Source organism: Mytilus edulis, chromosome 8 (genome assembly GCF_963676685.1).
Source record: "Mytilus edulis chromosome 8, xbMytEdul2.2, whole genome shotgun sequence".
NCBI classification, from domain to species: Eukaryota; Metazoa; Mollusca; class Bivalvia; order Mytilida; family Mytilidae; genus Mytilus; species Mytilus edulis.
Window position 1 is genome coordinate 50,291,978 of NC_092351.1, and position 134,289 is coordinate 50,426,266.

The window sequence follows — 134,289 nt, forward strand, 5'->3', positions numbered from 1 at the left end:
TATGTAGCGATGTATAAGGGTCAATCAAGTAATATGTTGCATGTATAATGCATCTAGCATTATTTCAACACTTTCGACAAGTAGTGCATAATATGTGTAAATACAGGAATACATGATGTCACCCATTTAGTTGCATTTATTATTGCTTTAAATTCAGTTGTATTATGGTGTGTTTATTGCCGTTCCGTATAGTTCCGTATAGTTCTGATCATGAAGTTCTTATTATTGTGTTCTACTATTCTGTTTTTCTATCCAAAGCAAATGAAACGTATACACAAAGCACACCTGTCTGAGTATTTTATTACTAATAATTACACAGACCAACTTTATTTTTTCTTAGATGCATGATGTTGTTTTATTGGTGGTTAGTGGCTTTGAACTAGCTGTCATTAACTGCGAGTATTCTGATATCTGTACTAAGTGTTATTTTATGTTGGGAGGTACAAGTACCCGTCCATGTCCACTCTGTGTTGATTTAGATGTATTTCTATTTGTATTTATCTGATGAGTTAAACCATGTTCAACCGAGTTTTTGTTCGTTCTTATGTTGTATTGTTACAAAAAAAGGCCGTTAGCTTTTTCATTTGAATTGTTTGGAATTTGCCATCTTGTTGCCTTTGATAGCTGACCAAGCGTATAGGCTTTGCTCATTGTTGAAGGCCATACGAAGACTTTAGTTGCCGCGGTTGTAAATGGTTAAATAGATGGCGTCAAGACGTTAATACACAAGCCATACTTAAACATATGACGATTTCATGTATAGATAATCTTTTTTTTAAAGATTGAATGTACGCTATAGTATTGAGTATAATCGGTGAACATGTATTTGACATATAATTATATGCTTTGAAGTTGATTATACTGAACCGTAAATTGTATTCAACCGCTGTATCTCCATTCATATTTACCCATTCATCTATTTAAAAGAGGGGCGAAAGATACCAGAAAGAGATTCAATTTCATAGATCAGAATAAACTTACAACGCCATAGTTAAATAGGAAAAGTCAAATAATAGAACACAAGACACAACATAGAAAATTAAGAAGACTAAGCGAGATAATCCCCACCAAAAACCGGGGGGTCTTATGTGCCCCGTAATAGTTAGCAGATCTTGCTCATATTATTACAAACTCGTATAATTTGGTAGGTCATCTTCGTGAAAAAGGTACAGAATTGTAGCTACGACATAAGGAGCATATCCGATATCCGATATCATCTGTGAAACATTTTAACAAGAAGTTTACAGTATATTTGTCTTATTTGACAATGGCACTTTCCGAGTCGCATTATTTACATTAAAAAACTCACAATGCTAAATTTACAGTTTTGTAAGATTTCCAAAATGTACACATGGAGCTGTAAAAATTAACTTTCAAAGAGGGGGCGAAAGATACCAGAGAGATAGTCTCATAGATCAAAAATAAAATGACACCGCCATAACTGAAATGAAAAAGACAAACAGACAAATAAACTTTAACCTATAATGGTTTACTTTTTAAATTGTTATTTGTATGGAGAGTTGTCTCATTGGCACTCACACCACATCTTCCTATATCTAAATAATAGTACACATGACACATCATAGAAAACAGATCATGCTCCACATGTGGCACTAATCGTGTTGCTCATGTTATTACAAACCCGGTAATGCATAATTCGGTGGGTCACATTCATGAAAAGGGAATGGGATTATAGTAACGACGTAAGGAACATATCCGATATCATCTGGGAAACGGTTATTCCATAACGGTCAACCAACTCGCGATGGCGTCCGTAAAATTTACGAAGGGATAATTTCAACTTTACCATTTGGAACTCTTGATGCTACTCAAACTACTGATAATTGACTTTAATATCATGTATGCACTTCCAATTTTTGACTATAAGTATATACAGATTTAAATATATTTACAAAACAGAAAAACATACCCATTACTATACATCAATATGAAAAACGTGCACATTGTTTTACACGGATGTAAAAATAATTCACATTGCTATACATTAATATAAAAAAAACATTTTAATATAGATAAAAATCAAAAATCAAAACACATTGCTATACATTTATATAAGATAGTACACATTGATATACACTAATATCAGACAAAACACATCGCTTTACAATTATTAAAGAAAAATACTCATGCAAACATCTACTTAAATCAACTTTAAAAAAGTTCACATTATTACGAATAACTGCTACAGAATCTATTTTGCAAACTTCGAATAACTACGAAAGTCTAAACAAACCTCTTAAATGTTATTTATTTATGCATGTCACGTATAACCTGAGTTTAATGTACGTGAAAACAATATTGCGTGTATCTTCAACTCAATCTTTACAAACATTTACCCAAAACATTCTTCTGTCACAACATACGTTTGACCGTTAAAAAAATCATATGACCAATAACTTAAACAACAATATATGTATATACAAATATTTTGGCTACATCTTGAAATGTGTTTATGGTTTGATTTGAAAATATTTGTCCTTAATTCGATCTACAGGGGCTCCTAGTCCATTTAAGAATACTTGAAACGAACGAATTAATGTAACGTCATTCTTCGACATAATTTAATGTATTTGCAACAATGAATATACAAATATTTCCTCTCCAGTTGTCTATGTTATTCATGTTTCAAACTAGCTCCTCTATGTTTGGACAATTTGGTTAGATGCAAACTCTTCATAATGTAAAATTACAAGATGAACTGAATCATCTAGAAAATAAGAACATTCGGATGTTTGTATGTTACAACAATGATAGAAATCGTCAAAGCGATGGGGAGCAATAACCAAAAAACTTTTATACAAAGAAAAAACCTCCCCAGTGATGTGATTTTATCAAATATATTATTTCTTTTCAGATTTCTCGTGAGTTATATATGCAGCTTCAGTCATCCCTTAGTTTGCCACAATACAATACTATTTAATAAGAAAGAAATATTATCAGGATTGTGCTTTGCTAATAAATAAGAATATCCATCGAAATGTATAGCGCGATATTTTTGCGGGTGTAAATTTTCCCGATTTAGGGGCCAGAGTATACGAAAAATTTTGGCGGTTTTTATTTGGAGGATTTTTAAACCCCAATCATATATATATATATTGGCAGATACTTAAATTGTTACATATAAACTATTAACTAATTGAGAAGCATGTTAATTGATTTGTTTACATACCTGATATCGTATTTACTGATCTTGACCGGAACTTTGGTGTACTTACTAATTAGGTTATAAAATTATCAAAACTGGTTAACTTCTCTAAAGTAGTTTGACGCTAATTAATTAGGTTAATTACCTCATAGAGTACTCTACTCTCATAAACTATTCGACACTAATTAATAAGGATATACACACGTGAAAGTCATTTTATAAAATACATGTATGTTCAATGCACTTTTTGTACTTTGGTACTGGCATGAAAATACGGTTTTTTTGTGTTATTAAAATTTGCTGTTACAAAATGTTAGAAATTATTATAAATTAAGGAATGTATCTCCCTCATGCAAAGCTCTGATTCCTTACATGGATATCGCTATACTTTTTGGACTTTTTGATTATAGCTCTTCATCTTTTATATTAGCTTTGGATTTCAAATATTTTGGCCACGAGCATCACTGAAGAGACATGTATTTTCGAAATGCGTATCTGGTGCAGGAAAATTGATACCGTTTATGTTATTACTACCACTGGGTCGATGCCTCTGCTGGTGGACTGTTAGTCCCCGAGGGTATTACCAGCCCAGTACCCAGTACTTTCGTACTGACATGAAAATACTAATTTTTTGTGTTATTAAAATTGGCTGTTACAAAATGTTAGAAATTATTATAAATTAAGGAATGTATTCCCCTGATGCAAAGCTCTGATTCCCCTCTACGGATTTGCCTATACTTTGTGGACCTTTTAAATTATAGCTCTTCATCTTTTATATAAGCTTTGGATTTAAAATATTTTGGCCACGAGCATCACTGAAGAGACATGTATTGTCGAAATGCGCATCTGGTAAAGGTAAATTGGTACCGTAAATGTTATTTTGTTTGTTGTCTAATCCAACCTACCCTGTTATTGACTGCAAAGTAACGGAAGTATGCATTAATTTTCGTGGAATTTATTTTCACGATTTTCTTTAATCCCCCAAAATACAAAAATGTAAGCGAAAATAAACATCCCGAAAAAAAAACGCTTTACGGTATGCAACAATACTAAAAGCAAATCGACATCTGTATATACAATTGAAAAAAATGATATTTTAAAACATGGTTCAAAAATTTGAATGGATCGCTCTTGTTATATCGGTAGTACCATTTTGTACTTTGTTTTTATGGAGGGAAGCAGATTACATGGATTCAACATGCAATTAAAAAATAGTTATGGTAAAATATGCGTTGTAAATGTTTGTTTTAATGGAAAAATTTGCATTTGCATCAATCATAAGTTCTTCCTCTTTATCAAAGTTACTACCAATCTAATACAAGCTGGTAAAAAGATGAAATGTTGCTCGGAATACATACTTTTGATAAATTGAAAATGCTCAATAAGACATAAAATATTGTATGAAAATAATTTTCAGGCAACCACTGTGTATGTCCACTCTAAATATGTTTAGCCAGCATTAATTCAACAAGTTGTAAAATAAAGCACATCACATCTAAAATTGCTACTGATGGACACCCTATTTTGTGAATAAAAAATTAAACAAGATAAAATCAAAAAGCCTCCAAACGTAAGAATTGTGTTGCCAATCAAGAAATCAAGCATCTTGATAATGTCAGTTTCAGACAGTTCTTCTGTTCAAATTTGAATGATTCTTTTCAAAGTTGGGTTAAACAGTTCAAAATAGATCTCAAATTAAATCTTTCATGATCTATTCTATGGTTGACATGTCAGACAAATTGTCTTGGGTAGCATTGTCTGAAACTGTTTTAACATAGAACTGCTTGAAAATTCACAAAACTGTCAATCTTATTATTTGGTACGACAAATACGCCTTCAACTTCTGTCAGACTCTGTTCCAAAAGTGTCAGGAGATTAGTTCTAGAGCCGTTTGTTGTACAGTTTCTATCAGATTTTAAGTATGGTTAGAATTGATATCAAATGTATACCAATAATCTTACTGTAGACTTTTTTTAACGAAGCGTAAAAAACGAAGGATTACGGACAACAAATGTAGCATATATTGAGTCACTCATGGACAATTTCGAGTGATATGTTTTTCACATATTATATACTCCATCTCTTTGAAGTGCATGTGGCTAATTTTGGATTTATGTTTTCAAGTTGTACATTTGCAGGGTGAATCGGATTTTGTACATACATACTGACGTATGTTTGATTTTGTACATCTTTTGACGAATGTCTGCCATAATCAACCGATCGTAAGATCCCAGCATATACAGGTTGCTCGTAAAAATGTCGATTATGTTCTTGTCCTGACACTTTGTCCTTGTTAAAAAATATTGTCCCTTGATTTTCTAACATTGTATTAATTTGCTGATGCTGTGCAATGGTATCTGGTCTTAAATAACCATCTGAGTAATAATGTTCTTTGTTGTTTGATATGTTGCATGGACTATTCTTAACTCCCAACATGTCTAAGTAAGGGTTGTGTAATTGTGTACCGAGGGCTAACGGTAACATATCTGAGTAAGAGTTGTGTAATTGTGTCCTGAAGGCTAACGGGGTCAACGTTTCTGGTATTGCTGATTCGTCTATTTCGTTATATATACATTCACTTCCCTCTTCTGTTTGTTGATGTGTGATAGTAAATGATTTCAATTCATTCTTTGTACGTGGAGCTATTTTGAAAATCATTCCTTTTTTTATTCGAAAAATATACATCATGCCAAGACACATCAGAAGACCAAGGAATAGTAGGACAACCAACAATACGATTTCCCGTGGTGTCATCGCTGAAAAATTAGCACACATATCAATATAAATTTCGTTTAATTGATAAATTCAAGTTATGTCATAAGGGTTGACCAAAGGGTCGCCTATAGTGGAAACAAACCTTTGATCGTATCCCATTTTTTGAATGTACAATGAACACATATACAAAATAAGCTATTTCGAATATATGTTTAGTCATAAGAGAATTAAAATAAAAAGAATGCATTTTGGGGCCCTTTATATCTTGTTATTCGGTGTAAGCCAAGGCTCCGTGTTGAAAGCCGTACCTTGACCGATAATGGTTTACTTTTATAAATTGTTATTTAGATTGAGAGTTGTCTCATTGGCACCCATACCACATCTTCCTATATCTATAGTCAATTTTTTAAACTTTTCCTTGGTAGTTATATTCCCAAACACAAGCCAAAGTTCTATCGACAGATTTTTTTTATCTAATATCGCTGTATCTGGGAAAATATCGGCAACTAAGTGTACAGGAAGACATCACTTCAATCGTTTAAGACTTTGATAATCTAAAAAAGTGTGTATTACCGGAAAGTTGAAGTACAATTATTTAAAGATAAAAATATCCTTTCAAGTATATGAAACATATTCAACTTTGTTTTTTACTTTTGTTGGTTCATATGACTAACAATATTCTTGTAATCATTTAAAAATAAAAATAGTAAAAAGGAATTGAAAAACAAGGAATACAACACATAATACATATTTGATATATATAAAACCAGATTTAATGCATCATTTTTTACATAAGATAATGCCTGAACTAAGTCTGGAATATGACAGTTGCTATCAAGTCGTTTGATGTGTGAGCTTTTGATGATGTTATTTGCTGACTTTCCGTTCAGAATGTTCCTCGGAGCGCGGTATTTTCTATCTTTAATTTTTAAATGTGAAAAAACTTTGGATTATGGTATTGAAACGAATAATCGATGGTATTGTCTAAATGTATATTTCATAACTCAAATATTACGTACCGCTGGCAAGAGGTATGTTGCGTTGAGTGCAGAACACAATATTAACGTATTAAAATGCAAACTTGTTCTGTTGCGTTTAGAACATGTAGAATAATATTTAAAGACAATTTGAAATTATTTACAATAACAGTAACCAATCGACAGTGGATTCTCAAGATACAGGTAAGGACAACAGCATGGCATCAGAAAAATGCATAAACGATAAGAAAAAATAAACAAAAGTCTGACAAAGTGATGTCTGGATGTGCTCATTCACCAGTTGACATTCCTCTGGAGAAAATGGAGCCAAACATGTTATCTTGATTCATTTTTTGCTCTTTTTTCTGAAATCCACGCTTAGTAGAGCATCGACAAATACCAATATGCAAGTCGTTGGTATGGCATCACAGCGATTGAGCACATGTCTACCACATTTGAGGCGAAGGCGCTACTTCGAGATCACCAAGAAGGTTTTTAAAATAATGACAGATTTAAGTATTTTCTGATTTAAAAAAAAATACTATTGAATTTTAGATAACTACGAACATTGACATTATAAAAATCATAAATGAGCCAAGTAATCTACACAACGTAAGAATTTCAAGGCTTAATAATTTCAAATATCAATTGTTTCAAATTGTGATAGAAGAAATACAATGACCTTTTTAGTCTATGCAATTGTTTATTGGATTCATCAAAACAAATCGAGAAAAATGCAAAACAAGTACAATGTTGAAACCAAATTAAATATAGTAACATGAATAACAAAGTACGATAAATGACATCGTGAATTATTCACACAACTTTTATAAGGTTCTAAATATTTTATGAGAAAGAAAAACAAAGGCCATATGTATCTTTAATCAGAGAGGCATACTTACACTTAGCAATATCATCCGCTTCTTTGATCGAATCAAATGCAGTGCTTCTTTTATAATCTACTGAAATAAATTTAATTTTATGTTGAAAACATTTATATAAGTATTTCATTCTCATTTTAACGTTATAGTTAATATTGCCATAAAAGCGGGATGTTTGGCATGCCAAAAAAAACAGGTTCAACCCAAATTATTTTTCTTAAAATGTCCTGTACGAAGTCAGGAAATGGCCATTGTTATATTTTTATTCGTTTATGTGATTGTTAGATTTTGATGTTGTGCTTATGTTGTGTCGTAGTTCGCCTCTTATATTTGATGCATTTCCCTCAGTTTTAGTTTGTAACTCGGATTTGTTTTTGTTTTTTCTCAATCGATTTATGAATTTCGAACAGCGGTATAGCACTGTTGCCTTTATTCATTGTTATTAAAAAAAATGACTTATTTCTAATTAGAAACGTTTAATTACATTGTATGTTATCCTTCATGCACAGCGGGACACGTAAACAATCTTGCTTCTTTTTTAAGTTATGTTATACTTTCAAATTCATAGTTGTACCTTTCTTAATTATAGATTTGTGATATTTGAACATCGATTATTACTTAATGAGGCATGCCATATTTGTTATGAAATTGATATGATGATTTCATTTGTTATAGATAGTGTATGGACGAAATATATGAGCATACAGAAAATTCAGACACACAAATCTCTATTTATATTTTTTGTGGATTATCAAGTGTTATGATATGAGAACAGTTTGAGTATCATTCACAGTACCAATACACTACATAAGATGCAAATGTATACAACAAAAGTGCCTTAAGGGTTACTCGAGACCAAAATATATGACAATCAAAACCTTATAAAAAAAAGTCCCGAGTGATTTTTAAATTAACAAATTTTCGTCACCCCCCCCCCCCCCCCCCACCCCCCAAAAAAACGATAGTTTGAGATAAAAGTCTCCTTTAGCTTATTCTTGGCTGCAAAAACGAATATACGGATTTTTTGCAAATTTTCTTTCATTTTTATTTGTTACAGATACAAAAAATATGGAATTGTTCAATTGAGTATACAAATTCTACAGAACATAAGACATTTAAATTTAATACATGTGTATCTTTAATAATGAAAGAAAAGGAAAAATTAGTAAAACGTTACAAAATCATATACGACCTCATTCGGAGAAAGTATTTCAAAGACCTCAATGATATATTTGACGTTTACACAAAAATAACAGCACACTGATCTTAGATGGAACTGTCTTGAGATTCAGGAGTGCTTCAAGTATGAATGAGACATATCTGATGTCGAAAATGCTATGTTGAGTGATAGCATTAAGCTTCATTTGTTGTGTAAATGTTAGGGTATAGGTATGTAAGTAATTTAATTGTATTTTCAGACGTTAACTTGAAAAAGATCATTAATTCACGTAGCACAAAATGTGAATTGCTTACCTGTTACCAGCTGACTACTAGAACGATAGTTTTTATTTGTCACAGCCGTGACCGTTATGTCTTAACAATATTAAAAAAAAAACTATAAAATGTATTGTTTATTACTCTATTACACTTGGTCGTATTTCAACTTATGACCACACAAATATTATTATATTTAACATGAATTCAGTTATAATCATTTAGCTATCTTTGGTTAGAAAAATTAGAACTGCTATCTGCTATTGGAAAGCTAGATATATTTGTGATAATCTTCTCCTATTCCCTAAAAAACCGTTACAGAACAATTGTCAATAATTTATGAGACTTAGAGACTTATGTAATTTGAAACGTAATATGTTGAGTGATAGCACTAAGCGTTGCGTGTTGTGTAAATGTTATATTATAGGTGAGTAAGCAAAACAACTGCTTTTTACACGTAATACAAAGAGTTACTTTCTTACCTGTTGCCTGAGTATCAGAAGAATAGTTTCTAATTGTTACAGTCGTGTCCATTCTGTCTAAAAATATTTATAAAATATGTTTAATATATTTTATTTTGGTTTATAAGACTTGTTCGTTTTTTGACATATGACCACGCAAATGTAAAAGGTGCAACAGGAATTCAAATCATTTTGCTATCTTTAGTAAAAAAAAATATTTAAAAATGCCAACTACTATTTGAAAAGCTAGATGTATTCGTAATATCATTTTATCATTCCCTTTATAGAAACTGTTACGGAATCATTCTCTACAATTTTTTAAACTTGACGAACCTCAAACTCTGTTAGTTTCTCGAAATTCTGAATAATACAACCAACACATCCCAGTTGATACGATATTACAGGGCTTGTATTGAAAATCACTGTTACCTAAGTAAAAGGTAGCTGGTCACAAGGAATCTATCAAACAATTAGTTCCAAATGATGACGTTACAATTATCCCTTCGTATATTGAACGGCCGCCATCACGAGTTGAATGACCATTATAGAATATCCGTTTCATACAATACCGTCCCCTTTTCTTCTAATGTGACGTACCGAATTAGACAACAATGTTTTAGATTTTAACGAGATAAATTTGAGTATTACTGAAAAATTATTACACCAGGGTTTTCGATATCACAAACTAGTCAAAACATTTACTAAATTTTATCATCGGTATAAGGACATCATTCGTAAATATAGCTCAACATGCAGACTTCTTATACGTTCAGGTATTTCACATCCAATTTTTTATGGAAATATTCTTTATAAAGCACAAAGGTGTCAGTATTCACCTCAGAAACTAACAAAACCTTTGAATAGACTTATTAATAAGGGATATAGTTACGATACTGTTGTCAGGTCATTACAGATTGCATATTTTGGCGTTAATATTGATTCACTTATAAGGTCTTTGCATCGGAACTAAACACATTTATTCAAAAAACAGTTGTTGGCATGACACGGGTTATGTTCTTCTCATATATTTTATGATGGTATGATACTAAACCCCTAACGGGAAGGATTGTGCCTGATGTACATATGATGAAATCATAATCTTTCAGTCAGTTTAATTGAAGTCTGGAGCTGGCATGTCAGTTAACTGCTAGTAGTCTGTTGTTATTTATGTATTATTGTCATTTTGTTTATTTTCTTTGGTTACATCTTCTGACATCAGACTCGGACTTCTCTTGAACTGAATTTTAATGTATGTATTGTTATTCGTTTACTTTTCTACATTGCCTAGAGGTATAGGGGGAGGGTTGAGATCTCACAAACATGTTTAACCCCGCCGCATTTTTGCGCCTGTCCCAAGTCAGGAGCCTCTGGCCTTTGTTAGTCTTGTATTATTTTAATTTTAGTTTCTTGTGTACAATTTGGAAATTAGTATGGCGTTCATTATCACTGAACTAGTATATATTTGTTCAGGGGCCAGCTGAAGGACGCCTCCGGGTGCGGGAATTTCTCGCTACATTGAAGACCTGTTGGTGACCTTCTGCTGTTGTTTTTTTCTATGGTCGGTTGTTGTCTCTTTGACACATTCTCCATTTCCATTCTCAATTTTATTGTTATCGGGTTTGTATATAAGCGACATGACGGGTGCACGATGTGGGACAGGATCTGCTAACCCTTTAGGAGCACCTAAAATCACCCTTCGTTTTTGGTGGGGGTTGTGTCCTTTGTTTTCAATTTTGTCCTTTATGTTCTATTGTTTGTCTGTTTGTCCGGGTTTTTTTTTAGCCATGGCTTTGTCTGTTTGCACTTATGTATATCTTCACATTCGAAAAATTTTTGTCATGTCAGATTTTGTAAATTGTTTTCAAGAAATTCACAAAACATAAATTTAACCATTATATTTACCGATGACGGGTATATTAATATACAATTTGAATCAAGAGACAAATGAATTAACGATACACCAGCGATGATTGTGACCAAGTTTTGTTTTTTATTGGAACAAACAGATGTTTTAAAAAACAAATGGAAGCTGGCGAACGACAGACGCCAGTGATTAGAACAGCCCAATTGACAATTTGGATCAGCTGAAATAAAAAAAAAATCGGCCGTTGTCAGCAATAAGTTCATAAATTAGGTCACTTATTTTGATTCATAAGTGTTTGAAATAACAGATGAAACCATTGAAATGTCATGCCTGTTACGATTAATAAAATATTCGAGGATACCCATGATACAGCCATGAGCATGCTGATGTATTAAAGTCATCAAGGATTCAATCATATGTATTATTTGTAAGTCATTCGTTTTCATTTTCAATTCTGAACATTAAAATTTGAATCTAAATTACATATTGTCAATCAGTTTTTTTTAAAAGACTATTAAAACTGCTCATGATGCTTTGGAACTATATCGATATGCATAAAATAATTTTGAATAAAATATAGGGTCGACTTGTGTCCTTATTACATTTTTTTTTATATATAAATACTCAATAAATACGAATTTACAATTAAAAATATATGAGATAATTTTTAGCCCCTTGTATTTGAAAATTAAAAGAAAACGCCTTAATCTATCATTCAACATCCTTCTGATGTTCATAAGACAAGATTTGGTCAAAACATCTGTATTGATATTTCGAAAATTGCCTTGAAATAATGTTTAATGGCTTCACACTTTTTTTTTATTATACTGCAAAACTGTATATACTACAAAAAAGCCTCAATTGAGGTCTTGAATATTTAGATAAGGGCAAATGATTGACCGAACAGGATATTTTGCTATATATTTAGTTATATGTTTTGCACAAATGTTTTGTGTAATGATGTTGCTCATGTCTTTTTGGCATGCATAAATAAACTGTATCTTACCATATTTAGCAACGCATCCTGACACATGATCACACCTGTGAAGAAAAACAAATAGATATGATTAGATATATTTTTATTTTTATATGTATGAGTTCAAGGAATTAAAAACAAATGTACATTATTTTTCCCACTACTGTCTACACTATGAATGAAGAGAATGTAAAGGAGATATGTTACAGTAGCAAATTCTAATGAGACATGATAGTAACAAAATGTATTATGCTGTCTTCGGAAATTGACAAATATCTTATTTATATGTTAATCTGCAATATTTCCCGAGCCAGTGAACATTATTTATCAATCATACAGGAAATATAACTAATAAAGGCAACATTAGTATACCGCTGTTCGAAATGCATAAGTTGATAGATACAACAAATCCGGGGTACAAACTAAAACTGATGGAAACGCATCAAATATAAGAGAAGAACTATGACACAACAAAAACACAACATTAAAATGTAACACACAGAGAAACTATAATATAACAATGGCCATTCTCATGACTTGGTACAGGGCATTTTAAGATAAGAAATGGTGGGTTGAACCTGGTTTTGTGGCATGCCAAACCTCCCGCTTTAATGGCAATGTTAATTTTAATATTAAAATGACAACATTAAATGACCGGACTACAATTATAAATAAATGTATCAAAAACTAGCTGTATTGATCATCAAATTTCCTTAATCGAAAGCAAAGCATGAATGAAAAAAACTACAACTAATTACTGATTGACATGAAAGCATATACTTGGATTTTGTTCATTTACAATAAACATTTGATTGATGTTCTCAACAGTATTGGAACGAAAGTTGTTTATCCTACAATAAGTCATTGTACTATAATACATAAACTGCTTTACAAAATATGTTTAATTCATACATTGTTATACAGTCATCGTTTACAGTTATTTTGCTTTTATTATTTTTTTCCCATGTTCAAAATGATAAATCTACTGCTCAGAGGTGAGTAATCCTTCTCTAGCAATTATCTTTATCTACTATGTATTTATATTACCATTCCAGAGGAACATACTAATTTTCTTTTCAATAAACCTTCTTGTGATTCGCACACTATAAACAAGTATCATTATTATCACGATGTGAATGGAAAGAGGTACATGAAAAACAAACACCATAACTGTGCCTACTATTTTAAGTCTAATAAATATGAGAAGATGTGGTATGAGTACAATCAAGACAACTCTCCATTCAAGTCACACTGTTATATAAATATGATTTTAATCTTATAACCTTTCATTGGTACTACATCTGCATATGTCTGCACATTTTCTTCCATATTGGTCATCGTTGCATTTTTTACACTTAACTCCATTTGAATGGTGACCGATCGGACATTCTGAAAGATATTTGTTACATAAGAACATTCGTTATTTTTTTTTAATCTATAAAAACACGAAACAAGTTAGATTTATTATTGAAGTGATATAGGAAGTAAACACTTCTCGTTCGTATTAAACTTTTCATGTACTTGTTTTAAAAAAGACGTTTAAACAATTTACACTAACATTGCAGAGTGTCGTCATAAAAGAAAATACTAATTCAGGAAAGTTAATTTATTGTAACATTTTTGTTCTTGTACAGCTAAATCAATGTGACAGCAAATACAATGTAGGTAGAAAGTACTTTCTTACTCCAGTTATTTATATATATACTAACACAAACTCACACTTTGAAGATTGTATCATTATGTAAACAATTAATCTTCTTTTATAAATAACTGTTTGATTAAACAAATTTATTAAGGTAAATTAAACTTAGAAAAGTTGCACGTCTTACAGCTCGATCGACAAGAGTAAAATGTATAACAAAGTAATCAAGAAAAGCCAAGGGCAAAACATAAACCTCATCTTAAAGTAGTGAATTCAAACTGCATAATTTTATATACATCTTCATGCATTTGACCTTACCAACACAGACTCCATTCCTCTTGTGAAAATTGTCGCAACAAAACGTCACTGCTTTACTTCTGTATGTATTGCCTTCTTCAAATCTGAATCAAGAGTGATTAATATAGATATAAAAAAATATTTTATTGATATCTTTTTTAAAACTAGTTGTAATAAGCAAAATCAAAAAACAAAACATCACCTTTGACCTTTGATCTTGATCTTAATTTTTTTTAGACCAAGTATATCCTGTCGAAAGACAAATGCATATCACTTATATAAAATGCATAAGGGGATATTTCTCTTATATGTAGTCTTCACAAAACTTTTGTCAAAACCATCATCAACATCCTGAGACGATAACGAGCAATTTGGTAAAATAATCCTTTGGTTTACTTAACTGCGAAGGAGTAGTGGCCACAAGAAAAACAGTGTTTGGAGAGATAAAAGTAAAAGTGGTCGGTTAAACAGAATCAGTTTCAAAAGCACAACCTTAATTTCAAGGTCACAAAGCTATATCGGATCTATTAGTTATACTAACATACAGCTAATTTATAAAAAAGAGGATAAAATTCCCTTAACGTCGACGTACCCTTTCAACCAAAATGTTTGTTTACGAAACCCTTTAAGTTAACGATTTAATTCAAATAATTTGTCTCTATCTTCTACAGCTTCTTAATATTTTCTGATAATTCGGTCATAGATATTGTTTAAGTATCTTGGAATGTATTTTTTTTTCACGAAATGGCATATTTAAACACTTTAGAATATATATCATTATGATGTCGAAACGTCATTTTATAGGCCGATATTCCGTTGTAACTCTACAGTCCACTTCAGAGTTTCAAGATTTTCACGTGAACGCACTAGAGATCTAGTGCAAAAAAAAATAACGTATCGCTTGTTTTAATTAATTTTTCAATGGATACTCCTTAAAATACTTTTTTTAAACAAAATAAATAATATTACACTGTTGTGTCGTTAGATATATATATAAAAGTAAAAAAAAACATTGATAATATCCCGAAAACATGTGTTAAAGCTTGCGGAAGAAGAATTCGGAAACGTTTTGCGACACTGCCGGGAAGGGCCGGTAATATAGGTGGATCCAGGGGGAGGGGGCCCACACCCTCTTTATGGGGAACATTTTGAAAAATACTGAAGCATGACGGGAGCCCCCCCCCCCCTTTTGTTCCCTTATAAAAAGTGCTGGATCCGCCACTAAATTATCTAAGGTATATAAGTCATACATGTGTATTTCTATAAGTCACTTCAACGAATGTAGTTTAAAACACACAAACTTTTATTAAATATGGTGTAGTGTTGTTATATATATATATATATAACACAGTCAAGTTCTGTTACTAAATGATATTTATTTTTAAAGGGTATGCTTTATAGTTTGATTATTGATCTGACGTCAGAACATATAGTTAAATGAAAAAATGCTTAAGGTTGTTCTGTTCTGAAAAAAATGTCCAAAAAATGGGGGTAGGGTCGGTCTATTCCAGGAGTTCTAGAGAAAAATAATGGGGGGTGTCACGGGGTATGACTATATAGGTCTTGTAGAAGAGAAACAGGCGCTACTTTTGCACTAGGTATCGAAGGGCGCTATGTTCAAAAATCTGAAACTAGAGCTCAAAATTCGAAAAAAATATCAAAAAATGGGGGTAGGGTCGGCCTATTCCAGGGCTTCTAGAGAAAAATAATGAGGGGTGTCACGAGGAATGACTATATAGGTCTTGTAGAGGAGAAACAGGCGCTGCTTTTGCGCTAGGTATCGAAGGGCGCTATGTTCAAAAATCTGAAACTAGAGCTCAAAATTTGAAAAAAATGTCAAAAAATTAGGGGGGTCGTCCTATTCTAGGACTTCTAGAGAAAAATAATGAGAGGTGTCAAGGGATATGACTATATAGGTCTTGTAGAGGAGAAACAGGCGCTCTTTTTACGCTAGGTATCGAAGGGCGCTATGTTCAAAAATCTGAAACTAGAGCTCAAAATTTGAAAAAAATGTCAAAAGATTAGGGGGGTCGGCCTATTCTAGGACTTCTAGAGAAAAATAATGAGGGGTGTCACGGGATATGACTATATAGGTCTTGTAGAAGAAAAACAGGCGCTTCTTTTGCGCTAGGTATCGAAGGGAGCTATGTTCAAAAATCTGAAACTAGAGCTCAAAATTCGAAAAAAATGTCAAAAAATTAGGGGGGTCGGCCTATTCTAGGATTTCTAGAGAAAAATAATGATGGGTGTCACGGGGTATGACTATATAGGTCTCGTAGAGGAGAAACAGGCGCTTCTTTTGCGCTAGGTATCGAAGGGCGCTATGTTCAAAAATCTGAAACTAGTCACGGGATATGACTATATAGGTCTTGTAGAAGAGAAACAGGCGCTACTTTTGCACTAGGTATCGAAGGGCGCTATGTTCAAAAATCTGAAACTAGAGCTCAAAATTCGAAAAAAATGTCAAAAAAATGGGGGTAGGGTCGGCCTATTCCAGGAGTTCTAGAGAAAAATAATGGGGGTTGTCACGGGATATGACTATATAGGTCTTGTAGAGGAGAAACATGCGCTTTTTTTAACGCTAGGTATTGAAGGGCGCTATGTTCAAAAATCTGAAACTAGAGCTCAAAATTTGAAAAAAATGTCAAAAAAATGGGGGTAGGGTCGGCCTATTCCAGGAGTTCTAGAGAAAAATAATGGGGAGTGTCACGGGATATGACTATATAGGTCTTATAGACGAGAAACAGGCGCTTCTTTTGCGCTAGGTATCGAAGGGCGCTATGTTAAAAAATCTGAAACTAGAGCTCAAAATTCGAAAAAAATGTCAAAAAATTAGGGGGGTCGGCCTATTCTAGGACTTCTAGAGAAAAATAATGAGAGGTGTCAAGGGATATGACTATATAGGTCTTGTAGAGGAGAAACAGGCGCTCTTTTTACGCTAGGTATCGAAGGGCGCTATGTTCAAAAATCTGAAACTAGAGCTCAAAATTTGAAAAAAATGTCAAAAAATTAGGGGGGTCGGCCTATTCTAGGACTTCTAGAGAAAAATAATGAGGGGTGTCACGGGATATGACTATATAGGTCTTGTAGAAGAAAAACAGGCGCTTCTTTTGCGCTAGGTATCGAAGGGAGCTATGTTCAAAAATCTGAAACTAGAGCTCAAAATTCGAAAAAAATGTCAAAAAATTAGGGGGGTCGGCCTATTCTAGGACTTCTAGAGAAAAATAATGATGGGTGTCACGGGGTATGACTATATAGGTCTCGTAGAGGAGAAACAGGCGCTTCTTTTGCGCTAGGTATCGAAGGGCGCTATGTTCAAAAATCTGAAACTAGTCACGGGATATGACTATATAGGTCTTGTAGAAGAGAAACAGGCGCTACTTTTGCACTAGGTATCGAAGGGCGCTATGTTCAAAAATCTGAAACTAGAGCTCAAAATTCGAAAAAAATGTCAAAAAAATGGGGGTAGGGTCGGCCTATTCCAGGAGTTCTAGAGAAAAATAATGGGGGTTGTCACGGGATATGACTATATAGGTCTTGTAGAGGAGAAACATGCGCTTTTTTTAACGCTAGGTATTGAAGGGCGCTATGTTCAAAAATCTGAAACTAGAGCTCAAAATTTGAAAAAAATGTCAAAAAAATGGGGGTAGGGTCGGCCTATTCCAGGAGTTCTAGAGAAAAATAATGGGGAGTGTCACGGGATATGACTATATAGGTCTTATAGACGAGAAACAGGCGCTTCTTTTGCGCTAGGTATCGAAGGGCGCTATGTTAAAAAATCTGAAACTAGAGCTCAAAATTCGAAAAAAATGTCAAAAAATTAGGGGGGTCGGCCTATTCTAGGACTTCTAGAGAAAAATAATGGGGGGTGTCACCGGATATGACTATATAGGTCTTGTAGAAGAGAAACAGGCGCTACTTTTGCACTAGGTATCGAAGGGCGCTATGTTCAAAAATCTGAAACTAGAGCTCAAAATTCGAAAAAATGTCCAAAAAATGGGGGTAGGGTCGGCCAATTCCAGGAGTTCTAGAGAAAAATAATGGGGGAGTGTCACGGGATATGAGTATATAGGTCTTGTAGAAGAGAAACAGGCGCTTCTTTTGCGCTAGGTATCGAAGGGCGCTATGTTCAAAAATCTGAAACTAGAGCTCAAAAATCGAAAAAAAATGTCAAAAAAATTGGGGTAGGGTCGGCCTATTCCAGGAGTTCTAGAGAAAAATAATGGGGGGTGTCACGGGATATGACTATATAGGTCTTATAGAGGAGAAACATGCGCTTCTTTTGCGCTAGGTATCGAAGGGCGCTATGTTCAAAAATCTGAAACTAGAGCTCAAAATTCGAAAAAAATGTCAAAAAATGGGGGTAGGGTCGGCCTATTCCAGGAGTTCTAGAGAAAAATAATGAGGGGTGTCACGGGGTATGACTATATAGGTCTTGTAGAGGAGAAACAGGCGCTTCTTTTGCGCTAGGTATCGAAGGGCGCTATGTTCAAAAATCTGAAACTAGAGCTCAAAATTCGAAAAAAATGTCAAAAAATGGGGGTAGGGTCGGCCTATTCCAGGAGTTCTACAGAAAAATAATGGGGGGTGTCACGGGATATGACTATATAGGTCTTGTAGGGGAGAAACAGGGTCGGTCTATTCCAGGAGTTCTAGAGAAAAATAATGGGGGGTGTCACGGGGTATGACTATATAGGTCTTGTAGAGGAGAAACAGGTGCTTCTTTTGCGCTAGGTATCGAAGGGCGCTATGTTCAAAAATCTGAAACTAGAGCTCAAAATTGTCAGAATTGTCAGAAATCCGTGGAAGCCAAGGAGACCATCACGTGCGTTGGTAATTTACTGATGATTGAAATCAACGAGGAAGACAAATGGACATTTAATAACAACCAGATTGAAATTAGCAGTTCTTTAAACGTTATTCATTCTTATGAATCAGTTATATACAAGATAATTGCTTGCTACTTCCCAACAAACATGAATGCAATTATATGTGCAAAAGGAAACCTTTTATTTGTAGAGGACTCAAGAGTCGTACCACAGATATTAAACAGTTCATCAAAGGAAAGAGAGTAATCATTTACTGCGATAAAGAAAAGACAATCCCAACCGAACAAGTCAACAAGCACGAAAATAAATCTTTTTTCCAAATGTTTTTGTTGGAAAATATTGAACAAACCTTTTCTCCCGTATTATCTCCTCGAGAATTTGACAAACTAACAATGTTTCCCGGGGAAGTGGAGTTCAAAGGATTAAAGTTGGATAAACTTGAAATGAAGCGATTTCTGAATGGATGGTTGACGGACAAACATATTGACATCTATGTAGCTTCAATTATGGAACAATACCAAAGGAAAGACATTAAAGTTCTTCCGGCTGCCTGGTTTAAAGAAAAGATTTCTTTACATCACACGATGGAGCAGTACGATAAAGTAATGGAGAAATCTTGTCTTTTGATACCTGTGAATATAGATGACCAACATTGGGTACTGCTGTCAATATTGCCAACTGAAAAACGAATAGTTTATATGGATCCTCTTGGTAAGTATTGTGTATAAGACAGAAAATTATAATAGAATAAGGAAGATGCGAATTCAAATGAATTTATTTGACGTAAGTATGAAGAAGAACACATGTGTTTTTTTTATAATAACATGTCCATGTTTTAATTTTTAATGCAATGCTATTTCCGTCTGAAAACGCGTGATAAAGAAAATAGCTTCATATTCCCTTTCTGGTGTAGTCTGCTTCATCATTTATTACAACAGCTTAACAATTTTTTACAACAGCAATCCTATTTCTCTTCATTCATTTGCCGATAACCAATTCCATTATGTTATAAATAAAACACATATTAAATGAATTATTTCCCTTTGTCATTCGTAGACTGGTTCCTGATAGCAATATTCCGCATGCTAATTGCCGTAAATTAAGTCCATAAGAACCGATTCAGTTAAAGTTATTTATACTCTTTTAACATACTACACATCGTTATGTTCTCAAATACTGCAGAAGCAAACTACAACGGAACTATTCACGAATAACTGACCACGCGTACAATCATACCAATTCATTTTATACACTAGATATCGAACTGGAGTAATTGTGAACTAATCTTTGAGATTTAAAACAAAGTTGTGCAATATTTGGTCCAAGGACACAGTTATCGTCCTTTGGTTTCCGCTCTACTAATAAAGTCCATAGTGTGAACTGTGTATAACTTGCATTTTTCATTTGATATACCTTCCACAATTTAACATTATAAGTGACGTATTAAGTAGGGGTGTAATAACAGGTTAAAAAATGGGGGTGCTGAATCCTGATGTTAAGTAATGATTTGGTCCAGTAAAAAAAAGATCAAATTTTATTACGTCTAAATCTGTCAAACTGACTTTTAGACCTTCTTAACACAGAATTGTCAATATTTTTAGTAAGGTGGCAGAAATTTCTATCAATTTGATATTATTTGTTCCACTGGTACCACATTGCACTATAAAATGTTAGTTGCAGAGAAAGAGCGAGTGCGATTTAATTAATTTTAATGTATTGTCTAAAAGAAATGCACTACGAAATAACTGTGTTCTCGGGCATGTAGTCGAAATCGGAAATACATAAGGTAACAGTGCCGGATCAGGAAATTTTCATAAGTGGGGGACCCACTGACTGACCTAAGAGGGGCCGCTCCAGTCACTCTACAACAATTCTCTATATAAGCAAAAATGGGAACGGGCCCCTGTGCACCCCCTTAAATCCGCCTCTGGGTAAGATGAATGTTACAGACAATAAGTTAACCCAATTGAATAGTACGTTGAAAATATGTTTACATGTAAGAGCTGCATTGGTAAATGTCAAAGATTATAATGGTGTAGAGAGGCCGATTGTTAAACATCAAAGGTACATGTCGTCAATAGTGTGGAAATGTAATGACAGTTTTATCCTCATCAGCAAAATAAATATTATATTTAATCATAATTCTTTTCTGTAGGAAACTTCGACAAGAAAGTCTTTCAAAATGTTAAGAAATATCTGCAGATGTATGTCTACAAAACGACTCAGAGTAAACTGAAAGAAGATGAATGGCAGCTGCATATCCCGTCTAAATCCTGTATACCGCTTCAACCAGACGGTTCTAGTTGTGGTGTCTATGTATGTCTCTACATAAGACAAATCATTACACAAACAGAGCTTCACTTCGATTTCTTGAAGGAAGAAATGACTTTGCGACAATACATGTTATGGGAAATTCTGGAATTTGGCTATTTTAATCAGAAACAGGAATTTGGTATAAAGGAAGCAATGTTAAGCAATGAACTCGATATATTTGTACACGAAATGCTGTCTGCTGATACAAATTCGGTTGGACCACAGTTTGAACGTCATCAACAATTTCTTGATGATCCATTGGTGTTTTCAACAAAAATGTTCGTAAATTTTGGAGGAGAATATTTCTCACTTGACACAGTTGCTCATCTGCAAAAGTACTTGCACGACAAATACTTTGGAATGCGACGAAAGGATCCATCAAAAATATTCTCATTGACATGTAGTTATGTCAAAAAGCACGAAAGTGCAGTCTTGAACACAGTGCTTTTGGAAAATATGACATATGGAAGTGCTTATATCAGAGATGTCCTCGTGAAAGAAGTGATGATTAAACTTTTATCTACCTCTCTATGTATTGAATATGAGGAAGCAAATGGTTTATGCAAAGAAACCGAAGTTTCAGCTATTGAGTTTAAAAGGCAGAATAAAGAGAACTAAATTTTATCAAATCATGTAGACAGTCTGTCAATGTATGTTATGGTGGGTATCGAAGACTCTTTACCATATATGCCCACTTCTCTTTCTAAAGGATAGTAAGAAAACATAGTTGTTGGGTTTATACTGCAGGTAGATGATCTGTTTTGTCACTCTTAATTTCGATGGGACAAATTTCAACACCATATCTAACGTATAAAACCAAGGACGGTTTTCTTTTGTAATTCTTTAATAAACCTTTTTTCGGGTAATATTGTTCAGAATATTGTTCATTATGTTGTAAGGTTCTATATTTTAGATGTATGATTTGCACTTGTAACATTGTTGGTTATCCGGGAGTTGAAGTATATGGAAGACATTTGCCCACTGATGAGGAACATTTGATCCGTTTACTAAAAAACATCAGTGTTTACTGAATGAGTAGAAGTATTTACCACTTTAAATATTTCAAGTAATCGAATATTTTCCTATGGGTGACCATGGGAATTATTTAAGTAGTTATCAACCTCCTTGCATCTGTCTGGTGTATTTTCTTGAACTATAATCCAGGCACAAATTTTATTTTTTTTATTTTTTTATTTACTCTTTTGAGAAAATGACTTGAGTTGAAATTCCAATAAAAAGTTCTTGTTAATTTTTGAAGAAACTTTCGTGTTCAAGAAATTTTAAGAGATATTATGAACATCTTATGTACGAAAATCACAATCTACTCTAATTGGGGACTTTTTATTATCAAAGTGCACTATTAAACTGTCATAGAAATCACAAAAACTTAACCTGAAAATAACATTTTATTATTAATTACAAGCTTAGTAAATTTGGCATTAGTATAATTTCACATCTGATCACGGTTCGGAAGAAATTACCGCCCTTTTGAACACACTTAATGTAGGATTTCACAACAAAATCTAACATCAAAGTACTATTCATTTTTTAGTATTTATATTTCAACGCTTTGTAAATATGTTTTTTTTCTGACATTTGTTCTTACCTTGTCAACACTAAACGAAAAACTGAGAAAAAATTGACATGATTTGAAAATGAAATAAGGTACTTGTGTTCTTGTTAGTCCGAATAGTGTTTTTGCATTTTCTGCAGTTGCGCCAATTATTCAGTGGTAATGCTAAAACCACACTGTAAAAAGGTATATATTGATCAACTAAATAAATGGTTGAATACAAACTGATAGAAGCATACTTCGTAAATTTACTTGATAATAAATTGTCATGTAAATATTTTGAGAAGTAATTAATTAAATGTTTTAATAAGAATAAAATAAATTTTAGAAATAAACATGTTCTTTTTTCTATCGGTCTTTCCATTCATATTTTTTGCAGAGTTAAATTGGCATATTGAATACTTTAAACAGGAAGTACTTAAAACAGAAAGTAAGGCATAACAAGTGTTTTAAGTTCAATACATAATGGATCGTAGGTTGCTTATCCGTATTGCCAAGTCATAAAATACAGTAATATATATATATTAATAATTATAATTTCATTTTTTTTTCGAAACAAACCTGTTCATATAATAATCAGATGTGGTATGATTGACAATACAGAACAACTCAGTAATGAAACCAAAGGATAAAGACATTTATAGAATAGGGTTGCCCTACGACCCTCAACAATGAGTAACAACCATAGCGCTATGAATTGGCCACATTACTGCATGTTTCTTTCATACTTATCAACCAATTTCCTTTGGAACAAGCAACAGTGCTGGTGCAGTTATTTTGTAAAAATCATCAAATTTGAGTTTAAAAAAATTAATGGAAAGTCAAGTGGTTCATAGGGTACAAGTCATTAGAGGTTCAAAGTTCAACAGATTTCAAAAGTTCCTTAGAACAAACAAAGGTGACAAAGACACAGATTACCGTAAGAAGAAAATAAAAGATCATATTTGTTGTAATACATGTACAGTATTCCCAATGTAGGTGTTCCAACACATGCTCTTCAAAATTTGACCTGGACTTCAACAGGCTTGATATTACAAATAGAAGATTTGGTATGAGTGCCAATGAGAAAACTCTCGACAAGTAGTCAACATGGCTTGGAAAGTAACAACTATAGGTCACAGCACAGCCGATAACTATTAGAAAAAAACAAAACTACATTGTTAGCTGTACAAGGCCAAAAACAGACATATATAAAACAAATCAAATGAGAAATATAACGGCCCGATTTATATACAAAATAATAAACAAATTAAAACAAATAACAAGAGTGCACACACTGAAATGTCTCGCCTTCTTTACTAATCATTGATATTATGTTGATACTCCTAAATATAAAGCTTTATTACGACTGTCACATAAACTTAACATGAACCATGAAAATGAGGTCAAGGTCAGTTGAACCATATGCCATGCAGACATGTACAGCTAACAATGCTTCCATACAACAAATATAGTTGACCTATTGCTTATAGTTTAAGAAAATAGACCAAAACACAAAAACTTAACACTGAGGAATGAACCGTGAAACCAGGTCAAGGTCAAATCAAATCTGCACGACTGACATATAGATCATAAAATATTTCCATACACCAAATATAGTTGACCTATGACATATAGTATTAGATGAAAAGACCAAAACTCAAAAACTTAACTTTGACCACTGAACCATGAAAATGAGGTCAAGGTCAGATGACATCTAACCGCTAGACATGTACACCTTACAATCATTCCATACAACAAATATAGTAAACCTATTGCGAAAAGTATGAGAAAAACAGACCAAAACACAAAAACTTAACTATAACCACTGAACCATGAAAATGAGGTCAAGGTTAGATGACATCTGACTTCTAGACATGTACACCTTACAATCATTCCATACAACAAATATAGTAAACCTATTGCATAAAGTATGAGAAAAACAGACCAAAACACAAAAAACTTAACTATAACCACTGAACCAAGAAAATGAGGTCAAGGTCAGATGACACCTGCCAGTTGGACATGTACACCTTGCAGTCCTTCCATACACCAAATATACAAGACCTATTACTTACAGTATCTGAGATATGGACTTGACCACCAAAACTTAACCTTGTTCACTGATCCATGAAATGAGGTCGAGGTCAAGTGAAAACTGTCTGACGGGCATGAGGACCTTGCAAGGTACGCACATACTAAATATACTTATCCTATTACTTACAGTAAGAGAGAATTTAACATTACAAAAAATCTGAACTTTTTTTTCAAGTGGTCACTGAACCATGAAAATGAGGTCAAGGACAATGGATATGTGACTGACGGAAATTTCGTAACATGAGGCATCTATATACAAAATATGAAGCATCCAGGTCTTCCACGTCCTAAAATATATAGCTTTTTAGAAGTGAGCTAACACCGCCGCCGTAGCCGCCGCCGGATCACTATCCCTATGTCGAGCTTTCTGCAACAAAAGTTGCAGGCTCGACAAAAATAGACTACAGTTACCAAGTTCCAAAAAATAACGCACTTCATTGAAGGCTCCTTACTTAGAACAGGCACATTCAGAATTTGATGGTAAGGAACTTAAGACTTAATAAATCAGATAAAAAGGAATTTGAAATATACATTGCAAAAAGATATATCGAACGTTGTCAGCTGTCCTAGCTATTTATTTTTCTCTTAAAGAGAATAGATAGGTAAATTCCAGTGTTTCTCTCTTTTTTTGGTTCTTTTTTTAAATTTCGGGGTCTAGATTCAAATATTTGAACATGCGCCCTTTCAGACCTTGCGCAAAAGCAGCGCCTGTTTCTTCTCTTTAAGACGTGTACAGTCATACCCCGTGACACCCCTCATCATTTTTCTTTAGAAGTCCTAGTATAGGCCGACTATCCCCAATTTTTTGGACATTTTTTTTAAATTTTAAGCGCTAGTTTCAGATTTTTGAACATAGCGCCCTTCGATACCTAGTGCAAAAGAAGCGCCTGTTTCTCCTCTACAAGACCTATATAGTCATATCCCGTGACACCCCCCATTATTTTTTTCTAGAACTCCTGGAATAGGCCGACCCTACCCCAATAGACCACTTTCGAGTTCATCCGTCACCGGCAAAAACTCGTCAATTATGCACGCCTTTATGACGTCATTTACCAGATAGAGGGGGTCGCCTGTATCCCTGCACTATTTACGTTCATCAAGCGTTTTAGTGATCGTCTTTGTGCAGGATAAACTAGAAATAATGGTTGCTCTGTAGGTACTTACTGACAATTCCCTAATGACAGCAGTGTTGATTGTCAATTTTGAGAATTCAATTTGCCGAACAATTCGTATAATATAGAATTATAGTTTTCCAACCACTCGCTCAACATTGGAAGGGAAGTGACGACGCCCCAAAACGCACAAATGACGGTGATAAAAGCGCGTATAATTGACGAGTTTTTTCCGGTGACGGATGAACTCGAAAGTGGTCTATTCTTTTGACATTTTTTTCGATTTTTGAGCTCTAGTTTCAGATTTTTGAACATAGCGCCCTTCGATACCTAGCGCAAAAGAAGCGCCTGTTTCTCTTCTACAAGACCTATATAGTCATATCCCGTGACACTCCCCATTATTTTTCTCTAGAACTCCTGGAATTGGCCGACCCTACCCCCATTTTTTGGACATTTTTTCGAATTTTGAGCTCTAGTTTCAGATTTTTGAACATAGCGCCCTTCAATACCTAGCGTAAAAAAAGCGCATGTTTCTCCTCTACAAGACCTACATAGTCATATCCCTTGACACCCCCCATTATTTTTCTCTAGAACTCCTGGAATAGGCCGACCCTACTCCCATTTTTTGATATTCTTTTCGAATTTTGAGCTCTAGTTTCAGATTTTTGAACATAGCGCCCTTCGATACCTAGCGCAAAAGAAGCGTCTGTTTCTCCTCTACAAGACCTATATAGTCATATCCCGTGACACCCCCCATTATTTTTCTCTAGAACTCCTAGAATAGGCCGACCCTACCCCAATTTTTTGACATTTTTTTCAAATTTTGAGCTCTAGTTTCAGATTTTTTAACATAACGCCCTTCGATACCTAGCGCAAAAGAAGCGCCTGTTTCTCCTCTACAAGACCTATATAGTCATTTCCCGTGACACCCCCAATTATTTTTCTCTAGAACTCCTGGAATAGGCCGACCCTACCCCCATTTTTTTGACATTTTTTTCAAATTTTGAGCTCTAGTTTCAGATTTTTGAACATAGCGCCCTTTGATACCTAGCGCAAAAGAAGCGCCTGTTTCTCCTCTACAAGACCTATATAGTCATATCCCGTGACACCCCCCATTATTTTTCTCTAGAACTCCTGGAATTGGCCGACCCTACCCCCATTTTTTGACATTTTTTTCAAATTTTGAGCTCTAGTTTCAGATTTTTGAATATAGCGCCCTTCGATACCTAGCGCAAAAGAAGCGCCTGTTTCTCCTCTACAAGACCTATATAGTCATATCCCGTGACACCCCCCATTATTTTTCTCTAGAACTCCTGGAATAGGCCGACCCTACCCCCATTTTTTTGACATTTTTTTCAAATTTTGAGCTCTAGTTTCAGATTTTTGAACATAGCGCCCTTCGATACCTCGCGCAAAAGAAGCGCCTGGTTCTCCTCTACAAGACCTATATAGTCATTTCCCGTGACACCCCTCATTATTTTTCTCTAGAAGCCCTGAAATAGGCCGACCCCCCTAATTTTTTGACATTTTTTTCAAATTTTGAGCTCTAGTTTCAGATTTTTGAACATAGCGCCCTTCGATACCTGGCGCAAAAGAAGCGCCTGTTTCTCCTCTACAAGACTTATATAGTCATATCCCGTGACACCCCCCCCCCCCCATTATTTTTCTGTAGAACTCCTGGAATAGGCCGACCCTACCCCCATTTTTTGACATTTTTTTCGAATTTTGAGCTCTAGTTTCAGATTTTTGAACATAGCGCCCTTCGATACCTAGCGCAAAAAAGCGCCTGTTTCTCCTCTATAAGACCTATATAGTCATATCCCGTGACACCCCCCTTTATTTCTCTCTAGAACTCCTGGAATAGGCCGACCCTACCCCAATTATTTTGACATTTTTTTCGATTTTTGAGCTCTAGTTTCAGATTTTTGAACATAGCGCCCTTCGATACCTAGCCCAAAATAAGCGCCTGTTTCTCTTCTACAAGACCTATATACTCATATCCCGTGACACCCCCCCCCCCCCCCCCCATTATTTTTCTCTAGAACTCCTAGAATTGGCCGACCCTACCCCCATTTTTTGGACATTTTTTCAAATTTTGAGCTCTAGTTTCAGATTTTTGAACATAGCGCCCTTCGATACCTAGCGTAAAAAAAGCGCCTGTTTCACCTCTACAAGACCTATATAGTCATATCCCGTGACACCCCTCATTATTTTTCTCTAGAAGTCCTAGAATAGGCCGACCCCCCTAATTTTTTGACTTTTTTTTTCTAATTTTGAGCTCTAGTTTCAGATTTTTGAACATAGCGCACTTCGATACCTAGCGCAAAAGAAGCGCCTGTTTCTTCTCTACAAGACCTATATAGTCATTCCCCGTGACACCCCTCATTATTTTTCTCTGGAGGCCTGGAATAGGACGACCCCCCTAATTTTTTGACTTTTTTTCGATTTTTGAGCTCTAGTTTCAGATTTTTGAACATAGCGCCCTTCGATACCTAGTGCAGAAGAAGCGCCTGTTTCTCTTCTACAAGACCTATATAGCCATATCCCGTGACACCCCCCATTATTTTTCTTTTTAGCTGACCTAGCTCGAAGGGCATATAGAGCTTTTCTATTCACTTGGCGTCCGTCGTCGTCCTTTGTCGTTAACTTTTACAAAAATCTTATCATCTAAAACTACTGGACAAAAGGAATAGGTCCAGTAAGATCCTTTTTTTTTTGGTCCGAAAATAAAGCAGTTTTCAAAAAATTGTTTGAATGCAAACTTTAGGCTATCTATTGGAAAGTAGAATATTTGTGTCAAATAAATATGGGCTGTTTCTTTTCAATACAATACACATATCGTGTACTAGCATCATTAAGTCATTCTAAATCCTGAAATATTCACAATTTTAACCTAAATTAATCGACCGAAGAAGACAATTCAGTGTTTAAAAATTGTCAAAAATTGTTCATCAGATGAACCTGAAATTGAAACCAACATGGCTAACAATAGAACATAGGGGTAAATGCAGTGTTTGTCTTTATATCTATGTAACCAAAGCATTTAGAGAAAATCTGATTACTAGGTATACATGTAGTTCCCTCATTTGCCAGTGTCATATAAATATGCCGATCATTATCTTGAACGGACTCTTACGTGACCTAACTGTTGTATATATTGTTAATTAGTTATCGTCTTGAGCATGCATTTAATATTTGCTACTTGCAACCAATAATCTATCATTTAAAATATGTCGTTTTACAAAGAATCTTAGGTTACAACTCCCTTGGGAAGTTAGCCCTAATTGGTGTGAGCCAAGGCTCCGGGTTAAAGACCGTACTTTGACATACAATTGTTTACTCAAGTAAGATTATATATATACAAATTGTGACTTGGATAGAGAGTTGTCTCATTGGCACTCCTACCAAAGAGTCTTATATCTACTTAGATTGAATTTGATGTTTTAACTTTCCTCTTGGCCAAACACCTCTTCAATTGTTTCGGTTCTTATAGATGTATATACTTGACTTTCAAATATTCGAAAATTTAAGCGTTCCGTATGTAAAAGCTTTACTGAAAATTTACAACGTTTTACATTGTCCTAGTTTTTCGAGAGCACCATTGGTGTACAAAAAATGTATGTCCAAAATGGCAAATTTCATCATGCAGAGATAGTTGCACTCACTTTACACGACCCATTCTGAATGGACGTAGCTACTTGTACTTTGCTCAGAGATAATTGTAGTACGATAACTTAAAATGTGCAAATAACAAATACGGAACTATCCCTTGATACAAAAATGTCCCGTTTCCTTTAACTGTTTAAGTCGCTATTAAACAATAGAGGCGGATTTAGTGGACCACCCACTCCTAACAGGGCTACATGTATAATAAATGCATTATCCATTTTACAAGCATCGGTCCAATTGTTGTCTAACTAGGCCCCCTTTAATTTTCAAATTCATGGATCCGCACCTGAAAAATAATATACCATTATTGAAGCCACTCGTGGAGGTATACAAGTCAAATATAGTGTCACTATAGTGACAATATTTATATTTCCAATTCCCAAATAGAGTATAATATATTTATTTTGTTTCGTTTCGTTCCGCTTTTATTCCGTTTGGCTGTTTAAATGTACCCCTCTTTTTCCCCTTTTCTAATTTTGATATTTTGATATCTTCGTCAAAAATTTTAAAAATCAAACTTCCAAAAAGCGAAATATTCAAAACTGTTCGTTAAGTTTAGTACTTTTAAAGGTTGGTCAAATATCTAAACTATCAAATTTAAAAACGATATTTGATTAAACGATAATTGATTATTTGGTGAAAATTTAAAAATTTGAAAACTTTTTTTAAAAGTTTTGAATTTTAAAATTTTGAAGCTTTGATCGAAATTCCAAAGATCTAAAATAATTTCCTTTTTTTAAAGGAGTAGGTTCAGTAAGACCCCTTTTTGGCACGAAAATATAGCAGTTTTAGAAAATTTGAAAATGTAATCTTTTAGCTATTTTGGAAAGTAAAATGCTTCTTCTACATAAATATGAGCTGTTTTTGACAATATACTGCACAAATATCGCGTTCTAGCATCATTAAGTCATGCTAAATTACTGAAATCTTCAAAATATTAGCATTTTGGTTAATTTTTAGACGGTTTCCGTCTAAAATGATAGTGGCCGCATTTGTGTTCAATCATAATATTGAAATGTAATTTGTATTTGATGATAAAACAAAACATATATAAAGGTTGAGGATAAACACGAATGTGGCCAATTTCATTTTTGACAAAAAACATCTGAAAAGTGACGGTTTTTTTTGGCATGTTTGATAGATTTTTCATATTTTAAGCTTGAATCAGAGCGTTTTTAATGACTAAATAAGTTACAATTTTTCACATCAACTAATCGAATCAATTGAAATAGACACTCAAGTGTTGGAAAAGTGTCCAAAAATTTTCGTTGGATGAACCGGAAATTTGAGGCTAAAATCGGCTCTTACCGGACCCACGGGTGTCATTCGGTGCATCGAGAGAAATGATCGTGAAAGAATATCTAACGGCGGTCAAGTATTGAGAGACGATCGTGAAAGTTCTGGTAACGGATCGTGAAAGACATTTAATCGAGAAGACATATGAAAGTTCAGTAAATATTCTAATTTAATTAATTACTCAGTCACATTTACGACAAAATAAAACTGTCTGTCAAAATGGTTCAACATTATGATCAGTATGTCAGAATATCCAGTTTCAAAAGTACATAGTTATTACAAAACGACAAAAGGCAGATTGCTTCTCGACATTTCAATGACATAAAAAATGAAAACAAACACGATTTTTTCACAAATTCGACTAGATAAACTACGTTTATCAGAATTAGGGCATTGACTTTGAATTTATTAAACGGTTTTCATAGTTATTTTGTATAAATATAATGTGAAACTTGGTAAATAAAGAACTATCTACACAAAATTGATTTTTTGGATCGTGAAAGATCACGTACCGCATTTTTGAAGATCGTGAAAAGAATCGTGAAAGATCTGATGCTTCGAAGAACGTTCACATTATTCTTCCATTATATGATAATTGATATTTGTTATTGATATTAAAAAGGCTCGACATCCTCAATAGGTTTAAGCCAAAAAAGTAAAATGAGCATGGAGGATCCAAAATTCCAAAAAGTTGTACCAAATACGACTATGGTAATCCTTAGTTTTTCGAAAAATTCAAAGTTTTGTAAACAAGAAATTTGTATCAAATGACCACATTATTGACATTCATGTCAACATCAAAGTATGGAATACTGGGCTGATGATACCCTCGGGGACTAAACGTCCACCAGCAATGGCATCGACCCAGTGGTGTAAATAGTTATCAAAGGTACTAGGATTATAATTTAGTACGCCAAATACATTAAAATTATTATTTGGGCATTTGTGAACATGTTGTTTGTAAAATAATTGGATGATTGTAGGACGAAGTTTTTGTATTGTCATGTGAAGTACTCACTTATCATTGTTATAGGATACCCATATTTTGTATATTGGATCCTATACTAAATGTCCGTCAGACAGGATTCACCTGACCCTGATTTTGCCTCATTTCATGGATGAAGATTCATTTTAGTGGTCAAGTCCGTATCGAGGATTCGTTAAGCTTCATGATAACTGTCTGTTGTTATGATTGTAAGGTGTATATTTTCGACTTGTGCAAGGTTTCAACTAACATTGAACTCATTATCATGCATCATTCGGCAATGTTTGCTTTTTGTTGTTTGGCCTTTTAAATATATACATTTTACACCTGTATGCTATAGCGACAAGGTGTTTCGTGTATAGTGTATATGTCTGTCTACATGTTCCTTATATGACCATGATGACTTCAATTGTGTTTGATTTATTTAATGATAGTAAGATGTCTATGCCTGGCTGTCGGTCAGGGTTCACATACTTTTGACCTTATGTTCCGAATTAATTTGCCAAGCATAACTTTTACAATTATCAGTTTCTAAGGCACTGTAAGGATCGGAACACATGTTGTTGGTGTACAGGATATTTGTAGAGATCTGTATGGCATGGTTCATCTGACCATGACCTTTTTTATGAAACATTGACAATCTTAAGTGCATTTGACAATTCTAGTAAAACCCTTGATATCATAGACGTTCAACAAATATACTATCATAAGTAAAGCAAACAAGACATTACAGCATTTGCGCTTTGGTATTCTATAGTATGTCCTATTTAGTTAAATCAATCCTTATCTGCATTGTTTATAAGGAACTTAAAAAGTTCTGTTGCACAAAATGTTGGTTATCGTTCAATCCAAAATTACACATGTGCTTCTTTTGTTATGATTTTTTGTTCGATGGATAACAAAACATTTGGTTTAAACGTTGCATATCCATATTATTAGCTAACTAGTGTCGGTCTGCCTGAAGTGCACTAGACCGATTCACAGAGCTGAATCTTTCACACTTATTTTGACACGTTATTAATTTGTTTTTTTAGCTCATCTGGCCCAAAGCGCCAAGTGAGTTTTTCTCATCACTTAACGTCCCTCGGCGGCGGCGTCGTCGTCGTCGTCGTCGTCCGTCGTCGTTAACTTTTACAAAAATCTTCTGCTTTAGACTGAAACTACTGGGCCAAATTAAACCAAACTTGGCCACAATCATCATTGGGGTATCTAATTTGAAAAATGTGTGGCGTGACCCGGCTAACCAACAAAGATCATCATTAGTGTATCTAGTTTAAAAATGTGTGGCGTGACCCGGCCAACCAACCAAGATGGCTGCCACGGCTAAAATAGAACAAAGGGGTAAAATGTAGTTTTTTGCTTATAACTCAAAAACCAAAGCATATAGAGCAAATCTGACATGGTGTAAAATTGTTTATCATGTGAAGATCTATCTGCCTTAAGCTTTAATGGCATCGGACGTCCTGTTGTTAGGTTGCTGCTCCTGAATTGGTTAGTTTAAGGAAATTTTGTCGTTTTTTGTTATTATCTTGAATATTATTATAGATAGAGATAAACTGTAAACAGCAATAAATAAAGGCAACAGTAGTATACCGCTGTTCAAAACTCATAAATCCAGGGACAAAAAAACAAAATCGGGGTAACAAACTAAAACCGAGGGAAACGCATTAAATATAAGAGTAGAACAACGACATAACACCGAAACGTAACACACACAGAAACGGACCAAGCATCAGACAAAACACCACGAGAATAACATATATAACAAGAAAACCAAATACATGAATTTGGGATAGACAAGTACCGTGCCACGTCTGATCTCAATATCTCAAAAATAAGAGAAAACACAAACGACTCAACGTTAAAATGCAACACACACAGAAACGAACAATAATATAACAATGGCCATCTTCCTGACTTGGTACAGGACACTTTTAAAGGGGAATAAAAGTGGTGGGTTGAACCTGGTTTTGTGGCATGCCAAACCTCGCACTTTAATGGCAAAGTCAAATATAACATTGAAATGACAACATAATATTACAGGACCACAATACAAACAAACAGGAGAACACATTAGACAAAGAAAAACATGACTAATAGATAACAAAAAGTATCAGGTTTAAAATTCAATACGCCAAAAACGCGCCTTGTCCACACAGGACTCACAAGTGACGCCCAGACATAAAAGATCGAAAGTGAAAAAAGTACAAAGTTGTACAGCACTGGAGATAAAAAGTTGAAAAGGTTTCGCCAAATACGGCATTGTTTTTATGCCCGGGATAAGATCATTCTTATTATATAGAAATAAGATCTAAAAATAAGTTAACATGACCAAAATGGTCAACTGACCACCCCTAAGGAGTTATTGTCCTTTATAGTCAATTTAACAATTTCATAAAATTTGTAAATTTTTACCAACATTTTCCACTGAAACTACCGGGCCAAGTTCAATTTAGATAGAAATATTTGTAAGCAGCAAGAATGTTCAGTAAAGTAAGATGTAAAAACCCATCACCATCACCAAAATACAATTTTGTCATCAATCCATCTGCGCGCGTTCTTTGTTTAATATTCACATAGACCAAGGTGAGCGACACAGGCTCTTTACAGCATCTAGTTTAACTTTCGAGGTAAAGTGTTGAATAGAAAAAAGATAATAGCTTTAATGTTTATCCTTATCAAAATAGTCAAGGCTTCAATCACTTGCAGATTTATCAAATGGTAAAAGAAATACTGATTTCTGATTACTAGTATTAAGTCGGGTCACGCATTTTCTTTCACGATCGAAATAATACGTTGCCTGATCTTTCACGATCAAGTTTGATGGAAATTCAACAAATTCAAGGTTTTCATAAACAAATTAACGTTTTAATGGAAAAACATAACTTAAGTTTACTGTACTATCAGATACACCAAAGATTAAATTTCAAATATATCATTTTATTCTGAAATATGACCATTATAGGTACAAAATGCGTGTTATATGTAATTAATTTCATAGACACGCATTGCGCCTTTTGTGTTTTTCCAAAAAGTACTTCATATTTTCTTATGCTTCTTTCACAGTTATGTTGAGGAAGTTAAATCGTTTTGACAGACATATTTTTTTGTTCGGATTTGTTCCGCGTTTTGAAAATTAAACGATTTTTTCAAAGATTCTGAACTAGAATGTACATTAAATGTCTTTTACGATCCGTTACCAGAACTTTCACGATCGTCTCTCAATACTTGACCGTCGTTGGATATTTTTTCACGATCATTTCTCTCGATAAACCGAATGACACCCGTGGGACCTAGACCAGTCTTCGGTCACTGTCATTCGTTCCGGCATCTTCGCCAGTTTCAGCAACAGAACCTGTTGCACGGTATCAAACATTCCAGTAACAACAACGTTGTCACACATGTAAACAATAAATGTAAAACGGCGATATGTTTTACTGTAAACTATATCACGGTGGGTATGGTTGTCCTGCGAGAGAACGTTCTGTGCTGGTGATTCGGTCCTGACGGGTGCTGGTGATCAATGAAAAATTGTAAACAAAGACGAAAATGATGATTTTTGACGTTTTCACTCATAAAAAATGGAAGAAAAAAGTTGAGATTTTTCAATTTTGTTTCTTATGGGTTCATATGTAAACCATTAAAAAGTTGACCCTCTAAACTGTTTCAGTAAGCGTAACACAAAAGTGCTCATTTTCAGAAAATCTGGAACTGAAAAAATAAAACAAAAATGCTCATAGAGTCCGCTTTCCATACCGCAATCCACACGGCAAAACTATTTTGTGAAAAAAACATTGCAATTTATTAAAATTTAGCATTTTGTCAATTTATTCATGTCCTGATACTGTGCTGGTGGGTCCTGTCATTGTGCTGGTGGGTCTTGATACGGTGCTGGTGATTTTGGATAAGAAGTTGGTAATATTTGTAACAAATGTTACAAAATCAATAAAATTGGGCAGATAATTGTTGTCAATAGGATCTATGACTCCTATTTTAGCTCTTGTGCATCCATTTGGCTGTTTAATATGTGTTTTCAAATGATCGTAACTTGTATTACATAATTACATAAAAGGGCAACATCTTTCGTCCAATATCAGATAACAATATATAGTATCTAAAATAAGAATAGTTTTATTAAGATATTAAATGCCCCTTACATTGATGCTTCAACAATGATCAAAGCCCATGCCGCATAGACATGTTTGTTAGCGCTCCGCATACCCCTCCCCACTTCCACCCAACCAACCCTCCTCATTTCCTCTTTCATTGTTACAGTGGTGTACCAACACAACAATTTATCACATAAAATAATAACACAAAGACACACATTATTGAACAACGAATGCTCGCAGGTACTGAAAGCTAGTTCAAAGCCGCATTTTCAACTAATAGATAAACCATGTTCTCATATACAAAAATTCCAATCGTGTCGATTAAAAAAGTCTCAAAACTTAAGTTCACATTTTAATGTTTGATGAAGCAGAACTTTAAAAGTGTGCAGTAAATCTTGTGCTCACAACAGTTATTGTCATAATTATGTATACATAAGACTTATAAAGGAATTAAGAAGGTACCAAGAAATATTTTACAGTTCAATTTAATGATCATTCATGAATGGAAGGAAATGGTACGGAAGTTTACATAGGACAAAAAGAAGTTGATAGTATTTTTTGGCGAAAGACTTAAACGCTTCTTTGCATTATATAGTACAGCTCTTCTACAAAAGCATGTAAAAATAAACTTTGATTGACTTGCTTGCTATGTTTGCTTGGATGTTTTGACGTAGGCGGAGTTTCAATACATACTGGGATTTGATTGGACAAATACAAACTGACAGGAACTATAGTTAATGTTTATTGTCCAAACAAATTCTAGTATATAGTAAACAGACTACTTACCTGTCGTTTACAAACATCCAAACAATCATAGCAAGCAATTTGATCAATGGTTTGCTGTGCATATATTTATAGAAGAGCTGTAAATTCTAAAAACAAATTCTTGTTGTCGTAGATGGTTAAATCCTCAACAAAATCTCAATAACTTTGTTGGAACGAATAAAGGTTTTAAATCAAATTTTCGTGGACTTTTTAGCTTCCACCCTGACGAGGCATGTTAGCTGTTCGTATGCTGTTGCACCTGACGCACGGAAACTTTCACATTTCCATCTTCTTTTCTGAAATATTTTTCCCAGCTCATACTTGACAGGATTGTTATCCTAGTAAAAGGTGTAACCAATGAATTGAACACAAGTTAAAAATTCCACAATACTATATAATTCATTTTATGTGTCAATTTGTTTGATTATCTGTCGCTTTCTAGATCTATGTTTAGCATTTATTTCAGATGACATGGACTCCTCACCCTGGTGACCCTGCTGCCTTTCATAACTTTATCCGTATACATATATAAATAGATAAACAAAAGGCTACAACTGGTATTTCTGTATTTAAAATGATTCGTTGTAACGAGAATATTTGTGGTGAATGGAAACTGTGAGGGTCAAAATCTTAAATTGCTTATAAATGTTGCTGGACCCAGTTTCGTTATCTGATCTGAATTTTCTGAAATGTGCAAGGTAGATAGACATTGGCCTTTTGATTTTTTTTTTACTCGGTAAGTTTTGCCCTAATTGCTTGAATTTTTGCAATATTAAAGCCGATTTCAATGAGTGTGTAGACAAAGAGAATATCTTTGGTTATCTTGCTTGCTGAACAGAAAAGTCATTGTTAGGTTATGTAAACTACCCTACTTTAAGAGTAGACTAGTCCGACAAATGACACATCTTTCTGTCTGTAGAACCTGCAGGCTACTTCGAAAGGAGGGTAGTATAATATACCTTACCTAACAATGACTTCACGGTTTAGCTAACAAGCAAGCTAACCAAAGATATTACCTTTGCCTACATACTCAATGGAATCGGCTGTAACTAAAAACTCGAATACATTTTAACAGACAGTGGTCATGTTTGTTGATGAATATTGTTTTTCCTAGATTCACTCTTGAAAAATCATTTGGTAACATTTGGTCAAGTAATTTCAGAAAAGATCTTTTTGTAATTGCGGACGCCAAGACAATACATGAACCTCACACGACCCCTCGACACAGGTGAGCTTATATTTGATCTTATAGCGATTCGGGTTGATAACCAGTTGAAATTAAGCCAGTTTTTTGTGTGTGTAGATTTGTATTGTTTTAAACTGTTATGACCTTTAAAAGTTAAATGTAGGTGTTTAATCTAAGAATTTCTTATTTAAACTTATATACTTGTTTTATACTCAATTGGTAGTATGAAGCTAGGAGATATTTTAATTTTTGAAATTGAAGGCACAATTAACAAAGCAAACGGTAGTTTCAAATACTTTTAAATAGATCTTTAAGGATACATGTAATGTACCCTTGTGTTGATCCATGCTAAACATAACAAAAATCTCTGTACAAAGGTTATCTCGTCTTCATTCTCTGACATATTCTAGTCTGCCCTTTCATAAAATAGTGATTTTTGTTTAGTGTTCTATCGAACTTTCGAAAAATAAATATACCTGATAACCGTTCAGACAAAAAAAATATGTTGAAAAAATCTTACAGATACAGCAAGTGATTCTTAATAGCTATAAGATACATTTTTTTTTAAATACAACTTTTAAATCTTACGAGAAACTATGCCAAGCTTAAAACTTTCACTGTAATCTCGCTCTAACTTATCCCCCATCCCCCCCAAAAAAAACCCAAACAAACAAACCCGCAATACTATTGTCATTCTTATAGTCAGCACTAAATTGCTCACAAACAAATGCGTTTTAAGCTGCTAAAGACATATGATTCAAACGCTCAGAAAGTCCTTTGTTCTATATTTTTGCTCTCCATTTTTATGCAAAATCTTTTACATTTTTATTTTATGGGTTATTGTTGAAGGTCGTACGATGACGTCGTATGGTTGTTAACACATACTTCCTTTGGTTTCTTATAGAAATTTGTCCATTGACAACAAACATACCACATCATCTACTTTATATAAGTATTGTATAATTTACAACGTATTTTGGTGATCTTGCAAAAAGTAAAGGCACTGGCTACGGTTACATGGAAATGTAACAATAAAAAAAATATTATTGTTACATCGGAGACTAATTGCCGGAATGCAAAGTTGGGTAAGGAACCGATTAATTACAAATGTAACAATAATTACTGAGGCTACGGTTACATTGTGTTATTGTTACATGAGAAACAGCAATGTACGATAGATTTATTAAATTTTCTATAGTTATGTTGCTTAATTTTTTCATATGTAATAAACAATTATACTTCTAATAATGATAAATAATAAATATTATTATTCAACAAATGGCGTTTAAATAGTTTTACGTATTACTGGTTTTGATGTTCTTAAAGGTACAACTTAAGATTAGTAGTGCAAAAGGCGAAAAATGGCTTGTTGTTGAGAACTAGGGCTGAGAAAAGTGTTCACTTTCTTAAGTATTAAACTGCACATCTACTCTTATTACTGTCATTATACTTTGCATGAACAATGGATGAAGAGATTCCTATTACCAATTTTGTTTTGGATGAACTGAAAATTTAAAACTTGGGATGCGTTTGAAATGAAACTGAAACAATATCAAGACACAAAATTTCTTACAGCTATAGGAACAAACTCTGAAAAAACTGATACATCAAAAGCAAGGTTTGCTAACTGCTAAGTTGGATACTGAAATTTGAGGTAAACCTAAAATCCGTAATAGACGGCAATGCGATCATATTGAAAGACGACATGAAACTATACCACATGCTTTCAACCAAAATATTGGATGAGAAGAAGCATGGCAAACATTAAAGGTTGCCTTATCTTCTAAAAGGAATATTGCAGAATAGAATTGCATGGTATGCAATACAGACGTTCGTAATGCGGCATCACTGGTGTGTGATGGCTGCTTGGAGTGGATTCATAAAAAATGCGTCGGACTTAAACATGCTCCAAAACCACTTACTCGGGATATGTAGAAACTGTCATTGTAAATACAAAAATAAAGAAATTGTATGTAATAATTGTATGTATTGTAAATATAAAATAAACGTCATCAATTTTTATTATTTAGTACATATTACAAGTCCCATCGTACATTGCTTTTTCAAGTTCATGTAACAATAACGCTATGTAACCGTAGCCTCAATATTTATTGTTACATTCGTAATTAATCAGGTCCTTACCCGACCATGCATTCCGGTATTTAGTCTCCAATGTAACAATAATATTTTTATTATTGTTACATTTCCATGTAACCGTAGCCAGTGCCAAAAGTAAAATCCCAAAAATCCTGAACTCAGAGGAAAATCAATTCGGAAAGTTCACAATTAGAATGGACAAGAACTGTCATATTCCTGACTTGGTACAGGCATTTTCAAATGTAGAAAATGGTGGATTGAACCTGGTTTTATAGCTAGCTAAACCTCTCACTTGTATGACAGTCGCATCAAATTCCATTATATTGTCACCGATGCGTGAACAAAACAAACAGACACAATAGGTAAAAATGTCAAAAATAGGGGTACAGCAGTCAACATTGTGTTATCATCTTAATCACTATAAAAACAACAAATGTAACGAAGAAGCACAAAAAGGCATACATCAAATTAACATCCTCATTTTGATTATATTATACGATTTTATTTGTCTATGTAAAATTCACCCATCAAGGAAGGAGGGTTTTGAGTACTGGTGTAAAATTGCGCGTTTTGTAGTTCAAAGTATGAAGGGGTGCATAAATACAGTCACGCAAAATAGATATAACAAAAACTGACTTAACAGTTAAAGTAATAATAATAAATAATTACATTAGATGTATGTTTCATTACAAATACGTTATTCTGATTGGCTAACTGCACATCATGTGTTATTCCTTAAGCAGTTGTATCACTCAATAAAACTTCTCATTCATGATGACACGAGGTCCCACAATAAAGTGCACAGGTAAATAATTACATTAGATGTATGTTTCATTATAATATTTTATTCTGATTGGCTAACTGCACATCACGTGTTATTCCGTAAGCAGTTGCAATGCTCAATACAACTTTTCATTCATGATAACACGTGCTCCAACAATAAAGTGCACAGGTGAATTAAATGATAAAATATATAAAATTCGTGTTTTCATAATCATAGCTAAAAAATGTAATTATAAGTATTGAATGCTTCTTTTTGTAACTTTATAGGGTTGTAAAAGCGTTGACCGTGCGTACATTTTTAGAATGAAGTGCTTCCGCGCTTCATACAAAATGTACTTCGGTCAACGCTTCTACACCCCAATAAATTTACAAAAAGAAGCATTCAATTCTTAAATGAAATAAAAACTTGATAAAAGACGTGTTTTCATGATCCTATAGGTAAAAATGTAATTATAAGTATTGAATGCTTTTTTTTGTAACTTTATAGGGTTGTAAAAGCGTTGACCGTGCGCACATTTTAAGTGTATTTCGGTCAACGCTTTTACACCCCAATAAATTTACAAAAAAGAGCATTCAATTCTTAAATAAAATAACAGTGTGGTTCAAGTGAATTAACTTGATTTGTACAAAAAAATGATCGTAATCCCGAAAATCGTAAACATATTTTCTTATCTTAAAAGGGTGCAAGAAGGGTTCCATTAATAGGCCAATAAATAAGATTACAGTTAATTTAAAAAAAAAATGAAAATATAGTAGTATTTTTTCTCTCATAATAACAGTAAACAGATTCACAACAATGTCAATTTCAAGAAAGCAGACAACAGTTAATTAGCCAATAACAGTACAGCATCAATGATCTTGAATGTATGTCACTTTTAACTAAAATATAAAGGCACAGAACCAGGACATAGGAGCACAGAACCAGGACCGTTTTTTTTATCACCAGCACAGCGTCAGGACAATTCCGTTTAACGAACTTGTACGACTTTTGCAATATAATATTGTTGTAATATACTTTGCATGGTACTTATGACGCATCAGAGAAAAATTAAGCAACAAAACAGTCGTTTTATTGCCGTTTTGATACAATGTAAACAAACCCACCAGCACAGAATCAGGACCCACCAGCACCTGACAGGACCAAATCACCAGCACAGAACGTTCTCTCGCAGGACAACCATACCCACTGTGTATACAATAACTGTGTTAAGACAATTATATATATAGAGAGATAAGTATTCATGATGCACTAACTAGGTAGGTACAAAATAATTTAAAATTCAATTATTGTGTCACACTGATACTGATACTGATCATGTAGTATAGTACAATGACATGACACATTTATGCGAAGAACAGAGCATTTGTGTAATGTCCAACCCGTGGTTGTTTCGGCTATTGTCTAAATTAATTGCTCATGAATATTGATGAGTTTGATGCGCACGCATTTCTTGCTGAGATCTTGAAATTCTTGGAGATTTTGATCAAAGGATTGATTTTCATTTTATTGATTTTATATATCGGTAATTAGTGTGCTATGAGTGTACCATAGTTCTGAACACTAGTGGTTGACAAGAATTCTACAATTTTATTGATTTGGATCGATTGCTTCGTGAGTTATTGATTTGTTTACTGAGGCTGAGAGTGGTACAAGCTGACCGAAGATTCACGTCGGACATACATATTGTTTGTGATGCATTGACATTCTGCATTGGCCAATACAAATGCAATATATGGAATTGTAATACATATTTCTACTGCATATATGAATTTTAAAAGTTATGAAAACTTTTTAATTTCTAATCTCTGGACATGATGATGAGGCTGATTATCTGACAGCTTAGCTATTTTTAGAACATTGGGATTTCCTAATCTCCTTTTCGCAACTATCAAAATCGGAAGTAGCAGTTTTCAGTTGACAATAGCGGAAGGCGAAGATTGAATTAAATTGTAAACAATAGATTAAAGGTAAATCATCATAACTATATTACGTTTTAAATATGAAGCTCTCACATTGTTCGGTTGAAAAACTATGTACAGACACACGACTTTAAACTTCATCATCACGAGATACAAATGCAAGGTGTTAACGGGGGCATGGTATCTTCTTTATTTAAATATTTGATAGACATACGCCGTTTTAGCCCTGATGTTGTGTTGATGCAGATAGGCAGTAATGATATTGGCAGCAGTGAAAATTCAGTGGTGAATATTGAATTTGCTATTCAGTATTTTATAGAAGTATTATTTTCAATTAACATTAATCCTTTAGTTATGGTTGGCTTATTGTTCAATCGGAATAAGGTTTTGGCAAAACGTGGACTCACAGTGTCCCAATATAATGACAGAGTTATAGATTTGAACTGCAAGCTGCAGAATTTACAACGTGTCTTCAGCAATCGAATGATATTTTGGGTGCATCGTGGGCTTCAGTACCCAACACATGACATTTTAAATATGCATGGAGTTCATTTAAATTCTGAAGGAAATAGCAGGGGGGAAATTGTGACACAATTCGGTGGTAAATGTTTGGTCCCCACCTTCGCTTATCATTATAGTTGTTGTAAATAAATCTGACATTAGAGTAGAAATAAAATAGCGCCACAAATGGTGCGAACAGAGCTGGCTGCATAGTTAGGTTAAGTGTATACATTGTATAGTTGTTTCTATAGATCGTCAATGGAGGAGCATAAAATAGGGTTATGAATAAAATAAATAACACATTTATGCGAAGAACAGAGCATTTGTGTAATGTCCAACCCGTGGTTGTTTCGGCTATTGTCTAAATTAATTGCTCATGAATATTGATGAGTTTGATGCGCACGCATTTCTTGCTGATCTTGACAGGGTTGGCAAAAACCCGGGTTTTATGAGTATTGCCCAGCCCAGTGGGAAATACTGGGAAAACCCGGGTTTTACTGGGTTTTAGTGGGTAATACTGGGCAATACTGGGTAATATAAAATATTTGTCTGAATTTTAAAGAGGATTCAGTGATAAAAACAAATGCAATACATTTAATAAGATAGTTAAAAATGTATACCCTATTTTGTTTGTTTAGCATTTGTCTAGATTGGCAAACTGTAAATAGAAAGCAAGTAAATAATTTCTTTTCAAATGAATATAGCTCCTATTACGAACTAACAATTACATGTATTAAAGAAACATCACATTTAAATAATGTATATGTACTGTCACTAATTAATAAGTAATTATTCAGATTAGAACACAGATTTGTTTATGTAACAATAATCAGTCCTTTCAATTTTAAAAGTGTTAATGGCATGACCCTGTAGGGTGTTTATTTAGCAATATGAATGTATAACAATTATAATTAACAATTCACTTAAACACTTCAATAAAATGCTTTTTCAAAGTTTGGATTATTGAAACAATACTTGGTAATTAAAAGGTATCTTTAAACGTGCAAATCTTGTATTCTGCCTACATATAAAATTAATAGAGAAGAGAATGAACAGTCAGGGGACTTACTGAAATAAGTGATTTTTAAATCACTTATTTGAGTAGCAAATTCGAGGTTTTGTCACAAATTGGGATTTTGTAGTTTTTTTTTTTAATTTTCAACACATAGGTTTAAATTATATCTTTTAATTAGTAAAATAAAAAAATATGAACTTTTTGCTTCTTTTTTAGTAGCAAGGTTTATGCCTTTGATGCTATCATTTAGCTGAAAATTCTATTTTAGTTGAAAAAATGCTATAATAATGGCTTTACATAATGAACTGATACTTTCTTAAAAGATTTTTCACAGCAGTGGGAGTATTTTTCCTGTGAAGTTCAAGGTTTCATCTTTCAGATTATGTAATAAAATTCTACTGTTCGTGATAAAAATTTCACTGTTTGGGGGTGTTGAAATTAGTGGGGGTTATTAAAAGAATGATACTTAAAGAAGTGATTTTTTGGAAGGAAATTGAGGTCTGATACTTAAACAAGTGATTTTCATGTCATTATCCTAGATTCAGTACAAGGTCATCACCTGAAATGACCTGGTCATTCTAGACAACACAGATGTTGGTTCTGATAAGTTTAGAAACATAATTAGGCCCTGGATCATTAGTATTCTATATTTAAAGCTACAATAAGATTAAATCACTTCTTCTAGTGATTAATTTGTACTACTTAAATAGGTGATTATTAAAGAAAGACAACTCCAACTTCCAACCTTTATGGAAATAATGTTACTTGAATCAGTGATTTAAAAAATCACTTGTTTAAGTAAGTCCCCTGACTGATGAAATTGAATTTTCTAGAATGACTGTCAATGGTTATCTGTATAAAAAGTATAGATTTAGCTGTTATACTATGAAACTATAATAAGTTTTTACTATTTTGTGTTAAAATAAGCTTAAAAAATTATATTGCCCAGTAATGCCCACTTTTACCCATTTCTGGGAGTATAGCCCAGCCTGGGAAAACCCGGGTTTTCCCGCCCGGGAATTCCCGGGTGGGTAATACTTTGCCAACCCTGGATCTTGAACTACTTGGAGATTTTGATCAAAGGATTTAAAATCAATTAATTTTCATTTTATTGATTTCCGCCTCGTCCCCAACCACCTCCTTTTTAACTATTTAAACTCAGGAGAAAGTTTATGAAAGTTTTGTATTTAGAAGACTATGACATAATGTTACTTTGTTAGCTATTACATCTAGGTAAAATGTAACTTAAGTTTTATATTGTTATAATGTTTATTTTAAATCTGTTTCTGTTATTAACTTTAATTTATGTTTATGTGAAGGGGCAAATGTTTGGTCCCCACCTTCGCTTATCATTATAGTTGTTGTAAATAAATCTGACATTAGAGTAGAAATAAAATAGCGCCACAAATGGTGGCACAAATTTTGCCAATAACATGTGTTGGTTTTTATTTAATAGAGAAGCGAACAGAGCTGGCTGCATAGTTAGGTTAAGTGTATATAGTTGTTTCTATAGATCGTCAATGGAGGAGCATAAATAGACATTTAACAATCAATACCTTATGAGACACGTATTAACAAAACATTTCACATTTATACATATGAACATCAAGTTTTCAAAAATTCCTGAATTTCGTGACAAACTGGCGACGCGTTAGCGGAGACAGTGAACGGATATTTGCGACTATGGAACGCCATGACTGCCTTGTGTTAATAATCAGCATTATGTGCAGTGCTCACACCATTATATGCAGTGATAACAACATTGTATTAAGTGCTCACAACATTATATTAAGTGCTCACACCATTATATGCAGTGGTCACACCATTATATGCAGTGCTCACACCAATATATGCAGTGCTCACACCAATATATGCAGTGCTCACACCATTATATGCAGTGCTCACAACATTATATTAAGGTGGTACCTAACACTACAGGGAGATAACTCTGTAAAATCAGCTAAACGTTTTAATTACGTTGTGTTTTAAAGGGAATACTAAGCTTCTCAATGTTCAAAATTGGTGTTTGTCAAACTGCTATATAACCAGTGTAATTTTTCTGATAAAATGGTTGGTTCAAAATTTTTGAAATTAATATAATTTGGTTAAAGGGTCAAAGTAAATACTTTAACAAAATTTTTATGAAAATTAAACGAGCCAAATTAATTTTAGTGAAAGTGTTGGGTACCACCTTAAGTGCTCACACCATTATATTAAGTGCTCACACCATTATATTTAGTGCTCACAACATTATACGCAGTGGTCCAAAAATTAAATGCAGTGGTCACAACATTATATGAAGTGGTCAAAACATTATATGAAGTGCTCACAACATTATATGCAGTGCACGTGTAAGCCAAAAAAGTGTCCCATGAAATTGTGTCTTCTGGAACTATATTTCACAGTTAATCTGTGAAATTTTGTTCACTGGACAGAATATCACATTTGTAAACTATAAAATAGTGTCTCCCTTAGTGAAACATTGTCCCTAGTACTTGGACATAATTTCATGGATGTTTTATAAAAATTTGTCACAAGGGACAATTTTTTATAGTGCAGCTAATTTTTTCTGTCCCTAAAGAAGGTAAATAATTTAGCAATCATTGAAATGTTTTAATCAATTAATTAAATCAATTTGGAAATGATTTCACTTAGTTTGAAAAAATATCTAACAAAGGTCAAAATAGAATAACTTTTCAAGGGACACTTTTAAACAGATATGGAGAATATTTTATAATACAATTCTGTCCTGGACAAAATTTCACATGTCATAACCATGAAATTTTGTCCATGGGACACCATTTAATGGGGGACACTATTTAATCCTACACTCACACCATTATATGCAGTGTTCACACCATTATATGCAGTGCTCACAACATTATATGCAGTGCTCACACCGATATATGCAGTGCTCACACCATTTTTTGCAGTGCTCACAACATTATATTAAGTCCTCACAACATTATATTAAGTGCTCACAACATTATATTAAGTGCTCACAACATGATATTAAGTTCTCACAACATTATATTAAGTGCCCAGAACATTATACGCAGTGGTCCAAACATTATATGTAGTGGTCACAACATTATATGAAGTGATCAAAACATTATATGAAGTGGTCACAACATTATATGTTTTTTGTTGATGAAGGTGATGATCGGTGATGTTGATGATGATTTTTGATGTATGATGAGATCATTTGGTAAACTTCGTTTTTTAGCGGAAATTATCGAAATCCTGAATTGGTAATGCCCAGCAAACAAATTTAAACAGTTATTAAAGTCATTTTATCATTAAGGCAGGATACAATATTTAAAACTGATTGAAATAAGTAAATAAAGAAGTATGATCAAATTACCACAAATTTATTCCACAACAGGGCATTTTTTACTTATTTTTAGGACCAGTTTCATTATATTCACAATTTAAAATGTATATATATTTAAGTGTTTAATAAATTGCTTCGCCGAACGCAGTTAGATACGACCGCAGAGGTCCAACCCTGAACCGTTCCAGTGGCGGATCCAGAACTTTTCCTAAGGGGGGGCCCTCTGACTGACCTAAGGGGGGGCCCTCTCGAGTCATGCTTCAGTGATTCCCTATATAATCAACCAAATTTTTCCCACGAAAGGGGGGGCCTGGGCCCCCCAGGGCCCCCCCCCTGGATCCGCCTATGCGTTCGGACAAAAATGGACACACTATTCACGCTTGATTCAGGTCTGAATTTGGAATGGAATCAAATATTTGACACATAATAGGTTTCTGACACAGAATAGCTGTAGTCAAAGAACTTAAAATTGGTTATATTATTTGAATTTATACATACTTATCTTTTTGCTTTTGCACTACGCTGTTGCGAATTGCCCCACCCCCTCCAAAAATGAAAAAATACCCTCCTTTTTTTGTTGATTTTGTGCACTAAGCTGTTGCATACTGACCCACAGTCGAAGAAGACAAGAAAAATGTATCCCCCACTTTTTTTCTTTTTAATTTCTGAAATCTGATATGGGAAAAAAAAATCTTTATACATAATTTTAAAGCAGTGTAAGGGAGAAAATCAAACATGTCTGGATTACCTCAATATATTTGGATTACCTTCCTTACACTGGTTTCAATTGTCTTAATTGACCATTAACCAAAAAAACCTTGTTTTTCCCTCTTTTTTGCCTCTAATTCCTAAACGGATTGAGCCATAACACCTCCCCCACCTAGCCCTCCGAGCAAATCATAACCCGTCCTTTGTGGTGTGGAAACTTGTGGTATAATTTCAAAGAGATTCATACACTTAAAATGAGTGGAAACTACAAAAATGTTTATTTAGAGCCCCTTTTTGGCCCCTAATTTCTAAACAGTTAAGACCACAACCCGCCAAATTAATCCCAACCTTAAGTTTCTTTAGTGGTTATAAACCTTGTGTTAAAATTTAATTGATTTCTATTTACTTATACCAAAGTTATTATCCGGAAACCACCTGTCTTCGGCGACGCTGACGACGACGACGTGATAGCAATGTACGCCCATTTTGTTTCTTCATTTTTTTTTTTGCAGTCGTATTAAAACATGTAGATTTATACACATATATTGTGCATATTCAGATTACTCGGGACTGTAATTAAGATATGTTATGACCCAGTATTTTTCAAGGAGGACCAAATATCTGTCAGACGTATACTGTTCATTGCATTTCTTTTTTTATTAATGTTGGTCAGCAATTGCAAATAGAATTTTACTTAAACATTTAAGATTTTCAATCATATTTTAAAAAAGCATGTCACAGCAATGTTTGGTGCAAAATAACTAGTTTGTGAATTTAAATTCTTGTAAGAATATAATTCGGACTATGCTATACATAAAAAAGTCAAATTAGTTTCGACAATTTTCCGATTCTTACCCGTGAGTGATCCATATTCATGAGAAAGAAGCCCCACAGAAACAATCAAGATCAGTCGTCAAAAGTAACTTTCCAGATAACGAAAAAAATATTCAGATATGAAATTTTCAACCTTTTACATTGATCCTAACATGGGATATGGAAAAACAATTGGTAGCAAAAATAACATAAATCCCTAGACTATAGACAAGCTTGTATGTGAGAAGAATTAGAACGCCAATAACAACAACGGGAAGAATTCACAGTAAAACAATACTATTAGTTCTCCATTAATATATTTATATTACAATTATATATTAAATAATAACGAATATCGTTTTTTTTTGTGTGCTTCTGTTACAAAAAAAATAATTTTTGTGGACTTTAAATAAAATCAAAGAAGTGCTCAGCAACAAATGCATTCCTCTTTTATGTGTTGTTGCTATCATCTGGACCTAAACACAAATTTGAATCTTTTTTCAAGGTCCATTGTTATCAAAGAAGTGCGATCTAAAAGATATTATTCTTCTATGACTTGTAGTTGATTAGATATTGTATCTTAATGCACCTTAACCAGAATTAATTTAGGTCAAGATGACTCTTTTTTCATGGACAATGGTTACTATCCAATAATAGTAAATCATTCTTTTTTACTCACAGTGTGTTTCAATCTTTACCTAAATGCAAAACTTAGATGCATGTTTTTTTTTAGTTGTTATAGTGGCTTTGAATTAGCCGTCAGTAACTGCAAGTACTGCATGTATTCTCAGATCAGTACTTATAGTGTCTTTTTGTTGTTGGGATATACAAGTACCCGCCCACGTCCACTCTCTTTTTTTGTTAGATGTATTTATATTTCAATCTGATGAGCACAATAGCCTTTTACAACCGATTTTCAAAGTTCGTTCTTATGTTGAACTGTTACGCCACTGTCCCAGGTTAGAGGGAGGGTTAGTATTCCGCTAACATGTTAAAACCCGCCACATTCTGTATACAAGTGTCTGTCGCAAGTCAGGAGGAGCCTTTATTTCAGTGGTTGTCGTTTGTTAATGTGTTATATACATGTTCGTTTTTCGATCGTTTGTTTGTACATTAATTCGGAATGTTTTAAGTTTATCATTTCGGGGCCTTCTATAGCTGACTATGCGGTATGGGCTTTGACATCCGTACTGTGGCCGTTTAGTTGTTAATTTCTGTGATGTCATTTTGTCTCTTGTGGAAAGTTGTTTCACTGGCAAACATACCACTTTTCTTTTTATATATACGATATATTAACCGTGCAAACTGACGAACAAACGTAGTAAACGTTTTATTCACCCACGAACTCAGTTTTCATAAGGGATGATAACTTTAAATAAAAATGTAAATCTGGGTCTTGAAAGGGTAAATTTTTCTTATGAAAGTTTATATCTCTATATAAGAATGCTGATCATATTTAGAAGACAAACTGCTAAAAAGCTTGTAAAAAAATTGGAATAATTGATGTAAAGTTATGTTAAACACCTACAATGAAATGCTTTAAACTGCATTTTCCATATCTGTTAGATACGTATACTTATTCATGTAAAAATGCCAAATTCTGAAAATTGAGGCCAAAAATTACTAGATATCATGACATATATAAGCAAGCGTAATACGGCACTTAGGTGTATTAGAAAGCTGACTATTTTATTTAAAAAGTAATTAAGCTTTTTAAAACTGAGTACGGACTATAAAGTGGCCCCTTGCTTAAGTTCTTCAGTAGGAAATGAACTTGAGAAATATATCATACAAATTTTCTTCGATATTTCATTAAATAAACTTTTAATTATTTAACTTACAATGTACATTTTGCCATTCGCATTTCTTACAACGAACAGAACTAGTTCATTCATTCACCTCTTAGTTTCATCTTTTCCTTACTTATTAGTTTTAAACATTGTATACTGCCTTAATCATTGTTAATGATAACATGACTTTAATTGTTAGGTGGGCATTACCAATTATGGATTCGGTAATTTCCGCTAAAAAAACGGAGTTTCCCGAATAATCTCATCATACATCAACAAAAAACGTATAATGATGTGACCACTTCATATAATGTTGTGAACACTTCATTTAATTTGTTGACCACTTCATATAATGTTTTGACCACTTCATATAATGTTGTGACCACTGCATATTATGTTTTGACCACTGCGTATAATGTTGTGAGCACTTAATATAATGTTGTGAGCACTTAATATAATGCTGTGAGCACTGCATATAATGGTGTGAGCACTGCATATATTGGTGTGAGCACTGCATATAATGGTGTGAGCACTGCATACAATGGTGTGAGCACTGCATATATTGACAGGTATTTTTTTGTGAAGTTGAAGTCCAATCAAATTTAAAATTAGCGCATATGTTCTCTATGATATGATCTTTCTAATTTTAATGCCAAATTAGAATTTTTAACCCAAGTACACAGTCCACTGAACATAGAAAATGAAGTGCGAGTGGGGCATCCGTGTACTATGGACACATTTTTGTTATACCTCTAATGTTATGGGTGTTAAAAAAACTATTCAAGATAGAATGATTACCTTGATATAGGTTTGATGCTCACAAGAAAGCTTTTAAACCAGGTGGTGAAGTTAAAATCATCCTTTTGTAAATCTTACAAACCCCATCATAGTAGGTTGCCCCTTTCACATATGATATGTTTCTAATGTTATAACTATTTCGTTCTTATGTTGTACGTTGTACTGTCATACCACTGTCCCAGGTTAGGGGGAGGGTTGGGATCCCGCTAACATGTTTAACCCCGCCACGTTATTTATGTATGTGCCTGTCCCAAGTCAGGAGCCTGTAATTCAGTGGTTGTCGTTTGTTTATGTGTTATATATTTGTTTTTCGTTCATTTTTTTACATAAATAAGGCCGTTAGTTTTCTCGTTTAAATTGTTTTACATTGTCTTATCGGGGCCTTTTATAGCTGACTATGCGGTATGGGCTTTGCTCATTGTTGAAGGCCGTACGGTGACCTATAGTTGTTAATGTTTGTGTCATTTTGGTCTTTTGTGGATAGTTGTCTCATTGGCAATCATACCACATCTTCTTTTTTATATAATCTTGTTCCCTTTTCACACATATGACCTACCAAATTAGACGTGTGACTGGGTATGTACTTATATAAGTGACACAATGGGTGCTATGTATGGAGCATAATCTTCTTACCCTTACGGAGTTCCTGAGATCACCCCATGTTTTTGGTGGGTTTGTGTTATTTTGTGTACTATTGTTTGCCTGTTTGTCTTGTTCTTTTTAAGCCACGGAGTTGTCAGTTTGTTTTCGATTTATGAGTTTGAATGTCACTCTGGTATCTTTTGTCCCTCTCTTTAGTTTTTAATGAAATTAAAAATTTGGTGACAATTATTTAGAGCCGAAAACTTGCATCCATTCCTAATGTATTTAAGTTACAAATATAGCAGTAGAGCTAATATAACAAAGATCAATTGTAAATGTCCCTATTGTATTGTGTTTCACACGACTACAGCAAGTCCTCAATAACATAACATTAGAACAATGAATAAAACGGAAAAATATATATGTATATAAACTATATCTACTCGTGAAATCAAAATTGTAAACAGTGGAGCTTGGGCATTACCGCGTTGCTGTTCTGCTGACGGACGTCGCCATGTTGTAAGCCATAAGATTCCCGCAATTATTTATCATTTGATCATGTTTATATCGTTGCCAAAAATGGAAACGACAGAAAATAACATTTCTTTTGAAGAATACACCTGTATCATTAATACTGTCCCAAATCAATTTACACTACGTCATTTTATCCTGATTTACAAAAATGTAGAGTAATTTACCATATCCTTATAAATATTTGTTTTTAGTTACTTTATCGTACCAATATTTTTTCATTTTTCACTGTTATAGATTACATATCTAAATGTACTTGGTTGGTATTGTCCTAATAATTGAATTTGAATATAATAATATTTAAATAACAAATATATGATAAATTCGTAACATAGTGTGCAGTTCTCCTAATACGGAATTTATCGGGTCAATAAAATTCATTTCGGCTCTATCTTCGCCTCGCCCGACTTAATTTAATCGTCCTAAATATACATGAAATATTTGCCACTGGACGTTAAGCAACCAACAATCAATCAAATTATCGTATTAGAACTATTTTACAATGTGTAACTAATACCGTTTTTTTTTTGCAGGAGCATCAGCTTTCAGAATATTTCCAAATCAGCTTTGACATGGATATTTACAGTTGTTTCTTGGTAAGGAGACTCTTGTTTTAGGGATAATTGTAAAAATACAGTTGAATTTAAATAAAAAAGTAACCTGCAAGAATGCGATCCTGCTTTTAAAAAGGCAATAGAAAAAAATGGACAAATGGGTAGATAATTAGGTAATGCATGCAAAAGAAAAACTTATAGCGAAAAGAGAATATACAGCATATGTGTAAGTATGATACATTTTTGCAAACAGAAATGATTTAAGCTTGTGTGCAATCTTGTTTATAATTCATTGGATGAGTGGTTAAATGAAAGCTAGTATATCCAATCTGAAATAATTAAAGTAAGACTTCAAAAATTAAAATTTAGAATTGAAATTTGGGAATAATGGTAAAGAGACAACTACCCGACCCAAGTGTACACAACAGTAGAAGGCATCCAATGGGTCGTCAACGCAGCCAAAACATCCGGCACCCGGAGGAGTTAGTTAGCTGTCCCCTTAATATATTGTGTACAGTGAAATTAAACGCCACACTAAACTCCAAATCATGTAAATGAGCTAAAAATAAAATAATAAAATACTATAGACTAACAAATGCCAGAGACTTGGGATACGCGCCAAAATGCAGTGGGGTTAAACATTGTTTTGTGATATTTCAACCCTCCCCCTATAGCTCTAGCCAATTTCGAATAACAAAAAAACACATAGCATTACACACATTACAACTCAGTTTAAAAGAAGTCTGAGTCCAATGTTGATACATGTTTAGAACACAATACAGTATGCTTATTTTATCTGGGTATATGTTTGTCAACTAAAATTTTCTTTTTACTTAATTAAATTTCAGGCTATATCCATATTGAAGATATCTGATGCTGTGTTTAGCTTTCAGTGTCCTGTTCAGTCACACTGGAAACATAGAGCTGACAATATTTGTGGCTCTAACAGCAGTTACTTTTGCTTATATGATAAGAATAATAAAACATTTGTGGAATTTTGTAGAGATCATCCCGATTTTGAAGCACCAGGTATATACTAATTATTTTTTAAATACATACCAACTTAACTGTCTATGTCTTTAAAATAGCTAAGAGGGTCGTAATGGGTGTACCTTCATGACGAAAAAAGGTAAAAATTCTTGCCAAATGACGTTAACGGTAGTTTTTGGTGTATGACGATAAAATGTACACTTTCTTTTAGACGATAAAAACATCGACTGATTTTGACGAATGGTGTTATTTTTTTCTTAAAAAAAAAACGGAAACGATAATTATTTGAGACCTCTGACGAATCACGATTAGGATATTTTGACGAATCACGGTAAAAAATTTACCAATTTGACGTTACATATAATAATAGCCGAAAATTACCGTTTGACGCCTGACGTTAAAGGGCATTACTACATGTACCTCCAGCTAACAGTACATCCACTGACATACTCTAAAAAATGTTCTAACATCTAAAATAAAAGGTCACCAGCAAATGGTTCAGAAATTAAAGGGTGTTGATATTTTGTTGGGGTCATAAAGGTTGGGCTAAATGGTCAATCTAATTCTATAATAATAGAGTGAGATGCAATAATAGCTGTCGTTATTAAGTTTTTAAGAAAATTGCTCATAAATTTCCAAATAATTCTAATATTTCTATATAAGAACATTTATACAATTGAAAGACAAAATTAAATTTAAAACTGAAATTGCATGTATTTGCTTTAACATCCTCTTTTCTCTTAATAGTGATTAAACTACCAGGCTTATGATTTAATACGCCAGACGCGCGTTTCGTCTACATAAGACTCATCTGTGACGCTCAGATCAAAATAGTTAGAAAGCCAAACAAGTACAAAGTTGAAGAGCATTGCTAACCCAAATAAACAGTCAGGGGACTTACTGAAATAAGTGATTTTTAAATCACTTATTTGAGTAGCAAATTCGAGGTTTTATCACAAATTGGGATTTTGTAGTTTTTTCAAAATTTTAAACACATAGGTTTAGATAATATCTTTTAATTAGTAAAATTAAAAAAATATGAACTTTTTGTCTCTTTTAAGTAGCAGGGTTCATGCCTTTGATGCTATCATTTAGATAAAAATTCCATTTTAGTTGAAAAAATGCTATAATAATGGCTTTACATAATGAGCTGATACTTTCTTGAAAGATTTTTCACAGCAGTGGGAGTATTTTTCCTGTGAAGTTCAAGGTTTCATCTTTCAGATTATGTAATAAAATTCTACTGTTCGCGATAAAAATTTCACTGTTCGGGGTTGTTGAAATTAGTGTGGGTTATTAACAAAATGATACTTAAAGAAGTGATTTTTGGGAAGGAAATTGAGGTCTGATACGTAAACAAGTGATTTTTATGTCATTATCCTAGATTCAGTACAAGGTCATCACCTGAAATGACCTGGTCATCCTAGACAACACAGATGTTGGTTCTGATAAGTTTAGAAACATAATTAGACCCTGGATCATTAGTATTCTATATTTAAAGCTACATTAAAATTAAATCACGTCTTCTAGTGATTTATTTGTACTACTTAAACAGGTGATTATTAATGAAAGACAACTCTAACGTCCAACCTTTATGGAAATAATGTTACTTGAATCAGTGATTTAGAAAATCACTTGTTTAAGTAAGTCCCCTGACTGATAAAAAAAAAAAGTTGTGCCAAATAAGAAAGGATCAGAAAATCCTTAGTCTCTAAATCGCTTCAGATTAAAGTGTTTGGTCAAGGTAGCTTTTGATGAAGTTGAAGTCCTATATTATCAACTTGAAACTTAGTACAGATGTTCCCTCTGTTATGATCCTTCTTATTTTAATGTCAAATTAGAGTTTTTACTCCAATTTCAACATGGTATTCATAAAACAACGGTATGGCTAATCCTGATTGGTCGATATGTGTACCCGTTATTTTTTTAATGAGATACTTCTTGCACTCTGCATTAAGTCAAAGGCAAAATGATATATTTTTCCTTAGCCCTAACGGAACACAGATTTAGGACCAAAACATATACTGTCCAATTATAGCAAAGTCTCGTTTAAAAGATCAACTTTTTAAAGTCTGCATCTCGATAAAGGCTTTCCTTTTTCCCAATGCGGAAATAATGTTTTTATAAAATGCAATTTGTTACATCATTCTGTAGTTTATGCTTGTTGCCCCTCTTCTATTTTATCCAGCAAGATGATTGGATACAATTTATGAACTACCGTTTTTTGTCGAGCCTGCAAATTTTCCGAAAGCTCGACACAGGGATAGTGATCTGGTGGAGGCGGAAGCAGCGTTAGCTAACTTCATAAAAGCTTCATATTTAGGAAGGTAAAAGACCTCGATGCTTCATACATTGTATAATTATACATGTATATGTCTCGTTACGAAGTTTTCGTCTCTGTCACATGTCCACATTTTCATGGTTCAGTATCTACTTGAAAAAAAAATGATTGTTTGTAATGTTAATTTCTCTCTTATTGTGAGTGATAGGATAACCATATTTAGTATGTGTCAACCTTCCAAGTTCTCATGCCTGTCAGTCAGTTTTCACTTGACTTCGATTTCATGGATCAGTGAGTGAACACGGTTAAGTGTTGGTGGTCAATATAAAAAAGAAGATGTGGTATGATTGCCAATGAGACAACTATCCACAAAAGACCAAAATGACACACACATTAACAACTTGTATAGGTCACCGTACGGCCTTCAACAATGAGCAAAGCCCATACCGCATAGTCAGCTATAAAAGGCCCCTGGTCACCCCGGCGAGAAGAAATTCATGACTTCATGAACTATCATGAATGGTTCGTGAATGTTCATGAATGGTACATGAAAATTCATAAATAATTCATAAATGAAGGTTCATGAATCTAATTAATTCATGAACTGTTCATTAAAAGTATTTTATGAATGTTCATGAAGTTTTGATGAATCACAAACTGCTCATAAAAATTCATGAAATGTTCATTAAAAGTATTTATGAATGTTCATCATGTTCATGAAGTTTTGATGAATCACTAGCTGCTCATAAAAATTCATGAAATGTTCATTAAAAGTATTTATGAATGTTCATGAAGTTTTGATGAATCACTAGGTGTAACATTTATAACTTACATCACACGTATAAATGAGTATCATAGGTACCGTTTCGACCGTTTAGAGTAGAACATTTTACATAATTATTCGTGAAATATCATAAATGTATGGTGTTTTTATTTTTTTATTCCTGCAAAATAAAAAAATAAAATAAGATGAAATAGAAGTTGTAGCTGTATTTTAAGATAGATATTATATACAAAACTAAAATTTTAAAAGGAAAACGTATATTTTAATGAAAGTGAAATACATTTTCAAAACATTTTCAAACACCCATATTAAGGGGAAGTAACTCTTGTGATTTTAAATTTCTACAAACCGGCAAACCCCGCAAATCGGCTGTTTCCGTAGTCCAACGGTCGACCGATTTTGAGAAGTTCACTGAAATACCATAACAGGGACGAATCAACTTCGGGCTGCTATTATATGGGACGAGATTGACACCTTGACTTAAACGCACTTGCAAATATGACGTCATATGATTACGCTGGATAACAAAAATGGAGAATCCAAACGCAGATGTTTTCAGATAAGTATTTGATTTAACATATAATGATTATGAAATACAATTTGTTGAGGCAATATAAAACATTTAGGATTTTAATCTGAGCAAAACATCAGAAAGTTTAGGCAGACAATAAATTAATGAAGAATGATAAATTGATATATTGTTGTCACATTCATAACAGACATATCGTAATCTGACATGTAAATGGTACATGGGTATATATGATAATCTGATATGTAGAAATTAAATTGTGTGAATAATATTCATCGTAAATTAAATTGGTGAAACGTTAATAATAATTTAAGTCGCCAGTTTCATCTTCAAGGGATAAAGAGGGGGGGGGGGGGGGGGGGGGGTACTAAATTTGAGTTTAACTTAAACTTCCAATGCAATTTAAGATGCATAATGCTGTTTCTATTGAATGTATTGCTTCATACAATCATTACCTCTTGAACAATTGATTCTTTGTGGATATTTTTGTACTTTTAGGGGATTAAATATGAGCTGCCAGCAATGATATGAAACAGATTTTATGCAGACTCCATTTTAATACCTTTATTCAGCAATTATTGTTGGAAATACAGAGACAGCAAGTTTTGAATTACAGAAAGGAAGAGAAGTTTATATATCACACATAATTTTTATATTAGTTAATCAGTTTGTGGATTTACCAGTGATAATTCCAGTGGAATCTACTGGAACAATTCATGAACAAGAAAGGTTCATGAACATTTAAGTGTTCATGAACTTCAATGTTCATGAACTATTTATGAACAAAGTTCATGAACAATTCATGAACAAGAAAGGGTTCATGATCATTGTTGTTCATGAACATTTAAATGCTCATGAACCTTTCTTGTTCATGAATTGTTCATGAACATTAAAGTTCATGAACATTACTGTCGATTTTCAGTTCATGAATTGCTCATCAAATGTTCATGAAGATATGATGAACTGTTCATGAAATCTGTTCATGAACAGTTCATGAAATGTTCATGCATATTCATGAATTATTCATTATCATCTCACAGGGGCGATAAGACAATGTAAAACAATTCAAACGAGAAAAATAACGGCCTCATTTATGTAAAAAAATGAAAAAAGTCCATATCTCGTATACTATAAGCAATAGGTCTAATATATTGAGTGTATGGAAGGACTATAAGGTGTACATGCCTAACTGGCAGGTGTCATCTGCCCTTGACCTCATGTTCCTGGTTCAGTGGTTATAGCAGTTAAGTCTGTTTCTTAGAAACTATAAGCAATCGGTCAACTATATTAAGTGTTTTTGAACGATTGTAAGATTTATATGTATTTCTTGTTTGGTTTATATGACCTTGACATCATTCTTCTGGAACATATTAAGTTAACGTGATAGTTGCAGTAATTAAAGCTTTATATTTTACACCATCAACATAAAATCAATTAATGTGTGCACTCTTGTTGTAAGATAGCCTAAGTAACAGAAAAAAATATGTGACATTAAAACAACAATTGATAAAAAGGGACTACTTTTCCATAACACCTGTCAGGGTTGGCAAAGTACTACCTGCCAAGGAAACCCATATCACATGTGGTTCAAGATATTATTTTTGTTTCTCATATATCATGATTATTGTATTTGTACAATTGTTTTCCAGTAAATTTGTATTTGATGGTAAAATATTTTTATTTGCACTCAGGAAAAAAAATAATAGTTGAAGGATCAACTCAAGAAACACTTCAAGGTGCTAAATGCAGTAGTGATTTCTACCAACCTTTTAAATTCGTGACTAATGGAAGCTATGGCTGTGTTTTAACAAAATCTTACTGCAACGAAGAAGGACAAGTTGTTTATGGATACGGTACCACGAAAAATGATACATTATGCCGCTGTGACTATACAAGAGGATATTATTTTACTATACCACCAAAACAAACATGTTATTGTGTACCTTCTGAAGAAGATTGTTCCTGTCATCTTAAGTTATGTCCACCTAACTATAATTTGACACAAGGTATGTAGGTTATATAAACTGCTAAGTTTAAAAGAGCATTTTCGCCTGATATTTCGACACAATTCACAGAGGATGACTTGAAGATATGTTGAACATATTCACATGCTTTTTAGTCAGCTTTCTCAATCTCATTTGTTAGACATGATAAAGAAAACGGGGGAAAGGTGCTCGATTGCTATAACGAGGGTATAATTTTGAATTTTTGCTATTTTCCTTTAAAAAATTATAATATTATAAAACTATCATGTATATTTTAAAACTAGTTGATTTACATAGTGTAAATTAATGTACATGTACATGTATGTGAAGATCACAACTCAAATGCCTTATTTTGGGCATATGAACAATTATAAATTTATTTCACTTACTTTTGGTTTAACCGCCATTTTATAATTTGCTTTATCTTGAATACAAACAAATAATAATGAACTGAAATGTATAAAAGTTTTGTGGTGTTTTTTTGGGGGAAGGGGGAGGGAAATATCAGCAAAATAATAAACGTCTGTCTTTGACATAAAGTTCTGTCCCAATATGGGCGTTCTATGCAAATTGTTTTATTAATTTGCAGAAACTGGTAAATACAAGTTCGTGCTTTAAAAGCATGACTGTATCATCTACTTAAAGTTTTTTGTCGTGCCTTCAGGGCGTAGTCAAAAAGGGAGTTATATGTATGATGTTTCCGGCGGATGAAGCGGACATTGTGTTTCCTTGGCTGCCGCCTTAGTTATTGTCTATTCATTTTGAATCTTTGCTTCCTTTACATATACATGTATTAGTTTGTGATTTATAGGTTAGTTTCAGCGGAACCACTAATGTTAAGTCAATGATAATTGTTATGTAGTGGTATAAACATTGTCATATTTTATTTATATGGAGATTATTTGGCCCTTCTCCCTCATAAAGAGTCGTATTGACTTTAACCCTTTTTCTTTGTTTTCATGTTGTAGTTTGTGATTAGCGGTAGGTCATTTACGGGAACCCGCTAGTGGAAGGTCAATGACATTTGGTATGCAGTTGTATTAACATTGGTACATCGCATAACCATACAGATTATTTGGCCATACTCAATTATGGTCTACTTTGAAATTATTTCAAAAATTATATGTATTAGTTTTTGTTCACATTTGTTTAAAGGAAACTACTGATGATAAGTCAGTAGTATTTGGTAATTTGGTATACAGTTGTATTAGCATTGGTACATCGTATTTCCATTTATATTGTGTAATCATGAACCTTCATTCATGGTTGAATTGACTTTCAATATTTGCCAAACTTACATGTTAGACTGTTGCTATTTTAATTTCAACATTTGCATTATCGAATTTACAAAAATGTGAGACATATCTCTGTTTTAACAGTTTATTTATTAAATCTTTTCAGACTATGAGTGTCTAAAAGTGACAGAAAGGAATACAAGCTTTTACTGCACATCAATACATTCTGTCGTGTAAGTATTTATTGTTCCTGATTGTATACACTATGGACACAAAAGTTACATTCCTTGGTCATGTTGGTCTTTCGTTGTAGTCATCAACTGCATTTACCCTTTAGTCTGTCTAGAACATTTTAAAGAAAATAACTAAACTGTTCTCTTCCTAACTCTTCTGAAATAACTGGGATCATCCCAGGTTTAAATTTGGGTTTAACTTAGTGTTAATCAGTCTAAAGCTACATTTATCAATCTTCACTGTCGATTTCTTTTTACACAAAATTAAAAATAAATGCCATTTTACATGTTTAAGAAGCAACAACTAAAAAACTTAAATTCGGACAGTTATTATTTTATCAATTAACAAAATACTACTAGTACCTATAATTATATATAGTTACCTTTTACACGACTATTACAGCAACCATATACTTATATAAATTCTTTAAAAGATTTTCTTAATATTAATGTACTAGTAGTGGATATATATATATATAGATACTTATAGGATTGTAAGTATGCTTTATTTTATCACGTTGCATTTCCACGATTTGACTGTGTATGATAATGTAGCTGTTAGATATATTTGAAATATCTAACCGGTTGAACCGTCTGTAGAGCTAAAATAAACTGCAGTTTGGTCAGAATTTTGATTATCGTACAAAAGGGTGGATTGCAGCACTTGCTATCAAGTCACATTAAAGTATGTTCTATATTCATAAGACATCATGATCAGTTTAAATTAAAATATAATTTATTCAGTTAAATATATTTCTCTAATTCTTCGTCAATTTATCCCTTTCTGCACCCATTGTATAAAAAAAATAATCAACGTGTGGTTCGTTTCATCTCAGTACTTCATTGGTTAAAATCCGATTATGACGTCGAATTATCTTGCTTTCCTCTGATATTCCTACTGTGACGGCATGAAAAAAGGCGGCCATGCCTGATGACGTCACGTAGAAAGAACACATCTTTTTGCAGATCATTTGAAAAGAATGAATAAGTTCGACTGCATAATCTTAGAAAATCATTAGAGAAACAGATTCCACCACTAAATCTCGTGTAATACGATATTTATCCACTCTCGACAGTTAAATTTTAAATATTTAAAACGCTCGGGCAAGCTATAAAGGGCCCCAAAATTACTAGTGTAAAACCATTCTAACGGAGAAAACCAATGGTCTGATCTATATATAAAAACGAGAAACACGTATAAATTACATAAACAAACGACAACTACTGTACATCAGATTCCTGATTTAGGACAGGTGCAAACATTTTCAATAGCCCATTATACTTGTTATAAGTTTAAAGTATATTTCATCAAGTATTTCAAAGTGCTTAATCTAAATCAAAAGAAATGTATGTAGCCTGCATAGGAAAACAAACATTTTAAGCCCCAGTCCCACTAGATCACGATCGCACCACGCTCACCACGATCTAAAATTAATTTAGATCGTGGTGAGGTCCCGGTATGAGCGGCATGAAAATGTAAATGTCCGTTGCTTTCACGATGCTACTACGTCCTCTCTACGCTTCTACAAAGATCCCGCTACGATTATACCACGTTCTCACCGCGCTTATTCTGCGACCTCACTACGCTTATCAAGATCTTTCTACACTCTTCAAGTTCTCACTACGACCATACCACGAGTTATCCGATTGCAACACCGTCTTACTGCGATTATAACACGTTCTTACCACGATTATACTACGTTCATAGCGGCATCTTACTACGTTCTCAGCAATAACGTCAACATCGTGTTCCATATCAATACAGTTCATTTCCTTTTATTTCTGATTAAATCGTAGATTTCTCGGAAACAATACAGTCATGCCACCAAAATCTACCAGAACACGTGGGATGGTGTTAGGAGTTGATGTAGAGGCAGAGGGAGCAAAGTAACGAATCCTGATCAAGCAGAGATGTCGGACCGACCAATCAAACCTTAATTACAACCTATTGCTGGTCCATAAAGCTCAATGACGATATTTTAGTGAAAGATAGCAGAGATGACATTGATGTATCAATATATATAGGAAGATGTGGTATGGATGCCAATGAGACAACTCTCCATCCAAGTAACAATTTATAAAAGTAAACCATTATAGGCCAAGGTACGGCCTTCATCACAGAGCCTTGGCTCACATCAATCAGCACGCTATAAAGAACCCAAAATATTACTAGTGTTAAACCATTTAAATGGAAAAACCAACGGTCTAATCTATATAAAAATGAGAAGCATGGTTGAACCGTTAGAGCAAATGAATAATTACATTCAAACAAACACAATCTAGGGAGCTTTTTTTATATATTTTATGTGAAAATGACAATGAGAATGATGTTCGTAGTGTGAACGTAGTCAGGTCGTAATAAAAGCGTGATGAGGACGGCAAGGGCGTGCTAGAATCGTACTATGGTCGTGAACAGCGTGGTATAGTCGTAGTGGAAGCGTAGTTGGGTTGCAGTGAAAACGTGATGGTCGTAGTGAGGTCGTGATAACGTCACTCTGCGATCGTAGCGCAGTCTCTCCGAATAGAATCACGCTCTCGCTAAGATTATACAGTGACCTTTGCGATCTTACTACGATCTTAGTGCGCTCTCACTTCGCTTCTACTACGAACTGATTTCGCCACAACCGCACCACGATTGTTTTGAACATGTTGAAAGTTGGCCACGCTCTTCACGATCTTGAAGACCTCACCACGACCGTGATACGACCTTACTGCGATCTACACGATCGCACTACGATCATCAAAATTTGCATTTTTATCACAGATCGAAGTGCGATCGTGGCCTAGTTGGACTGGGGTATTAATATAAAATAAATAATCCCAAAACTTCAATTTTGACATCTTAACATGTTTAACATGTTTAAGCAATATAGAATTACTACCTATCACTTTTTGAACGACGATTACAATCATCCTTTTTTGCTTAGACATTCTGAGATTGATATTTATGATATCAATAAAAAAAAATTGAAGTTGAGTTAGAATAGAATTGTAAGTACAGTCAAATCTGCCTGAATATTAGTATTAACCTTAACTTAACCACTTTAAGGACTTCACAGTATTTTCTCTTTATAATTAAATCATTTCAGCGATCACCTGTCTAACACAGTGAGGGTCACAAAATTTTCAGACGAAATCCTCTTTTCAACATTAAGCAATTATGGTTATTTTGATTCGCTTGACTAACTTACAAAAAATCATGACGAAAAGCATATTCATAGCGTTTCGATGTCAAATCGGAAATTATAACCCGTTTGTGACAGATATCATGCAATGGGGTGACTTTCAGAATTATCGTTTTTCCACACCGTTCCGTTTCAGTTAAAAATGATCAACATATCTCCAAGAGTATAAACAGTTTTCTTTAAATTTTCTGCACAAGAATCCGCCATGTTTTAGTTTAATACATTGTACCACAAGAATGATAACTCTACCCATTAAAAACACCAAAACACTTAGCCCCGATCCCAGCTATGGGTGATGTATTGTTGGAATATAAATAATTGTGGAACCTCTTAAGATGTCACCTCTCTCGTGCAGTCACCCTTGATTATTTCTCCGACTGTGCACTATGGCTGTATAGTCAGTCAAAGTCGTTACAAACTTACTTCCATCGTCGTTGATTACTCACAAGAAAGACTGCTTAATATAGGTTTGACTGTATGGCTTATTTTATAACCTTGCACTTTCACATTTTGTCTGCTGTTTTCTACACAAGTTTGTTTAAATTTCTTACCAGTTCGGTTTGATAAAACACATTGTAATTTGGTCAGAGTTTTTAATAAATCACAAAAGTGGAGAGCTGCAATTTACACTCAATTCACAGTTAATGTGTTCTTTGGTTGTAGAAAACACGAAAAGTTTAAAAAAATATCGTCTATTAGCTGTATTTGGCAAAACTTTTCGGAATTTTGGTCCTCAATGCTCTTCAACTTTGTAATTTATTTGGCCTTTTTTTTTTTTAACTTTTTTTTGGATTCGAGCGTCACTGATGATTCTTTTGTAGACGAAACGCGCGTCTTGCGTATATACTAAATTTAGTCCTGGTATCTATGATGAGTTTATTTATTGGTCAAGGTAGTTTTTGATGCAGTTGAAGTCAAATCAACTTGAAACCTAGTAAATATGTTCCTTATGATATATAATTCTTATTAAAAAGCTAAATTAGATACTTTTTACCCACATTTCACTCAGCACTGCATATAGAAATGAAAGTGTCAGTGGGTAATTCGTGTACTATGGGCGCATTCTTGTTTATACGTAAATCAGTCTGTTAGTTTTGTCGTTTGCATTGTTTTAAAGGAGTATTTCCGGTAAGGGTTGATTTTGGCCTAGAATTTAAGGTTAATCTGACGAAACATTTCAGTCACTTTTTAAACACTTAAGTGTCTATTTCAGTTGATTCAATTAGTTTATGAGAAAGATTTTAACGATTTACTCATTAAAAACTCTCCAATTCAAGCTTAAATATGAAAAATCTATCTAATATGCCGGAAAATATCACTTTTCAGATGGTTTCTGTCAAAAATGAAAGTGGCCGCACCCACTTTCATACGTACGTATACTCCATCTTTATATATGTTATATATTATCATCAAATACAACTTAAATTTCAATATTTAGTATGAACTCAAATGCGGCTACTTTCATTTCAGACGGAAACCGTCAAAAATTTAACTAAAATGCTAAAATTGTGAAGATTTCAGTAATTTAGTGTGCTAGTACCCGATAAATATGTACATTGTATTGTCAAAAACAGTCCATATTTATGTAGCAGAATCATTCTACTTTCCAATAAATAACTAATAGTTTACTTTTAACAATTGTGTAAAACGGCTCTATTTTGGGGCCGAAAAGGGGTCTTACTGGACCTATTCCTTTGTCATTTTCAAAATGTTCAAGGCCAATTATAACTGACTTTGGGGTATGGACTTCGCTTATTGTTGAAGGCTGTATGGTGACATACAGTTGTTAATTTTAGTGTTACTTCGTCTTTTGTGGATAGTTGTTTCATTGGCAATCATACCACACATTCTTTTTATATATTGATCAACCTTTAGTTAGTATTTATGAACTTAATCAACCTTTAATAAAAAAAAAATATAAGTTATTGTCCAATGAGTAATACATTGTTGGGGACATACTGTCTACGTCCATCAGTCGGCTCTTGTTAGTGCTCTCATATGTACAATTCTTGACAAATTTTTATAAAACTCATATCATAGTTTTATATTAGCAAATTCGAAGGTCAGTCAAAAGGTTTTGCCCCTTATAAACATTAATTTAATTTTACTTTTTGTTGCTGTTGCCCTTCTTTTTTTTTCTTTTTTTTTTTTTTATCTTGGATAGATATAATATGTACAACACAGTCGACACTCTGTTCTTTTATTCACAATTAGTTGATTATGAGCTTGAAAAATGTTAAGGGGTAGACTTAGGTTCAGGGAGATAACTCTTTAAATCAGTTTTGCGTTTGTTTAAGTCAGTTTCATCAATGTATTTAAAGCACTTACCTGTAAATAGTTATCAAAGGTACCAGGATTATAACAAATTGGAAATAATATCTGTTACCTAGAAGTTTCGACTGTATTTCTGAAAAGGGTTGACTCAAACGAACTAATGATTGTATGAGTTATTTCCCGTAACCTAGGTACAGTTGGGTGCAGACCAAGCATTACATGTAGACGGGCCGAAAAAGTTAACGCGGCGTTTACTCGCGTGCACTTCATGTAAACGCCACGTTAACTGTGCGTTAACTCCGAAATTGCAGTAGACATTAAAAGTAAACGGGCGTTTACTTTCGCGTTTACCTCCGCGTTAACGCAAAACCGGCGCGTCTTCTAATTTTGTAAAGAGTAAACGGGCGTTTACTTTCCCGTTTACCTCCGCGTTAACGTGAAAAGATGCGCATCTTCTATTTTCGTAAAAAAGTAAACGCACGTTTACTGTTTGTAGTAAACGCGCGTTAATGCAGATTGTCATCGTATCCTGGATACACTGATCTAAAATATCAAATGATAAGGTACATTAAAATTAAATGACCAACTGGTCATTTCCGCTTGACATATTGACGATTACAGATAATTATAAATGTTACCACACATCTGCATTTAATTGAAAAAAAATTAAAGTAAATTTCTTGTTCTTCGCAAATAAATCGTTTAAGTATGTTTATTCAAATAATTTAATCCTCACCATAATCAAACAGTTTTCTCATCTAAGACAGTCTGACTCGTAAAACAAATTATTTGATCTCATTAACCAAAACGGACCATATTTACCCTTAATCAAGTTATCTATTTAGTAGTAATTCAGTTATATATTTATTTATCAAAATGGACCATATAATACAATTGAAAGCAATTTTTGAACCAGCATGACCTCTTTTATTTAAAATATTGCATCATAAACAAAATTCATACCTCAGACTGACTCATATTATAAAATTATTTGTTTCGCAATAACCAAAACTGACCATATTAGCATTTTATTATGTAAATCTATATAGTCACATAGTAAATGAGTTGTATTTTCATGTAAGGATTGATTGTATTATATAAAAGGTAGCAATATTTGAATATTATGACTAAAAAAAATTGTTTCGTATCAATTTAGCATGAAAGCATGTACTTTTTAATAAAATTATTGAATCGTAAACCAATTTAAGTAGTTTTCATACCTCAGACTGACTCGTATTATAAAATTATTTGTTTCGCAATAACCAAAACTGACCATATTAGCATTTTATTATGTAAATCTATATAGTCACATAGTAAATGAGTTATATTTTCATGTAAGGATTGATTGTATTAAATAAAAGGTAGCAATATTTGAATATTATGACTAAAAAAAATTGGTTCGCATCAATTTAGCATGCCAGCATGTACTTTCTTATACAAACTATTGAAATGTAAACCAATTTATGTAGTTTTCATACCTCAGACTGACTTGTATTGAAAAATTATTTGTTTCGCAATAACTAAAACTGACCATATTAGCATTTTTTTATGTTAATCTGTATATTTGCTTAGTAAATGAGTTATATTTTCATGTAAGGATTGATTGTATAATTAAAAAGGTAGCAATATTTGAATATTATGACTAAAAAAATTTTGTTCTCATCAATTTAAAGTTCCAGCATGTCCTTTTTTTATTCAAAATATTGAATCGTAAACAAAATTCAGGAGTTTTCATACCTCAGACAGACTCGTATAATCAAATGATTTGTCCGCAACAATCAAAATTGACCATATAAGCACTTTATAATATAAGTCTATATAGCCATATGGTAAATGAGTTATATTTTCATGTAAGGATTGATTGTATTATATAAAAGGTAGCAATATTTGAATATTATGACTAAAAAAAATTGGTTCGCATCAATTTAGCGTGCCAGCATGTACTTTTTTATACAAATTTTTGAATCGTAAACCAATTTAAGTAGTTTTCATACCTCAGACTGACTTGTATTATAAAATTATTTGTTTCGCAACAACCAAAACTGACCATATTAGCATTTTATTATGTAAATCTATATAGTCACATAGTAAATGAGTTATATTTTCATGTAAGGATTGATTGTATTATATAAAAGGTAGCAATATTTGAATATTATGACTAAAAAAATTGGTTCGCATCAATTTAGTGTGCCAGCATGTACTTTTTTATACAAATTATTGAATCGTAAACCAATTTAAGTAGTTTTCATACCTCAGACTGACTTGTTTTATAAAATTATTTGTTTCCCAACAACCAAAACTGACCATATTAGCATTTTATTATGTAAATCTATATAGTCACATAGTAAATGAGTTATATTTTCATGTAAGAATTGATTGTATAGTATAAAAAGTAGCAATATTTGAATATAATGACTAAAAAAAATTGGTTCGCATCAATTTAGAGTGCCACAATGTCCTATTTTTATCCAAAATATTGAATCGTAAACAAAATTCAGTAGTTTTCATACCTCAGACTGACTCATATAATAAAATTATTTGTTTCGCAACAACCAAAACTGACCATATTAGCATTTTATTATGTAAATCTATATAGTCACATAGTAAATGAGTTATATTTTCATGTAAGGATTGATTGTATTATATAAAAGGTAGCAATTTTTGAATATTATGACTAAAAAAAATTGGTTCGCATCAATTTAGCTTGCCAGCATGTACTTTTTTATACAAATTTTGGAATCGTAAACCAATTTAAGTAGTTTTCATACCTCAGACTGACTCGTATTATAACATTTTTTGTTTCGCAATAACCAAAACTGACTATATTAGCATTTTATTATGTAAATCTATATAGTCACATAGTAAATGAGTTATATTTTCATGTAAGGATTGATTGTATCATATAAAAGGTAGCAATATTTGAATATTATGACTAAAAAAAATTGGTTCGCATCAATTTAGCGTGCCAGCATGTACTTTTTTATACAAATTTTTGAATCGTAAACCAATTTAAGTAGTTTTCATACCTCAGACTGACTCGTATTATAAAATTATTTGTTTCGCAATAGCCAAAACTGACCATATTAGCATTTTATTATGTAAATCTATATAGTCACATAGTAAATGAGTTATATTTTATGTAAGGATTGATTGTATTATATAAAAGGTAGCAATATTTGAATATTATGACTAAAAAAAATTGGTTCGCATCAATTTAGCATGCCAGCAAGTACTTTTTTATACAAATTATTGAATCGTAAACCAATTTAAGTAGTTTTCATACCTCAGACTGACTTGTTTTATAAAATTATTTGTTTCGCAACAACCAAAACTGACCATATTAGCATTTTATTATGTAAATCTATATAGTCACATAGTAAATGAGTTATATTTTCATGTAAGGATTGATTGTATTATATAAAAGGTAGCAATATTTGAATATTATGACTAAAAAAATTGGTTCGCATCAATTTAGTGTGCCAGCATGTACTTTTTTATACAAATTATTGAATCGTAAATCAATTTAAGTAGTTTTCATACCTCAGACTGACTCGCATTATAAAATTATTTGTTTCGCAACAACCAAAACTGACCATATTAGCATTTTATTATGTAAATCTATATAGTCACATAGTAAATGAGTTATATTTTCATTTAAGGATTGATTGTATTATATAAAAGGTAGCAATATTTGAATATTATGACTAAAAAAATTGGTTCGCATCAATTTAGTGTGCCAGCATGTACTTTTTTATACAAATTATTGAATCGTAAACCAATTTAAGTAGTTTTCATACCTCAGACTGACTTGTTTTATAAAATTATTTGTTTCGCAACAACCAAAACTGACCATATTAGCATTTTATTATGTAAATCTATATAGTCACATAGTAAATGAGTTATATTTTCATGTAAGAATTGATTGTATAGTATAAAAAGTAGCAATATTTGAATATAATGACTAAAAAAAATTGGTTCGCATCAATTTAGAGTGCCACAATGTCCTATTTTTATCTAAAATATTGAATCATAAACAAAATTCAGTAGTTTTCATACCTCAGACTGACTCATATAATAAAATTATTTGTTTCGCAACAACCAAAACTGACCATATTAGCATTTTATTATGTAAATCTATATAGTCACATAGTAAATGAGTTATATTTTCATGTAAGGATTGATTGTATTATATAAAAGGTAGCAATTTTTGAATATTATGACTAAAAAAAATTGGTTCGCATCAATTTAGCTTGCCAGCATGTACTTTTTTATACAAATTTTGGAATCGTAAACCAATTTAAGTAGTTTTCATACCTCAGACTGACTCGTATTATAACATTTTTTGTTTCGCAATAACCAAAACTGACTATATTAGCATTTTATTATGTAAATCTATATAGTCACATAGTAAATGAGTTATATTTTCATGTAAGGATTGATTGTATCATATAAAAGGTAGCAATATTTGAATATTATGACTAAAAAAAATTGGTTCGCATCAATTTAGCATGCCAGCATGTACTTTTTTATACAAATTTTTGAATCGTAAACCAATTTAAGTAGTTTTCATACCTCAGACTGACTCGTATTATAAAATTATTTGTTTCGCAATAGCCAAAACTGACCATATTAGCATTTTATTATGTAAATCTATATAGTCACATAGTAAATGAGTTATATTTTATGTAAGGATTGATTGTATTATATAAAAGGTAGCAATATTTGAATATTATGACTAAAAAAAATTGGTTCGCATCAATTTAGCATGCCAGCAAGTACTTTTTTATACAAATTATTGAATCGTAAACCAATTTAAGTAGTTTTCATACCTCAGACTGACTTGTTTTATAAAATTATTTGTTTCGCAACAACCAAAACTGACCATATTAGCATTTTATTATGTAAATCTATATAGTCACATAGTAAATGAGTTATATTTTCATGTAAGGATTGATTGTATTATATAAAAGGTAGCAATATTTGAATATTATGACTAAAAAAATTGGTTCGCATCAATTTAGTGTGCCAGCATGTACTTTTTTATACAAATTATTGAATCGTAAACCAATTTAAGTAGTTTTCATACCTCAGACTGACTTGTTTTATAAAATTATTTGTTTCGCAACAACCAAAACTGACCATATTAGCATTTTATTATGTAAATCTATATAGTCACATAGTAAATGAGTTATATTTTCATGTAAGAATTGATTGTATAGTATAAAAAGTAGCAATATTTGAATATAATGACTAAAAAAAATTGGTTCATATCAATTTAGAGTGCCACAATGTCCTATTTTTATCCAAAATATTGAATCGTAAACAAAATTCAGTAGTTTTCATACCTCAGACTGACTCATATAATAAAATTATTTGTTTCGCAACAACCAAAACTGACCATATTAGCATTTTATTATGTAAATCTATATAGTCACATAGTAAATGAGTTATATTTTCATGTAAGGATTGATTGTATTATATAAAAGGTAGCAATTTTTGAATATTATGACTAAAAAAAATTGGTTCGCATCAATTTAGCTTGCCAGCATGTACTTTTTTATACAAATTCTGGAATCGTAAACCAATTTAAGTAGTTTTCATACCTCAGACTGACTCGTATTATAACATTTTTTGTTTCGCAATAACCAAAACTGACTATATTAGCATTTTATTATGTAAATCTATATAGTCACATAGTAAATGAGTTATATTTTCATGTAAGGATTGATTGTATCATATAAAAGGTAGCAATATTTGAATATTATGACTAAAAAAAATTGGTTCGCATCAATTTAGCGTGCCAGCATGTACTTTTTTATACAAATTATTGAATCGATAACCAATTTAAGTAGTTTTCATACCTCAGACTGACTCGTATTATAAAATTATTTGTTTCGCAACAACCAAAACTGACCATATTAGCATTTTATTATGTAAATCTATATAGTCACATAGTAAATGAGTTATATTTTCATGTAAGAATTGATTGTATAGTATAAAAAGTAGCAATATTTGAATATAATGACTAAAAAAAAATTGGTTCGCATCAATTTAGAGTGCCACAATGTTCTATTTTTATCCAAAATATTGAATCGTAAACAAAATTCAGTAGTTTTCATACCTCAGACTGACTCATATAATAACATTATTTGTTTTGCAACAACCAAAACTGACCATATTAGCATTTTATTATGTAAATCTATATAGTCACATAGTAAATGAGTTATATTTTCATGTAAGAATTGATTGTATAGTACAAATGTAGTATAAAAGGTAGCAATATTTGAATAGTATGACAAAACAATTTTGTTCGCATCAATTTAGAGTGCCAGCATGTCCTTTTTTTCTTCAAAATATTGAATCGTAAACAAAATTCAGTAGTTTTCATACCTCAGACTGACTTGTTTTATAAAATTATTTGTCCGCAACAACCATAACTGACCATATTAGCACTTTTTTTATGTAACTCTATATAGCTGCATAGTAAATGAGTTATATTTTCATTTAAGGATTGATTGTATTATATAAAACTGAAAGGTAGCAATATTTGAATATTATGACTAAAAAAATTTGTTTGCATCAATCATGTCAATTTAGAGTTCCACCATGTACTTTTTTTATTCAAAATATTGAATTGAAACAAATTTTAGGCGTTTTCATACGACTGACTCGTATTATAAAATTATTTGTCCGCAACAACCAACACAGACCATATTAGCACTCTATATAGCTGAATAGAAAATGAGTTATATATCCATGTAAAGGATAGCAATATTTGAACATTTAAATTGACGGAATGGTACAAATGACGTACATACTTATGTTACACTTTATAAATATCCCTGTACAATTTACGTTTGATAATTTGTCAAAACAGAATCTTAAATCATGTTTATCCGAGACAAACGAGGGGAATTTCGATTAAAAATTATGTATTAAATGCACCGAGTTATAGTTAGGAATTCGAAGAGACAATTAAAAATGGGGAAAGAAACAACGTAAACCATGATGTTTATATCCCATCATATAAAAATATTTTTCTGATGCCTCGAATAACCTTTCTTTCCGTTACGATATTTGTACATGTAACTTTTGAAAAGAAAATATAGAAAATCTGCTAATCAGTAAAAATAATGGACTTAATGGAACTGATTGTGTGTAATTGAAAAAAATTTATATTCGAATTAAAAGAGTTTTTGAATTGTTCTGGTTTAATCACATATACGTAAAATACAAAGACTAAAGGTCGTTTTTATAAAATAAATGTACAAATGAACTTGAAGTTTATTTCTAAATTTAGCCAATCAGTTAACGCGAAAAGTAAACGCGCGTTTACTTTCAAGTGCACGTAAAAATACACTTTTAAAATTTGTAGTAGACGCCCGTTTACTTTTAAGTGCACGTAAAAATAAATTTAACGAATTCTGAAGTAAACGCCCGTTTATTACTGACTAAACGGAAACAAAGTAAACGCCCGTTTACTCGGGTAGACATTAGAAATTTCCATTTCGACCGCGTTAACGTAATTATAGTAAACGGGCGTTTACTTGTAAACGGGAAATTTGAAGTTAACTAACGAAATATGTGCACGCGGCGTTAACTTGCGTTTACTTTATGTAATGCTTGGTCTGCACCCAACTGTATGTCAAAAAGACAACAACCCGACCAAATAAAAAAACAACAGCAGAAGGTCACCAACAGGTCTTTAATGTTACGAGAAATTCCCGCACCCGGAGGCGTCCTTCAGCTGGCCCCTAAACAAATATATTCGTTGTCGTTAGGATTTTCTCTTATTATTTCATAAACAATACAGAAATGTACCATCATAACTTGTTTTTCGATGTTAATGTTTTTCATTTGTCTTCCTTTTTTGTCAGGTTACCCAAAGATTCTGAAATATTATTATCAACTAACAATTCATCATTGGAGTCTTATGTACTAGTTATAGGTAGGTTGTAACTTATTAAGTTAATATGTACATTTTGTGCTTATAATGTTAACAATTATACTTAATTGTTACTCAAAAAGCTGGAAAACTAAGCTTTAAAACAAATGCGTCAATTTACATTTTGATTCATTTACTCACTGTTGACTGTGACATTTTTATGTATTGTTAGAGCTTGACCTTGTGTTCCTTGTACATATATTCCTTTTGTTGAGTGACTTTTTCATATCTTTCTTTCAGTTCGTTGTCAACATGTCGAAGAACATAATTTACCAATTTACATGAAACTATGGTGAAGTGTTTATATCTATTGACCTGAGCTAAATTTTGATTTTTAGCTAACCTGGCCCAAATGGCCAAGTGCGCTTTTTTCATTACTTGTCGTATGTCGTCTGTCGGCCGTGGTCCGTCGTTAACTTTTACAAAGTTCTTCTCCTCTGATACAACTGGGCCAGATTTAATCAAACTTGGCCACAATCATCATTAGGGTAACTAGTTTAAAAATGTGTCGGATTACCCTGCACGCGAACTAAGATGGCAACATGGCTAAACATAGAACATAGGGGTAAAATGCAGTTTTTGGCTGATATCTCTGAAACCAAAGCATTTAGATTATATCTATAAATAAGTCAACATGACCAAAACGGTAAATTGACCCTTAATGAGATAATGTTATTTATAATCATTTTTTAACAATGTTCGTACATTTTGTCAATTTTTGTCAATTTTTGCAAAATATTTTCGTCTGAAACTACTTGGCCAAGTTCATTATTGACAGAGATGATTTTTTAAAATAGCAATAATTTTATTATGTTTAGTAAAGTAAGATCTACACACACATCACCATCACCGAAACACCTTTTTTTCATAAATTAATGCGTGTATTCTGTTTAATATGCACATATACCTAGGGGAGCGACACAGGCTGTTTCTATAGAGCCTTTAGTTAATAATAACCTTTACTGACTGATGTGTGTTATCAAATTTTATCCAGCTTGTTAAACCAACCTATACAATGTATATCAAATGCAAGTAAGTGATATATATTAGGAAGTTTTAAATGATTTCAAACACTAATATGGTGCAAGTATCTAATCTCCATGTTCCTTAATATATCATAAGCTTGACTGGTGCAATATTAGAACAACTAGACTTGATATTGCTTTTAAATGAAGATAAAGATCGATTTCCACAATGAAATTTTGTATTTACATCGTGTTCTGTACACAAAATATGTCTCTAAATATAACCAATTGTGTTTTTTTTCTTCAGCAAATATACAGTGTGTACGTGTTGTAGTTCTGGTATTAGTTCTCATTATCTCAGTATACATATTAAGTAAGTAATAGTTTAATACACTTTTCATCTGCGACGAGTATTACATAGTTCATTGTGAGAGACTTGTATGTATAATTGAACAAACATTTTGTCAGGCATATTTATTTTAACCTTTACCTTACTTTTCTTGGTTAACTGTTTAAATATCTATGTATAGTGATCTGCCCATGTTTTGTAGTGATATACCATCTATATTTGGTTGAATCAATTAAATGGTATCTGTATGCGACTCATGCAGGATTTAATAACCAGACAGTAAACTAATTTTAGGGATGAGTGATCAAGCTAAGGTTTTCATATATATTAAAATTTGTACTGCATATGTTATATGCTAAAGGTCATTTAATGTCCAGCTGTCGAAATTTATTTTCTCGAAAGCAAGACATAGAAATCCTTGATTCTGTCGTTTAGATTCAGTATGTGGTTAAAGTGTTTTAAGACATCAATTATTAAATCAATATTCCTCATTTGGTACAGGCTTTCCTGTGTAAGGCAGATTTTACAGTATTGTGTTCTGTCTCCTACTTTCATGTTGCTAATGTGACGGAGACAAAAATGAGTAACGTTAGCGACATTTGGACATGTCACATGAGCAACAACATCTTTAAAAGTTAAAATGTATGCACACAGTGATGTTTAATATATGCCTGGAGTAATAAAATTGTACAGTCTGGTTTAGAATTTCTAAATATACAGAATGTCATTTGCAGGTGTACTTTATATCAAATGAATACACAAGAAACCAAAAAATTAGTAACGTTAGCGACATTTGGACATGTCACATGAGCAACAACATCTTTAAAAGTTAAAATGTATGCACACAGTGATGTTTAAAATATGCCTGGAGTAATAAAATTGTACAGTCTGGTTTAGAATTTCTAAATATACAGAATGTCATTTGCAGGTGTACTTTATATCAAATGAATACACAAGAAACCAATTCGGAATAGTAACATTAGCAACATCTACTATCATGACATTATGTTTTGTTGCGAACGTCTTTTTGATGGACGGAATACATTTAAGGTCCTCTTGTAACGATATTACATACAACTTACCTTCTTTGCTTCCCCATCATGTGAAGGAACTGACTCCGAATCTATTTCTGCAAAGGGCGATATCGTAACTCCTATACAGGAGAGTTACAGATATAAATATATGTTGCTCACGTGACACTGATTTGGACGGAAACCTCGAACAGTAACGTTCGCAAAAAATAAAACAGCCAATGATATTGATTCCTCAAGTCCTTTGACCCCCTTACGTCATCCAAATTTAATATGATTGCTATTTTCAATTATTTATAAAACCCGGGATAAAAATAACTACAATGGGCTGTCTGAGAACTAACAAGAAAATTGCGATCGTGACATACCACAATGGACGGAAAAGACGTGACGTTAGCAACAATATTATTAAATTACCTTTTTTAGCCTTTACCAATAAAAATCTGCCTTAAAGTTATGATTAAAACACAAAAGAAGACTTTTTATTAAAATATAAGTCCATGTTATTAGGCTCCACTTATAAATAATACTTCAAAATTCCACTCCAAATAAGCTGGATGTCAGTAAAGTAGGTCATGATGTCTATTCCATGTCCAATATTTTGAAATTGAAAACCCTCTAATTCTAACATAAAACACAAACACAGAGTAATTTTTATTTTTATTTACTCAGAAAGACACATTTTATTCAATAACATAATGCATTACTCCATTACACAGTCTGTTTCACAGTTTCAGCAATTGCTTTTTTGATGGATACAAAAAACAATAATTCCTTCTTATTGTAAAATCTGCCGTAAATAAAATGTGATTCAACCTGGTTTAATAGCTAGTTTAACCTCTTTCTTGCATTAAAAATAACATATTTATACGACCGCAAACATTTTTTTATCGTATTATGGTATGATGTCGTCGTCTGGGTTGTCGTCCAAAGACACATGGTTTCCAGACAATAACTTAAGTTTGAGTGAATGGCTCTCTAAAAAAATTGTCGAAGAAGGTTTAATACCACAAAAGAAACGTTTGAATTGATTTTGGAGATGATGGTCCCAACCGTTTAGGAATAAAGTCTTTTCTAGTTTTGGGATAATAACTTGTGTATTAGTTTGGATTTTTTTTCGATTGCTTTGAAATTTTACCACAATGATAAATACTACAAGCAGATGGTTGTGATTAATTGTTCGTGTTATGGTACTAATAGTTTAGGAATTAAAGACCAGAAAAGGGGCCAAAACCAAAAGCATATTTTGTTGTTTCCGGACAATGAATTGTGTGTGAGTGTACGGATCTCTCTGACATTGTACCAACATGTATTATATCACATAGTGAAGTATTGGATTAAGTTTGTGGGTAATTGTCCTAAATAAGATAGAAAAAGGTGTAAAAAAATACCCAAAAGAAACATTTTGTAGTTTCCGGATAATAACTTGTGTTTAAGTGTATAGATCTTTTTGAAGTTGTACTACAAGGTTCGATACTACAAAACAAGGCTGGAATTGAGTTTGAGGGAAATTGCTCCGAGGAGGGACCAAAAAGTTGGGAAGGGGGGTCCAATTTTTAAAAGGATTCATATGTTTTTTCGACAATTTTCAAATTTCAAATTTTTGAAAAGTTTCAAGAAGGAAGGAGAAACCTTCAAATGCACAGAATTGCACAATAGATTTGTAAGATTTTTGACCACACTTTTTTTGTGTCAGAAACCTTTATTATGTCGCAAATTTAATCACAATGTTCAGGGTTTGACCTAAGCAGTCGCATCAGGCTGTGCTCAGCGAAGCATTTTATTTACAATAATATGTGAAAAAAATTTAAAAAAACATAATAAAGGTATAAGTTTGTGGTGCTCATACTATTGAATACATATGTATGTGATATGCATTATGAATATAATCAACATATATAATGTGGTTCATTTATTATCAGTAAGTTGTGTGGTAGTGCTACTGATCCAAAAAGATTATTCAAACAGAATGAAACACTTAGGTATGTACTTTTATAATGTTTTCAAAACAATCATCGCAATTAGATAAATAAATTACACATTTTGAGATTACTATAATTAGCTCTGTGGTTTGCTACCATACATCATGTTAAACGTATATATACACTTCATTTTGAAACTTCACCAACGAAATATGTTCCATGTTTAATTAGTGATTATAAAACGTGACTGCTACTTATTACAGTTGCTACGATACTATGAGTCAAAGAAATGTAAATGATATGGTGATTTTCTGTTTTGATGAAGAATTATAAAATTATTTGAATGCTGGGTGATTTTCTTATTGGATTTGGTTTTGATAATAGCACCACTGACGACCACTTATTTATACACGTGGGAATTTGGTGGTTTTTGATCTTTGCAGTTAAATTGAGACTGGTAACGAGAAATATGTCAAAGAGACAACAACCGAACAAATGAGCATGTAACAGCATCAAGCTACCACTGTATCTTTAACGCAGTGAGAAAAAAACTCATCTGAAGGCGGGCCTCAGATGGATTGTATTACATAATGTGAATTTAAGTTCCTCATGTTGATCGAAATGGATGCCACAGTTTACTCTGAAACATATAAATGAACTTATATTAAAACCAAAAATTACACAACATGGCTAGCAATTGTCACAGTTTTTTAACTTGGAACAGTAAAAAAAAATGAGGTTGGATTCAATATGTTTTTGATATTTCAACCCTTCCCCTATTTATTTGGCCAGTGTGGAATTATAAGATACACAGTAAAATGCAAAGAAAAAACTTAGTTTAAAAGAAGTCAAAGTCGGATTTTAGAATAGGAAAAAAGAAGAAAGTAGATTAACAAACAACTTCTAACAATTACTGACATTCCAGCTCCAGACCTTAATCAAACTGATCGTAAGATTATACTTTCGTCATATCAAAATCAAGGAAAATCCCTCATTTGGGTTTTGAAAAGTGTCATCGAGAATGATAGGAAAAGATCAAAACCAGTAACATGCCAACAACCGGTTTGAAGATAACTAAGCTCTTATTAAATGTTACAATGATATTAGAAATTTGAAATAAACAAAGTTTGTACAATTTTTTTCACTGGTATTTAATGCATGTATAACTGTTTCCTTCTAGCATGTTGCCATCCTTAAAATTTTAATTAATTACATTTTAAAAACAATGTTGTTGTGATTTCAATAATTACATTTAAAAATAAATGTAATTGAAATGTAATTAAGTTCTTTGACATGTAATTGGACCCAAGTCTGCGTCAGACAACTTTTGGTTAGACATAGACTTCAATCTTGTATTGACTGATTGTTCTTTGTTTAACATCAGGTTGCAAATATTTTATGTTTAGAACGAAAATAAATCAGCATTAACTTCAGTATGTATGTCCTGCCATGGGAGACTTCCAGTTAACTGAGATATCGGATATAAAATTCAAATACCACTGAAAAATGAGGATTGGTAGAAGTAGAGATGGAAGTTTAGCCTGGTTACAATTCATCTATGTTGCTCCAGCTCCATGTGCGGCATCCTTCGGGTCGCTCATATAAGCATATCAAAACAAATATGTTTTTAAATCAACTAAGCCATGGCCAAAAGAGATTTTTAACACTTGACACCAGTTTCTGTCGTCTGTTAATTTTTATACATCTCTGAAACAATATATGGCCTTTAATCAAACTTGATCACAAAAAATGACCTCGCTTACCAATAATAATAGCAAACATGACAACGAAAAGAAGATGATCAAATTTTACCATTTCTTTCATTTTTGTTATGCCCCACCTACGATAGTAGAGGGGCATTATGTTTCTGGTCTGTGGCTCCGTTCTTCTGTCCGTCCCTTCGTCTGTGCATTCGTTCAGGTTTAGTGTTTTAAGTTTTGGTCAAGGTAGCTTTTGATGAAGCTGAAATCCAATCAACTTGAAACTTAGTACACGTGTTGCTTATGATAAGATCTTTCTAATTTTAAAGCCAAATTAGACTTTTGACCCCAATTTTACGGTCAACTAAACATAAAAAATGAAAGTGGGAGTTTCAGGTTAAAGTTTTTGGTCAATGTAGTTTTTGATGAAATTTAAGTCCAATCAACTTGAAACTTAGTACATATGTTCCCTGCAGTATAATCTTTCTAATTTTCTGTTATTAAAGTGAGAGGGTTAGCGCTATAGAACCAGGTTTAATCCACCATTTTCTACATTTGAAAATGCCTGTACCAAGTCAGGAATATGACAGTTCTTGTCCATTCGTTTTTGATGCGTTTTGTTTTTTGATTTTGCCATGTGATTATGGACTTTCCAAATTGATTTTCCTCTGAGTTCAGTATTTTTGTGATTTTACTTTTTAGCTCACCTGGCCCAAAGGGCCAAGTGAGCTTTTCTCATCACTTGGCGTCCGGCGTCCGGCGTCGTCGTCGTCCTGCGTCCGCCGTTAACTTTTACAAAAATCTTCTCCTCTGAAACTACTAGGCCAAATTTAACCAAACTTGGCCACAATCATCATTGGGGTATCTAGTTTAAAAATTGTGTCCGGTGACCCCGCCAACTAACCAAGATGGCCGCCATGGCTATAAATAGAACATAGGGGTAAAATGCAGTTTTTGGCTTATAACTCAAAAACCAAAGCATTTAGGGCAAATCTGACATGGGGTAATATTGTTAATCAGGTTAAGATCTATCTGCCCTGAAATTTTCAGATGAATCTGACATTCCGTTGTTAGGTTGCTGCCCCTGAATTGGTAATTTTAAGGAAATTTTGTTGTTTTTGGTTATTATCTTGAATATTATTTCAGATAGAGATAAACTGTAAAAAGCAATAATGTTCAGCAAAGTAAGATCTACAAATAAGTCAACATGACCAAAATGATCAGTTGACCACTTTAGGAGTTATTGCCCTTTATAGTCAATTTTTAACCATTTTTCGTAAATCTTAGTAATCTTTTAGAAAAATCTTCTCCTCTGAAACTGCTGGGCCAAATTATTTGAAACTTGGCCACAATCATCATTGGGGTATCTAGTTTAAAAATTGTGTCCGGTGACCCCGCCAACTAACCAAGATGACCGCCATGGCTATAAATAGAACATAGGGGTAAAATGCAGTTTTTGGCTTATAACTCAAAAACCAAAGCATTTAGAGCAAATCTGACATGGGTAAAATTGTTAATCAGGTGAAGATCTATCTGCCCTGAAATTTTCAGATGAATTGGACAACCTGTTTTTGGGTTGCGGCCCCTGAATTGGTAATTTTAAGGAAATTTTGCTGTTTTTGGTTATTATATTGAATATTATTATAGATATAGGTAAACTGTAAACAGCAATAATGTTCAGCAAGGTCAGATTTACAAATAAGTCAACATGACCAAAATGGTCAGTTGACCTCTTTAGGAGTTATTGCCCTTTAAAGTCAATTTTTAACCATTTTTCGTAAATTTTATATATCTTTTACTAAAATCTTCTTCTCTGAAATGCTGTGCCAAATTGATCCAAACTTGGCCACAATCATCTTTGGGGTTTCTTGTTTAAAAAATGTGTCCGGTGACCTGGCCATCAAACCAAGATGGCCGCCACGGCTAAAAATAGAACATAGGGGTAAAATGCAGTTTTTGGCTTATAACTCAAAAACCAAATAATTTAGAGAAAATCTGACATGAAGTAAAATTGTTAATCAGGTCAAGATCTATCTGCCCTGAAATTTTCAGATGAATTGGACAACCTGTTTTGGGGTTGCGGCCCCTGAATTGGTAATTTTAAGGAAATTTTGCTGTTTTTGGTTATTATATTGAATATTATTATAGATATAGGTAAACTGTAAACAGCAATAATGTTCAGCAAAGTAAGATCTACAAATAAGTCAACATGAACGAAATGGTCAATTGACCCCTGTAGGAGTTATTGACCTTTGTAGTCAATTTTCAATCTGCTTCCTTTGTTTAATATTCACATAGACCAAGGTGAGCGACACAGGCTCTTTAGAGCCTCTAGTTTTTTAATGCCAAATTAGATTAGTACCTAATTTCACGGTCATTGGAACATGGAAAAGGATAGCACAAGTGGGGCATCTGTGTACTTTGGACACATTCTTGTTTATTATCTTGAAAAATCAAATAGATGACGGAAAACTTTAGAAATACAAAAAAATGACAGGTATAAATTATATACGTAAAAACAGCAAATTGTATATATCTTGATAGATATAGTCATGCCAGCCGTTGAGGCATTTGTTCACTAATATTGACTCTCTGTTTTTTTATTCATTTTAGATAGCATTAAAGCTGAGCCTGATTCCCAGTCATTACCAGCAAACATGCAAAATATTGACAATGGTAGTATAATTTTCATATAAACATACATATAACAGGCTATCATTTCAACTTGGAATTATTTTTTATGCCCCACCTACGATAGTAGAGGGGCATTATGTTTTCTGGTCTGTGCGTCCGTTCATTCGTCCGTCCGTCCGTCTGTCTGTTCGTTTGTCCGTCTTTTACACTTCAGGTTAAAGTTTTTGGTCAAGGTAGTTTTTGATGAAGTTGAAGTCCAATCAACTTGAAATTTAGTATACATGTTCCCTTTGATAAGATCATTCCAATTTCACGATCCAGTAAACATAGAAAATGATAGTGCGAGTGGGGCATCCGTGTATTGTGGACACATTCTTGTTTAATTATGTAATCTTATAATTTTTTAATCTGTATTATATTGTTTTGAGCGGTGCACAACACTTTCTATACAATGTATTTTGTGTTGCGCAGTGCATTCTATTTAATATGCGCTGTCTTCTTTGTAAAAGATAGTGTTGTTTGCCGAACAGAATATTAAAATACAGAACAAACATGGAATTTATTAAAAATGTAAGGCACAAGAAATTCAGCAAATTCCATAATTAAAAATAATTTGAAAAAAGTTGAAAATACATGTATAGCCTGCTATATATATTATATAAATTAGGACCACTCACTGTAAAGCTCCTATACATTTTCAGACATGTCAATTTTACTGTTCCTATCATTCATCATGTACATGTGCTATATGAATTTAAGTTTGCTTATGATACCAGTACTAGCAATCACCAAATGTATAGTCAGTATAGTCAGATTAAATTTACTTTGGAAATCTAAAAAAAAAAATATCAATATAGATATCAAGACGATACAATAAACATGATAAATAACCAATGTAACGTTTTTGGATTGTTTTACTTGTTGAATGCACAACATTCAGTTTTTTCTATAATGTCTGTTAGATGAGAAGTTTATACATTACCAATACTGTACCAGCAGTCGTTGTTCATGAAAACACATTTTATCCATTTGTATAAGCCCGTCCGTCATGTACAAAAATAAATAAAAACCTTCTTCCTGTATTGATACTCTTTTGACTTATTTGTAGATCTTATTTTGCTGAAAGCTGTGCTAACACAATTTTTATCTACCGTTAATAGTTTCAGCCAAAAAACTCAAATTACCAATTTGAAACTGCATCTTTAACCAATGTTAATTATTTGTTTACATTCATTATTCTTAGCATCCTTTCGATTTTCATAAATTTCAAATGTTACATATCGGAGTTCTTTAGAACCTTTTTACGCATTTATTATTATACGACTTCCATTTGAGAACTAAGGAAAATAACGACAAGACCGAGTGGTTTTGGTATATCCCCCTTATTTCTGAATAACTGTAAATGTCTTAGTATCTTATTTCTGAATTTTCGTTTCCCATTTTCGTACTAAAAACTATAAACAGCAACTGAATTGGACTTAAATTTTAACTTTTACTTAGTGGATATCATTTCTCATCCAAAGCGAAATACACAAGCGACATATATAAATTGGATAGAAAAAAGAACATGTTTTGCTAAATGGTCATGTGGTTTCACCACTTCAAGTTATGTGATAACCACATCAAAGAATGGCAGTACCACATCATACACTGAAACAAACACATAATGTACATAATGTAGTGTAAAATTGTCAAATTTTGAAACATCATTACGTTATGTAAAAGCCATATAAAGAATTGGCAAATCAAAATTACGAAATAACAAAACCGCATCATGTTCAATGCAATAATCTACATAACGTTAAGTTATATACACATAAAGTTATATTCAAACCACATTACCTTATGTCAAAATCAAAATAAATAATGGTGAAATGTCGAGTTATGTCAAAACCATATTAAGTAATTACAAAACTTTATCAAGTCAATACGAAAACATATAATGTAATATCATGAATATTGAAATATCATTTAGTAATGATTTTTATACGACCGCAAATTTTGAAAAAATTTTCGTCGTATATTGCTATCACGTTGGCGTCTGCGTCGTCGTCGTCGTCCGGCGTCCGAATACTTTTAGTTTTCGCACTCTAACTTTAGTAAAAGTGAATGGAAATCTATGAAATTTTAACACAAGGTTTATGACCACAAAAGGAAGGTTGGTATTGATTTTGGGAGTTTTGGTCCCAATATTTTAGGAATTAGGGGCCAAAAAGGGCCCAAATAAGCATTTTCTTGGTTTTCGCACTATAACTTTAGTTTAAGTTAATAGAAATCTATGAAATTTTGACACAAGGTTTATGACCACAAAAGAACGGTTGGGATTGATTTTGGGAGTTTTGGTCTCAACAGTTTAGGAATTAGGGGCCAAAAAAGGGCCCAAATAAGCATTATTCTTGGTTTTCGCACAATAACATTAGTTTAAGTAAATAGAAATCAATGAAATTTAAACACAATGTTAATGACTACAAAAGGAAGGTTGGTATTGATTTTGGGAGTTTAGGTCCCAACAGTTTAGGAATTAGGGGCCAAAAAGGGACCCAAATAAGCATTTTTCTTGGTTTTCGCACCATAACGTTAGTATAAGTAAATAGAAATCTATGAAATTTAAACACAAGGTTTATGACCATAAAAGAAAGGTTGGGTTTGATTTTGGGAGTTTTGGTCCCAACATAATAAGGGGCCCAAAGGGTCCAAAATTAAACTTTTGTTTGATTTCATCAAAATTGAATAATTGGGGTTCTTTGATATGCTGAATCTAACTGTCATGACTGTGTATGTAGATTCTTAACTTTTGGTCCCGTTTTCAAATTGGTCTACATTAAGGTCCAAAGGGTCCAAAATTAAACTTAGTTTGATTTTGACAAAAAATGAATCAGTTAGGTTCTTTGATATGCTGAATCTAAAAATGTACTTAGATTCTTGATTATTGGCCCAGTTTTCAAGTTGGTCCAAATCGGGGTCCAAAATTAAAATTTGTTTGATTTCATCAAAAATTGAATAAATGGGGTTCTTTGATATACCAAATCTAACTGTGTATGTAGATTCTTCATTTTTGGTCATGTTTTCAAATTGGTCTACACTAAAGTCCAAAGGGTCCAAAATTAAACTTAGTCTGATTTAACAAAAATTGAAATCTTGGTGTTCTTTGATATGCTGAATCCAAAAATGTACTTAGATTTTTTATTATGGGCCCAGTTTTCAAGTTGGTCCAAATCAGGATCTAAAATTATTATATTAAGTATTGTGCAATAGCAAGTCTTTTCAATTGCACAGTATTGCGCAATGGCAAGAAATATCTAATTGCACAATATTGTGAAATATCAAATTTTTTTTTAATTAGAGTTATCTTTCTTTCTCCAGAATAGTAAGCAAGAAATATCTAATTGCAAAATATTGTGCAATAGCAAGATTTTTTTTTAATTGGAGTTATCTTTCTTTGTCCAGAATCAACTTAAATCTTTGTTATATACAATATACAATGTATATTCACTTTTTACTACCAACTGATAAATTAAAATAATCTTTACCATTCAGTGATAACAAGCAGTTTTTTTACATCTTAATATTTTATGATGTATTTAAATGAGTAGTTATTGTTGCAAACTCCATTAGAAATTTTAATTGAGATTAGTTTTGGAATAAGGGAAAGGGGGATGTGATTAAAAAAATTGGGTTCAATTTTTCTCATTTGAAATTTCATAAATAAAAAAGAAAATTTCTTCAAACATTTTTTTGAGAGGATTAATATTCAACAGCATAGTGAATTGCTCTAAGAGAAACAAAAATTTTAAGTTCATTAGAACACATTCATTCTGTGTCAGAAACCTATGCTGTGTCAACTATTTAATCACAATCCAAATTTAGAGCTGAATCCAGCTTGAATGTTGTGTCCATACTTGCCCTAACCGTTCAGGGTTCAACCTCTGCGGTCGTATAAAGCTACGCCCTGCGGAGCATCTGGTTTGGTCATGTTTTCAAATTGGTCTACATTAAAGTCCAAAGGGTCCAAAATTAAACTTAGTTTGATTTTAACAAAAATTGAAATCTTGGGGTTCTTTGATATGCTGAATCCAAACATGTACTTAGATTTTTGATTATGGGCCCAGTTTTCAAGTTGGTCCAAATCAGGATCTAAAATTATTATATTAAGTATTGTACAATAGCAAGTCTTTTCAATTGCACAGTATTGCACAATGGCAAGAAATATCTAATTGCACAATATTGTGAAATAGCAAATTTTTTTTTTAATTAGAGTTATCTTTCTTTGTCCAGAATAGTAAGCAAGAAATATCTGCAAAATATTGTGCAATAGCAAGATTTTTTTTTAATTGGAGTTATCTTTCTTTGTCCAGAATCAACTTAAATCTTTGTTATATACAATATACAATGTATGTTCACTTTTTACTACCAACTGATAAATTAAAATAATCTTTACCATTCAGTGATAACAAGCATTTTTTTTACATCTTAATATTTTATGATGCATTTAAATGAGTAGTTATTGTTGCAAACTCCATTAGAAATTTTAATTGAGATTAGTTTTGGAATAAGGGAAAGGGGGATGTGATTAAAAAAAAATGGGTTCAATTTTTCTCATTTGAAATTTCATAAATTAAAAGAAAATTTCTTCAAACATTTTTTTGAGAGGATTAATATTCAACAGCATAGTGAATTGCTCTAAGAGAAAACAAAAATTTTAAGTTCATTAGAACACATTCATTCTGTGTCAGAAACCTATGCTGTGTCAACTATTTAATCACAATCCAAATTTAGAGTTGAATCCAGCTTGAATGTTGTGTCCAGGGTTTGACACTAACATTAGAGGTGATGTAGTCCACAGGACTACCAAGAAAAAAATTTGGGTAGTCCTGGTAGTCCACCTCTATCACCGGTGAGGGCCGCAACGCGGCCCTAACTAGCTAGGGGGGTTTGGGGGCATGCCCCCCCAAGAAAATTTTTCGAAATAAGATGCAATTTCCTGCCATCTGAGCACCTCAAAAGCACACAAATGTTCATTTGAGTTTAAAAATTTTTTAATTTTTTTTCAGATAAATTAAAGTTGACATTCAGTGAATAAATTTTATTACTCCTGAATTTTTACCGTCAGAAAATTTTGAAAAATGAAATGCAAAATCTGCAATCTGAGACAATTTCTAAGGCCTTGTTAGGTGGAGTTATTTGACCTTTTATTCCAGGATTATTTAGAAAAAAAGGATAAAAATAAGTCAAAGTTTTCATTAATTCTTCAAACAGTTTATAAGATTTTTCTTGTAGTGATACAATGTCTTTATTTGTGGACTAGAGGTCAACTTCATCATCACTGTTGAAAGCAATTCAGTGGATATGTTGCTAAAACAAAATGCCTTTAATACCATTTTGAATGACATGCATATATGGTTTTTTTTTAATAAGAAAGCCACCAAAAAATATTGTTGGGTTTTTTTTCAAACTACCTCTTCCTGTTTCTTTTTTTGGGGGTAATAATTTTTTTATCCAAATTTGGGAAGTATTTTTTTTTTTAACTCTGACACCTTCTTCTTCTTCTTTCCTCTATAACTTCCTCCAATAGTTGGAGTACACCAACCTTACTAAATTAAGGTTGGTTAAACCCTTATAATAATTAATTATTCAGTGAAAACATAACTATTTAAAAATAACATTAAAAAAAATATATACAGTTAAATCCCTGCAAAAATAATAATAATAACTTCTATGTACATTAAAAATGTGTCACAATTTAAAGGTTATTAATATGGGGACGAAGTCCCCAATAACAGTAGAAAATTCAATAAAAAAAAAAATTCGGGAAAATTTCCCGAATTTTTCATTGTACTAATGAACTCAAAATCGTTCAATTTTTTTTATGTCATGTTTTGAAATCCCGGACCTGTGCAGAAATGTACAATATACTTCCTTTTTCCGGTCTCGTTTGTATGAAACTTTGAGTAAAATATATATTTATCAGTCTAGTATAAAATAGGAAGGAACGCGCAATACTTATTTCATTTTTAATAATTCCTTGATATGAAAAAACGTTACCTAATGATAGCGTTTCTTGTTTACATTGCATATGACGTCATAATTTAAATAACGTCACAACTAAAATCCCTAACAACAGAACCAAAATCGGAAACGTTACTGTATTTCCGTGTCTTTTTTTTGGACAAATAATTGAGTTACAAAATAATAATTCATACAGACTTCGTCCCCATTTACAGGTAATGCCTGCCTCATATTAGAGTTTTAAGAAAGTTTTGAATATTATTTACAGGGCATACATTATAGTAAAACAGCACCTACGTTTTTATTGCTGACCTTTGCTGTCTATTCTGCAGTTTCTTCACATTTTGGTTATCAGACATTTTCATTTTACATTGAAAATCCCATGTGTTACAAACACTGTGAAGATTCTGATCAGAAATCTGGATCTCAAAAGTGCTTTCATAATAACAATATAAAATTTACGTTCTTCCAAATGCCATCACTGTCTTTGAAAAATGTAAAAATAATTGGGAGGACTTTTATGCCAATTTTTAGCATTGAAATAGCCAGACCATATACAAATTTCCAGGTGGTCCACAGGACTACTGATTAACCATGTTTTGGTAGTCCTCCTAGATTTTAGGGGGGCACCGGACTACCGGACTACCATTAGTGTCGAACCCTGTTGTGTCCATACTTGCCCCAACCATTCAGGGTTCAACCTCTGCGGTGGTATAAAGCTACGCCCTGCGGAGCATCTGGTTACATTAATATTTATTTGCAGTCTTAATATAACTTGTAATGATAACACTGAAGAAGGAATTATTATTAATTGAATTTGTTTGCAGTCTTAATATAACTTGTATTATGATAACACTGAGGAAGGAATTATTATTAATTGAATTTGTTTGCAGTCTTAATATAACTTGTATTATGATAACACTGAGGCCAACCTTAAAAATATGTTTGTTTGCAGTTTTCCGACTGTACCTTCAGACTGAAGGGTCGGTAGGTAGGAAAAATATTTTATTTTATCAGCCAAAATACAGTTTAAACAAGCAGTTACTCTAAACCAAGTTTCTTGTGAAGAAAAAAAACAACATTTTAAAACAACAAACACTGGACATGCTGAAAACCAACATCAAATGAACAGGCATTTTCAGATAAAAAACTTTTTAACCAAAACTGAAACTTAATATAGTGTCATCCAATTTATGACATAAAATATGGTATAATTATTAAATACTGGAACACTTATAAACAAGGAATGTCATAAATGACTAGAACTGTTTTAAAGAAATATATTCAGACGGTGTCTTCCCGATTGTCCCACTTTTTGAAATTACAGGTAAAAAGGTAATGAAATTGTGTGGGACAATCGGGAATATGTTTATGGGACAATTGGGAAGTTTAAATGTGGGACAATTGGGAACTGTTTTTATAGTAATTATTTTGTTTTTATAGCGTGTTGCAGTTAATCAAAGGTTATACTAATCAAATTCAATGTAACTTATAAAATATGAACAAAATAAGAACAAATAATAATATTTACTTATTTTATTTTTTATTCATAGAAGGTACAATTGAAGTATCATATAATATAATATGAAGTCTTTTCAAAAATTTCAAAAATTTTTGTCTAAGATGCATATTTTTTTAAATTATTTTTTATTGACTTTGAACTAGCGATCAGTACTGCGAGTACTCTCAGATCTGTACTTTGTGTCTTTGTTGTGGTGATGTCCCAAGCCAGGAGCCTGTAAGTCAGTGGTTGTCTTTTGTTGCCGTGTAACATATTTGTTTTTCGTTCATTATTTTGTACATGAATTATGCCATTAGTTTTTTCGTTTGAATTGTTTTACATTAGTCATTTTGGGGCCTTTTGTAGCTATGTTGTAAGGGATTGGCTCATTGTTGATGGCCGCATGGTGACCTATACTTGTTAATTTCTGTGTCATTTGGTCTCTTTGGGAGAGTTGTCTCATTGGCAATCATACCACATCTTCTTATTTCTTATGGAAGTCTGGCTCTTCTTTATAATTGGTGGAGAGTCCTGTTGACTGCAACAACAATGGGAAATACAACCTTTAATAGTGATTCTTTGAAAGGCTGATCAGGAAAAATTCTAGACAGCAGCAAATTTAGAGAAAATAGTAGGGGGTACAAGAAATGATTTTACCAGAAGCATGTGCATCCCATATATTTTTTTCTTCTTTCAAATTTCTCAAATATGTATTTTTTCAATCATTTATAACAAAGAAGTTGAAATAATAAGATTTGTGTTCTAAAAAAAGAGAAAATTCCAAAATTGACAAAATTGACAGAATGATCAATTTGACACAAAAAAAGCAATAAAATTTTATAAAACTTTCTTATATTAACACCAACTTCTATTTTTTTTAAAGTTAGATCTATTCAGATTGGTTCACTCTATCTTTATTGAAAGTATGAAAAAAAAATTAAAGTTTACAAAAACGTAATTGTGAAACTGTGATTTTTTTTCCTGATAATAGCCCAAAAATGGATAAAATTTGATGAAAAATGAGAAAATCATCAGAATTGGGTACATTCAAATGGCCATAGCAAAAATGAATGCACCACCATATGATTGTTTCAATACCAATTATTTTCTAGAGTCATATATAAACCCAAAAATCAGGTTAAGAAATAAAGTTTAATTCAATACCTTAAAAGATATATTTCATAAATCAGAAATATTATATTTTTTTAATCAAAAGTGTATCAATCTAATGATTTAAAAAACATTTTTTTTATAATTTTATAAAAATAATATTAAATGTGCAATAATTAATTTTTGTTTATTTAGCAAAACAAACAACAGTTACCTTGTTTATCTAAGAACATTTTACTACATAAAATAATGTGGGACAATCAGAACTTTTCATGTGGGACAATCAGAACTTTTCATGTGGGACAATCAGAACTCTAAAATTTTAAAAAGTGGGACAATCGGGAATAAACCATTCAGACATGTATGCTTCTTGACTAGAATGTTTTCATGAGTAGAGTATTTTCATCAGAAAAATGTAGATATTAAAGATTTATAAGACAATGTATTAAAGAGTGTATTTTTAATAAAAAAAAAATAACCATTGAATCTTCCTCAATTGAAAAAAAGGCAACTTGAAAAAAAAGTATCAAGACATTCGACTGTTTTCATATTTCTAACAATATTTAATTATATGTGATAAGGTTATATTTTTGCCAGGCTTTAATGAAAACCAAAGAAATCTAAAGTTTGGGGTGAAATCCATAGCACCCCATTAAAAGTAAATGGTCTGTACTGAAATGTTTTTAATGCATAAAAAAAATTGGCAGCATAGCTCCTAAGGACATGTTTTAATTGAATTCACACAGGCCACACAGTTTGGGTATATTTAATATTGTAAGAAAGAGAATAATTGCAATGAGTGGGGCAGCCCCCCTTATCCTAAAGGAGCATACTCATTACAATCAAAGATAGATTTAATATAGAGAGAGCATATTTATTTTTCAAGCTAACCATTCATTTTCTCTACATCTTTGTGTAGTTAGGGTGGCTTCTTATTGATTTGGCATGATCTATATCCATTAACATTTCAAATGAGCCCTTCCTCCGTACAGACGTGTTTACAGATATCCATGAAGATTTATGTCACGAAGGAGTGATTTCATCTTTGTCGTCTTCACAACGATTTGTAGAAAATATGCCATACTTTAACCACTGAAATTGGTTCCATAAAGTCAGGCTCCACAGATTCTGTACCCAATTTGTTTGAGACAGAATGGTTATCGTGTCAGTTATGAATATCAACTGCATCATCGTCAATGATATCATCACACATCATTACATGTGCCTGAATCTGTATAAACAGTTTACTAATAAACTTTTTTGTTTGTTATTTGTCTTAAAATTGACACGAGACGACAGCGTAAAGTACTCCTCCGTGACTTCATGGGTACCTGTAAACAATTTCCATGTGCTTTATCATTAAATGGTCACATGAACACTTGACGGGAAGCTAAAAAAAACGAACTTGAAATGCATAATTGACCCAGACTTTAAATCATTTCCGGAAAGGACCCAAAGTTCCGGATCGCGTCAATAGAAGTATTAAAAAAAAATTTCTTCAAATATAAAGCAATAAAATTTTCACAGTCGGGAGGATTTTCAAGGGTCGGTCGGTAAACTGCAAACAAACAATATTTTAATTTAAGCCTGAGGAAGGAATTATTATCAATTGAATTTGTTTGCAGTCTTAATATAACTTGTATTATGATAACACTGAGGAAGGAATTATTATTAATTGAATTTGTTTGCAGTCTTAATATAACTTGTATTATGATAACACTGAGGAAGGAATTATTATTAATTAGGGCCCCGCCGACGGCGGGTCGCCCTATAGTGATCAGTCTGTCCGTCCGTTCGTCTGTCCGTCCGTCCGTCCGTCTGTCTGTCCGTAACACTTTCGTGTCCGCTCCATATCTAGAGAACCGTTATGATTTCATACTTAATACTTAAATGATTATTAACCAACACCAGAGGGTGTGTCATGTTGTATGTACAACTTCCTAGGTCAAAGGTCAAGGTCAAAAACTTTGGTTTCAGTTGACAACCCTGTGTCCTGTGGTGAAGATTGTGTCCGCTCCATATCTAGATAACCATTATGATTTCAAAGTTTATACTTGACATCCATTTTAACAACCACCAGAGGGTGTGTCATGATGTATGTACAACTTCCTAGGTCAAAGGTCAAGGTCAAAAACTTTGGTTTCGAGTTGACAATCCTGTGTCCTGTGGTGAAGATCGTGTCCGCTCCATATCTAGATAATCGTTATGATTTCAAAGAATATACTTGTCATACATTTTAACCACCACCAGAGGGCGTGTCATGATGTATGTACAACTTCCTAGGTCAAAGGTCAACGTCAAAAAAACTTTGGTTTCAGTTGACAACCCTGTGTCCTGTGGTGAAGATTGTGTCCGCTCTATATCTTGAGAACCGTTATGATTTCAAATATTATACTTGACATCCATTTTAACCAACACCAGAGGGTGTGTCATGATGTATGTACCACTTCCTAGGTCAAAGGTCTGTCTGTCTGTTGGTCTGTCCATCGCTAACAAATTTGATCCACATTATATTTTGAGAGGACAGCTGTTATTATTTCATACTTTATACCTGACAAACATTTTCAACTTAACATATATATTAACCAACACAAGAGAATGTGTCATAATGTATGCATCCTAGGTCTAAGATCAGTCTGTCGGTCTGTCCATCCGTTCGTTGTTCTTAACAAATTGTGTCCGCTCTACCTCTCGAGAACCATTAATATTTCATACTTTATACTTGGTGGGTCATAATATATTGAAGGCATAATTCTAAAAATATGTGACAAATATCAATTGGGCAGCACCTTTAAACATATTGTTCAAACATCAATCCATATATCCAGAAGTCACCTTAGAGTAGTAAACAATGAGTTCACATCATGCAGTCATATCACTATTATACTATGAAAGTAAGAAGAGAATATTTATCAGTTTTAACTTAAAATCTTAGATCAAAATCACACATGAGACTATGTAATAACTTCAAATAATGCTTCATATCAGATTATCCATACAACTTATTTACCCCACGTTATTGACAGCGGGGCCCACAGAGATGGCTCCCATCTCAATGATATCTAGTTGAATTTGTTTGCAGTCTTAATATAACTTGTATTATGATAACACTGAGGAAGGAATTATTATTAATTGAATTTGTTTGCAGTCTTAATATAACTTGTAATGATAACACTGAGGAAGGAATTTTTATTAATTGAATTTGTTTGCAGTCTTAATATAACTTGTATTATGATAACACTGAGGAAGGAATTATTATTAATTGAATTTGTTTGCAGGAGTTTGTCATCCTAACATAACTTGTGATATTTGTGGGGAGAAAGGAATCCATGGATTACGATGGAAGTGTTGTGATTGCCATGACTTTGATATGTGTAGTCCATGTTATATGGCCGATAAGCATGACCTGAAGCATGCATTTGTACGAGTTGACACCCCTAACTCTACAGCGTAAGTACTAATTGTTTTACTTAGTGAGTTATTCAAGTCCCTGGAGCATCTAGTTTATCCCCTTGTATCTTGGAAATGGTGTGTTTACATAAAAATAAATAAAAACAATAATTTTATTTTTTTTATGAAATTAATTTGGCCACAATCCTCATATAATTTGATAAAAACCATTAAAAGCAAGGAAGATTTTTGTGTTAAATTAAGGAAGATACCCCCTTGTGACAAGAATACTGTGTGTCTATTTTTAAAATATATACAAATAGAACCATACCATTCATCAATGGCAAAACTATTATACTCATGAGAACAGTTGCAAGGATTCAAAGAGAATTTTTGTCATTTGATCTTTTCTAGTTTCAATGTACCTACCAGATCAAAAAGTGGCAGTAATAAAAAGACAGCCAAGGGTATATTTCCTAATGCTGAAGTAATGAGAGGTCCTCACTGGAAATGCAAAAATGATGATGGTAAATATACATTATTATTCACTTATATAATGGGTTATCTCCCCTGATCCAAGGGGATAAGGGGTCCTTACTGGAAGTGGAAAAATGATGATGGAAAATATACATTATTATTCACTGATATAATGGGTTATCTCCCCTGATCCAAGGGGATAAGGGGTCATTACTGGAAGTGGAAAAATGATGATGGTAAATATACATTATAATTCACTGATATAATGGGTTATCTCCCCTGATCCAAGGAGATAAGGGGTCCTCACTGGAAATGGAAAAATGATGATGGTAAATATACATTATTATTCACTTATATAATGGGTTATCTCCCCTGATCCAAGGGGATAAGGGGTCCTCACTGGAAATGGAAAAATGATGATGGTAAATATACATTATTATTCACTTATATAATGGGTTATCTCCCCTGATCCAAGGAGATAAGGGGTCCTCACTGGAAATGGAAAAATGATGATGGTAAATATACATTATTATTCACTTATATAATGGGTTATCTCCCCTGATCCAAGGGGATAAGGGGTCCTCACTGGAAATGGAAAAATGATGATGGTAAATATACATTATTATTCACTTATATAATGGGTTATCTCCCCTGATCCAAGGAGATAAGGGGTCCTTACTGGAAGAGGAAAAATGATGATGGTAAATATACATTATTATTCACTGATTTAATGGGTTCATAATATCTCCCTTGATGTGGGGGGTGATAATGGATCCTCACTAGAAATGAAAAAAAAAATATGATGCTACATAGACAGAATTATACACTTTTATAATGGGTTATCTCCCCTATACTAGGTGATAAGGGGTCCTCACTGGAAAGGGAAAAGTGATGATGGTAAATAGACAGAATTATACACGTATAATGGGTTATCTCCCCTATACTGGAATGAAAAGGGGTCATAACTGGAAATGGAAAAATGATGGTGGCAAGAAAATATACATTTTTGGTGGAAGAAGACTTCAAGTCTTCTGAAGACCTATGGTGCCGACTTTAAAATCATTGAACCTCTGTATGCCACATCCGTTTCTTTGCATTACAATTCCATAACAACTTCCAATTCTTGACACCGATTTTTACACATGATTAAGCATCTGAATCATTAAATTTGTAAATTAGGATTGAAAAACAATCACTATCGTAGATATGTACCCTTTTATTTATGTAAATTATAAGATTTCATCTCATCTACATGAACATTGTTTGTTTACTTGTAACCTGATGTTTTTAATGTAGATATTTGTAGTATGCATGCATGCATCCATGTTTAACCCCGCCGCATTTTTGCGCCTGTCCCAAGTCAGGAGCCTCTGGCCTTTGTTAGTCTTGTATTATTTTAATTTTAGTTTCTTGTGTACAATTTGGAAATTACTATGGCGTTCATTATCACTGAACTAGTATATATTTGTTTAGGGGCCAGTTGAAGGACGCCTCCGGGTGCGGGAATTTCTTGCTACATTGAAGACCTGTTGGTGACCTTCTGCTGTTGTATTTTTCTATGGTCAGGTTGTTGTCTCTTTGGCACATTCCCCATTTCCATTCTCAATTTTATGAATTTGGTATCGGGTCAACTCGCCCTATTTACATGTTCGCACTTGGTCTGTTCGTCCTGAGTTTCTTTCGACCATATAGTACGTTCATTCTCTTCACTCTTATCAAGGACGTTTTATAATATGTCCTTGCATTTATTATACCCCACGCAACGGGTTGCGGAGGGTATAATGTTTTTGACCCGTCCGTCCGTCAGTCCTGTTTCTTGTCAATGCAACTCCTCTCAAACCACACAACAGAATTTCACGAAACCTTTCCAGATAATAAGGACATGTATACTATGTAGTTGTGCATATATTGCGATTCAATTTTTTTTCTAGGAGTTACGCCCCTTAACTTATGTACTTTAATGTACTACTGCAACAGTTTATCAACACAATTCCTCTAAAACCACACAACAGAATTTCATGAAACCTTTCCAGATAATAAGGACATACTATGTAGATGTGCATATCGACAAGAAATTATGATTCAATTTTTTTTCTAGGAGTTACACCCCTTTGAACTTATTTGTTTCAATGTACATGTACTTCTGCAACAGTTTGTCATCGCAACTTCTCTGAAACCACACAACATAATTTCATGAAACTTTGTAGATGATAAGGACTTACTATGTAGATGTGCATATTGACAGGAAATTATGATTCAATTTTTTTTTCTTATACATTTTTTTTTTCTTACACATATTTTATTTCTCCAATGACAAGGTTCTTTAATTATACCCCACGCAACGAAGTTGCGGAGGGTATAATGTTTTTGACCCGTCCGTCCGTCAGTCCGTCCGTCCGTCAGTCCGTCCGTCAGTCCGTCAGTCCTGTTTCTTGTCATCGCAACTCCTCTCAAACCACACAACAGAATTTCACGAAACCTTTTCAGATAATAAGGACATACTATGTAGTTGTGCATATCGACGGGAAATTGCGATTCAATTTTTTTTCTAGGAGTTACGCCCCTTTGAACTTATTTACTTTAATGTACTACTGCAACAGTTTGTCATCGCAACTCCTCTCAAACCACACAACAGAATTTCACAAAACCTTTTCAGGTAATAAGGACATACTATGTAGTTGTGCATATCGACGGGAAATTGCGATTCAATTTTTTTTCTAGGAGTTACGCCCCTTTGAACTTATTTACTTAATGTACTACTGCAACAGTTTGTCATCACAACTCCTCTCAAACCACACAACAGAATTTCACGAAATCTTTTTATATGAAAAGGACATATTATGTAGTTGTGCATATCGACGGGAAATTACGATTCAATTTTATTTCTAGGAGTTACGCCCCTTTGAACTTATTTGCTTCAATGTATTACTGCAACAGTTTGTCATCGCAACTCCTCTGAAACTACACAACAGAATTTCATGAAACCTTTTCAGATAATAAGGACATACTATGTAGTTGTGCATATCGACGGGAAATTACGATTCAATTTTATTTCTAGGAGTTACGCCCCTTTGAACTTATTTGCTTCAATGTACTTCTGCAACAGTTTGTCATCTCAACTCCTCTGAAAACACACAACAGAATTTCATGAAATTTTGTAGATAATAAGGACATACTATGTAGATGTGTATATTGACAGGAAATTATTATTCAATATTTTTTCTTATACTTATTTAATTTCTCCAATGACAATGTGGGGACGTGGGGTATGTGAGCGTGCTCACTAAGGTTCTTTAATTAAAAAATATTAATATTAAGGGTATCGTTAAAAAAACCTCTAAAACACGATTTAGTGAAAATCATCTGTTCCTCATTTTGTTCCCAAAGTAAAACAATCGTGTGTAGCCAATCAAATTCTGTGTTTCGTTTCTCATAATCAAATTAATAAGCCAATCAAAAACGTTTTCTCTGAAGATTATTCAAACATGCTAGATTTTGAACTTTGTTGATTTCATCTAGTTGTAAAATCGTGAACATGGCACTGCCGCAGGTGAATTTTCATCTGCAAATAGGGTTCTTACACAGCTTAAGGATAAAAGCATGGCTGATTGATATATATGATTTTTCTAATTTTACTGCCAAATTAAAGATTTTACCTAATTTTCATGGTCCATTGAACATAGAAAATGATTGTACGGATGGGAAATCCATGTACTTATGACACATTTTTGTTTGAAGAAAAGAAATATGTCATAACGATAATGGAACGAAGCAGGCTGGGTTATTGGGGCTGTGTAACATAGTCAGTGGATTAAATATATATTTTATTACGTAATTACAAAGTCAAGAAAGATTCTAAAGTTCAAATGTTCGAATGTTCACAAACTGTCTTTAAAGTTGAATTGTTCGAATGTTCAATATCTCACACGGGCACGTGATCGTATAATATAACTGTTCAGTCCTGATGGAGTACTTGAGATATTAAGCGCATGAGTTCCAGCCTACCCACGAGGGGGAGACCTTGGCGGAATCTCCGGTACCAATCTGTCCTAATCGAATTCTGGTCTAATAGAATTCTGTCCTTGTAGTCCATTGAGGGATCTTATATAGTCCAGTGGTCCATACAAATGTCCATAGCTGTAGGCCAGTTACATAGTCGTCTGGTTGTGGAGTAATAAATAGTCTGTGGTTAATTGTCAAACTATGCAATAAACCCCTGACGGGTACATGTTATTTCACAGTAGACATGGTCATTTATTGGCTGCAGGTTATATGTCTATAATATTCGTACAGATCGTTATTAAGTGTCCAAAGGGTACATTTCATTGAATTGTTCGGTTATGCTGTAATTAATTCCTTTTTAATGAATTTCCTAATTAATACTCCAGTAATAATAATAATAATTAATGATATGAAACACAATTATGTTACAGCTGCTTGTAACCTTTTGTTCACCTTCTTCCACCTCAGAGCTATCAGCTCTTTGATTTTACGCTTTCATAATGGGTTATCTCCCCTTTACTGGAGTGATAAAGCATCCAATATGGAAATGAAAAATGGTGATGGTAAATATACATTATTACAGACTAAAATAGTGGGTTAGCTCCCTCTGATGATAGAATGATAAGGGGTTCAAATTGGAATTGGAAAAATGATAAATATACATTATTGTAGGTTAATCGTTTATATACAATGCAGCACAAGGTATATCAATTATATACAATTCAGCACAAGGTATATATCCATTATCTGAAGTAAATATGAGGACATTTTTCAGGTGGTGAGGGAGGTGTAGGCCTTGTGAAGGCACTGGAGACCTGGGGTAAAGATTCATACAGAGGAGCCGTTAAGATTTCATGGAAAGCTGATAATTTGGTTAAGAATTATCGTGTTGGCGGAGAAGGTTGTGTAGATGTGATTTACACACGGATGACAGAAACAGCCTCTGGTGGCAATTACTATGCAGATCATCTTCCATTTGTTGGTAAGTAGTGGTGGGTTTAAGAATTTTTCTTCCTAGGAGAGGAATTTAACATTATTTATACATGGGTTAATGAGTGGATGATTTGTAATAAGGCCAAATAAAAATATATGTGTGGCTCCAGTAACCCGACCGACCCTAGTTAAAACCCCCCATCCCTAGAACTTTTTTTTTTCATTTCTGAAAAATAAATTTTCAAACGATCAAATTTTGAGGATTGTGAATTAAAATAATTAAATTCATAGATTTCTGTCATCACAAGTATCTGTTATGGCTAAAATGCAAGAATTCATAACAGAATGCAACAAAATTAACTAAAAACATATCATGACTGTTTATTTCACAACCAAACACATGTAAAAATGGCAGACTTCCGGTTGGGGCGTGTATAATACCGGAAACAATCTCGGTAAACACACGATTTTGACATTAAAAAAAAAAAAAAAAAAAAAAAAAATTACTGACCTACCGACCCTATTTTTTAAAAGTATGTAACTGGAACCACACATATATTTATTTTTATTTGGCCTAAAGAACAAGCATCAAAATGGAGCATTGGAAATATTGTTTGTAACTTTTCTTTATCAAAAGAAAATTAAAAACTAGTTGGATCGAAATTAAGATTTTTAAATTATCTTTGGTCCAATAATTTACAAAAATTTGTAAAGCTTTGTGTCAGGATGATTGTCATCTGATCATTGTAAGATTTGTTTCAGATGTGGTCAATCCTGGACAGATTCTGTTGAAGATTGGTGACAAAGTAGTTATCACTTTGCCATTAAAAGGATTTAGACAGTTACAGGATAACCAAGCCTATGGAGGATGGGATGATGATATGAATCAGGTAAATTCACTGTGTACACTTAGTGTCTAGACAACCAAGCCTACGGAGGATGGGATGATGATATGAATTAGGTAAATTCACTGTGTATGCTAAGTGTCTAGACAACCAAGTCTACGGAGGATGGGATGATGATATGAATCAGGTAAATTCACTGTGTACACTTAGTGTCTAGACAACCAAGCCTACGGAGGATGGGATGATGATATGAATCAGGTAAATTCACTGTGTATGCTAAGTGTCTAGCCCAGAAAAGATGAAGGAACACACAACTAAATAAACAGCAGTGTATAGAAGTGTACTACATTTGGTAACCTGCTGGTTTAAAACCAGATAGGGTGAGAAATTCAGAGGTTTTTGTAAATAATTTTACAGAAACTCTTTTTTGTAGTAAGTGTAATAGGCAAATATTTTTATGCCCCACCTACGATAGTAGAGGGGCATTATGTTTTCTGGTCTGTGCGTCCGTTCGTTCGTCCGTCTGTCCTGCTTCAGGTTAAAGTTTTTGGTCAAGGTAGTTTTTGATGAAGTTGAAGTCCAATCGACTTCAAACTTAGTACACATGTTCCCTATGATATCATCTTCTCTAATTTTAATGCCAAATTAGAGTTTTTACCCCAATGTCATGGTCCACTGAACATAGAAAATGATAGTGCGAGTGGGGCATCTGTGTACTGGGGACACATTCTTGTTTTTTATTCATTATGCTCACCTTAAAAATTAAACAAACAATTATATTTCTGTCGACAGAAAAAGGGTTCAGATTAGACTGGATTTGAATATGTGCTAGCATTTTTAAAAACACGGCTTTAAAAGCATTAGAATTCCTATTATCGAAAGGGTAATTATTTTTATGCCCCACCTATGATAGTAGGAGGGCATTATGTTTTTTGGTTTTTGCATCCGTTTGTTCATCCTTCCTTCTGTCTGTCCCGCTTCAGGTTAAGTTTTTGGTCAAGGTAGTTTTTGATGAAGTTGAAGACCAATCAACTTGAATCTTTAATAGTACACATGTTCCCAATGATATGATCTTTTTAATTTAAAATGCGAAATTAGAGTTTTTACCCCAATTTCACAGTCCACTGAACATAAAAAATGAAAGTGCGAGTGGGGCATCTGTGTACTATGGACACATTCTTGTTTTTCTTTCATATGAAATAATTTATATATGTTGTTCATATGGAATGTCTACACTTCCAAAGACAGTTTACAGCGCTAACTGACGGTAACTGGTCCTTGACCAGTAATATTTAGAAGAAACAAATACACATTGTACAGTAAAATTATTTTTTTGTGATTTTAGTGTTTGGAAGAAACAGGAACCATCGTTGGCTTCCTTTACAATGGGATGAGTGTTAAAGTACAGTACGAAGACAGTAAAACTTGGGTTATCAATAAAGTGGCTTTAACCAGGGTGAGTTAACATTTAATGAAATAAATCTTGATCATCAATAAAGTATTATTAGCAATAGTGAGCAACTTAATGTCATTAAAACTTGAATCATTTATAAAGTAGTGAACTAAGTGAGCAAATAAAAAAAAAGGTAAAAAAGAAAAGACAGGATTAGACACTGTCTTTAAAATAAGATGAAAAAATTGAACACTTTCATCATTTGCCTTTTTTTGAACAAAATAATATTTGTTTACAGAAACACACCTTTAATCAATCTTTGTTTACAGAAACACACCTTTAATCAATATCTGTTTACAGAAACACACCTTTAATCAATATCTGTTTACAGAAACACACCTTTAATCAATATCTGTTTACAGAAACACACCTTTAATCAATATCTGTTTACAGAAACACACCTTTAATCAATATCTGTTTACAGAAACACACCTTTAATCAATATCTGTGTACAGAAACACACCTTTAATCAATATCTGTTTACAGAAACACACCTTTAATCAATATCTGTGTACAGAAACACACCTTTGATCAATATCTGTTTACAGAAACACACCTTTAATCAATATCTGTTTACAGAAACACACCTTTGATCAATATCTGTGTACAGAAACACACCTTTGATCAATATCTGTGTACAGAAACACACCTTTGATCAATATCTGTTTACAGAAACACACCTTTGATCAATATCTGTTTACAGAAACACACCTTTAATCAATATCTGTTTACAGAAACACACCTTTAATCAATATTTGTTTTTAGAAACACACCTTTAATCAATATCTGTTTACAGAAACACACCTTTAATCAATATCTGTTTACAGAAACACACCTTTACCCAAGGAGATGCTGTTACTATTCTGGATAATTATAATGCTGTCAAAGAACTACAGAAAGGTCATGGTGGATGGAATGATGAAATGAAGACTGTAAGTAAAGGTCAACATAATAACCTTTGGACAAGTGAGGGGGGATAGGACCTTTATCGGGACTCCGGGATCAGGTGTTTTTAAGCTCGGGATTTCGGGATTGACCCTTTCTGGATCCGGGAATTATTATTTTTAGGATTTCGGGACCTCAGGATTTCATTTTTTAAGCCTGGGATTTCGGAATTTCGTGTTGTTAAACCCGGGATTTCGGGATCAGGACCCCTCCTACCCCCCCTCACAAGTCCTGTGATTGAAAGATAAAATGAAGACTATGTCAAGGTCAAAGTTTACAACATAATAACCTTGAGAGAAGTCCTTTGATTGAAAGATAAAATGAAGACTATGTCAAGGTCAAAGTTTAAACATAATAACCTTTAGACAAGTCTTTTGATTGAATGATAAAATGAAGATTAAGTCAAGGTCAAAGTTTAAAACATTATAAACTTTAGACAGGTCCTATGATAGAAAGATATAATGAAGACTAAGTTAAGGTCAAAGTTTAAAACATAATAACCTTTAGAAAGTCATTTGATTGAATGAAAGAAAGAAGACTAAGTCAGGGCCAAAGTTTAAAACATTATAACCTTTAGACAAGTATAATGATAGATTTATGAAATGAAGACTAAGTCAAGGGCAAAGTTTACAACCTTCAGACATGCATATCTCTGCATTAATAAATTATGGTTTTATTTGTAGGCTCTAGGAAAGAATGGTAGAATAGTTCGCCTTGATAGTGATGGTGATATGAGAATTAAGATTGGCGATAAGACCTGGATATTTAACCCAGCCTGTATCATGCCAATAGACGATGCCAGCACAGCTAAATCAATACCAGTCTTGTCTAGACAGGACACCAGAGATCATTCTGATGATGAATCAGAGACAGGATCTGAAGGGGATGAGGGTGGACAGGGTACAGACATGGGGTAATTGAAATATGTAATTGTAATTGACTGTAATTAATTACAATTTATCATGTAATTGAATGTAATGTGTAATTGAGCATTTTTTCAATTACATGTAATTGAATGTAATTAATTACATAGCCAAAATTGCCTGTAATTGACAATTACTTTTCAATTACAAGTCAATTACATTTGAAATTTTGGATCAAAAGATTAAATCTTGTGTTTTCTCAAAAAATTATTAAAAGCAATAATCTTAACAAATGTTGTAAGCTGACAAAGAAAAGCCTTCACAGTATACTTTCTGTATTAACACAACCATGGTAGATTCTTCATTTTGTATTGAATGATAAAAAAAATGTAGACACATGCCATAATTTTAAAAGAAACCACTAGGAAGTCACTGTCTTGACCTTAATTAGTAGATTTAGATAGATATTTTAAGACATTGATTTAACATAATTAACTTTATTCAAGGACTTAAATAACCAATAAATATAACCTCTGGCTATTTGTTTTATTTATAGGTTAGATAATACTTGGTCATGTTTGTTTTTATGAAGATTTAAGCCCAAGGCGAAGCCGAGGGCTTAAATCTTCATAAAACATTACCAAGTATTGTCTGACCAATTTAGAACATATTCACACTTTCGAGTGACCTTACAAGACAATCCTTTCCCATTGTAATATTCAAACCTGAATAAGAGTTCACTTTTTATAATGCACTAAATATAAAACAGATAATGATCATTTCAATGGATGAAATGAAATAGCACATAGTTTGTGAAGGATAAATTGTTTTTCTTCTACTTCAGGTAAAATTTAATACTTTATATATATCCTTTATTACATTTTTTTATTTTAAAAAGCAACACAATGTTGTATAAATCCCCTTTATGAAATTTGATTTTTTTTATAAATATAAAACTCTGTATGAATATTTGAATTCAGACCATTTAACATTAAATGCTTACTTTTTATTGAGAAATTGAAATGTATTGTGTTTCTCCGAAAACAATTCTTTGCTTTATATATCAGCAGTCTGACATTGTGTTTTTAGAAAGAAAAAGAAAATAATTCCCTCTAATGTAAGGTATATAATTTAAATAAATATCATTTTATTTATCCTTACCATTTTTGTGTGTGTATTCTATATATGTGTACCATTAGAAAATGCATGCAATTTTGCAAAATTCAAAATGTTTTTATTTTAATCTTTGCTCTTTCATCTTTAATCAGTAGGCTTTTTCCTTAGTGCAGCTGTTAAGAGTTCACTTTCATAATTAACTGACAATGAAAAGTCATTCATGTACAGCATTTCATAGTGCATGGAAAACCATGCACTATGAAAATTAGAGGGCAAAAAACTGACTTTTCATTGGACGAGAAGGGGTGAGTATGTAAACTATATAATGACTGTTTTTATAACAGTTATGTTAAACAGATATAAGGCTAATTAGAGAGAGATAAATATACCCCTAGGGCCTATAGGTACATGTTTAAATTCTTGAAGGGATAATGCATATGACAAAATCTCACTTGCAAAATTTGTTCACTATATATATGAATGTTGAAAGAAAACATTTTATCAGATTTAAAAATGAGCTCCAAGAGTGTACTGGAACATTTTACTGTTCCTGATGACTTCCAAAATGGAAATACTTTCAAAGGAAAATGTATGCATTGTGGCACCCTCATTAGTGGAAGTTATAAAGTTACATCCAACTTTGTTACACATATGAAGGTAATACTATATAAGAATTTTAAAAATTAATAAATTCATAATGCTTCTTTTTCATTTCTAACCAGATTTCATTTATCTTATATCCTCTAATAGCTTACATTTAAATTTGGAAAATATTTTGTTTATTAAATTAATTAGTTGTGATTAAAACTAAAGTTTATTTTTGTTTTAAGAAGTCAGATTTCTAAATCACTTATTTAAGATAAATAATTTGAATAAGCTGGGATAAAAATGAAAATCATTTCAAAAAATAAAAAATAGTGCTCTTTTTTTGTATTATTTACAATCAAATAAATTTAAATAAATGTAAAATTTCAATAGGTAAATTAAAACAATTTAATATTTTCAAGATATTAAATAAGGCCTTTTGTAATTTTCAGAGAAAACACAGAGATTTGTACATTCTGTCAGGGTATGTGTATTATACTGTATAGCCAGTAATTTTTAGAGTGTTTATTTTTCCCTTATAATGGCAGATAAAGGAAAATCGTGAAAAGAAATTCAGCAAAAATTTATGCATACATTTAGTGCTTTAACATTTTGGAAACAATCTGTGTTTTTGAGGTCGACTGGTCAATAACTGTTATGATAGTTAAGAATGTGACTACATGTATTTAGCTTAGTTTATATAATGAAAGATTTCAAGAGACTATAAACTCCTCTCCTCTGGAAAGTTAGCAGGTCTAAATAATCATTATCTTTATTATAGCTGTTGCTGAAGCCATTGCTCAGCTAGTTGTGGCCATATTGAGAAAGGTCCTGGAACAGAAGGGGTAAACTCCTCTCATCTGGAATGTTGGCAGGTCTTAATAATCCTCTTTTTATATGCCCTGCATAATTTGGACGGGACGTATTCTGTTATACAAATGTCTGGTGTTGTCTGTCCGTCCGTCTGTCTGGCGTAAACATGTCGCACAGTAACTTGAGAACGACATATCCAAGTTTCATGAAACTTATTATAATTGTTTCTTATGCTGGTGAAATGATCTGTATATTTTTTGGTGAAAATAAGATTAAAACTTTTTGAGTTACAGTACTTTGTAACTAAAACAGGGGTGTGGTTTTTTAGCTCACCTACAAAAATCTTCTCCTCTGAAACTCCTCTGAAACTGCTGGGCCAAATTAATCCAAACTTGGCCATAATCATCATTGGGGTATCTAGTTTAGAAATTGTGTGGCGTGACCCCGCCAACCAACCAAGATGGCCGCCATGGCTAAAAATAGAACATAGGGGTAAAATGCAGTTTTTGGCTTATAACTCAAAAACCAAAGCATTTAGAGCAAATCTGACATGGGGTAAAAATGTTCATCAGGTCAAGATCTATCTGCCCTGAATTTTTCAGGTGAATCGGACAACCTGTTGTTGGGTTGCTGCCCCTAAATTGGTAATTTTAAGGAAATTTTCCCGTTTTTGGTTATTATCTTGAATATTATTATAGATAGAGATAAACAGTAAACAGCAATAATGTTCAGCAAAGTAAGATTTACAAATAAGTTAACATGACCGAAATGGTCAGTTGACCCCTTTAGGAGTTATTGCCCTTTATAGTCAATTTTTAACCATTTTTTGTAGATCTTAGTTATCTTTTACAAAAATCTTCTCCTCTGAAACTGCTGGGCCAAATTAATCCAAACTTGGCCATAATCATCATTGGGGTATCTAGTTTAGAAATTGTGTGGCGTGACCCCGCCAACCAACCAAGATGGCCGCCACGGCTAAAAATAGAACATAGGGGTAAAATGCAGTTTTTGGCTTATAACTCAAAAACCAAAGCATTTAGAGGAAATCTGACATGGGGTAAAAATGTTCATTAGGTCAAGATCTATCTGCCCTGAATTTTTCAGGTGAATCGGACAACCTGTTGTTGGGTTGCTGCCCCTAAATTGGTAATTTTAAGGAAATTTTCCCGTTTTTAGCTCACCTGGCCCGAAGGGCCAAGTGAGCTTTTCCCATCACTTTGCGTCCGGCGTCCGTCGTCGTCCGTCGTCCGTCGTCGTTAACTTTTACAAAAATCTTCTCCTCTGAAACTACCGGGCCAAATTAAACCAAACTTGGCCACAATCATCATTGGGGTATCTAGTTTAAAAAATGTGTGGCGTGACCCGGCCAACCAACCAAGATGGCCGCCATGGCTAAAAATAGAACATAGGGGTAAAATGCAGTTTTTGGCTTATAACTCAAAAATCAAAGCATTTAGAGCAAATCTGACATGGGGTAAAATTGTTTATCAGGTCAAGATCAATCTGCCCTGCAATTTTCAGATGAAATGGACAACCCGTTGTTGGGTTGCTGCACCTGAATTGGTAATTTTAAGGAAATATTGCTGTTTTTGGTTATTATCTTGAATATTATTATAGATAGAGATAAACTGTAAACAGCAATAATGTTCAGCAAAGTAAGATTTACAAATAAGTCAACATGACCAAAATGGTCAGTTGACCCCTTTAGGAGTTATTGCCCTTTATAGTCAATTTTTAACCATTTTTCGTAAATCTTAGTAATCTTTTACAAAAATCTTCTTCTCTGAAACTACTTGTCCAAATTAAACCAAACTTGGCCACAATCACAATTGGGGTATCTAGTTTAAAAAATGTGTGGCGTGACCCGGCCAACCAACCAAGATGGCCGTCACAGCTAAAAATAGAACATAGGGGTAAAATTCAGTTTTTGCCTTATAACTCAAAAACCAAAGCATTTAGAGCAAATCTGACATGTAGTAAAATTGATTATCAGGTCAAGATCTATCTGCCCTGAAATTTACAGATGAATCGGACAACCTGTTTTTGGGTTGCTGCCCCTGAATTGGAAATTTTAAGGAAATTTTGCTGCTTTTGGTTATTTATCTTGAATATTATTATAGATAGAGATAAACTGTAAACAGCAATAATGTTCAGCAAAGTAAGATTTACAAATAAGTCAACATGACTGAAATGGTCAGTTGACCCCTTTAGGAGTTATTGCCCTTTATAGTCAATTTTTAACCATTTTTTGTAAATCTTAGTAATCTATTACAAAAATCTTCTCCTCTGAAACCACTGGGCCAAATTAAACCAAACTTGGCCACGATCATCATTGGGGTATCTAGTTTAAAAAATGTGTGGCATGACCCGGTCAACCAACCAAGATGGCCGCCACGGCTAAAAATAGAACATAGGGGTAAAATTCAGTTTTTGGCTTATAACTCAAAAACCAAAGCATTTAGAGCAAATCTGACAGTAGTAAAATTGATTATCAGGTCAAGATCTATCTGCCCTGAAATTTTCAGATGAATCGGACGACCTGTTGTTGGGTTGCTGCCCCTGAATTGGTTTTTTTTAAGGAAATTTTGCTGTTTTTGGTTATTATCTTGAATATTATTATAGATAGAGATAAACTGTAAACAGCAATAATGTTCAGAAAAGTAAGATTTACAAATAAGTCAGCATGACTGAAATGGTCAGTTGACCCCTTTAGGAGTTATTGCCCTTTATAGTTAATTTTGAACCATTTTTCGTAAATCTTAGTTATCTTTTACAAAAATCTTCTCCTCTGAAACTACTGGGCCAAGTTCATTATAGATAGAGATAATTGTAAGCAGCAAGAATGTTCAGTAAAGTAAGATTTACAAACACATCACCATCACCAAAACACAATTTTGTCATGAATCCATCTGCGTCCTTTGTTTAATATTCACATAGACCAAGGTGAGCGACACAGGCTCTTTAGAGCCTCTAGTTGATTATTATCTTGAATATTATTATAGATAGAGATAAACTGTAAACAGCAATAATGTTCAGCAAAGTAAGATTTACAAATAAGTTAACATGACCGAAATGGTCAGTTGACCCCTTTAGGAGTTATTTCCTTTTATAGTCAATTTTTAACAATTTTTTGTAAATCTTAGTTATCTTTTACAAAAATCTTCTCCTCTGATAATACGTGGCCAAATTAAACCAAACTTGGCCACAATCATCATTTGGGTATTTAGTTTTAAAAATGTGTGGCGTGACCCGGTCAACTTACCATGATGGCCGCCATGGCTAAAAGTAGAACATAGGGGTAAAATTCAGTTTTTGGCTTATAACTCAAAAACCAAAGCATTTAGAGCAAATCTGACATGGGGTAAATGTTCATCAGGTCCAGATCTATCTGCCCTGAATTTTTCAGGTGAATCGGACAACCTGTTGTTGGGTTTTACAAAAATCTTCTCTGAAACTACTAAGCCAAGTTAATTATAGATAGAGATAATTGTAAGCAGTTAGAATGTTCAGTAAAGTAAGATGAACAAACACATCACCATCACCAAAACACAATTTTGTCATGAATCCATCTACGTCCTTTGTTTAATATTCACAAAAACCAAGGTAAGCGACACAGGCTCTTTAGAGCCTCTAGTTTTTAAATGGCTGGATCTGCCCCTGCATGCTGGCACTATAAATTGATGCGAACAAAATTGTTTTCCAATATTGCTGTAACTTGTATAGTACAGTCCCTCTTGACCTAAAATTAAAACTTAAGTACTGTGCAGCTATATAGATTTGCAGATAGACTGAAGAGCAAATAAAGTCAGTTTAGATTGATGTGGTCAAAAGATTTTTGTTAAACAGGTCCGTCCGAGGTATGAAAACTACTCGTAAACAGATATTACATTTGGTTAATGAGGATAATTTTGTTATGTGATAACGAGCCATCCTGACTCCCAGAATAAAAAATGTAAAACAATTCAAATAATAACCCTCCCCCCCCCCCCCCATAATACTAATTAACGGCCTAATTTATGTACAAAAAATGAAAAAAAAAAAAAAATATTTTATACTACACATCAACAAAAGAAAATCACTGAATTACGGGCTCCTGTTTTGGAACAGGCACTGACATACATGCAGAATATGGCGGGGTTAAACATGTTCTCTTGCCGATTATAAATTTGAAATAAAACCGGCAAAATAGCAAAACTCTATATAATATTAATCGCTATTTTGTCGAAGCCTTTATATTAAGACAAATATTTCTTAAAACTTATAAATCAATTCTAGCCGTAGAATTTATAAATCAATTCTAGCCGTAGAATTTATAAATCTATTTTAGCCGTAGAATTTATAAATTAATTCTGGCTGTAGAATTTATAAATCAATTCTAGCCGTAGAATTTGAAATCAATTCTAACCGTAGAACTGTTCTAGAAGTAGAACTGACCAACTATTTGGTCAGTTCTAGCTAGAACTGTCTAAAACTGTTCTAGGGTAGAACTGTCAGGATCAGTTCTAGCTAGAACTGTCCAAATCAGTTCTAGGTAGAACTGACCAAATCAGTTCTAGCTAGAACAGTTCTAACCTAAAACTGACTAAAAGGTGTCAGGCTGACAGTTCTACATACTGTTCTAGGACAGTTCTCCTGACAGATTCTGACAGAATTTATGAGAGGTTAGAACTGATCTCCACTGTACTTATGAATATAATTATTTTCTGTGACTGTATATTACATTAATTTGTAGGATCCTTTACTAGGCCTAAATTAAAATATTGTTTGTTTGCCCTTTTCTGACCCTATGTCTTGAAACAGGGTAGGTAGGTAGGTAAAATATTTTATTTTTCTTTCCCAAAAAATAACTTAGCTCGGTACATTTTTTGTTGTGTAGGCAGGTAGGTATAATATTTTATTTTATAGATACAAAATCTGCATGATGTCATTTTTGTCTGTATTGCTTTTGTTTAAGTATGCTTTTGCTAATAAGTTTTAGTATAATAGTCCCAAGTTTTCACTTTTGAAAAAAAATATATCATAGATATAGGAAGATGTGGTGTGAGTGCCAATGAGACAACTCTCCATACAAATAACAATTTAAAAAGTAAACCATTATAGGTTAAAGTACAGCCTTCAACACGGAGCCTTAGCTCACACCGAACAACAAGCTATAAAGGGCCCCAAAATTACTAGTGTAAAACCATTCAAACGGGAAAACCAACGGTCTAATCTATATAAACAAAACGAGAAACGAGAAACATGTATATATTACATAAACAAACGACAACTACTGTACATCAGATTCCTGACTTAGGACAGGTGCAAACATTTGCAGCGGGATTAAACATTTTAATGGATCCAAACCTTCTCCCTTTTTCTGAAACAATAGCATAACATCACAACAAAGAAAAACATACGATAAAATATCAATTGGCAGACTTAACTCAATCAAAAAACGTATGATTAAACAATGAACGAATAAATTTGATCTGCGATATCTGAATACATATATATATAATATGAAGTTATTTCATATGCAAAACAAATTTTTTTCAAATATCAAAATATAGGGCGGTGCGGCATATTGAAACGTTTACACACCTAGAATTTTTAAGAATTTTAACTTACTAATATTCTGTACTACGTACATGTACCTTGTACGCTTACGTAGACCTAAAGTTTTTCTGTAAGAGATAACTTTGTCCTGGTAAAATATGTCCGGGTAGACATACCATGCATACTTTGTACATTACTAGTAGAAAAAGTCCCTAGAGTGTTTAAATTTTCGTGTGTGCCTGTGTTTCCAATAAAAATGCTACAAGACTTGAAACTCAATTGTCACGTTTTTTACATCGCATTTATATATGATCTGTATGGAAAAACTTGGCGATTTTACTGCCAAATATTCTCCCCTTTACAGACCTTTGGTTCATGTTAGATATAAATCAGAATATATCAATGCTGGTCAAAGGCATTATTAACATAATCATCCTGATCTACGGACCAAAGGTCATCCCTACATAGGATACAAAGTCTGTTTACAAAATATTGTGTACACACATTGATAATTTAGTATTGGAGGAACTTTTTTTGAATGAACCCAGCTCTTCAAGTATAAAGACACAGAGTAACATTTGTTAAATCATGATTTCAAAGCTTTCAATACAACATCCATTTCAAACAAATTTATGCTTTGAAACTCCAAACGCAAGTGTTCGTTCATGTCAAACGCTCACATGATACAAAACTGACTAGACCATATATACGGGAAAGATAAAACCCGAGAATTCTGGTAAAAAAGTTTTGAGCTGGAAATACAAATATAAGATTAATTTTTGGTAGGAACGAAAAATAAAATAAAATAAAATCTTGCTGGTAAACACAAATAAAAGATTTTCAGGCGGAACGAATTTATAGGGTCGGTCGGTAAAGGGCAAACAAACAATATTTTAATTTAAGCCCTATAGATAATTTAGCTGATCTGTAACAATAACATCTTCATGTCTGATATATCATGTACTGCAGTACGCCGCTAGATTAAAACTGACGAGGAAAGGTAACACATGACCACTGAAAGCTTTATTTTTGCAGAGCCCAGGTGGTCGTGTGGTCTAGCGGGACGGCTGCAGTGCAGGCGATTTGGTGTCACGATATCACAGTAGCATGGGTTCGAATCCCGGCGAGGGAAGAACCAAAAATTTGCGAAAGCAAATTTACAGATCTAACATTGTTGGGTTGATGTTTAGACGAGTTGTATATATGTATATATGTGGTCTAGCGGGACGGCTGCAGTGCAGGCGATTTGGTGTCACGATATCACAGTAGCATGGGTTCGAATCCCGGCGAGGGAAGAACCAAAAATTTGCGAAAGCAAATTTACAGATCTAACATTGTTGGGTTGATGTTTAGACGAGTTGTATATACATTATGTACACAGCCATGTATCACAATCATTGATGGCGATCCGATGGATACATCTGTTGTAGGGTTGTCACTGACTCAGACGTACTTATGAATATAATTATTTTCTGTGACTGTATCTTACATTAATTTGTAGGATCCTTTACTATAGATAATTTAGCTGATCTGTAACAATAACATCTTCATGCCTTATATATCATGTTCTGTAGTACGCCGCTAGATTAAAACTGACGTGGAAAGGTAACACATGCCCACCGAAAGCTCTTTTTTTGAGAGCCCAGGTGGTCGTGTGGTCTAGCGGGACGGCTGCAGTGCAGGCGATTTGGTGTCACGATATCACAGTAGCATGGGTTCGAATCCCGGCGAGGGAAGAACCAAAAATTTGCGAAAGCAAATTTACAGATCTAACATTGTTGGGTTGATGTTTAGACGAGTTGTATATACATTATGTACACAGCCATGTATCACAATCATTGATGGCGATCCGATGGATACATCTGTTGTAGGGTTGTCACTGACTCAGACGTACTTATGAATATAATTATTTTCTGTGACTGTATCTTACATTAATTTGTAGGATCCTTTACTATAGATAATTTAGCTGATCTGTAACAATAACATCTTCATGCCTTATATATCATGTTCTGTAGTACGCCGCTAGATTAAAACTGACGTGGAAAGGTAACACATGCCCACCGAAAGCTCTTTTTTTGAGAGCCCAGGTGGTCGTGTGGTCTAGCGGGACGGCTGCAGTGCAGGCGATTTGGTGTCACGATATCACAGTAGCATGGGTTCGAATCCCGGCGAGGGAAGAACCAAAAATTTGCGAAAGCAAATTTACAGATCTAACATTGTTGGGTTGATGTTTAGACGAGTTGTATATATATATATATATATATATATATATAAAACATAATGAAAAGAATATCTTACTAAATTGTTACTTTCGAAGTGCTTTTAACATGTTTAAGATATACCTTTATCAATAGTGGATATATCTAAAAACACTTGAATTAGGCTAAGGATGTTTTACCACTTAAACAAGTGACATATGCTCATAAGAGACCTACAAGAATAACAAATCCATTTTAGGTCAACTTTGCATGAGGAACTTCAAACTTTAGTTTGTATGCCCGCGCTGTAGTGGTGGGGGCATTAAGTTTCATCCTTGATTGACACGTGTCGGTACGTCCAAAAATTGTTTTCTTTTGCCGCCACCAAATATTATGAAACCTGTAAATAATGCTTATTACTACAATGTTTATTGTTCCGGAGTTTTGCCCCTTTACAAATGGCAAAAATACACAAAATGTTAAATTTGGGTAGCTTCATTCTACGGTTCTTTAGTTCAATATGTACCTTTATAACATTACCTGTAAAAGGGACACATTCCATATTTATTTTTGATAATTTATCTTTTTATCATTGGGGAATTTTATTGCAAAAACATATCGATACCAAAGCATCCACTACTTAGCTAATAATACATGTGGAAACGAACAGTTTATCAGCAGCGGCATAACATTTTCACTAATAACTTGACACTTTAAGATCACCAATTATAATCTAAATAGTTTATATATATATAGTAGGATGTGTCATGTAAATCAATGTTAATAGCTTAAAGATGTATTGATAATAATATCATTTTTATGAGCTTATTTTTAGTGAAACATAATCCTTTTTTATAATTTAATTTTTGGGGACAATAAGTAATTCATAACATAATTCACGTCATTACATAGCTTTTAGGTTTACATAGACTTATACCTTAAATTGTACACAAGTAACAAAGACCTGGATAAAAACATTTCAAAATGGTTTTGGCACATAGCGACAGAATAAATATATGTAGTAATATAGGCATAGCAATGAGTTTAAACAAACATATCCTAAACAGTATTTTGTACATTATATTTTGTAGAGGTTGATGAAAACATTGTTACTGAAGAAGCCATTGAACAATCGAGTTCAAAAAAACAAATTGAAGGAATTGATATTGAAAAACAAAAGTTATTACTAGGTAAAATATATTTGCACTAGATTTTTCACTATTTTAACTAAATATCATAAAGAAAAATTGTAATTGTTTGATGCTAACAACCTACATATTATTTATGTTCACGTTTAGGTTGGGTGTGCAGTATGTCGAGTTTTAATCCTGTATTTGTGAATCGATGTTTTGCATTGCATAAATTATGTAAAAATGGAATACATCTTAGATTAAAGATTCAATATGATGTCAGTTTATTTGAATATTAATGTAGGTTTGGTATCACCTACACAGTTGTAAATGCCATAGGGTTCACAAATTTAAGTCCTTATCTAAAAGTCTAAAATGCAAACAAATCTAATGTGGGCATGTAAATCAATAGTAGACTATGACAGATTAGATCACTTATTTGGGTTAAGGCTAAAATGATAGTATTTATTATCAGTTAGTACATGTATGAGTGTTTCTATAAAAAAAAATGTAGCTGCAAATCTACATAGTGCAAGGCATCTAGATGCAGTTAACATGGTCAATTTGAAAACTAAATAATCAAATACCTATTCTCACATGTATGTAAATCAGAGTAAATTCAGTTGTATCCTTAACAACTGAACCTTTTTGAATTGGCTAGAATCATTTAGTAGATGGTAAAATTGTTTTGGAATCGTTTTGTTTGGATGTATTGACCTAGGTAAGATTCGTCAACAAAATATATTAATATTAAAGTACCAAAACAATGTACCGTGAAAAGAAATTTCACCATTCTATCTGAAAAAAAAAGTCGGTAAAATAATTCAACCCTCATTTCAATATTACACAAAGAGTTAGGTCGAGGGAAATATGTAACAGGTAAACAAACTAATTTTGATCAGGATCTCAGGATCAAAGCAATACTTTAACGAACAAAAAAACCTCACCAAATATATTAATCTTAAAATGTACTCAACAAGCGCATCTCATCTTCAAAAGACTCATTTGTGAAAAAAATTTAAGGTATAAAGGCTTTGCCAAATAGAGTTGAGAGATATCAAGACCTTCATCAGATTACATACTTAGCAAATACAAAAATCTGAAAAGTTTAGCATTTTATGATATATATGTTCCGGACCATATGAGAATTTGGCTCATACGCGTATGGTCATGACCATATTTATGCGTAGCGTGAAATTTATTACCACACGGTAGTACCATAGCTTTTCTGCATTTGTACGTCATGGTTGTGCATGTTCCTTCGCAGATACATTTTTTCTTTCAACTGAAAAGTTAACCTTCTTAGCAGCTTCGTGCAGTGAAACCGAGGTCTTGGGAATTCCATAACAGTTCTTTCAAGAAATTATGAAAAATATCTTTCTAAGTCGACATGTTGCCATTCTAGCATAATAACAAATCAATAATTCTGTATAAAATGTTTTACTATAGTTGTGACTAGTGATTAAAATCAAATGCGTGAAACTGCTTATTTTTATTTAGTTATAAATCTTTTTCAAAAAGACATTTTTATTAACGTGACAACTAGAAATGCCATACCTTATGAAGAGTTAAGTAGTGACTATAAACTTGTTAATTACCCCGACCATATGTGTATATACCCATACGATCATGACAATACGCGTTAGTCAAATACTCATATGGCCCGGAACATATACATTGTACCTCTATTTAAATACAATTTCTAGTATTGGAAAATCTGTGTTACACTCATATTGCTTGTTAGTTATGTTATATTCCACAAAACACAACATTTTTATTGTGTTCATATTATCATTATAAGTACCCTACTGGACTTTAGGTTTTCAATCTGTCCGTCTGTCTGTCCATCCGTCAGTTTGGCAAATCAATTTCCCACACATTTTTTTTAATTGTAATTGAAAATATTGATTTGATATTTAGTGTATTTTATTTATCATGACATGTTACATATCAAGTTGGAATTGTGTTCCGGTCTGATGATTTTGTGCAGAGTTAATGTCCTTTGAATTAGAAAATTCAATTAAATATACAGTTTTCCGCACTTTTTTTCGTCATGCTTGAATATATTGGTTTGATAATAAGTATATAGTTTACACAATGAGTTATAGTTCAATTTGCATTTTGTTCCAGAACAATGAATTTTTAATCGGAAGGAGCCTATGTATTGCCATGCAATACTCTCAGAATGGTTGTTATTTTTCTAGACACGTAATTATTACTTTTCCTTTACAGAACCAAGAAAAAACGCTATTGAATTGGTCCAACGAACTTGCTAAGTTTGTTGTAACAAAAGCCTCGCAATACATATATCAGGCTATCAAGACGGACCAACTAGTTGCTATTATAGGATCCACAGGGACGGGGAAATCAGCATGTGCCAAACACATAGCATTCAGATTAAAGAACGAATATGGTTATACAATTGTGTCTCCAAGGCAGCCGTCAGATATTAAACAATATTTTTTACCAGGTACAAAACAAGTATTCATAATTGATGATTTCATTGGGAAAAATGCATTTGATGAGGCTGAAGCAGTTTCATGGGACGAGGGTCCATTCATTTATAAGATTCTAAGTACCAATGATCAATCTAAAGTGATACTAACTTGCAGAAAAACTATATGGAATCCGGAAATATGCGAACGCTTAAGATTATCAGCTTCCACATTCGATTTACATACAGAGAATATGAGATTAAATCTGTTAGAAAGACGGACCATCTGTGAGACATATCTCGAAAAAAATACTTTAGATGACAAAATAATAATGATGTATCCATTTCTGCCTTCCTTATGTTCGATCTTTTCATCTGAAGAAGCTGGTAAGGTAGAGGATTTTTTTACCTTTCCCATTCAATTCATCGAAGAGGAAATAAATGATTACAAAAAGAAATCACCAGTATGTCATATTTCATTAGCTGTGCTCGCTATCAAACAAAAAATTATTCGAAAATCATTTTTAGCTGGAAATGATCGCCACTTGATAATAGACTTGATTTGGGAATCTGGATCTCAAGTACGTCCCTTGAGCGAACTTATTCATGTTATTGTCAGTCAACTCACTGCTTTGACAGACTCGTACGTTAAGGTTGATAAAGGCTGTTTCGAATTTATCCATGAAACTATGCAAGACATAGTTCTTTATTGCATTGCAAAAACATTTCTAAAGTCAGTGCTTAAGTACAGTAAAAGCGATGTGATTAAAGGAAAAGTAGAATTGGCATGCATAAAGAAAGATCAGACTGGTCCTGTTATTGAAGTTGGATCAGAATATGAAGATGAATATTTTTCACGTCTTGCAAGAGACCTCAGCTATGGACAAAATGATGGACAGTTTGCGGATGTTTTTGAAAATAATCAAAATTCCTTTCCATTATTCAGACAGAAATTTTTAACATACTTAAAAAATAATAAACAGAATATTCATTTTAAAAGTGATTCAAACGGTTCAACTGCTCTTCACGTTCTTTCATCGTTGGGTTATAGTGATTATGTTTCTTATGTTATTACCTTGGACACAGGAATGACTAATAAGATCGATGCAAAGGGGAACACACCTTTGCATTTAGCATCCATGAGTGGTCACCTTTCTGTACTTAAATTGCTAGTAGGAAATGGTGGGAATGTTGAAATGTTAAACAAGGAAGAATTATCGCCTTTTTTTTATGCATGTGAAAATAATTCGATTTCTGTGGTTCATTATTTGTTAAATTCAAAGAAAGACTTTGTTAAGATCAACAAAAAGTATATGAAGAGGGAAAACAAAAGTGTTCTTCACATAGCCTGTCTAAAAGGTTATATCGAAATTGTAAAAATACTGCTAGACCATCGTGCTACTGTTGACATACCCGACGCAGGAGAATTAACACCGTTACATTTGGCATGCTCTAATGGACAGTATAAGACAGCTGAGTTGTTACTTAACTCTGGAGCTAACGTTAATGCATTGGACAAACTAGGAAGGACGCCTGTGTATCATGCATGCACAGGGGATTATAAAGATATTGTGAAACTTCTAATTAAAAGAAAGGCAAACATAAATAAAAGCACATTAAACGGTTCTACACCTTTGCATGCGGCCTGTGAGCATGAGATTGTAGACATTGTGAATATTTTATTGAACAATGGTGCAAAAGTAGATGTACAAGACAGAGAAGTGGGTACGCCTCTTCATTTAGCATGTAGAAAAGGAAACGGACGTATCGTACAACTTCTAATTGACAACAGAGCTTCGATTAATTTGAAAACAAAAAAAGATAAGATGAGACCCTTTCATGAAGCTTGTCAAAACGGACATCTCAATGTTATAGAAATTCTTTTGGAGAATGGGGTCAACTATGAAAAGCAAAATGAGCAGGGATGGACAGGGCTTTTCTTCAGTTGTGCAAACGGAAACAATCATATAGTCAAGACAATTCTGAGTCGTAAGACTGACGTAAATCGTGTTAATCAAGACAGGATAACAGCTCTTCATATTGCTTGTATGAAGAATCATGAAGATGTTGTTAACACATTGATCAATAAAAAGGCGAATGTAAATGTAACAGACATTCGAGGCGAAACATCGCTTTATAAAGCATGCTTCAACGGTAATATTGAAATAGTTAAGATATTGCTCCATAGAGAAGCAGATGTTAAGATATGTAGTTTCCGTGGGCTGTCGCCTGTAGCCATTGCAAAGAAAAAAGGGTTCAATGACATTGTTGCTCTGTTGGACAATAAACATAACTGATCACAATCCATAAATACGTAAACTTGTTCATAACAAATTGAAAGTGAACATATATTTCAGATATCTTGAGTTAATAAAATTCCATCCTAGGTGTTACTGCAAAAAATGTCTTTATTTATCACAATTTTATATTGGTTACATTACATATTTGTTCTGTCAATACAAAAAGATATTAATTAGGCTTGATATTTACATAATATTTTTTTTAAATTATTGCATAATAAATGATTTTTTTTTTCTTCGATAAATTGAATTAATGTTTAACTCGATTTAGAGAAAATAGATAGTTTGAGTAAATGTCAAGAAAAAAAGCATCTAAATGATAAGATATATCATCTAGATAAAGATTTCAACAAGTTCATATCATGATGTTGTTGAGCTCGAAAAACAAACTTAAGGAGGCTCGAGGGTATAAAAATTTCAGAAAAAAATTAAACATTTGTTTTTCATTACAAATTTTATTTATTACCTTTTGTAGTTGTTACTTTATCATATGGTACAAAAAACATTCAAAACAATTAATTCGTGTTGGCCCCAAATGACTTTTAAAATGTAAACATCATTGAAAAAGTTCCAAATTATCTCCCTTTGGTGGAAAAATGCCATTTTTTGGCTTTAGAATTGAAATATTTCTTTTAACTCATTGGTGACCTATATTTTTTAATATAATTTCGATATATGCTGTACTTAAAACTAAATTATTGTAAAAAAATTTTATTTCGATATTACCTTTATTTCTCCTATTAGTTCAACAGAAAAAAAAAACACTTTTACAAAGATGTATGCTTCTTTCGAAGGCAGATTGTGAGCGCAAATGAACGGTGACCCCATTTTTTTATTTTATTTTTCTATTAACTATAAGATAAAGTTCAATTATAGAAAAATATAGAGATATCCTATATAAATGATTTAGACCCGCGAACCCCCTTAACTCAAATATAACGATAAAACTCTACTTTCGCCAAAAAAAAAAAGCTCACAGTAACAGAAAGTATGCTGAGGGTATTTAATATGTAGCAATTGTACCTGACCATATCGGGAAATAGGTATTTAGTCGGACCTTAACACGTACTTGTGATTAGTTTAAAACCGGTTTTCGATAAAAATATACGAAGAAATGTCAAAATGTTCAGGACTTAATTAAATTCGTATTTCGGTAAGATTGTGCAAGCATACGATTATTATTGCGTCTTACACTTTGAGAAGCGAATAATCGGTAACTACTTTATTCAAATATTGTGTACTAACGTTAATTTTGAGCTATGAAAGTCAAGCGGCTCGAGAATTTTTCTGAGAAAGTTTTAAAAAATTGCAAAGAAATATTTTTACAGTGGGTTAGCTTTCATTAGTCTTCACTATCTATAGATTAACAACTTTTGGTTATATTTATAATTCAGAATCATCATTGAAGGTGGAGCACGATTGCGCAGTTAATTAATTATATTGATGTGCCATTTGTATGCAAGAGTGACATTCCATGGTATTATGTGCCAATTCGAAAAAGTTATGCGAGTATTGTCTCCCCTTAACAGGTTAATTTTTTTATAATTATGTTTAGGTTTCTGATATAATTTTGAATAATTACAAAATGAATCAATGCAATATATTTCAGTTTTTGTTATTGGTGTATCAAAACCATTGATGTACGAATATAATTTCATAAATTTGAAACGTTTAAAATTATTACATACCAATATAAAGAACTGTTTATATCATTTTAGAAAAAGACTATGAATGACAATCGATTTCATTATCTTCCCTTCATGATAGATTGATTGGGAAAAGAGCCAAAGTTATCTAATTGTGATCACAGAGAGGGACTAGCAAGTAAATTTTAATTGTAGCTCATTCATTGTTAAAACAATTTTCCACTTTAAATGAATGTTACTTTATACAAATATAAGGACTTAGTTAGCTAAATCTACAATTTTTTTTAGATATTATGATTTTTTATTGCAATAGATTAATATGCTATAATATGCCGATAAAAAAAAAATCACTAAACGTATGTGTCACTAAAGTTTAAAATTCGAATCATTTACTAGAATTGGCTGTTATCTTGGATAAGGTTGGAGGTTCTCATTGGTTTCCTCATTGATTTCCTCAAGCAATGCAACAAATGGCCACTAAATATTATATCACAGTGTGCTGAGAGTGGTGGAAAACATAAAGAACCAACGAATTCTATAATCTTTAATATTGCGATTTAACAAACAGTATACGAAGACAAAACCAAACACTACAAAAAACGTAAAAATAATCACTTGTTCGTCCTTGCTCTAAAATAAAAACTATACAATTAATATATACATAGGTGTTCTTTAAATAAAACAGATAATATGCAGCAACTGGACAACACCATACTATTAAATTATAAAGTTTATCAAAATGTTTATTTAGCAAAAGAGACTGAATGCTAATGTCTAAATGTGTTGGCTTTGTAAACATGCAAATAGCTGAATGCGAAGGCAGTGGTATAACGACAATAACCTTTAAGTCAGTTTCAATCACCGAGGTAAATCTTTTTAAACTAATAAATGTACTTGGGCAGTTGTAATTCATGATCATTTATAGAATTGTTTTGTACTATGAATAGATCCAAATAATAGGATAATCCCTTACTAAGCAAATGAATTACATACGTAAAATTGATTTGTATCGATATATGTACAGTATCTAATGCGGGGTTTACACATTATTGCTCCCGTTTGAGATCAGACAGCGATAAGACACGAAAAGTTAAAAAGTCACATTACTATCCTCAATTATCTGGAATGTCCCATCATTGTCTGAACTCAGTCGTTAAAGTTCGTTACAGATTCCTACGGGTCGGGAATGGTCCGGATAGTTCGGGGAAACTCAGCCGATTTTGTCTAGTCGGATTACATGTACAAACATGACTATGTCGTGACAGATTCTGATGTATCGGATCAAAATCCTAACAATGTTCAGTGTTTTCTGTCCGGTGGAACGGGAATGATCTGGACAAAGTTTTCATTGCTGTTTTTCGGCCGATTGAGCCCAGAAACGCTTGGAAACGGTTGAATATCGACGGTTCCTAAACAAAAGCTGATTTTTTTTTTACAAATTTTAATTAAAGTTTGAATTTCCATGCACGATTCACCGGATCTTGATCAGACTTTTTATTATTTTTATCGGGAATGGTCCGGTCAAGGAAGGCAATAAAAATCGTGAATATGTGACCCCAGCTCAATATACGGGTAAAGCGATTTAAATCGGTTAAATGGGCTATTAAGCTGGGGTCACACATTCACGATTTTTACTGCCGTACCAGACAGGACCATTCCCGATTAAAATTTGTAAAAAGTCTGATCAAGATCAAGCGAAATTGTCCCGATAATCCCGTTCTCAATCCGCTTCTAATCCAATTTGTATCTTTCGCCAGGTAAAGTTCGACCGAGTCTGTTACGACTGCGTCCCGATTCTACCGAATGTAATCCAACAGAGATCAGACAGTGACCAGGCAGGGAACCGACGATAACGAAAATAATCCGTTCGAAAACTATCGGCATAATCGGGAGGAGCAGGTACTGTCGGAACGTAATCCTTTCATGGTCCGCTCTATATCGCATTGCAAACGGCTTTGTCTGGTCTCGGTCGTATTGGTTTCTGTACTTGTCGGGACTCTGACATGGGTATCATTGACGAATTTCGTATTAATAAAGGGACTGTTCCGGAACGGTTTCGGCAAAAACGGATCGCAATCGACAAGATCTGGATGCAATCTGGACTCAATCGGCAGAAAAACAGCAATGCAAAATTTCTCCAGATCATTCCCGTTCCACAGGACAGCGTCCTGAATACACAGAACATTGTTAGGATTTTGATCCGATACAGCAGAATCTGTCACGACAAAGGCACGATTGTAATCCGACTAGACTAAATCCAATACCGTATAGTCAGCTAATTAAAAAAAAAAGTAAAATCACAAAAATACTGAACTCCTGGGAAAATTCAAAACGGAAAGTCCCCATGCAATCAAATGGTAAAATCAAATGATAGAACACATCCAACGAATGGACAACAACTGTCATATAATCTACTCCGAAATGACAAATGTTAAACAAATCAAACGGGAAAAATAACGGCCTAGTTTATGTACAAAAAAATGAACGAACAACAAATATTTTACACATGAAAAAACGACAACCCCTGAATTACAAATACAGACACATGCACACACACTGTGGTGAGATCCCAACCCTCCCCTCACCTGGAACAGTGGTGTAAAAGTACAACATACAATTGTTAGAACGAACTGTAAAAATCAGTTGAAATCTAACTCATCAGATAGCCTCAAATAGAAATACTACACTGAGTGGACATGACCGGGTACTCTCAACAACAAAAAGACACAGATACATTTAAGTCTGCCTTAAATCTTGACTTACATCCCAATTGTTAACTTTCCATTTTTATGTAACAACATTCAAGCAGCTCCTGAATACGGTATTTAATTATCTCCCAATTGATACGATATTCCGATGCTTGTATTTTCTATCATGATTTATTTAATAGAGATTTTCTGCTCACAAAGTAGGTATTAAACAAAGAGTTACAAATAGTACAGTTAAAGTCATCCTTTCGTATATTTTACGGGCATAGTGTTTGACCGTTATTGAATATCCGTTTCACAGATGATAGTGGATGTGCTCATTATCTTGTAGCAACAATCCCATTCCCTTTTCCGAATTAGACTTATTACCGGGTTGGTACTAACATGAGCAACACGAGGGATGCCACATACATCTATGAAGCAAGATCTGCTTCAAGAGCACCCCTAGTTTCGATGGAGCTCGTGTTGCTTAGTCTATATTTTTATATGTTGTGTTTTTTAAAAGTTTTTATACGACCGCAAAATTTGAAAAAATTTTGGTCGTATATTGCTATCACGTTGGCGTCGGCGTCGTCGTCGTCATCGTCGTCGTCGTCCGGCGTCCGAATACTTTTAGTTTTCGCACTCTAAATTTAGTAAAAGTGAATGGAAATCTATGAAATTTTAACACAAGGTTTATGACCACAAAAGGAAGGTTGGTATTGATTTTGGGAGTTTTGGTCCCAACATTTTAGGAATTAGGGGCCAAAAAGGGCCCAAATAAGCATTTTCTTGGTTTTCGCACTATAATTTTAGTTTAAGTTAATAGAAATCTATGAAATTTTGACACAAGGTTTATGACCACAAAAGAACGGTTGGGATTGATTTTGGGAGTTTTGGTTTCAACAGTTTAGGAATTAGGGGCCAAAAAAGGGCCCAAATAAGCATTATTCTTGGTTTTCGCACAATAACTTTAGTTTAAGTAAATAGAAATCAATGAAATTTAAACACAATGTTAATGACTACAAAAGGAAGGTTGGTATTGATTTTGGGAGTTTAGGTCCCAACAGTTTAGGAATTAGGGGCCAAAATGGGACCCAAATAAGCATTTTTCTTGGTTTTCGCACCATAACGTTAGTATAAGTAAATAGAAATCTATGAAATTTAAACACAAGGTTTATGACCATAAAAGGAAGGTTGGTATTGATTTTGGGAGTTTTGGTCCCAACAGAATAAGGGGCCCAAAGGGTCCAAAATTAAACTTTGTTTGATTTCATCAAAATTGAATAATTGGGGTTCTTTGATATGCCGAATCTAACTGTCATGACTGTGTATGTAGATTCTTAACTTTTGGTCCCGTTTTCAAATTGGTCTACATTAAGGTCCAAAGGGTCCAAAATTAAACTTAGTTTGATTTTGACAAAAAATGAATCAGTAAGGTTCTTTGATATGCTGAATCTAAAAATGTACTGAGAGTCTTGATTATTGGCCCAGTTTTCAAGTTGGTCCAAATCGGGGTCCAAAATTAAACTTTGTTTGATTTCATCAAAAATTGAATAAATGGGGTTCTTTGATATACCAAATCTAACTGTGTATGTATATTCTTCATTTTTGGTCCTGTTTTCAAATTGGTCTACACTAAAGTCCAAAGGGTCCAAAATTAAACTTGGTCTGATTTTAACAAAAATAGAAATCTTGGGGTTCTTTGATATGCTGAATCCAAAAATGTACTTAGATTTTTTATTATGAGCCCAGTTTTCAAGTTGGTCCAAATCAGGATCTAAAATTATTATATTAAGTATTGTGCAATAGCAAGTCTTTTCAATTGCACAGTATTGCGCAATGGCAAGAAATATCTAATTGCACAATATTGTGAAGTAGCAAATTTTTTTTTAATTAGAGTTATCTTTCTTTGTCCAGAATAGTAAGCAAGAAATATCTAATTGCAAAATATTGTGCAATAGCAAGATTTTTTTTTAATTGAAGTTATCTTTCTTTGTCCAGAATCAACTTAAATCTTTGTTATATACAATATACAATGTATATTCACTTTTTACTACCAACTGATAAATTAAAATAATCTTTACCATTCAGTGATAACAAGCAGTTTTTTTACATCTTAATATTTTATGATGTATTTAAATGAGTAGTTATTGTTGCAAACTCCATTAGAAATTTAATTGAGATTAGTTTTGGAATAAGGGAAAGGGGGATGTGATTAAAAAAATTGGGTTCAATTTTTCTCATTTGAAATTTCATAAATAAAAAAGAAAATTTCTTCAAACATTTTTTTGAGAGGATTAATATTCAACAGCATAGTGAATTGCTCTAAGAGAAAACAAAAATTTTAAGTTCATTAGAACACATTCATTCTGTGTCAGAAACCTATGCTATGTCAACTATTTAATCACAATCCAAATTTAGAGCTGAATCCAGCTTGAATGTTGTGTCCATACTTGCCCCAACCGTTCAGGGTTCAACCTCTGCGGTCGTATAAAGCTACGCCCTGCGGAGCATCTTGTTTTGTCTGTTCTTCTTTCCTGTTTTAGCCATTACGTTGTCAGTTTGTTTTCGATTGATGAAATTGAATGTCCCTCTGGTATCTTTCACCCCTCTCATAAATAGTTCCACTTTTACATCTCTTAATTCTTAATGATAACGTAGTTATAAGAACCCAAGACATTTCACAACGCAAAAAAAAATAAAACAGGTAACCAACGGCACGTCATTACATGATTTATGTACAAAACAATATAGCCTTTTTGTGCTAATGCGGCGTAAAGCAACCAACAATCAATCAATCAATCAACAAAACAATAACAAAACAATAAGAGAAAAACAAATATGATGGTCAGAAATTAACGAAAACTACTAAATAACTGGCTCTTGATGTGTATATTCTGACGGCCTATTGGAATGTAAATACATGCATTACATTGTTATATTTATTCTCAAAGCTGTGACACACGGTATTAAGATAACCCTTATACAAATGAATCCGGACGTTGACGCGTTCGAAGCGATAATCAGGACAACATTTGTGATGACAACAATTTCAAATGCCTCTCTAGAAGTTATTGGAGTATATATCATTATGTTAATGTGCATGTTAAGTTATCTATTCAATTATACAGTTGTTGCAAGTTTTAGATAGTGTATCGAATGTTTGATAAAACTGCTAGATACAATACGCACAGTCATGGTGCAATTTCGTACCTTTTATGAGGTAAACAATGCATAATATCTTTTAGCACATAACTTTAGCGTATAAATACATAAAGCAGTAATTAATAACTACACGTTGAATTACTACGTGCCTTCAAATGTTCATTAGAACCTGGAATAAAAGCAATATCATACTCATATTTTTTTTCTTTTACTGTACGGTTCGTCTCATCAAACGTGACGAGTTCGTTGCTCGTTTTTAAATAATCACTGCACAGTTCGTTGTCAAAAACCGTCACAAATCCCTTTATTTTTTAAGGTATTCTTGAAGGCATCGGCGACCCTTTTCTGTATTTTATTGTATATTTCTATCTGTAAACTTGACCATAAAATATCAGTCATCTGAAGCCAAAATTGCAATGTTTTAACCAGCGTACATCTTACAGGAGTTTTTATATTGGAAATAATGACTTTCAACGTTAATCCAGATGAAATAAAGTTTTCAAAAATATAGTACAGCCAATAAAACTTCAATGACTCTTACTTTTCACAATTTGATGCTCTTCCATGGCAAATGATGAGGTTGGTCCAAGTTCGCATTAAGTAAAGCAGCCATGGGAGCTCGTTGAACTTTAATTGCCGAATGCATTAGATGGTATTCCAACTGGGGTTTTTTGTTTTGTTTTTTAAGGTCTTTCCTCTCCGCGAGGAAAGACCTTATTGTTTTTCTCCTGTTTTTTTTTTTTTTTTTTTTTTTTTTTTTTTTTTTCATCCAGCATTTGTTTGACATGGCCTCCCCTCGTTTCTATTGGAGTTATCAAGACCAAATATGGACCATTGGTAGACCTCATCATGAAGTATTACCAGATGAGGCTGTGTAGGATTTCATCATCCCCTTTAGAAGTTATCTCCCTTTTATTGGTTTTTTTCGACATGGCCCCCCCTCGTTGTTTTTAAAGATATCATGACCTTATTTGGACAAAAGTTAGATCTCATCATGATGTGTTACCATATGAGGCTGCTACGGATTTCATCATTCTCTGTGAGAGTTACGTCCCCTTCAAGCAATTTCATTCTTTTACATTTTTCTCAAAAAGTATTCAAGATAGAATCGATTTGAAAACGGCAACATGTACAAGACCAGATGGCAATGATAACAAACATATACAATCATTTTGTTGTTAACCCTTATAAGGAGTTATTTCCCTTGAAAAAATATACACAATTTTTGAAAAATTGTATCTCGAGAACCGGAAGTCGTAAAGACTTGGGACCTACACCAATAATCTTAAATTCATGTGACCTTTAATTTGCACCCAAGGTCAAAGGTCACCGAGTGCAAAAAAAAAGTACGCTGCAATTTCAAGCTTTCATATTAAGAAAACGATAAGAGTTTGCTGCATACTTACAGCGTAGAAAATGTTCCTCTCGACGAGCTCTACATTTTATACTCTGAGCTCAAAAGAGTCCGACTGTCTGTTCAAAAGTTACGACGGGATGATTCTTAAAAGTAAAGTATTGTGTGTATATCTTTTTAAAGGTAACAGATATCAACCTACTATAAACTGCAAAGATGATCAGTAGTTCAAGACCTTCAATTTGAGGTCAATGTCAGGTCATGATGAAATTTCACCTTGACCTTCACATTATACTATGACCTTGACCTTGTGATATTTGAAAGGTCAAGTGGTTCTGAGTTGAATGGTGATAGTCCCATGTCTCTACGACTTCCGGTTCTCAAGTTTTGTATTGCATCATATATTTGATGATTAATTGTGACCTTGGTGAACTTTGAAATTGTCCCAATTCTTTTTCTATAATGTTGTCCTTCAACTGTAGATCATTTATCATTTAACAGATTTGAGATATCTATTGTCGTTTTAGAGATAATGCAGTTTGAAGTTTTTCGAGCGGAGGCATATATTTCTGAATCATCAAGAGCTTACCACTTAAAATGTTTAAGAAATTGAAGAGGTTGACATAGTTATATGTTTGACCAAATACCAAAAACATTCCATGGAAAAAAACACCAAAAAATCAATTTGAAATTTTCAAGTTTTGCATTGACTTTGTAAGTTTCATAACGTCTATTTATATAGTTGATATTGCATCATTATTTGCACTTTGTCAAATGGGGTCATCTGATATATCAAATTGAAGGTCTTAATAAACTCTACTTAAAAATGAAAATTTTAAACCCCCTTTTCATCCCAGGGGGAAGGGTGGGGTCATTTAGTGCAAACATTCAAATTTCTCAGATGGTAAGGTTGTCGCATATCAAATGAAAGAACATAAAGCGTACATTTCAAATTTCAAATTGACGTCCCCCAAAAATTGGTTTGAAGGGGTCATTGAGTGCAAAAAATAAATTTTCTTTTTACGATAGGGTTGTTGTATATCAAATGAAAGGTCATGATGTATACATTTGAAATATCAAATTCCTGACCTCCAAAAATTTGTAAGATAGGGTTATTAAGTGCAAAAATCAAACTTGCTAGAACATGGCGTTGTCGCATATCAAATGAAAGCTCATCTACTCTATGTTACATGTATCATACTTCCGATCTCAAAAATGTAGGCGGATGAGGTCATTAAGTGTAAAAAGCGAAAAGTTTCAGAAGGTATGCTTGTCGTATATCAAACGAAAGGTCGTACAAAGAACATTACGAAAACATCACTTTTACAGGAAAGACCTTTCAATTGTTTTACAAACAATTGAGATACTAGTTTTGTTTATTTTTACAATGTAGATGTGTTATGATGGCCAATGAGACAACTATCCACCAAAGTGGGCATAAGCAATAATGTTATAGTCCAACGTATGGCATTTAACAATGAAGAAAACCTATACCGCATAGTCGGCTATAAAAAGAACCGATACAAAAAAATGTGAGATTTAAAACGAGAAAACAAACAGCCTATTTGTAACTACTGAATTATTTATTAACGAAAAACAAATGACAGAATGAGATCTATGAAACAAAATTGCATTACAGGCTCCTTACGTCAGACAGGCATATACAGAGTACGGTTGGTTAATCATGTGAGCCTCAACCTTCTCCCTAATCTGGGACAATGGTGTAGCAGCACAACATGATAAAAAAAAACTGTACAGTTCGCTCAACTAAAAAAATCGGTACAAGGCACAAAAACAATACACCTAAAGTACCGAAATAAGAGTAAGTGTAGTAAATGATAGTTATTTCGAAGCCAATTATAACTTAAAAGTAAATCAAGTTATTTAGTCTTTGAAATTTTTAAATATTATTTATCATGGGAAAACTTCGCAATAATGGCTTTAGAACATCGAAACAAGTAAGAAAACTCGTGTCCATTCGAGAGGGTCAACGAAAACGGTATTTTGAAGAGGACAATTCGTTGTCAAAAACCGTCACAAATCCCTTTATTTTTTAAGGTATTCTTGAAGGCATCGGCGACCCTTTTCTGTATTTTATTGTATATTTCTATCTGTAAACTTGACCATAAAATATCAGTCATCTGAAGCCAAAATTGCAATGTTTTAACCAGCGTACATCTTACAGGAGTTTTTATATTGGAAATAATGACTTTCAACGTTAATCCAGATGAAATAAAGTTTTCAAAAATATAGTACAGCCAATAAAACTTCAATGACTCTTACTTTTCACAATTTGATGCTCTTCCATGGCAAATGATGAGGTTGGTCCAAGTTCGCATTAAGTAAAGCAGCCATGGGAGCTCGTTGAACTTTAATTGCCGAATGCATTAGATGGTATTCCAACTGGGGTTTTTTGTTTTGTTTTTTTTGTTTATTTTTACAATGTAGATGTGTTATGATGGCCAATGAGACAACTATCCACCAAAGTGGGCATAAGCAATAATGTTATAGTCCAACGTATGGCATTTAACAATGAAGAAAACCTATACCGCATAGTCGGCTATAAAAAGAACCGATACAAAAAAATGTGAGATTTAAAACGAGAAAACAAACAGCCTATTTGTAATTACTGAATTATTTATTAACGAAAAACAAATGACAGAATGAGATCTATGAAACAAAATTGCATTACAGGCTCCTTACGTCAGACAGGCATATACAGAGTACGGTTGGTTAATCATGTGAGCCTCAACCTTCTCCCTAATCTGGGACAATGGTGTAGCAGCACAACATGATAAAAAAAAACTGTACAGTTCGCTCAACTAAAAAAATCGGTACAAGGCACAAAAACAATACACCTAAAGTACCGAAATAAGAGTAAGTGTAGTAACTGATAGTTATTTCGAAGCCAATTATAACTAAAAAGTAAATCAAGTTATTTAGTCTTTGAAATTTTTAAATATTATTTATCATGGGAAAACTTCGCAATAATGGCTTTAGAACATCGAAACAAGTAAGAAAACTCGTGTCCATTCGAGAGGGTCAACGAAAACGGTATTTTGAAGAGGATCAGGATCTAGCTTTAAAGTCACTTCATGCAGATCACTCATATGATGTAACAAGTAAAAAAATAGTCCCAGATATTTCAAATATTGTTCATGAAGAAGTTTTAGACAATGACGGAAATAACTTGACCCCAACAGATGACTGGCGCATTGGTCGTAGAGTAGTGGAACTTGGTGTTATTGCTGACCACCTACAACAATGTAAACACTGTGGTCTACCACTGTCTCTTCATAACATTATTGATATTAAGACATATGGCTTGGGGTCAGTGTTGAAAGTGTTGTGCACAAATAAGTCGTGTGGGAACATCAACGCTATCCCAACTGGAAAACAACATGACCACAAGATTTGGGATGTAAACACAAAGTTAGCTTTAGGTAAATATAACAAAATAAGGAATGAACACAGAAACACATGAAATAAAAATTGCAAAAAAAAATTGCATGAAAAAACATAGTGAAAAGATCCCCTTTCCTGAAAACGTGAATTAAAAAGGTAGACTTAATATGTAAGGTTCACTATATAGTATATATGAGGGAGGGTAGGAGGGGTCCTGATCCCGAAATCCCGAGCTTAAAAACACGAAATCCCGAAATCACGGGCTTAAAAACATGAAATCCTGAGGTCCCGAAATTCGAAAAAGAAAATTCCCACATCCCGAAAGGGTCAATCCCGAAATCCCGAGCTTAAAAACACCTGATCCCGGAGTCCCGATAAAGGTCCTATCCCCCCTCATATATATACAGAAACTAAAATGATAAAAAGCTGAAGTCAGCCGATATCCCCTATAAATCAGAAACTTTATATCCATGGACGAAAGAAAATTTGGAGAAACTCCATCTTAAAGAAAAGTATTTGTATGTTTGGGCATTTGATTTTCTAGGGGGGGGGGGGGGTAGTCTTTTCATGTCGACCAGGATATTGTTTCACCC

The 134,289-nt window shown here is 33.0% G+C and overlaps 3 protein-coding genes and 1 long non-coding RNA gene across 4 annotated transcripts in view; 3 read left to right on the forward strand and 1 right to left on the reverse strand.

The window, feature by feature from the left end:
* Positions 1 to 9,655: 9,655 nt before the first annotated feature.
* On the reverse strand, positions 9,656 to 14,519 carry LOC139485810 (uncharacterized). Its single transcript, XR_011655402.1, has 4 exons — positions 14,435 to 14,519; positions 13,758 to 13,863; positions 12,505 to 12,539; positions 9,656 to 9,712 (listed from the first exon to the last, which is right to left on the reverse strand). It is a non-coding gene; the product is annotated as an uncharacterized lncRNA (long non-coding RNA).
* Positions 14,520 to 19,403: 4,884 nt separating this feature from the next.
* On the forward strand, positions 19,404 to 22,173 carry LOC139484170 (sentrin-specific protease 2-like). Its single transcript, XM_071267901.1, has 2 exons — positions 19,404 to 19,953; positions 21,398 to 22,173. The coding sequence occupies exons 1-2, from the start codon at positions 19,404 to 19,406 to the stop codon at positions 22,171 to 22,173; spliced, it is 1,326 nt and encodes a 441-aa protein (XP_071124002.1).
* A 20,484-nt stretch (positions 22,174 to 42,657) lies between these two features.
* Positions 42,658 to 121,539, forward strand: LOC139484171 (uncharacterized). The gene is made up of 18 exons (XM_071267903.1): positions 42,658 to 43,177; positions 53,738 to 53,797; positions 54,604 to 54,784; positions 60,031 to 60,345; positions 61,726 to 61,792; positions 75,129 to 75,199; positions 76,469 to 76,534; positions 79,464 to 79,523; positions 83,777 to 83,839; positions 95,693 to 95,864; positions 96,219 to 96,331; positions 101,059 to 101,265; positions 101,979 to 102,106; positions 103,407 to 103,517; positions 104,342 to 104,446; positions 105,143 to 105,359; positions 107,805 to 107,868; positions 118,907 to 121,539. Exons 2-18 carry the CDS (start codon positions 53,774 to 53,776, stop codon positions 121,431 to 121,433), a joined length of 4,491 nt encoding a protein of 1,496 aa, XP_071124004.1. The 5' UTR covers positions 42,658 to 43,177; positions 53,738 to 53,773; the 3' UTR covers positions 121,434 to 121,539.
* Positions 121,540 to 133,232: 11,693 nt separating this feature from the next.
* The window catches only part of LOC139485812 (uncharacterized), a 7,422-nt gene continuing 6,365 nt past the window's right edge, over positions 133,233 to 134,289 (forward strand). The window contains exon 1 of the mRNA XM_071270459.1: positions 133,233 to 133,734. Within this exon, the coding sequence (XP_071126560.1) occupies positions 133,263 to 133,734 (472 nt within the window). The 5' untranslated portion in view covers positions 133,233 to 133,262. The remainder of the gene's footprint in view (positions 133,735 to 134,289) is intronic.

Coding starts and splice junctions, on each gene's coding strand:
- LOC139484171 (XM_071267903.1), top strand. CDS start 53,774: ATGGATATTTACAGTTGTTTCTTG. Junction 53,798..54,603: donor ATATTTACAGTTGTTTCTTG/GTAAGGAGACTC, acceptor ATTAAATTTCAG/GCTATATCCATATTGAAGAT. Junction 107,869..118,906: donor AAGGTCCTGGAACAGAAGGG/GTAAACTCCTCT, acceptor TTATTTTTCTAG/ACACGTAATTATTACTTTTC.
- LOC139484170 (XM_071267901.1), top strand. CDS start 19,404: ATGTGCAAAAGGAAACCTTTTATTTGTAGAGGACTCAAGAGTCGTACC. Junction 19,954..21,397: donor AGTTTATATGGATCCTCTTG/GTAAGTATTGTG, acceptor TCTTTTCTGTAG/GAAACTTCGACAAGAAAGTC.